This window comes from Dermacentor variabilis, chromosome 3, assembly GCF_050947875.1.
Source record: "Dermacentor variabilis isolate Ectoservices chromosome 3, ASM5094787v1, whole genome shotgun sequence".
NCBI lineage: Eukaryota > Metazoa > Arthropoda > Arachnida > Ixodida > Ixodidae > Dermacentor > Dermacentor variabilis.
In genome coordinates this window covers 175,368,167-175,512,345 of record NC_134570.1, presented here as the reverse complement: position 1 = coordinate 175,512,345, position 144,179 = coordinate 175,368,167, and the positions used below count along the sequence as shown (strand labels likewise).

Sequence of the window (144,179 nt, the reverse complement as noted above, 5' to 3'; positions counted from 1 at the left end):
CAAACACATAGCTCCAACCCACCGCGACTGGTCTGTACGTAGTTTTCTGAAAAAAAAAATTACACGAGGGGACTCTGGCGCTAGTGTCTATGCGAGCCGCAAGCATGAGCGAGCCGCAAGCAACATTCCCTGCAGCCATCATGGTAATGTTGTTGAGTACATGGAGTTGCATAAACTTACGCTCTCCTGGATTCAAACGAACTTGTGAATTTACAAACCGACCATTTCCAACGAAATATTGCGCTGTAAACTATCTACAGTGATTGTATATGTATGGAAGAGACTTATTGCTTTCGCGCGTTTGGAAACATACCATTGCTTCTAAACTCAGGTCAATAAAGCCAGATACGTAGCATTAAGGGAAAGCCACAACAACGTGTGAATCCGCGGGTACAAAGATCAGACAAATCCAGGCACAAACCATGATTCCTATGGAATCTCGTCGGTCGCCGTGCCAAGGCCTTCTCTCGCATTGTTAGTATCGGAAATTTCACGGTGCCTGCAATGTGCGCAGGGCAGACATGAAGCGGCCGCTGTGGTTCTTCGACGGCACCCACTGCTTCGAGTGGCGCTACCCGCTCGGCCAGTGTCCGGCACCGGACCCGCCGGCGTTCCGGTCGCGCAGAGAGTGCCGCAAGCAGTGCCGCGTGCAGCGGCCCCGATGCCGGCCGCCCGAAGCCACCGAGCACTGCAGCGCACGCCTCCTGCGCTACCCGGTGTTCGCCGCTTCGATGCCAGGCGTCGGGATGGCCTGCTTGCGCGTCGGGCCCGCGTCGCTGCTGCCGTACCGGTGTTTGCGCGGCGCCAACAGGTTCCGCTCGGCCAAGGACTGCGAAAGACTGTGCGCACGTGACCGAATGGACTGACCGAGCGGGTCTCTCGGGGCATGTCATTACCGTAACTTAGCAACTTGCCGAGTCATTCTTCTTTTTTTTTCTCGCACAACGCTTCGTGATCGCAGTGATGGCGAGATTTACTTAGCGTCCAACTTAATTTCTTCAGGTACCGAATTTTAGCTTTGGTTGCATAAAGTGAAAGATTGGCGTATAAAGGCAAGACCCAATGCAACTTTTAAACTGTCGTGCAACACTTGTCTTTTATTGTAGAAGGGCTGTTTACATGTCACCGCTATTGGGCTAGCTATCACGCTAGCCACAAATATAGAATAAACGAACGTCTACAGAAAAAAAAAACTTCTTTTCTTTCACTTGTACACGGTAAACCACTGTGCTCCCTTAAAGAGATTTGGAGCACCAAGAATACGCTTTCGCCAAGCACCAAGTTCGCAAAAATGTAGATGGCAGGTTGTTCGAATTACCAAAGCTACCTTTTCGTTTCCGTAAGGATGTTCACCTAAAACACGCGTTTTGTGTGAAGGGTGTTATCAGCTGTGAAAGCACCTCTTCCTTCTCCATATCGCGGCTGTTTCTAATCGGAAGTCGCAAGTCCAAAGGTTATTCAACATGGTGTAATCTCATAATAACACGTATATGGGTTTTCGAAGTGCATATTGGCTAACTATATCGAAGCAAGCATGCTGGGATAATTTAATCTTTAAGTGGAATACAGTTTCTCCTGCTAGTAATGAACTCCAAGCTGAACCACCGTGGCTGTATAAAGCTATCAGAAGGTGCATGGGTGCAGACGCTGCGAGCAGCGTCAGTAAGCAGCCTTCGCACTCGTAGTGCATGAATTATGGATTCGGTCCCCACCGGCGACAAGTTATCTTCTCGTCTACTGTGATTTCTGTTTTCTCGATTGTTTTTACGCGCAAATTTCAACCATAATTACCCCTATGCTTTTCTTGGCTTCATTGCCTGGTGACGTCACACGGTGGAGATTAACAAAAAAGAAGCCCTCTGTTTCTCTTCTGCCGCTTGCTGCTAGAGTGTAATGGTGTTATAGACACAATTAAACATCTTTAATGGGATAAACTGGTTAGAGTGTAAAGCAAAATCAGTGAAAGCTTTCCTGCACGCTTGTACCGCAAGGCTGCTACCGCGACAGAGCGAATTATGTTGGAATTGTCGAAATAATCGAAGGTCCTAGCTACGGAGTCTACCATGGCTTCATATAGTGAGTTTGGAAGTGCCTTTATCAAGAAGAACAAGCGTAATGTAATGGCTCGGGAGAAATAAGAAAAGGCTGATAACTATAGATCCTAGAATAAGCAGGGATAAGTGCAGAGCCAGAGTGCAACGCACGCAAGGTCGCGCTCAGCGCGGCGGTCAGGGGCACTTTCAAGGTAGAACCGCTTCCGAGAAACGTCCACCCGCAATTCAACGAGGGGCGCCGAAAGGCGAGGGCCCGAGCACTGCTCAAATCGACCGCCAACTGCCCGGGACTGGCGGAATTTGTAGACGCGGCCCAGTACGGGCGCAGCGACCGGTATGCAGTCGTCTCGATACGCTGGGTACGATCATCAAGGCAGCATCGGTCAAGGGGGTAACGTCCGAGATGGCCGAACAGGTGTCAATAACCATGGCAATGAGGGACCCCTAACGTCCTCACGTATACACAGATTCGCGATCGGCGGCCACAGCATTCGCCTCGGGCTCGATATCGCGGGACGCGGCGGCCGTCTTCGGCAGCGAGGGAGCCGCGGGTCATCACATCCTCAATTGGTTTCCAGCCCACATGGGGGCCGACGTGCACCCCGACTTTCCCAACGCCAACGAGCTGGCGCACGGACGCGCGCGAGGACTCACGCACCGCGGCGATCGTGGCAAGCGAAGTGGTGGGGAGGGAGGGGAGCGCCGATACCCGCTGCTCACCTTCAACGAAATAACAACGCACTTTCAGCTGTCCAAGAGGACCGTCCCGCTCCCCCACGCTAAACTCACTAGACCACAGTCATCTATATTCAGAATGCTTCAAACAAGGTCGCTCCCCTCGAGAGGCAGACTGAGCCTTTATTCAGCGGACGTAGATCCCCAATGCCCGGATTGCGGCGAATCGTACTGCTCGCTATCGCACATGCTCTGGCAATGCTCCGCATTAAGCGGCACCGTGTTCAGGAAAGAAGAAGACTGGGTGGACGCCCTGCGAAGCGACGACCACCAGACCCAGCTTCGGGCCGTCCAGAGGGCTCACGGGCTTCCCATCGCAACGTGGGTGCGGCCCGCGACAACTGCCGACCACTGAACCAAGAGTGGGTGAGGAGGGGCCCCTCAGGACTCAATAAAGTTATTTCCTCCTCCTCCTCCTATAGATGAAAAGGTGAAGAGAACTTCTGAAGTACTCAAAGCAGTTTACTTTCATATTTCTGGCAAGAACAACCGACCACGTGTTGCACAAAAGCATTTTTTTCCTGCGAGCCGTAAAGCATGAGAAGTTCCGGGCAGTCGCCTTAGTGTCATCGTTGTTTGCAACTTGACTCTGCACATACATCGGGCAATTAACCCACATCCTGCCACATGCCGCCCGCAATCTCATGTGAATTTATTTTTGCTCTATATTTCCGTCTGGCTCAACCGACGTGACGGCCATAATTTTTGCTGCTTCCGGTGTACTAGATTGCCCCTGCAACGCTCTGGCTATGGAAAACACGGTTTCACGGCGGCTGAGGGATTTCCATGCGGCTCGCGGCGTAATAGCTTTCGCGGGAACAGACGCGATGTCATACGCACATCTACGGCAGCATTTGTTGATGTCACGGCAGGTGGAAGCCACGTGTGGCAAAGCTTGCCTTTCCACTGGAATTCGCAAGAAAGCAGACAGCAGCGACAAATATGGAGAGCACGTATACTCGACTCGTTGGTCACGTGGCTTAGACGCAATCGCTTCTCTGGGATTTATGGTCGACACTCGGGCACAACGTGAAGAAGTATTCTGCCACAGCTCTCGTGCATCAACTTCGTGGCAACTGCTTATCGCAGAGCGCGCAAACCTTAGGCGAATATGAAAAGTTGGACCGTGACCGCAATATTCATTTTCATATGCGGTAAGGACACTTCTTCCTTTTTTTTACGCAAGCCGGAGTCAAAGTATATTTTTGCAATTCCCCGAGATTCAACAAAACGAACGCGTGGCTCCTCTTCCAGTGCAGCTTTAAGCTAAGGAAAATTGAAGTGTTGCGTGCTTAACAAACCGCATAATTTAAAAAATAATTCAGTCCGAGAAACGTTTTGACGTCTTCTATTTAAGGTTATGTAGTTTTATTTCTGCCCTTTTTTATACCTTGCAAGTTATAGTTAAGCCGAGCTCTCAGGAGGGCCTTATGTTCACGTTTCTCATTGATACATTCATTAGTCGTATTAGAATAACATGAGTAATGAAACATCGCTGATTAATTTCTTGAGCATCAATGACTGAGACGATTGGCTTGGATAACAAAACTGGTAATACTCCTGCCATCGCCTCATCACGGAGCTTTCGGATAACTATTTGGGAAAGTAAGATTTGGTGAAGTGTTTTATTGTGCACTACATACTGATCTTTACATAATTTCTGTACGTGTTTTTATTCACCTAAACTGAGTTATTTAAAAATTTAAGTGTGACTTTAAAAAGATGTGGCGGTTTCTCACGAAGGGCGAAACATTGATAGGGATAGCAAAGTTAAGCGTAGCGCTTGGACAGCTCGGACGATGTTCTGAGTCAACCCCGGTACGACACGTTATCGCCATGCAGTAAGCAAGGCAAAGCTACTGCTGGATAGACTGCACACCACTCTGGCACATACCAGGCGTCTCAACGCTGGCGCGATGAGCATCGCCAGCGGCTTTGCAAGCACCGCACTAATGGTGCTCCGGATGAGATCGACAAGCAACACTAGATGTTAGTAAGCTCCCAGTAAAATACTAGTTAACGTTCCCGCACCGGAAGACAGAACGCTGTCCTGGATCCGACAGCGAGGCATTTGAGCATAGCGTGGACGCTGCATCGACTTCCTCTTTTTCGCCCTCTAACCACGCGCGCCCAAGCAGAGCATGCGCCGTCGAACGGGACATCGAAGTCGACAGCGTTATTACGCGTCAAATATCCGAACAATTGCTACAGCAATATTAAGTTTAGTTAATGGTAAGTTTTTAAGTCATTTTCAAAACGAACCATTCGCTCGGTGTTCGATTTGTCGACATTTCTTTTTCTATGTTGTCGTGACATCGGCATTACACTGATGTACATATGAATCTGACAAAACAAAAACCCGGCTGAGAGCCTGTCTGGCTATAATAGTGCAGGTCAATGCGAATTAGGAATGCCCGCCGAGCTTCAAAAAGGCGCCCTTTCTCCAGAAGATTAATTGGCCTTCCAAGTGCCGTATTTGGCCCCTATCTCCTTCGTGCCTCTTGCAATTAACACGTAGCCCTCAGTCACCAGCGGCTGTAGAGCCTGTGACCGAGGCACAGGTCAGACCTGCGACGCTGCAGAGGGTGCTTTAAAGGGACACAAAAGGTTAATATTAAGTCAACGTGGACTGTTGAAACACCATCCCAGAAACCTCGAAACGCTTGTTTCATGCGAAGAAGAGACTTATTTTAAGAGAAAATGCGTTCTGAAGCATCCGCGTACCTCTAGCGCAGTTCAAATCACCCGCCCTCCGATCGAGGAGTATTGACGCCATGGTCTCATAGTGACGTTGCGCCCTCGGTGAGTAAAACGGCTCCCGCAGACGGCGCTACGGCTTTTCTGCACAAAACACAAACGCACGGCCGTAAACAGAGCCAAGACAGAGCCGACAGCAGCGCGAAAGCCGAACTATGGTGACTAGCGGAAGGGAAGGCGCACGACGATAAGCTGGTTCTTTATTTTATGACGCCAAATTCGACGCTCGTTGCAATGGACGACCCTGACAACGACACATTAGCTCGCGATGCTGGGCTCGAGTTCAGCGATTTAAGCACTGATGAACATGACCTGCTGTTGAGGGCTCGCGCTGGCGGCGTCGTTGCGTACTACTACGACGACGGCCTGCTTTGAAAGGCATTTCACGCGACTTCAGTAAGTCGGCGTTGAACTCAATCCTCTGGACGAAAGTGCAGCGAGTACACTACGTGATTCTTCTGCTCTTTGCCAGCGCACTGTGGCAGAGGTACGGCACTTAATCACTTCGAACGGAGAGGTTCACTCGTTGGCACACAGTGATAAGTAACGTTGAATTCGCCGCTCCAACTGTCCTTGGCCAAGTTCCGCGGACCGTTCGCGCATCCTACGACATCACATGGACGTGGCATTCTCGCTGCTTGTTCCAAATGCAAGTTTCGCGAGCCAGCAGGACCACCGCAGCGCGACGCGATAAAGAAACAACTGAAACTCCAAAGCGCACGCGGCGCAAAGTCGAGCGCGTAGTCGGACGAAAACGAAACCTTTCTACCACCCATACTACTCAAGGGTAACGTCAAAATGTTATTTTTTTCTTAGAATTGAATAGAAGTAGACAAGTAGCATTTTCTGCCGTCTTAAAATCTAATGAAATGATCTTTTTAATAGGAGTAGTTGAGTACTAGTGACATAAATTACGATGAGGAGTGCTTTCGTCATCGGGCTAGTACCGGAACGTCGCTGGGGGTTCTCAAATCGTGTCGTGCATTTAGCTCAATTTCTCGGTTACTAAAGCTCTGTTCGCGATTATATTGACGCCTTAGACCTTCTAGAGCATTGCTTTATCACTTTAACTTGACTTTCTGGTAACCTTTAGTGTCCCTTTAATAACATCAGGATCTCGAAGGCCTGCCACTGGAAACACCGTGGCAACGATTACTACGCGATCCCTCTCGACTGAAGCTATAGCTTAGCAGACCCTTTGAGTAATCGCGATCGTCTGGGATATCATTGGCGTGAGTGAGGTCAAGAGAACTGGTGAGGCATATAGAACGCTGACTTCTGGCCACATTTACTGCTACAGGGGTTTTCCAAATAATAGAAAGTACAGGCTAAGATTACAATTCATACGGACGTAGCGGAAATCGCTAAGGAAGTCTACGCATGCATGACATGGTCATCGGCATAAATCTGCATAGGATGTTATATATATATACATATCTTTATATATATATATATATATATATATATATATATATATATATATATATATATATAAAGACATATATATATATATATATATATATATATGTTCCTGCGTCCAGCCATCGTAATGAAGGAATTGATCAGCTCTATGACGCAATTGAATCAGCACTGAGAAGAATGCGCACCCAGTATGTCGTAATCATGGGCGGCTTCCATGCGAAAGAGGGGGCAAAATAGGCTGGGAAACAAGCTATTGGCAACTAGTGCTTAGACTCTAGAAATAGTAGAGGAAATATGTTGATAGAAGTCGCGGAAAAAATTTTACTCGGAATAATAAATACCTTTTTCGAGGAACCCAACGGCATCGTGTGGACCTGCAAAAACCAAAACACTCAAACAAGATATTAAACGGATTTCATCATGAAAAATCATGGGGTAATAAATGAATTTCCCACTCTGTGCCGAGCCCAGAGTTGCACAAGAGAGAGTGAGATGAAGCGAAAAAGCCGGGAGGTTCGCCAAACAAGTTTGCTACGCAGCATTTCATAAAATTTTGCTGTGTTATGTAGGATAAATGGCAGTGATTACATGTCGGTGAGATCCAAGATTACCCTCAATATGTATGAAGTAGGAGTAAAGTTTTCAGCGAAAACCAGGTAACGTAGCGGTAGTCATAAAAAAAAATCAGATGAATTCCCCGTCAGGGCTCATGAATCATGACTTTTTGGAAGAACAGAATGAATAAGATATTGAGAGCACGACTGCTTGATTGATCACTATATTTTATACCACGGTAGCCCAGTGGCTTTGACGTGGCTCTGCTTGCTCCCGGCCAAGGCGGCCGCATTTCCATCGAAGCAGAATGGACAACTACCCTTGTACGTACGTTCGTTGCAGGTTGAGGAGCCCCAGGCAGTAAAAATTGGGTAAATAATTAAGACTACCCCCTCAACTATTTATGCCTGATCGTGGCTTTGGTACGTAAAACTACAGGATTTATTTTAATATTAACCCTAGTATTTATTTTATTATTAAGACGCACACATTTCTTACTTTTTTGCGGTGGCCGTTCTCACCGGTTCACAACTGTTATAACCTCATCGCTTGGCGCAGGAGGCACTTTGATGCACTCGAACCCTGTCGAACGTTGTCGACGATTCTGTAGCGAGGGAACCTTGTCTAATCACATAGCCTGCGTGACGCGAATATTTCACTGTGAATCGTTGCTCTGTGAATCTATTGCTCTGGAATTTATGACGAATCATGTATAATTATCCTCTTAAGGCCAAGGCTGAATTTATGTTGCCGGATTTTCGCTAAACTTTCTGAAATGCGTTTATGGTATGCATAGGTGAAAAGTGTTAGGCAGTTTTCCTGTCCGATGCGTTGTTTGGACTCCACACAATGTCCAATGTATTGGACATTGGGCCTATAGGAGGTCCTTGTCTTTCAAGAGACGTAATGGCGTAGTTAGGGCCAGTGGCCGAAACAAAGGATTTTGAAACATAAATCAACTTTTATTTGCGGCGGCTTCAAATATGAAAGTACAAACCAACAATGTAAAACAAGATCCAAGCTTATCAATCTCTTTGATTGGGACGAATGGGCTTTCTCAAAGCATCGTTGCTCCTTTGTGATGCAATGTATAATTTGACACTTCGTGCAAAAAAAAAAAAAAAATGCGTTTCATGCTGCAGCCTTCCACTCTGCTGCGAGCCTCGTTAAGTCGTGGCAAATGACCGAATGCTTTTGATCGTACTTGAAGACGATGCGGTGGAGCTCACTTTTTGGATGGCTGCCAGTAGGAAGCTACTGACGTTGTCTGTGGGAATTTGCAGTGTTTCAGTGACCGCAGCGTCTCCCACAGAGACGCAAAAATCTAAAAACCGGATTAAGTCCCTGGGTCGTTCATGCTGGTCGCGCATATCTCTTCTGTACTGTAACCATGAGTCGCTTAAGGTCATGTCCATCAAGTGCAAAAAGCACCTGAGTGTCCATTTCTTGGCCATTTCTTGGCGTTGCGACGCAACTTAAGAAATGTTCCTTCAAATGTTCGCAAGCTAGCTTACCTAACTCTCGTTCGTCCCAAGCTCGAGTATGCATCTCCCATTTGGTCCCCTCACCAGAAATACCTAATTGAAACGCTAGAACGGATCCAGAATAGAGCAAGCCGCTTCATCATAAACGATTACAGCTACCAGTCTAGTGTTACACAAATAAAACTTAAGCTTTCATTACAAACCTTGAGCACTCGCCGAGACATTGCCCTTTTAACACTGTTCCACAAATTCCTTCACTCCACTCGAACACCCGCATGCTTGAAACGACCCTATTCCACGTCACATAGGCTTCATAATCATTTCAGCTATGCCCGCCTTTACGGGTCTACAAAGGCATTCCATTACTCTGCTCTTCCTCGTGCTATCAGAATATGGAATTCCCTCCCGGACAGCATTGCAAGCCAATCTAACTACGATTCATTCCGTGATGCCTTGATTGATTACATGACTAAAGAAAAGTGAAGTTTTACGTTTGTCGCACAATGCTTTCTATACTTGCACTATATTTACAGCTTATTTTCGCATTATTACTGTTATGTCGCTATGTTTACCGTTTCGTTGGAATGTCGCGTCCGTAACTTTTCTGTTATTGTTTTTCATCATAACTGTTTTTTTTAATTACACGACTTCACTGACAACAATCTGTGTGATTTATTCCTTGTTATTATATTATGTTTTTTTTATGTTTCTTCTTTTCCCTAGTGAATCGTGATCTAAATAATTCTTTTTTCATCTCAGTTGTACTTTGGTTGTAGGTTGTAAACAGATACGGTTTATAGATGTCTTGTATTCAATGTATTTTCTATGTACTGCCCCCCTTACTCAATGCCTCACTTTGAGGCCTGTAAGGTATTTTTAAATAAATAAATAAATAAATAAGGTGTTGGCAATGAAGCTTTCATTCGGTAGGAGGTGATCATGCAATCGGTCACGTCGACAACTGCCATATTCTCGATGTACAAACAGAATACTTGGCCTGGAAAGATCCACGTGTTTTTTTCTCCTTACTGGACCACCTGCGGCACGTGTCATCGGGTCGCTTTCCGAGAACAAAATACATCAGTGTTATGGCTTTGTCGTCGTTTCATCTACCAAGAATTTTTTGCCCATCATCTCTCAACACCATCTCCGATGTTGCTCGTCGCTCAGCTTTAATTTCTTTCGCTAGACAGGTTGATACCTTTTGGAATTCAATTGTTCCTCAATGGTCTGGTACCAGATGTGTACTTCACTGCCAATTTATCAAGTAACGAACCAGCGGTGAAGTGTCTGTCAAAAAAGAGGTGTGTTTCAGGAGCGAGATTGGTTGCAAGTCTGAGCACCGCTGACTTTCCAATTACAGAACTTCCTTGGTACAATGTGGACTTCAGTCTTTCAAAATCTAAAATAAGCCCACTTGGCGTCGCAAGCACAAAATTTTTAGGCCATCGGGGTTGGATTTTCGAGTCACGCACTGTGTCAACTGTGTTGAGACAGTTGCTATTTGCAGGTAATTGCAGCCAAATATCTGTTATTTCATAAGTAGCCCCAACAGACTACAAGTGCGTATTGTCACATTTTTGTTGTGATTGAGACCCAATATCCAATATATTGGGCATTGTAAAATACATCACGCACTCACGAAAACTACCGCATTCGTAGCTCAAATACGCGTTTCTCTGTGTTGCTTCAGTTCTTACTCACCCAAACAAAGGCCTAAATATGCTTTATCGCATCCGAAAAAACAAATAAATTCACTTACTTCTGAGGCGGCAGCCTTAAAAGGCGCTCGCGCGCAGTCCTGCCATTTCTGGAGTTGTCGCAGCGGCAATATCTTCTGTACTGCTGTGCTGCAGTGAGGATCTACTGCCATAGCATTCTGAAGAGCCTAAAGTTTCACATAACGTATCTTGCCATCCTTTCTTATTCGTTCTCTGAGCCATACGTTACTGTTCTGTCAGCACAGCAGAGCGGACAGACGGGAGGTTTAAGTAGCCGGTCATCTTTACGAGTGTGGTCAGGGCCCCATCCTGGCGGCCCGTCGATTTCGCGTTCTACCATGGCGATGCATTGTTGCGATTTCCCTCTCTTACGTCTTCGTGTGGGAGCAAGCAGTAGTACCTGCTACGCCCCACGGCAGGTATAACGGCGCCAGGAATAGAGTTACTACTGCAAATGTCTGACTGCTGTTGCAGAATTCGCAGGGCGCGGTAGTGCAGGACTTATCGTCACATGTTCGCGGCTGGACGTAATTATAATTATTCAATCGTGCTTTTTACTAATTCAACCAGCGTGTCATTAGTTCGCATTACTGGCGGCGCCTCCAGGACACCAAAGCGGCAACGGAGACACCAAAGCTACAACTCGGACTGTTCCGCGGGTTGGGCTTGCCGAGGCCTGCGCGTGCCACGGGTGTATCGCGGACAGCCTATTTTTTATGCGAACACCCCCTGGTACGCTTCGGCCTCTGCGGCCCCAACCCATGGGCCGCTCTGCTTCCAGCTTTCATCCACACGCTACCCCTTCGGTGCCCTGGAGATCCTGCGCCGCCTCCTTTATTATACCACAGGTGCTCTCCTGAGGCCTCCGTTTGCCGGTTACATATGCCTTCCTGGAGCAGCGCTTGTAAAAAATACAATCTATCGTCGCGACGAAAAAGCGACCCGCGACTTACACAACACCACTCAGAACCTTGCCGTTACTATAATTACTTCAGAGGAAAAGCAGATCGAAAAAAGTGGCAAGCACAAGGCCACATTGTCGCAACTAAGCTAAATAATCAACATGCCTATCAAAATCAAGCGCGTATATTTTTAACAATGTTCCAATCTATGTTAACAATATTCCCATGTAAAACTTACGGTGCATGAAGCGATGCGTTTGCAGGCGCCTCAAAATACTGCGCCATGTTGGATACGGACCCTTTTCCTGGCGTCACTTAAGTTCCCTGATTACATCCAATCACCGTCGCTTTCCAATTATGGTGCGCCGGGGCGCGTCTACCACGTGACCGGACCCGTCGGACAGGTTGGTGACCAACACCTTGTGCGCCGCACGTCGAGATATTGTCTCCCACGCCCCCCCCCCCCCCCCCCTCCTTGACTCCTCCCGAAAGTAAACCGGGAGGCTGGCACGGTTTCAGGTAGTTGATCTTGGTCCCGAGCAAAGCGGTTTTGCGGCTGTGGAAAGTCGTTCGAGAACAACTTGTCTCCTCCAGCTGAGAGCTTCCAGGCGAGGAGGAGACGCCGGAGGCACGTCAACCATCGGTCAATGGAGCCCTTGGAGCGTCCCCATTGGCTGAATGGGACGGCACTTGCACGGGCACCTACCAGTGGAGAAGAATGACAACACCTGAGCTGACTGGACGATTGGCCGAAAATGACGTGACCCCGAGAGACCGAACGAGTTAAAAACGAGAGAGAGGGAAAAGAGCTTTTTCGCTCTTCTTGCTAAGTGCCGCAGCGTCCGACTTGCTGCCAGCCGTCGATGACTTTATGACTCTTCAATACATTGAAGAGTCATAATGTAAATAAACCTTCAGTTCTCAAAATGCTGCTCAACGTCGGCCAACTCTTGCACTCAACGGCAAGATCTAATAGCCCCCATACCGAGGGAGGCTCGGGATTACGTTGATTGCGCGTTTCGCCTAAATCACATATCGTTGTCTGCGCCTGCACTGAGTAGCAACATGGCAGCGCCCTTGTGTTGACGGATTTCAATTCATGGGTGCTATCGGGAGCTTTTCCTCTGTAGTTGGTAATATTAATCCTGTGGCCTCAGGCCTAGCTTGAGAGGTAGATTCAGTTGACGTTAACATTTTTTTGGTGTTTCCGGTCTCACGACAAAGATGTCCACAGCAGCCCGAGCAGATTGGCCAGCTTGTCGGTAGTTTTAGAGCTTGTTTTCTGGCTGGCACCATGGTTTTAGGATTTCTCTTGGGAGCTCGATGCTGACACCTCCGTGCACTATGACCGCTTCTACCCCATTGCCCTTCCAATAAGGAGTTAGTTTTGCGACTTGCAGTTGTGCCACTGTTGTTCTTGACCAACTTTTTTTTTTGAGCCAGTTGTGAACGCACGTTTCGAGTTGTTTTATTTCTGAATCCCAACCTCACCTTCTATTGGCTTCACTGCACAGAATATTTCGCGACTCTCCTTTGAAATCTCTCATGCTAAAAAGAAATCGAACGGGGAATTTTTCAGAGTCATTTTTGACCGTATTCCGCACAGCCGTCAGTACAATGTTAGATTTCCCTTATATATAACTAATCAGTTTTACTTGCGCAACCATCTATTGTAGAAGTAAGGAATAGAATGTTTTCCCCGCGTCCTCGGATCAGTGATCGAAATAAAATTATTAGCAACAGTATTTGAACAATATATGGTGTAATATATTTGTCATTTTTTTCGGTATCTTATTGCGATAGGAAGTATATGAACACTCTAAGCGCATGTGCGGCTTCGTCGTTGCCGTGAGGTTCCGTATAAAGTCCAAGGGCGATGATACCGCCACCGTGCGCACTCCGCTGTATGTGCGAGTGAAGGTGCGCGAGGGGAGCGGACGATCGCGGCGTAATCTCGCCCGCACGACAGACGACAGCGCGCAATAAGCGCGCCGTCCCCCGCTGTGCGCGAGACACCCAGCTTTGCGAGGCACTGGCTCCGTTCTACTCAGGCTGCAACTGCGCGCCGTCGCCCGGCTGTATATTGAGGGCGATCTGCGTTGGGGCAGAGTCTAGGCCGTCTAGGAGCGTCGGCGCTCCTAGCTTTGTGCGTGCCGTGTGTTCTCGGCGCTCACTTTTCGTCAAAGCAATATACAGGGGGAATATCACTTCGCTCGCTGCTGCTACTGCTGCCACGTTTCCTCACGTGAGCTTTTTGAAAGCGAGTTCTCGCCATCGTCGAGTAAGGTGGTTCCACGTTTGCTTGTGCGCGCGTGACACCATGCTTGTTAATTTAGTTAGTGTGCCTGTATTCATAAGCTTACACGGCAGATAAGACTGCTATCCCTACTTCGTATAGCTGTCCACTAATGTGCTACCGCAAGAGATGCTTCCCCGTTCCATGTGAAACTGCGACTTTTTTCTTCCGTCTGGTACCACTACCGTTATATAGTATAACACCCTTCAACAGCCAAACTATTGGAATATCAGTTCTGAGTTTATAACATAATCATCGGCACGACGGACAAGCAAGGTCCGTAACAAGTTGTGCTTGACTGCTCCATATCCTTAGGAAGGACGGGATGACAAAGTGAACGATAAATTATCGGAATTTAAGGTAATTAAGTGCACTAAATGTTTCAATATTCAGTTTCATGTAGACAATGAAAAGACTCTTTGTCTAGGCTGGGATACTGGCGAAGACGTCTGGGAGCCCGCACTAACGAAGGTATTTAACTCGCTGAACGAAAGGAAGTTTGCGAAAACGGAGACTTTAAGTTTAGGTTTATGAATCGACGAGCATTTCGGACTTTTACCGCCCTTGGTACTTAGAATCATACTTCTTTCTACGGTGTCTGGGGTGACAGAAATGGGCCTTGTACGAGCAATTTCCCGAGTCCGTTCTGCATTGGATGGCATGAACGAAAGGCCTTGCGATAAACGGTCAGCTGAAAATAATATATATATATATATATGTCGGAACAGAAGGTCCACAAAGAATCGTCACTCATTAAACAGATGAGTACGGTGATGTCGCGGCTGCTATCGTCGAGCCTATACGCCTGATGGTGCTAGTACAGTCTCTTCTTCCACCGCGGGGTCTATGAGCGCTGTCCACTACATGCCTCCCCCCACCCCCTAGCGATGAAGGCACTGTCGTTGAGTGGTTTTAAGCACTGCCATCAGTCTAGATGAGCTGGCTTCAAGCGGTAAATGGGAGTTGTCTCTTCTCGCCGCCGACAAGAAGTGTGAAAAACTTGGCGTGACTTTTGACGATTTTGAAGGGACCGTCGTAAGGATCTTGTAAAGGAGCGCGAGTAGCGTCGTGGCGGATAAATAAATGACTGCTATGAAGTAAAGATGGGCTCATGTAAACATTTCTGCGGTCGTTACGAAGCGGCGGTGGTATAACAGGGACCATTGCAATGCGAAGGCGGTCGGCGTAGGATTGTAGGTCAGCAGATGACGGTTCCGAGGCGAAGAATTCACCGGGTAGGCGAAGCGTCGTACCGAAAACGAGTTCTGCTGAGGAACTCTGTGCATCAGCTTTCATAGCAGGGCGAAGATCTAGCAGAACCAAAGGCAGGCGTTCTGTCCATGGAATCGCGGAGTCATGGGCACGAAGTGCTGCTTTTAGTTGACGATGAAAGCGTTCTGCCTTGCCATTGGAATCTGGGTGATAAGCTGTCGTTCGTATATGTGTTACACCCAGAAGACGGGATAGAGCTTGAAAAAGGAACGAGTCAAATTGTCTTCCTCTGTCTGTCGCTATGGTGCGTGGTGCGCCGCAACGAGAAATCCAGGTATTTAAGTTGGCGTGGGCTATGGACCCTGGAGTAATGTGAGAGAATGGCATTGGCTTCAGACCAGTGTGTGAAGGGTTCGGTACAAGTGAGTATGTATTGTTGCTTTGAGAACGACGGTAGAAGACCAACGATAGCGGTAAGAACGTGGCCGAAAAGAACGTCCGGTGGTAGAAAATGACTAGGCGCGCTCATAGTGTGTCCACTGACCATGGCGCGCTGGCACTGTATGCATGCCCGAGCCCAGCAATGGACATCAGCGTTCATACGCCGCCACGGATATCGCGAAGTGACCAGACGTTGTGTGGCACGTACTCCACGGTGCCATAAAGAGTCTAGTGCGTCAAAAACTTGGTGCCGAAATTGTTGTGGAAGGTACGGTCGAGCATGACCCGTAGGCATGTCGCATATCACTCTGACGTTGCAGCCAGGGAGTAAGATATCTTCGAAGCGCACAGAATCGCTGGAAATCAGGAGTGTTTCAAGTTCACGGGCGGTGCGTTGCACGGTAGCGAAGCGGACGAAGTCAAAGCCGGCATGCATATATACGAATTCGTGACCAAGCGTCAGCGACGGAATTCGCGGCACCACTGATGTGCCAAATACCAGTAGTGAGTACAGAGATACATGCAAGCTGGCGAATTTCGCGGGGAGTGTGCGAGGAACTGTTGAGGTAATAGCATGAATGAGCGGTTTGTGGGGGGTGAGAATAAAGAACTGACGCCCTTCGACATTGTGACGGAAGTGGCGGACTGCCAGGTAGAGTCCGAGCCATTCGCGACCGACAGTGCTGTAGTGGATTTCTTGCGGTGTCAACTTTCTTGAAAAGAAAGATATAGGCTGCCGTGTCCAGCCAACTTGTTGTTGAAGCACGGCGCCAACAGCTGCATCAGAGGCGTCTACCATAACGGACATTGGACCGTCTGATTGCAGGTGTGCCAGTAGAGTCGTGGTAGCAAGGGCGTTCTTGGCAGAGATAAAAGCAGATTCAGCAGCATTCGTCCACGATTAATTTATGCAGCAGCGTCTACAAGATAGCCAACTTTCGTGACACGGTCGGTAACGTAGAAGAGGCGGCTTCATGTAGAGCCAGTAGCACTAGCCGTCATCACTGACTAGCCAGACCGTTTCCCGGAAAGTTGCAAGGCGGACGGCACTGCGATGCGCGAGTGCCACATCTGGCGTGATACCAACAAATAAAGGGAGACAGAGGGCGTGACACGTTTTGGTCATGCGAGTGATGCCGATGCTGATGGTTATTCGCGCGAAAGCAAAAGTCAGCCAACTGGTTATTTGGCTCCTGTACTTGCGCAGCAAAGCCCGTGCTTGAACTGTGGGGTTCGTCAAAGTGCTGCTGTAACTGGGGTTGTGTCGCAACGGGTGCATTAGAACGGCCAAGAATGGATATGACAGGATGGAAAGAATCCATAATCTGGTCTGCGAACGTCCCTATGGTCTCGACAGCCGTGTAGTAGGTGAGACAAACAAATCATGCATACCTGGTTCGGTAGACGTGGTAAGAAGAGCTCCCGAAGGATTTTGGAGTCTGTTGATGATGGACTGGTTCCCAGGAGTTGTGTCATGCGGCGTAAGAAGAGCTCCCGAAGGATTTTCTAGTATGTTCATGATGGACTGGTCACCAGGAGTTGTGTCATGCGGCGAAGCAGCACAGTCGGTTTTCTGTCACGGTGGCCCTCCGGTGAGAGGAGCTGTTGAATCCGTCGAGACTCAGTGTCGCTGGTGCATCGTAGTAACTCACGCTTAAAGGGCCCCTCAAGAGGTCTGGCCATATTGAGCTAACAAGCGCAGAGCATACATTGCGCGATAACAATAGTATCTGCAAAATATTACATCGCTACGCGCCGCGGAGAGATTTGAAATTTCAATCCGGACGCCGTTTCTCTCTTCACTCGCCGCCGCCGCGCTCCAAATCGCACGGTGACCTAATCTTGCCCCTGCGCCTACGTAATCGTTTCCGCGGTATGACGTCGTGGCGACACGTGACTTCGAGAATTATTCAATACAACATCTGGTACCTGTGCCATCTGTTGCTTGAATTGACCAACTGAAGTTTAGAGAAATAATAAAACGCACAAACAGAATGTATGTGTGTTTTTTGTTTTACTTCGCACCGAAGCAAGACAGATGCACTTCCGCTTTGTCTCCTTGTTCCCCCGGTCGTGCGGTCACTTGCACAGGTACCGAAACTATGCCCTTTTCTACCGTGTTACAGCACGTGATCACGCTCCGCGATCCGCTTGTTCTGCGTCAGTATTCGTGTAGCACTGAATTAATCAGCTAGTCATGTTTCCTTGTGCACAGCGCGCACAATCGTGCACTGCGCCAACGAGACAACAGCTCGCGCGCGATACCGTCGGCGGAAGCGCGTAGCGCCTAAAAAAAAAGCGAGGAGCAAAAAAAAAAAGCATGAAGGTGCGGCCTGTGACGTATGCGTCACGCGATCCTCGAAGTTCAGTATGGGAGAACGCAGGGAAGGAATTTCGATTGCGAAGGCTAGATGGGGCGAGTGGAGAGGGATGTCGCTATGCAGTGGAGCCCGCCTGTTGAAATCATGGGTTCGCGGCGCTAAAATGTTTCTATCTCGGCAATTAATGAGACGACTTGAAAACTTTTTGCGGCAGAACACGCCTTAGAGGAGACGTAACAACTTCCAGCGCATAACCAAAATTTGCTATAGGGCCTGGTGAGGGGCCCTTTAAGGGTATCGTACTGATCATCGGGCGAAGGAACTAGCAAAATGTCGCGAACCAAAGCTGCAGTGGTCGGGTTAAGCGCACTCACGACGTTGTCGTACTTCGCCGCCCTAAGATGTGACTCGGTGACGGCGAAACTGCGCCTCGATGTGGACGAACCAGAGTTCGCAGTCAGAGGGCCAGAAATCGGGAAGTTTCAGTGCACCGACGGGAGACGGTCTCTTTTCTTCGAGACGTCGTTGTTCACGGCCGGTTCCATGGCGTCGAGAAGAAACGTGGTAGACGTATAGTGTTGTGACGTTGTATGACGCCCGTGGTCACCAAGTTGTAGGAACAGAAGGCCCATAAAGAACTGCCATTTAAAACAGATGACTACGTTGATGTCGCGGCTACCATCGTCGAGCCTATGTGCCTGATGGCGGTACTGCAGTCTCTCCTTCTTCCAACGCGGGGCTATATGAGTACCGTCCACTACATATACTTGAGTCCGAACCCTCGAGATATGCATATGCATGCACTACGCCAACCATCAGCAACGACTCGTATGGTTGCGGTGTCTAGCACTTTTTCGAGTGCGGTGCCGTGCACAATATTCGCACTAGAGACTTCGAGGGAGCTGTAACAGTTAGGCAAGGCGAGAGTCACAGTTCTGCAAACGACTGATCCACGATAAGAATTCACCGGGGACCTCATCGCAGTTAGACTTCATGCCACATTGAGATGTGTCGTCAACCTAGCAGACATTGAAACAGTTGTGTGAAATTGTTCCATGATCGTGATTCAGTGGCTACGCAGCTCACCGAACTAGTAGAGACAGTTCGTAGCAACTCGTAATGCAGAGATGATATCCCTAACTGATGTGAACATGTGCAGACATTTCCCTAGAGAAGAAAATTCCGACTATTTAAATTCTAGAGCATCGACTGCACATTAACTTTTAGAAAGATCAGTTTGATGGAAAGTACCCAAGTTTCTTTACTGCAAGCCGACATTCTACGAGCTATGCCACACCGACAATACAGTCGGCTTCGAACAAGGGACTATGTGTTTTACACCAGCTCTTTACCCAGTGCGTACAGTAGTGAAACTTCTACCATTACATCTTTTATCACTGCTGATACGTAAACTGCGTAGATAAAAATTCGCTGAGAAGTACCGGTACAAAGGAGCCGATAACAAAGGAACTCTAGACGCAACTGAAATACAAAAGCCTCAACTTTATTGGATACGCCGAACTCAAAACAAAGTATTTGGGCTTGGTTTCACCGAAACGGACGCTACACCTCACCGGCTCAGCAGGGTTCCTAATGAAATGGCGCTTCTTTGCTTGGACAATAGAGTTCAGCTTAACTTCAGGCGATGCTCAAAACACTCTATTCTACTTGCTGCTCCAGATACATTGACAAAGTTGCTCAGCATGAAGGAGCGCTGACGCCATTTATTCGTTGTTGTTAGCTTTCTTTTCTGGGAATAGACAGGAAGCCAGATTAAAAGAGGTATTTGGTCGAGTTAGCCTCTCATAAATATAGGTGAAATACAGCACGTTATAGGCAACCACCAACCGCGGAAACGACACCGCAGTGCCTGGTGTGTCTTGCTTCTGCGGTCGTGCCTTGTCTATAATGCGGCCCAATTTAGCTGTCTTTATGAGCGAAATTTTCTTAATATACATGGGCATGGAGGCTGTAAAGAGGGTGCTGCATAGTCTGCTGGCCCTATTTTCGCAAGAAATACTCGGAGCTCTTTGCGACGCTATATGTAGATTAGATCCATACATATCCTCGTTTTTTAGCGTTATTTATTTTGTTGGACTGTTTCTACGTGAAGCGGACATTGGACCCAAGAAGAAGTGTTGCATACGAGTCTTCACATGTGGAGGTGTCCGAACACTTCATCTAGCGTATAACCAGTTCTACGACGATTTTGTTCAATCGAGCAAATTATTTGAGGCATAGCAAGGCATCCGTGAGTTTGTATATTATAACAACCGCAGGACATTTAGAAACGCCGCGAAGGATACTGGACCACTTTATTAGTGAATTCAATGTAAGGCAGTGCAATCGCATTTTAGTAGTCACCGCATTTTTCGGGAATTTATTGCCGCACCGAGCGAGCGCTCCCTTGTGAGGAGGACCTTGAAAGGTTTTGTCAAGTATACATTAATTAAAGTACTGTGAAGTGATCTCTCGAAATATTCATCATTTTCGACCAGGTTTGTTCAAGTATATCCGATGATAAACTTGCATTCAATAAAATACAATATATATATGAATAAGGCTTAAAACCAACTTCACTGACGCATGGTAATTTCCTGGTGGGCCACAGGTGCTTCCTCTGCAAAGGTGCTTCCTCTGCACTTCTGGTGCCCACCATCTAAAGGGAGAGCACCGTCGCCCTAAATACTGACACGTGTACTTATCTGTATCGGGCAGCCACGTTTCGCCGCCTAGCAAATGTAATCGCACAGCGTGGGACGCGCCTGCATGTATCCGAAGTTTCTGGAAAGTTATCGATGCTTCTATCCGCTGTCTGTTGTCGCCGAACCTTATGTTATCTGATTTCATCACCTGACGCGAATGGTGTAGAACTTTGTGGAAGGCACGCGGGTCCGAACGGTTAGTCTGGAACATTCGACAACTGCTGTATAAAAGCCGACGCGCTTGACCCGCTGATCAGATTTTCGACGATCGCCAACCGCTTTCGCCGCTATCGTTGTGCTATAAGTGTATCCTCTTTTGTGGGCACAGGTTCGCCCAATAAAAGTTAGTTTTGTGTTTAACAGTATTGCTACTGTGTTCTTTGACGTCACGACCACGTGACATCTGGTGGAGGTGCTTTGCGTTTATATACTGGACGCCCCCACAAAGCAGTGATCCAAGTCCTCACGCGGAAGACATCGACGTCGCCAAGAACCAGCAAGGTAGCCGCAGGCTGCAAGGACTGCCCCCGGAGCACGGACTTTTGCCTGAGAAGGCTAGGAAGATCGCCACCAAGTCCACCCCTATGGCAGCCCCAGCGTCCCCCGTCGTGCTGCAGCAGCCCAGGGAGCCTACGACGTTCCGCGGTACAACTTTCGAGGACCTGGAAAGCTGGCTTGAGACACATGAGAGAGTCGCTGCGTTTAGTAACTGGAACAGCGACGACAAACTGCGACATGTCTTCTTCGCATTGGAAGACGCAGCCAGGACGTGGTTCGAGAACCGAGAAGCCACCATAATGACCTGGGAACTTTCCGTAGCGGCTTCTTGCAGACATTCGCAAGCGTCGTGCGCCGAGAACGAGCCCAAGCGCTATTACAAACCCGGGTGCAGCTACCTAATGAGACAACCGCGATCTTCACGGAGGAAATGAGCCGTCTCTTCCGCCACGCCGACCCTGAAATGCCCGAGGAGAAGAACGTCCGCCTACTCATGCGTGGTGTGAAGGAGGAACTTTTTGCCGGAATGGTACGAAGCCCACCGAAGACCATCGACGAGTTTCTTCGCGAGGCCACCAGCATCGAGAAGACACTCGAGATGCGAAACCGGCAATCCTACCGCCGCACTCGACAAACTACGCCGGAGATCAGTCACTGGCCACCGACGACCTACGCGACACTATCCGAGCTGTCGTGCGGGAGGAGCTACAGAAGCTGTTATCATCACAGCCTCAAGTGGCTTCGATTGCCGACGCCGTACGTGAGCAGCTCCAACAACTCGGAGTAGCCCCTGAATCGCCGCAGCCTCAGCCGCAAGCGATGACCTACGCCGCCGTCGCCCGCCGTCAGGGTCCCCCTCGACGACCGCGCCAGGGCCCCGTAACGCCGCAATTCCGTCGACCACCACCGCCGCCGCCAGCACGCCCACCCGTCGCCCAGCGCAGCTACCCGAGGAAGACAGACGTTTGGCGCGCTCCTGACCACCGCCCGCTCTGCTATCACTGCGGAGAAGCGGGTCACGTCTACCGACGGTGCCCATACCGGGAGATGGGACTGCGAGGTTTTGCCGTGAACGCTCCGCGCCCGCAGCAAGGTGAATGCCCTCGCGATATCGCCGACTACCTCGCCGCTACTCAGTGGATTTCTCGACGACCGTCGCGTTCGCCATCACCAGGTCGCTACCTGTCGCCGCAGCGCCGACCATACACTGGCCCAGCCCGGGACCGGTGAGCGAGCCTGTATCCGGAAAACTAAAAGCAGCAACCGATGGAGGTGCGGTTGCTGTTCATGGAACTGATGAAGATCCTCCGCCGCCGACGAAGACACCGAAGAAACTACCTCGACGACATAACGACACGCCGCCGTCCCGACGAAGTCTGGAAGCAAAGAATAGGACGACGAAGGACGACCTGACGACGCGACGTTCCAGCTTCAGTTCAACACGACGCAGCCGTGATCCGACGCCGGGACCTAACTGCAACGCCAGACAATGAACCACCGACCTCGACGTGCTTCTCGACGGCCACGCAGTCACCGCTTTAGTGGACACAGGAGCCGATTACTCCGTCATGAGTGGACCCATCGCCGCGCAGTTGAAGAAAGTTAAAACTGCATGGGAAGGCCCTCAAATTCGAACCGCTGGAGGACACCTCATCACGCCGACTAGAACCTGCACGGCAAGAATAACTATTCATGACAGGACTTACCCTGCTACCTTCGTTATCCTCCAACAGTGTTCACGAGACGTCATTCTCGGTATGGACTTCCTGAACCAACACGGCGCAATCATCGACCTGAAGTCGAAGTCAATAACGCTGTCGCAAGATAAAGCGATACTGCCGGAGAGCCCTCGTATTCACCACGCCTTGAGTGTGCTCGAAGACCAAGTGAGCATCCCGCCTAGCTCCAGCATTGCATATCATATTGACCGCAAAAAAAGACGGGGACAGAGGGAGAGAACACATAAACAGCACGGGCGGTAACTTTCAACTGTTTTATTCACGGCAGCCCGTGGGCATATATAGGCAAAAAGAACATGCGCAGATCGCAGCAAACAAAAATACACATCAGCTTAGCGTGGCAACCAATTATCAAAAAAATCTATTTCCGATTGAAACAACCTAATGGAGGTATCGCTAACACAGTCTTCGCCTTTATTTTTTATGTGATAAGCCTCCATCAGTTCACGTGCAGTCTGGTCATGGCTTTTCCCCAGAATCTTTATCTCCTCAAAAAGAGGTGCACAGCGACAGGCATTGCAGTGCGCACGTAAGTGCGCCAATTCATCTTTCGTTAACTTTTGTTCATGTTCCCTGGCTCGATCATTTAGGCACCGTCCAGTCTGCCCTATGTAGGACTTGCCACACGCCAGGGGGATTTCGTACACAACTCCTACATTGCATTTTGCATGCGGCTTGGTGTGGTTCTTACCACAAGCTAGCATTCCTTTAGGATCACGAGAGGTGCGGGGGCAGAGCCGCGCCAGCTTAAAAGGGGCTGAAAAGACAAGGGGAACTCCAAACCTGCCTTCCACCTTCCTTAGGTTGTGAGCGACCCTATGAATATACGGCACTACTTCAGGTCAGAAACAACACAGATCGCGCCGTTCAAGCTGGTCTACGGCAGGAACCCGACGACGACGCTCGACACCATGCTGCCGCACGTCACTGACGAGAACCTTGACGTCGCTACCTATCTCCACCGCACCGAAGAAGCCCGACAGCTCGCCCGCCTGCGAATAAAGAACCGGCAGAGGACCGACAGCCGACACAACCTCCGACGACGCTTCGTCGAGTACCAACCCGGTGACCGTGTTTGGGTTTGGACCCCTATACGCCGATGAAGACTGAGCGAGAAGCTTTTGCGTCGCTGTTTCGGACCGTACAAGATCATCCGACATATTGGCGCACTGGACTATGAGGTCGTGCCAGACGGCATTTCGCTATCACAGCGGCGCCGCTCACAACCTGAAATAGTCCACGTTGTGCGACTCAAGCCGTACTACCAGCGTTAATGAACTTTGGGGCTTCGTGTAATTGACCTTTGGACTTTGTTTCTTATCGTTGTTTTGTTACTTATGTTTAATAAGTGTCCTTTTGTGTTTCGCTCTCTTATATTTGTAGCATCGGGACGATGCTGTTTAAAAGGAGGGTATTGACACGTGTACTTATCTGTATCGAGCAACCACGCTTCGCCGCCTAACAAATGTAATCGCACAGCGTGGGACGCGCCTGCATGTATCCGAACTTTCTGGAAAGTTATCAATGCCTCTATCCGCTGTCTGTTGTCGCCGAACCTTATGTTATCTGATTTCATCACCTGACGCGAATGGTGTAGAACTTTGTGGAAGGCACGCGGGTCCGAACGATTAGTCTGGAATATTCGACGACTGCTCTATAAAAGCCGACGCGCTTGACCCGCTGATCAGATTTTCGACGATCGCCGACCGTGTTCGCCGCTATCGTTGTACTATAAGTGTAGCCCCTTTTGTGGGCACAGGTTCGCCCAATAAAAGTTAGTTTTGTGTTTAACAGTATTGCTACTGGGTTCTTTGACGTCACGACCACGTGACAATACTTTGGTGATGATGGTACACACAGAACACGCCTTAACTTATGTATAGAACTGATGGCGGAAAGAGTACGTTCAACTACTTTACCGCCTTACGAACCACGTTAAGAAAACTAGTCCCTAGCTCAGATTCAGTGAAGCTTGGAGACATTGTGCTCATGAAATAATAAAAGGAAAAATCAGGTGATGCACTCTGGAGCTATTGACTTCCACAGCACGATTTGGCTTGCGTTCCAAACTGTATGGACCAAAATAGTTACACCTTGTGAAATCACTGCCATGACAGGCCAATTTTCTTCTTGCAGCTACAAGACACCTGCAGCCTACATTAAAACAAGAAACACCGGTAGAGAATAGGCATGTGATCCCTAGTTTATTACGGTAGGGTACGTGCGGTGATCCAGTCTTTATAACAAGAAATAGTGTACAGACCCATTCTAGACACCTAAAGTGGATGTTTAATAAAAGATGAGCGTTCTGAATATCATGCTAAATACAACCTGTGTAGCGAAGAATATTATCGATACTTGGAGAAGCAGGGTGCGCCGCTCACCCAAGAAGAAGAGTTCAGAAGCTCGAGGCTTCGGCGCTGTTCCCTGCCTTTGCCGGTAATTTCCTCCTGTATACTAAGTGTTTGCCCAAATAGTGAATAAACTTGTAAGTACACGAGATCTACATTTAATTTAATAACTTACATCACCTTCATGAACAAAAATATTTATGTATCTCATCTGTCACAGCTGAGAAACATGTCTTAGACTCGAAAGCCCATTCCGAAAAAAAGAAGAATGATTTTTCTATGCAGACTGTTATTTCATATTCTTGGACTGGCAAATGTAAATCTTTCGCGCTAGTGGTATCTCGTATGCGCTCTGTTGCGGTAACAGTGAAAAAGCAATGCGATGCCCCCCGCCCCATCAGATATTTATATATCTTCTGTTACAGCTGCTATGTTTGCCAGTCTTACATACAGTAAACTGAGAAAGAGATCTTCGCCGTTCATGGCCTTTTCCTCCGTCAAAAAACAATCTATTAGCTTACCATGCGATCGCATCTGCGGCTATGAACTCATTTAATTTATCACCTCACAGAAAAAGGCTACATACTTGTATTCGTTATGAAAAAAATAAATCTGTCAGTCACTGTCATTGAAAGTTATCACAAATACGCTGGCTTAGCGCTGTAGCTTTAGTTGCCAGAAACACTTCCGCTTCACCTACACGATAGTATAGAGCATATGGGATTGTCCATCTAGATAACTACAGCCTGAAATTTGGCAGCGAGTACTTTGAAAGACTTTAAAGCGCACATTTATCTATATTTCGTCACGCTTTTCAATATTATATTAGCAAAATGTAAAATATATTTCAAGACGTATGAAGGGCATTTGGGCGTGGTCGGAAGCTTGTTCTATTGTTTGGTGCGCTTTATGCAGTATTAAAATTCCTGTGTGTGTTTTTATGAAGCCTGCTGGAGGTACTGTTTTCAAGATATGAGCTGAACGTTGCTTATTTTTGGCCAACAGCGTCAGTGGGACATCCTGCGGACGGGGCGGAAGAACGTGCAGGGAGCATCATCGACGCCATGTCTGAGTTCGCCAACAACGTCATGAACACGGCGGTCAACGCTTTCGGAAATCTGTTCGGCCTGGTCGGCATCGAAAGGCCCCCGTACACGACAGAGGGACAGCCTGCAGCACTGCCGTAGTTGCCATCCTACCATTACAATAGGGCTGGTGCAGAGCGTTTCCCTATATGATGCCACTGTGCGAACGTACTGTCCGGTTGAACTCGTCGTAAAAAAATTATAAACCCTGCTTTACTGGTTGTAAGAACATGATAATAACGTAAGGCGTGCTTTAGAGGGACATTTGGACGCGCATTGAAAGCGGCGTGGTTGCGAACGCAACATTTAGTGCCGCTCTGTGGTTGGAAAGGTCGAAACATACTCACAAGGGAAATAAAAGAGGCGGCTAAAATGGCACGCTGTGACACATTATCCGTCACTGTTGCCTCGCTTTCTTTATCAAGCGAGGAACTAAAATACTTCAATTGAGCATCTAGGGCAATATACACTCGAACCTCGATATAACGAACCTCGATTTAACAAAATGCGCCATCTAAAGAATAATTTTCATTTCCCGACCTTAGTTGCGTCGAAAATGGTTTATTTATTTTTCTTCATTTAGTAAAGTAGCTTCCTGAGACAGTTTCGATTTTGCGATGTTTTCGGCGCTTTCAATCACATTTCAATCCATTTCAATCCTGCTTCCATCATTCAGATCGCAGATACACCTTCATTCAAACCAGTAGTCTACCACGCCATCGCATAACGTTTATTTTTTTTTTCCTTTATACCAATGTCTGCATATTACTTTGGTTTGTTACACACCACTCCTTTCTGTAGTGCCTTCGGTCCTTGAAAGTATGTATAATAAATAAATAAATAAATGTACCTGGAGCCTGTATGGCTAGCAAATCAAGCAACAAACTATGTCCTCTGAGACAAAAGTTATTTCAAGCGTCCTCCTGGATGAAAAGCTTGAGCGGCGAAACCACAACCAAAGCGCGCGCTCCGAGATGCGGTAGCCAAGAAACACCGCTGCGCCATTTGTCGTGTTGGTAAATAACTCGGACAAACGCGAGAACTGACGATTCCTTCTGCGCAAGAGCCATAAGGAGGGAGAGAACGCGCGGTAACGTGACCAAGCAGGTTCAGGGGGGGGGGGCGCAGAGGGGGCAGAAACGCGCGCCTACATGCCTTCTCCCTTGAGTGCGCGTCCGTGCACGAGGCACGCGCCGTATCGACGTTTGCGGCAATATCTCCGCTTTAAGGCGAAATGGACAGTGCCTTCACGCGCATTTTGTTGCTCCCGCGCGTCTAGCGGTGTCGGTTGCGTAAAGTCAAGTTTTCGAGACTCGGTACGAAGCACTCGCTCGCGTTGTGACTGCGAGTTTGCGGTCATCGAGTCAGATCTGTTAATGTTTGCCTGACCGCGTGCGACACCGATAAGACTACGAACGTTACTTCATGTCGTCTCTTTGCTATCGCCATCAATGCTCCACTTTTCTGACGATACCGACCTTTTTTCTTTCTTGCTATGGAGCAATATCCGTATCTCTTTACTGTTTTGTTTTTAATTCGTGGGCGCCGGTTTCGGGCAATATGCGCGGGCAGCTATGGCGTCCAAAGCCTACGGCGCGGCGCGACGCAACACACGCAAACCTCGGACGCCGTGAGCGACGCCCGCAGGCGCTGATAACCGGGGTAATATGGCCCGACCTTCTTGCGATTTGTTTATAAGTGCTTACTAACAAAATATTATCCATTCGGAGTGCTCTTGGAATTTGTGAAGTTGTTTTTATTGCTGAAACTTTAAAATCTCGAAATAACAAAATTCGCGACTTAACGAAGTTTTCCGCTGCAAGTAAAACTTCGTTATATTGAGGTTCAATTTACCACCAAGACATATGGCTCGTATAAGCGCAGCTTACAGCGCTCTGTCAAGAAATAAAAACAATGTAAACGACTATCAGTGCCAACAAGTCGCATACTTGTGCCCTAAGTAGTTTACGGCTGAAGGTTACTGGCGGTGGCAGTTGCTTTTTTGTGGAGGTGATGTGCTGTAACCCTCTCGCACTTTTAAGTGATTGAAAGAAAACTCCTAGGTAGTTAGAATAATTCCGGAGCCCCCGCACTACGGCGTGATTCTTAATCTGATCGTGGTTTGTGCGCGTAAACCACTGAAATTAATTTAATGAGGCACCACATATATGCAATATTTTTAATCATGTGAGTATTTTGCCGCATGATCTTCAAGGGTTTAGTTTTCAATCCGATGAATCTAGTTGAAGACCAGCGTCCCTTTTGCACTGCTTTCCTTTCTCTGTTCGTCTACGTATATTTTTTTCCGGATGCTCTAGAAATGTCTCCGATGAAGCTGACGGCTTACAAAAACGGTTTTGCCGTCGCAGTTATATGGTCATACTGTTACTGTGAAATGCGTAAGACAATGAGCAGACAGCTTTATTGGCTTCCGGAAGTGGGAACTGCGCTAACTATGCTGCCACGTTTCTTGTGCCAGCTCTCGGTCTTCATTAGCATCGCACAACATGCGCCAAGAAGGTGAGGTTGATGTAGTATCATGAAACATAGCGTCTCATGTGAGAAACGGGCTCCAGCTACCGGTGGGGCTCGAATCCATAAGTGCATTCACAAAGCTTTTATTTCGTAATCATAATTTGCCACTGGCCGGCTGCCTTCGCTAATAAAGCCCAAGGGACATCAGCAGTCGCTAGCACGCGCTTTACGCAAACTTTTAGCATCATGACATTTATCTGGATATGGGACTTGCTTTCAGTCGTATTCACGTATTCAAGACGGTAAGTAATGGTTAAATGCCGGCACACGACTCTTAGGTGCTAGCGAAAGCGAAGAAAGTGTTTTGAGGGAATGGGGGCCCGATGGCTTGATTAATATGAAGTGTCAATACGTGTTCACAATGCTCGTAGGCTGAAAACAAGATTGCCTCTACTGTGCGCAGCTTCTTCAATCTTATTGCGGACATCCACGATGAGACGACGCTGTCTGGAGGCCATATTTAGAAATTTTGGGGATAGCCCCTGCTGCAGTTTCTCTAACTTCGCCGCATTGGAAGAAATATGTACAAGAGAGTAACTTAATGTGCGGCTTTAAAAAATATTGTTCAAAAGATTGGTCAAATATCAATTCACTTTCAGCTAGCAAAGCCGACAACGCACTCGCGCATGACAGCTTGCACACTTTGTTGTAACTTTTCTGTTGCATTATAGCAGCCTTCTGGTCAATATTAAAACCCGGCTATAACGCTACGCTCCACGTTCAACTGTCAGGCGTTCCAACCGACAAATTTGAAAGGAAGATACAGGATGTCCTGTAAACTCTGCTGAAGCAGGGAAGACACTCGATGCTACATTCAAAATTATGCTACGAAGGAACTCTGGCTCCAGCCGTATCCATTTACTACCGAAAATTCACAAAACCAACCATGCCGGCTGGTCTTGCAGGAATGAAGCGTGACTGAAAAAAAAATGCGCAGCCTCATTAACGTTCTTATTAAAGCCATCCGAAATTTATTCACTTCGTACTTCATGATACAAGATACTTCCATCGGAACGTATCAAACCTGACTGTACCAGCAGGCAGCTACTTAGTCACGATGGATGTTCTAGCTTTGTACGCAAAGATACACCACGCTGAAGGCATATCTTCCACTGTTTCTGCCAAAGCCAACTCACCCATCCATTAAGAGGGAGGCACTATTGAAAGGCATAATTATTCTAGCACTCAAACATAGCCACTTCGATTTTGGCAACAGACGTTATTTGCAAATTAACGAAACAACGACGAGAACCAATATTGCTTTAATAGGCTAGTATCTTCATGAAGTCATTACAAGTCGTCTTCATGACGGCATCCTTTTTAAACCAATGTTTTTCATGAGCTTCCCTTATGATATATGTTGTATTTGGGCCGACGCTTGACAAAGACTCATGCAGTTGGTTGATAATTTCAACTATCTGCGTCCGTCACTTCTTTTCATGTACAATTGCTTTAGATGAAGTGTTCTCAAGGTATTGTACAATTCCTAGCCGTCACTGAGTTTATGAATAGATATCGTGTCTCCGTGTCACTGCACGAAAATGTAGGCCAGTGCCAGCACTGGCCTACAGAAACGTCCCTTTCATCGCGGGATGTTGAAGATCTTTCAAGGAATATGTTAGCGAAAAGAAAATTAACAACGTGCTTTCTTTTTGCTAACTGGTCACTTGTTACGCCTCTAATCAGCACATCTAGCCACGTCATTTCGCCGACTAGCCCTCATCGTACCATCACTAAACCATCCCCTATTATCGCGATCACAGGGACAGAATGCTGTAAACCAATTTATTGATTTATTTAAGAAAACACTGCCAGTCTAAAGCCAGACTATAGGCAGCGCTGTGCGATACATTGGAATTAACACAGCACAGAAAATACAGAACTGGAAAGAAATAATGAAATCTAAAGCTGATCTTACAGCAGCCAACAGAAAGTACTAATCGTACTGAATGAAAGGCCGAATGATGCACAAATCAAACAAAGTTATATAATACTACAGTAATATCCGCACCACATAAGAACCACAGTAGTACCACGTAGACGAACACGTGGGGATTGGCCCCTCACGCGTTTAACCGTACGTGGCCTAACCGTGTCCGAGGAAAATGGGATCCTGGGGGTTGTAGCCGATGTGTGGTGTTGTGACCTTTAAGGCACCCTGGTGAAGGCAACACACCTCTTGGCCTCCGCTTCACGTACACGACACTCCCGGAGAGACCCACGCGCGAGAAATCGGTAGTTGCCTTTTCGCATCCTCCTCTCTGATCTTCACTTTCTCTTACTTTCCATCATTCCTGTCTTCTCCTGGCTTCCTTTTACTTACAATTTTTCCAGGCAGCAAGTGTTAACCCTGCGTGCGACGATGGCCTACTCTGGTTATAACAGATTTGGTTATACTAGTGTTGTACAGCTGGGCATGCCGTACCTGTCTTTTCATGGTACTGCAGCGTCTCCTCGTTGGGCTCCATGGTGGGTGGCTGGCGATGCTGCCGAAAATTTCACACATATCTGGGGCAAGTACTATTCACACACATCCTGATCGCCCCCAGAAATGAAGGCGCACCGAAGAAGCATTCATGTCTTTTTCTTTTTTTTTTTTTTTGCCGCCAACGCGAGAATATGCCGAGATTTTACGTCTCACAGTCCCAGAAAACCAAGAAGGAAGCAAAATTATCTCTCCTTTTTTTAGTTTCGAAATCATTCACTGAAGTTCTAGGACAAGGCTAGGAAGTTTCCAAGATAGCAGGTGGAGATCTCCTTCTGGAACTCCGCGATAAGAATCAATATGAAAGCCTGCCGAATCTTGGGCTTTTTGTCGGCGTTCCAGTAAATGCGACTCCACATCGTACCGTGAACACCAGCCAGGGTGTCGTATCCTATAGTGACTTGATTGATCTGACAGAGGCTGAACTACTTGAAGGCTGGGGTGAACAGAACGTCATCGGTGTAAAACGAATCCAAATGAGACGCGATTATAAAGAAATACAGAGTAAGTGTATTATTCTGACGTTCGGTTCAAGTGTGCTATCCGAAACAATCGAGGCAGTCTGTCAGAAGATCAGAGTCAAGCGATTTATTCCAAATCCCCTCCGATGCTTTATATGCCAAAGGTTTGGCCACAGTTCTCAGAACAGCCGAAACCGACTAACCTGTACCAAATGTGGCCAGCATGAACATCTATCCGAATCATACGAGAACACTCCACACTATGTGACTTGTTATGGGGAGCACGGGCCGTACTCCTGGTCCTGCCCGTCTTAGAAAACAAAAAAAATAGTGGCAATTCAAATCGAAGACCATACGTCATTGAAAGCCAAAGAATACATTTGCCGAAGTGGCGCGTGAAGCGGCAACGCCACAGCGGCCTATGGCGACTGTCCATCCCACACACAGTGAGCCGACGATGATATCAACCGCTCCGTACACAGCTGCGGCTAGCGCTGCTCCGCCATCCCAGAAAAAGGAGCCATCGGCCTCCGGACTGGTGGCCTCAAGCGCCTCATTCCTTCAGAAGAGGCCCTCTCGTGAACCAAACCGCTCCACAGAGTGGGTGTCCAGCGCCTTCGAGGAAGCGATGGGCACGACTCCTAGTAAAACGGCACCTCTAGCACATAAGGAGCGGCGAGATTCTCTCGACTGCTCCCAAAAAGAGAAACGTCTCATTACAGAACGGCAAAAGCCCGTGTAACCTAATTTTTGCGCTAGACAAACAGCACTGACTTCTTTATAATTATGGATATCCAAATATTACAACGGAACGCGAAATAACTTCTCCACAATCTGGACGATGTCAAAGAACGCCACAAATTCGGTCCAAAGGTGCTGTGTGTCCAAGAAACACACATAAAATTAAGATAGACAAACTTTCTAAGGCAATATGCCACCTATCGCAAAGACCGCGACTGGCACTCGCCTCTTCGGGCGGTGTGGTCCCGATAGTCAATAAGGGTGTTGCATGTCAGCATTTTAAACCTCCGAACATTTCTCGAGTCAGCTGCTGTACTAGGAATGTGGTTGGTGAGCTAATCACAATTAGTTGCATCTACATCCCCCTTGCTATCAGCTTTCCAGAACACAGTTTCAGAGCTTCATTGATGAACTTCATCCGGCATACATAGTCGTTGGTGATCTGTTGTGATATGCGAGCGCGCATGATAGCAAATTTTGTATTTTCTTCAGGTGCATGTTTAGTCAACAATAAAAAAACCAGCGTTCTACAGGGTTACACATAACACATAATCGTCCATAGTCTTAAACATAGTGTCGAGCATCCTAATGCCATACGTGGAGTGGTCCGTTCTGAAGAACTCCTTTTGGGGCGACCACTTCCCAATTATGTTACAATTCGAAGGAATAAGAAGAGCACACGGCCAAGCTAGCCAGATTGTCTATTCGATCCCTGCCGAGCAACCACTGCGCCAGCCAGATCGCCAGTGCTTGGCCCGAAAGAGAACTCCTAGGCCATCCAGCGGTTCCTGCTTTGCGTCGCCTGACATGTCCGTTACGCTTCATGCTGCCAGCTGAAATATTAAATACACTCCTTTACAATTGGTGGAAGTGCATGGTTTTAATACATCTCCAACCTGGAACTCTGGTCTCGGACCCTGCCACAGCCTGACTATCCCAAAGACGTCCTTCGTTCGCGGTCTGCTCTGGCGCTCTTCGGCACAGAGATCCAGTGGTTTTCAGCGGTGCGGATGAGCATGGACGTCAACGACTGGCTGCCTTCATACGATCGGGTGAGCTTGAACAATCCATCGGATGATACCTCCAAGTTAAGTAATGTTGTCTTCTACTTTGGTGGTGCGGCTCACCTGTGATATACAAATCACGAAGCCGACTTTCAGCCCTGGTCAGCGTTCAACACGACTTTCGGTGAAGCTTTCGATCGCCGAGCCGTCCGCATGTTGCGCGCCGAGCAGTGGCTACGAGAGCTATATACCGGCTGACGCATTCATCACTTATACTGAAGAGGTTCTAGACATATGCGAATGTGTGGATGCTTCTATGCCCGAAAATCTCACAAGGTAAAATACATAATAAACGGCGTCGCCAATGACATTATTCACGTGTTGATCGCCAAGAGTCCGTGTGCAGTAGCTGACCTCATAAACGTGTGCCAAAGCTACGACAAGTTCAGGAGGCAGCGAGATTTGACCAGGCGCTCTTCAGTGGCCGACCAGGCCCTCTCTGCCATGGCCATCCACTCTAATCACTCAACCCTGCTCGCAGAAATCCAACCATTCGAGCTAGAGGAAGTTGCACGTCAGCTTCGTCTACTACCTTCGCTGAGCTGCCTCAACAGCCGCGGCCACAGTCACCGCCTACACAGCTCATGCCGCCGCTACCGCAACAGCAAGCTGCTGAAGATGTCCCAGTGCAGCATCAACAATACCCTGCCGCCGCTCCCCTCACGTAAGCCTCTGTCGCCGCGTAGCCTCCCTACCAACTACTTGTTGCGATGCATCTACGGCCACTGCCACCCCTTCATCATCCCGTTAATCGGCTTGCTTCCGCCTGTGTAAATCCTTGACACACGCAAAACAACAAACCTATATGTTATACCTGTGGTATACCCGGACATTCCTCACGATTGTGCCGCCGCCGCGTCCACGCACTCTAATGGCTCTGCGCAGACACCCATCTACGCCGACGCGCAACCTTCCCACGACGCTTACATTTATCAGCCGTCGAGCAGGCCACCAGCCAAGCACCAGTTGAGGCCCAACCACTGGGATGTATTGGCACGCTTAGGTGCGCGCCAACAAGCGAACGCGTCACTTCGCATCGATTGGAGGAAAAGGGCACGCAACCACTGGACAGCTCTGACTAGCGCCGACGCTCGCTCCTCGGCTGCGATGAACTGTTGCTCGACTATTTTGTCTTCGACCGTCCAAGTCAGACCTAAAACAGCCTGCTGTAAACTAAGCTTCAAACAATAACACAGTGATATGTATGCTCTCTTATATATGAAAAACATGTTTGATTAATGAATATATGCCTGCCGCAACAGTTTATTTTTACCTTTGAAGGTTGCGCGAAATATCGACATCAGCGCTCACGCGTCGTCTGTCTACAAGGTAGCTCTGCAAACACTTGCACTACCATGCCATATCGTATCATAAGCTGCTGTACGATTTCATTTTTGTTAGGTCATTGCGCAGCCTACTATGTAAGAATTAGGCGTGCATTGTATCACTGAAAAATCTGTGTTGGAAATATTGTCACGTAGCAGTGCGGCTGAAAAATGATGCGGAATGAAAAGGGGGAGTTACAAATTTAACTCTTTATTAGGCGAACTTGTACTCAGTAAAAGCAACAATCATTCGCAGCAATATCGGCGATCAAAGTCGGCGACCGTCGAAAATCTTATCTGCGGATCAAGCGCGTCGGCTTTCATGCATCAGTCGACGAAAGTCGCAGCGCATTTGCTGGTACCCACGCGCCTTCCAGAAACTACTACACAATTCGTGTCAAGTGTGCAATCAGATTATACAAGATTCGTCGACAGCAGACAACCGATAGAACCAGTGATAAGATTCGCGAAACTTCCGATACGTACAGGCGCGTCCAGCGCTGATTGATAACGTTTAACATTTGTTAGCCGGTGAAATACGGTCACGGGATACACATAAAAAAGTATCGGTGTCGTTATGGTTATGCTTGTGGGCGCATCAAAGAAACGCGTAAAAGTTGTTTCAGAGAAAATCAGGGAAAAGGATTCAAACACCTGCAGCACTCATAAAAAAACATCAAGAGTAGCTAAAATTTACCTAATTCGAAGCTTGTCTCCTCTAGATTCCTGATTATATCAGGGATTTCCCGTGGAGCTCCTAATTTATTGTTCTAGATTGTGCTGAAGCATCAACACCGCATCAGGAGGCCTTCACATTGAGTGTATTGCTAGGAACATTTTCACTGTGTAAAGGCTATGTTCCATTGTAACTGGTTTCAACATGTCATGTCTGTCTTTCTCGACACTAGTCAAATGACCTACCGTCAGATAATACGTGCTTGAGAATCAGCAGCAGCAACAACAGCAGCGTCAACCTATTTGTGTCCACTGCAGGATGAAGGCCTCGCACTGCGGCCTTCAATTACCCCTGTCCTGCGCCAAGCGATTTCAACTAGCGCCTACGAATTTCTTAATTTCACCACCTCACCTAGTCTTCTGCCGTCCTCAACTGCGCTTTCCTTCTCTTGGCATCCAGTCTGTAACCTTAATGGTCAACCGGTTATCTAATCTACGTCTTGAGTCTAGAGTTGCAAGTTGAAGTACACTTGAGAAGGGTGAAGTGCAGTCGCCAGAATGGTAAAAGTGTCGCTTGAAGATATCAATTTATTGTGGTCGCGTTCAGTGAGGTCCGAATTAGATTTGCACGTTGCACCCCCATCTACAGAGGCATACTTTAGTAGTGGAAGGCACACAGCAGAATACAATTTCAGAAACAGAGCAGGTGTGTGGAAATCATGCAATATAGGACATACAATTCCAAGAGCATGAAGGGCACGTTGTGTGATCATTTGCTTGGAGAGTAGCTTAGCATTTTGCCGAAGTACGCACCACGATCTTTAATTTCATCGACCCTGCGCAGTGGGGCATCTCGAAGGGTTTATGAAAATTGCACGTGGTGGTGTTTTCCGCATATAACTTAATACCATAGTAATGGAAGCATTTAAGAGTACGTTATTCTTTCTGCACCAGTTTGAGAGTGAAAAAATGTCCTTTTGGAGGTTGATGCAGTGGTGAACACTGTTGACAGTCTCAAATAGTTTGAAGTTGTCGACACACAAAGCCATGCCGTTTATTTTATAAACTGTTTTTAGCACTAACAGAAAGCAAGGAATGCAGCACCGATTCAAATACTTTTGATGCACTGCAGAGAATAGATATGGGCCGGCAGTTAGCAACTGCGTGTCTAGCACTCGATTTGTGCATGGCCAATGTCCACGCTACCTTCCGAGAGCTAGAAAACGTACCAGCTTTTAAGGAACTATTGAAGATGCTTGTTCGAACAGGGAGCAAATGTACTTCCATACGTCTTAAGCACTGCGGTAGGAACACCATCAGCATCACAAGAAAGGGAAGGTTTGAGGCACTTCATAAGCTTGAAAACAAGGTCTTCATTGTCTGATCGCGTACAAACCGTGCCAGACTGGGAACGAAGGTTACTTGAAGCATCTTTTACGACATATACAGAACATATATGTTCTGCAAAGCTATCAGCAGTGTTCGACATAACAGCTCCATTTTCATCAAGAAGGCATACATAATTGGCACTGTCTTAAGAAGAGTGAGAGAGCACGAAGATCCAGAAATATTTTGAATTACGTGTCACGCTGGCTATAACACATTTAATGTGGTCGTAGTGACGATTCTAATAATAATAATAATAATAATAATAATAATAATAATAATAATCTTGGTGGTAACATGGCACTCTAGAGAGCTCGCAAGACTAAAAAAGGCTAATGCCTGTGCGCTCGAGCGTCTGAAAGCCAGCCATCTCGAGCAGAAATTCGCAGGGTGCAGAAGACAACCCCCCTCCACGTGCGAACACACACACATACACACCTACACAAACACGGACACACACGCACACACGTTTGTTCAATCACAGAGCACACAGTCGACGGGGCACAACCCGCAGGATTGCCAATTCAGTCCTGTCGCAAGGAAGGGGAGTCCGAATGGCCGTATGGGTGGAGAGAAAGCTCTGTATTCCAGATGTAAGCATCTAGTTTGCGATGTCGCGTCGTACAGCCGTGATGGGGCTCAGGCTGTACTGACCGCTTGTTCAGACGGACTGAAGAAGGAAGATGACTGCTATCCAGAGGCCCATTAAGCAACCCGCAGAATAGACAGACTAGTACAATGTTGCGCTGGTATTGCAGGGTGTGCCACTTTAGTTTTGACGCAATCCTCGTATGCTAGCGTGAGGTTGCGACGACCGAACACACGGGAGTAGAGGGTGCGTGTTGCCCAGCGCTAACGAAATCAAGTTTGTCAGCGACAGGAGTTTGGTACAGGGATTACAGTGATGAGCGGTACTCAAGCCGTGGCAGAATGATAGAAGTGTAGAGTGCTCGGAAAACCTCAGGTTCGTAGGGAAGGGAGACACGGCAGACAAAACTATGAACGCGATTCAGTGCGGGTTACATATGCAGAAAAGTCGACAGAAGGGCTGAACGCTACACTCAAAATGGGAAGGGCCCGTGCAGTCTTTAATGGGGTGCCTCCGAGGAAGTAGTTTTGACACGCATCAGTTTTGTTCTGGCTGATACTCATGGGAGCACTTTTTGCAGTGGAGCTACAAAGTTTGTTATCGTAGGCCCAGTTATTCGCCTTTATGGAATGTATTTATTTCAAGTGCACATGCCGTACACCAGCCTGATGTTGCAGTGGAAGTGTTAAATTGTTAATCGAACAGATTCTGCGAAGGTGCATTAGGAACTTGGTTTGGAGTTTACCTTATTAATGACTACAATTATCGCAGCGAGAAACATTTTAATGGAAGCTGAACAAATTTCTGCAGTTTAAGCATAGCAACTGAAGAAAGCACTGATGACTTTTCACCTTCACCGCAATGCACTCGCACCGTCTGCTCTCTCCATAAACATAAAAAAGGATCAAAAGCCAATTACAGTTTCATTTACTCAGTATGTGCTTTTTCTCAAGCAGGCATCGAAGCAATCTTGGTATACGCGGCTACATGCATAGGGGCCAAACAATGAAATCTTCCGTACCTCAGTAAGGTAGCCTTCTCTACGGTGAAACCACCTTATGTCACTTTGAAAGCTTCCTTGCTGAGGTGCCCTAGGTGAAGGTTTCTTTGTGCTTCCTCAGCTTCCGAGCTACCTTCATGCGTCCTTACGCCGCTCCAGGCCCTGAACGAGCGCTTCACGTCACTGCTTAGCCACGTGACGTTCGCTTGCGCATGCGCGCTGTCGCCCGCCTGCGGAAAAGCACGTGCACGGTACGTCTTGCCATAGAGTTTCAAGTATTGTAGGAAACTCTATGCGTCTTGCGAGGCATTTTCATTTCAGTCGCACGCTCGGCATGAGTGGCATTCCTAGGCATTGCTAGGCGTTGCACGACACCGGCCTGCCAGCGTTGCTGGAGCCCATGGTGTTTTGCGTTAAAATGTGGTACTTCTTTATGTTTAGTAAACAAAAGTAGAAGAAAGCGTGGGCGCATATTTATATTAGCACTTCAGTTTAAGACTAATATGGCGATACAACATCTTCTTATGGAATAACAGTGTTCGCATTAAGGTTTTAAGAGGTCCTCTCGAACCAGCGCGTGCCGCAACCGTTCCTTAGGTGAGGAAGGGTAAAGGGTGCTTTCAGAGTACGCTTGCTTCCTCCATCGGTACTTCGCTGTAAGGAGGCCTCACATAAGGTCACATGACAACACTAAGGGGCATCTGTTCTAAAAATGCACCAGCAACGAGTTAGATGTTAACAACTTCTTCAGGCTCTTAAATGCGTCCATGTTTTCTGCACCCCAGTTCCATGCTACGCTGCTAGCGAACAAAGATGCAGTTTTTCAGCTACATCTGTCCTGCCCTTCAAGAAACGATTACAGAAATTTATCATACCCAAAAAGGCTTGCAGTTCTTTTTTGTTCTGTGGGTCAGGAGCTTGGCGGATGGCATCGACCTTGGCCTTCGAGGGTAGCTACCATTAACATTAATCCGAGCCCCAGAAACTCAAGGCCCTCCTTGAAAAACTCGCACTTGCCGGCTTGAACTCCCAGCCCCGATTTCGAGAGGCGGCTGAGAACTTCGGCCAGCATTCATTCATGTTCCTCAATACACTTGCTGGTAATCAGGATGTCGTCTAGGTATATAGCTACTTGCGGCTTCGGGGGCAGCATCGTGTCCATGGTTCTTTGAGAAATCGCGGGGGCAACAGACATGCCGAACCACAACCGAAAAACCCTGCACGGTGTTAATCGGGAGCAACTCCCACGTTGCTTCATCGACTAATAGTTGCTTGTAGGTCTGCGTCAGATCTAGCTTGGAGAAAACATGCCCCTTCCTAATCTGGGAAAAATTTCCTGTCTTGTCGGTAGTGGGATTACATTACTTTTTAACGACTGTTTAACAGCGCTTCTGTAATCGCCGCATAATCTGAGGGAGCCGTCTTTTTTCCGCAGCGCGACTATTGGCGTTGCCCAATCGGAATATTGCACGTTAAAGAATCCCAGGTGGTCGAAATTTCCGGAGTCCTCTACTACGGCTTGCCTCATAATCAGAAAGTGGTTTTGGCAAGTAAAACCCCATAGTCAATCACCAATCGGAATATTAGGGAGAATTGGCTGCAGAATTCCCAGTTTCACCAAGCGATTTAGCTCAGCCACAACTTCGTCCCTCATGGCAACCGGAAAGCTGCGGCTTTTCAGGAACCTTGGCTTGGGCGCCCTCGAGTTCGATGTGGATGCATGGTAGGGCAGCGCCTGGAAATGTCTCAGTGAACGCATCCGGAAACATTTTCAAAATTGCTTCTGGTCCGACATGGACGCTATGAAGACCCATTCGGCTGATTTCCAGCGGCTGGAACCGATCTTGGCCCAGCAGAGTGTTCACTGCAAGTAGCGGCAGTTGAAATTCTTTGCCTTCGAACTTCACGGGCACGTAGGCTCTTCCCAGCACGTCGAAACCTTCCGTTGTCCAGGTCATGTCTTTTGTGTCACAATCTGCCAGCTTGAGCCCTTTCGCCACCTGCAGCTTTTTAAATTTGTTCACACTAATAATCGGCCTAGCAGCTACATACTCTACTTCCATAGGCGCGATTTCATTTCCAATCCCTACAGTGATGACGTACTTTGGCGTCCCATTATTACTTGGCTGATACTGAACAACTCGTCGTGCTCGCTCTTCATAGAATGTCCCATATCATCCACCTGCAATTCCACTACCGCTTGCTCCCTCCGGCATGCTTTTACTAAGTGTCCCTTTCCACCGCAGCTTAAGCACACAGAATCTTTGTATCTGCGACACCATCCTGCATTCGCTCCCAAGCAGCGAAAACAACACCGCTGTCTTTCTGGTTGCTCCTTGCTTCCTTTCATTCCTATTGTCGCAGTCAACTCTTGCTGGAATTTGGGTTCCTGTGCATTTCTCCTCACTACATTTTACTGCGTGGCAGCACTTTTCGCCGTGACTGCTAACTCGTATGCCTTCTCGAACGTCCGATTCTTTTCGGCTAACAATCTTTCTTGAACCACATTCTCCGAAATTCCAAAAACGAAACAATGCCGCAAGATTTCCTCCAATGAAAGTTTTGTACCGCCAAATCCGCAGCTCTCGAATAACTTGCGCAAAGCAGTGACATATTCAGCCATGCCCTCCCCGTCTTCATGGTTTCGCTTGGAAAAGATGTACCTGACGTATAGTTAAGACGGTTTCGGGTTGATGTGCTTCTTCACTGCGTTGACGATGACTTGGCAGCCAACGATTGGTGGTCGCAAAGGCTTGACGAGGGGGTTGTTATTAGGAAGTACGTCTCTGGCCCACAGCAATTGAGCAACACAGCTCGCACGTCCTCATCCGTTGTGGGCTTGTTAGCAGCGCAAGATAGCTCAATGTGCTCGACATACTATACCCACTACGAGTTTCACTATGGTCGAACTCTCGCATGCGGCTCTCGAAGGCCATGCTGCCCACGCACAGGTTACACCATCGCCACAGTTATAGCTGACGTGGAAGTCACGATTGCACGGAATCAAAAGCGTTTTATTCCAAGAATACCACAGATTAATTGGCTTTGGCGGCGGCGGGCTTCAGCACTCATGGTGATAACAAAACACGCACAAAACTGGCGCATGCTCTCTTCTGGCACACCGACGTCACAGCACGTGATTACACAATCACACTATCTATCTATCTATCTATCTATCTATCTATCTATCTATCTATCTATCTATCTATCTATCTATCTATCTATCTATCTATCTATCTATCTATCTATCTATCTGTGTATTCATTCGGGAATTAAAATCCGGCACCAGCTTATTCATGGCCAGTAGCTGGCTCTAAATATCTTTGATCTCGGTTATTACTTTTCTGGGGGCCGGTTGTTTCTTCTGTTTGTTTTAGTACAGCGTCAGCACTAACGAGACCCGAATTAGAGCCGATTTCTACTGAGAAGCGAACCAAAGAGCCAATGGGAAAACCACACTCAACGGCAGCAGGCACATAGCACCGCGGGCTGGGCTGCTATATTAATGGACATCTCGACAAAAAGAGAATACCGGTTCCCATTCTGCCTGGTAAAGAGCAACGCGTTGGTTGTGTGCATTGAGGTACAACCCAGCAGGAAAACTACAACACTCATATATGAGAGCGGGAGAACTGCGTTTCTGCAAGTCAACGCAGCATCGGCGAAGCCTTGTCCATACAGCGTGCATCGATCATTCTGTACTCTTAAGCTAACCAATCGCACTTTGGTTATCAATGTGACTAACTCTGGTTATCCTTTAGATCCCTGTGGTTAGCATCATTGGGGCTAACACAGTGACTGTCCCCGAGGTAGGGCTCCACGCACTGCGCGAAACTGACGCAAGAGGTGGAGTCTGCTCTCGCTAACGCAGCGGCATGCACGATCGTAAAACATCAAGAATGATGCTGAGTTAAATCATTCGTCGAACCAGTTCGAAATCGTCCCGCCAAGAAGTTCTGGTTTGGGTTTGGCTCTCAAGTTAGCCAAAAAAGATATCGCTTAAGTTCAGTTGCGGTTAAGCTGAAAAAAAGAAAAGACAGTCGCTTGAGTATCCTTACGTGATTTGAAAGCAAAAGCATTCAAAACCACTTTAATCCACATAAGTCATCTTTAATTAGCCTTATTTCATTTGAACGGCACTTTACTCCCTTTTAAGACACCGTAATCTAACTTGTTCTAACACTAATTCCCTTTACTTCAGTGTAATTCATACTAACCACGAGGTCGCGGGATTGAATCCGGGCCACGGCGGACGCATTTCGATGGAGGCGAAATGCGAAAACACGCATGTACTTAGATTTAGGTGCACGTTAAAGCACCCCAGGTGGTCCAAATTTCCTGTGTCCACCATTACGGCATGCCTCAAAATGAGGAAGTGGTACTGACACGAAAAACCCCATAATTTCAGTTTATTCACCTTCATTACTTTCATTGCTAATAAATTTAAAACAAAGCAATGCGCTACTCAAAGAAAACCTAGTGCATATTGTTTCTGGTACAGTGGAGTAGCTGCCAGTAATTTTTTCGCTACTGCGATTTCAGCAGGTAATGGTAATTAATTATCTAACTAGAGGCGTGCTAGCATAATCATCAAAGTGTCAATGAGGCACTTGTAGGCACAGCGAAAGGACATCTAACTGCGGTATCTTCAACGACATACTAATTTTTTCTCACTGATAAATAAACCGCCCAAAATATGGCGAATACCACGCGACTGCACTCCCAGCCGCACCATAAAGCAGCGCCCTCGGACAGGCTCCTTCCGAGTTAGCCAGAACGAAATTATTTATGTAATGAAAAAAACCACCACCCAAGCACTCCGTAGAGATGATAAACCAGCGAAGCTGAACCGTGCGGCCCCGGTGTTTATCACTCGATTAATCCCGACGGTTCATTAAGGGACGGATTGGTAGGCTGCCGGATCTTCGGTGCGCAGTTGCTGCCTGTGCCCGGCTGCATGAGCCTCTTGTTGTGTGCGGACTGCAGCATCGGGATGGTGTAGAAAAGCTAGTTCCCGGTTTTGCTCGCGGCGTTGCTGATCGAAAGCTGCCTGTTCCTCAGGGGTACGTACGAAGCGTGGCCTACCCATTTCGGAGCCGGAGAAAAACTGCGGCGCACCCGCTCGGCTACGACGGAGAACAACGACGTCATACTGGCGCAGCTAATGGCGCGCTTCACTTTCGCTTTTTTGTTCGTGTATTCGCATGGGATGGCGCCGGAGTAGTTTTCCGCGCACAGGCAACAAACAGAGGGACAGACGAATCGGATAGTCATATACAGCTTCGATATAAAACATCGTGATCGAGCTAGTGCCTTATCTGCTACGCCTCGGCCAAAGTAACACGTCGGGTTTGTGTTAGTTGAAATAAACTGCGCGAGTAGTTCTTCCTTGTTAGCCAGAAAGCCTATCGCCACAAAGGCAAATTGACAATGTCAGTGCAACTGTTTAAATGTGCGTTTTGCTTCGTCCCAGCCGCCATGTCTTTCTGTATTGAGCAGAACGTAAAATTGGTAAAAGTCTTCGTTGCCTTGGTAGCTTCAAACCACTAGAGGTAGGCTGCAAATATGTATCAGTCATGGAAGTGTGGCGGTGGACTGAACGCGTCGACTATCATCACAAACGATCAAAACCTGAGACAAACCGGTTGCTTCAAGAAACGGCGGTGTAGGACTCCATCTTTGAGTCCTAGCGTACGCAAGGATGTTCTAGAATTTGTGGCCTCAAACCCTCATGGCAGCGTGTGTGACGTGGCCGCCGAGGTGTCAATTCGTAAGTCATTAGCTTGTACGATTCTAAACGAGGGACTTTCACCCGTACCGCGTTAACCAGCACCAATGCATGGAAGATAGGGACCTGTAGAATTGTCTAGATTTATCGAATTGGGTCCTCACAAATGCCGATGAGTCACCTGACTTTTTGAGCAACCTGATGTGCACAGATGAAGCCAATTTTTAGAAGAACGCCCAGGTAAATTTCCATAATGTACACTGTTGAAGTGACTACAATATACACTGGGTAAAGCGCAATCGACACCAGTACAGTGGTCGTTCAATGTGGGGCGCGGAACTTACGCCTGCTTTACAATCAGTCCCACCTCCTTCGATCACGCATTCACTAGACTGCGTTACGTGGACGAAATCCTTGAAGGAGTGGTGCATGAGTTCCTCAGAGAAGTCCCGCTGTCACTTATGTGCTATCAGCAATATTGAACACCAGTACACAGCAACAGCTGATCACGAAATTGGATGGATGCGACTTTTCATGCGCAATAGGTTGGAAGGCATGGGCCTGTAAATTGGTCGGCTAGGTTACTTGACCTCTCTCCCCTCGATTTCTTTGTTCAGGGTTATGTGAAAGACCATGCTTACGTGGTCGAGAAGGACGTCAGGTTAGCTCAAGACAAGGGTAACGGATGTCTGCTGTAGAATTCGAGCGTCGGTCATAAAGAAAGCCACTAAAGATGTGATAAAGCGAATTAGTACTGCATAGTTGCAGATGCAACATAAGCTGCCTGGCGGTGGTCTCGTGCTGATGATGCCCTCTCGGTGAGCGCATATTTCCCCCCTCATCTTTTAAGAAATTCAATACATACAAGCATTTGTCTCGCAAACCAGATTTCTTTCAAGGGAATTTTCCACGTCTCAATCATTTCTCTCGTCGTATACGAGTGCTGACTGCCGTGTTTTAGTTTGTTAACGAAGCTTCCCCTCAAGTCTAAATATTTTAAGGCAGTTTTCCTAGTCTCTAAAGCCGCTCGAGTTCACGCTGCTCCTCTGGCGGCCATTTTTCCAAGAAATTATGCCTTCCAACCACTCAGAATGCCGGTGACAACTTCACGTTTGATCAATTCTGGATATTGTAAATGGTAAACAGCTACTTTTGCTTACATGATCGGCCATGACATTGAAATTGCTGATACAACGGAAAGCATTGCACCGGATGCACGTATATAGAGCTGTGTATGTTGAGTGAGATAAGAGCTGCACTATAGGCATCGCAGGCAGTTTTAATTGGAGGCAAACTTGGCAAGTGCGCCTCGAATGATAAATTGTTTTGTCTAAACCGAAACAGCGCGAATTGGTAGGCTGCATGAAAGAGCGACATTCTTATTGAATGACAGGAAGTTATTCGGCATATATCTGGCGATCACTCAGGAAATGGTTGTTGTGGAACGACGAGTCGGTTCTGATGTACGTTGCTATAAAAACGCGCGAGATAGTGTCGAGCAGCCTATATTGGCTCTTGTGTGTGTATATATATATCAATTCTAAATATTGTAAGGCAGTTTGTCGTGTGCGTATCATGGACACGCATGCTTATATCGCCTTCCGTTTCCCTACCACGGTTGCGCTTTAAAACCAACAGCGCGCGCATGCGATCCCATAGATGAGATGAATACATATATATAGAAAAGTATCAGTCATAGCTCTCGTAGTATAGCCTTCTGAGCCGTTTCCCTTTTCTTTTTCTTCTCTTATTTTTCTTTGAAAGAAGTCCTATTAGGGTTATTATAATTACACGAAGGTATTTCGCCCTCGCCAGCAGCATTACTTGAGATAGCTATTCCGGCGGCTAGCTTCCCACGCTATGCGTGCCGCCCCCGCACCTGTTTAAGCTTTTTCCTAGACGCTAGAGCTATACAATGTCCGCGCAAGCTTGAGCGATCGGAAAGCGCCTTTTCCACCCTGGGCCGGCGGAGAGGGGAGACTTTGTTCCGGCCGCGAAGCTCTCTACATCTCAGTAAGCTGCCTGGCGGTGGTCTCGTGCTGACGATGCCCTCTCGGTGAGCGCATATTTCCCCCCTCATCTTTTAAGAAATTCAATACATACAAGCATTTGTCTCGCAAACCAGATTTATTTCAAGGGAATTTTCCACGTCTCAATCATTTCTCTCGTCGTATACGAGTGCTGACTGCCGTGTTATAGTTTGTTAACGAAGCTTCCCCTCAAGTCTAAATATTTTAAGGCAGTTTTCCTAGTCTATAAAGCCGCTCGAGTTCACTCTGCTCCTCTGGCGGCCATTTTTCCAAGAAATTATGCCTTCCAACCACTCAGAATGCCGGTGACAACTTCACGTTTGATCAATTCTGGATATTGTAAATAGTAAACAGCTACTTTTGCTTACATGATCGGCCATGACATTGAAATTGCTGATACAACGGAAAGCATTGCACCGGATGCACGTATATAGAGCTGTGTATGTTGAGTGAGATAAGAGCTGCACTATAGGCATCGCAGGCAGTTTTAATTGGAGGCAAACTTGGCAAGTGCGCCTCGAATGATAAATTGTTTTGTCTAAACCGAAACAGCGCGAATTGGTAGGCTGCATGAAAGAGCGACATTCTTATTGAATGACAGGAAGTTATTCGGCATATATCTGGCGATCACTCAGGAAATGGTTGTTGTGGAACGACGAGTCGGTTCTGATGTACGTCGCTATAAAAACGCGCGAGATAGTGTCGAGCAGCCTATATTGGCTCTTGTGTGTGTATATATATATCAATTCTAAATATTGTAAGGCAGTTTGTCGTGTGCGTATCATGGACTCGCATGCTTATATCGCCTTCCGTTTCCCTACCACGGTTGCGCTTTAAAACCAACAGCGCGCGCATGCGATCCCATAGATGAGATGAATACATATATATGGAAAAGTATCAGTCATAGCTCTCGTAGTATAGCCTTCTGAGCCGTTTCCCTTTTCTTTTTCTTCTCTTTTTTTTCTTTGAAAGAAGTCCTATTAGGGTTATTATAATTACACGAAGGTATTTCGCCCTCGCCAGCAGCATTACTTGAGATAGCTATTCCGGCCGCTAGCTTCCCACGCTATGCGTGCCGCCCCCGCACCTGTTTAAGCTTTTTCCTAGACGCTAGAGCTATACAATGTCCGCGCAACCTTGAGCGATCGGAAAGCGCCTTTTCCACCCTGGGCCGGCGGAGAGGGGAGACTTTGTTCCGGCCGCGAAGCTCTCTACATCTCAGTAAGCTGCCTGGCGGTGGTCTCGTGCTGACGATGCACTCTCGGTGAGCGCATATTTCCCCCCCTCATCTTTTAAGAGATTCAATACATACAAGCATTTGTCTCGCAAACCAGATTTATTTCAAGGGAATTTTCCACGTCTCAATAATTTCTCTCGTCGTATACGAGTGCTGATTGCCGTGTTATAGTTTGTTCACGAAGCTTCCCCTCAAGTCTAAATATTTTAAGGCAGTTTTCCTAGTCTCTAAAGCCGCTCGAGTTCACGCTGCTCCTCTGGCGGCCATTTTTCAAAGAAATTATGCCTTCCAACCACTCGACTGCCGCGGACATCATCAGTCCCTTTCCACATAAGTATGAGGCTCGGAGCAGGAGCTATGGCGCTTGAAAGTAACCGTTGGCTTGACGAACCAACCGACTGAGCTACCTTTCCGGGCAACATTGAAGGATCACGAGTTCAAATTACATGTTATGTTCCTTTTTTTTTCCTTTTTTTTCTTTCTTTTAATGTATTTTCCTTCCTGTTATCACTGTACGGAAACCCTCCTAAAAAAATTATATATCTTTAATTATGTGTGGCCACACATGTGCAGGTCATAAATACCAGGTTCTCTAGCCGAGTGCCATCCATGCGGTATAACCGAGCTCAGATTGGTCCACCTTGACTGATCAAATAGGGCACTACTGTAGGTTAAATGAGGCGTACAACTCCTGCGGGACTCGCCGTGGTTGCTCAGTGGACATGGTGTTAGACTGCTGAGCACGAGGTCGCGGGATCGGACCCTGGCCACGGCGGCCGCATTTCGATGGGGGCGAAATGCGAAAACACCCGTGTACTTAGAATTAGGTGCACGTTAAAGAACCCCAGGTGGTCGAAATTTTCGGAGTCCTCCACTACGGCGTGCATAATCAGAAAGTGGTTTTTGTCACGCAAAACACCATAATTCAATTTTTAAATTAACTCCTGCGGGGACGGTAGAGTATCCGTCTCCAGTGCAAGAGGACCGTGATTCAAATCCCGGTGCCGCGCAATTCTCCACCGGAAAATACAAAAAAAAAACCGTGTGTTGAGAAAATTGCACAAACAGGCCTGGAGTGCGGCCTGATCCCGGTGACCAGAACCGGTAACGCACTCTGTCACCAGAGCAGGATTGGCCACCCTGGTGCAGTACTTGGCCACAACCTCCTATATGAATACAACAATCAAACCCCGGCCCTCAGTCCCCAGCAGCCGCGAAGCAACTGACCACGGCGGCGGTCAGATCTGTAACGCTGCAGAGGGTGCTAAGAATACCTGGCTCCGGACAGGCCGCCGTTGGAATCTGAACCTGGCAACGTTTAACGTTAGAACGCTATCTAGTGAGGCGAGTCTAGCAGTGTTATTGGAGGAATTAGAGGGTAGTAAATGAGATATAATAGGGCTCAGTGAGGTTAGGAGGACAAAAGAAGCATATACAGTGTTAAAAAGCGGGCATGTACTGTGTTACCGGGGCTTAGCGGAGAGACGAGAACTAGGAGTCGGATTCCTGATTAATAAGGAAATAGCTGGTGTTACGTTTCGCCTACGACGCGCGGTAAAGCCGGCGAGGATACAACAGACGCCAGGGCTTCGTTCCAAGCGGCAGACATTTTGGCCCGTTCGGCGCCGCCGCTACGCCTCCCTGCCAAGCGCGTCCAGGCATGTTCCGATGCCACGTGTCTTCATGTGCGTGTGTGAGTGTATGTGCATACCGTCACGTGCTCGTCTATAGAGGGGTTCCTTCTTGCCCTCAACTGCGAGAGTATAAAAGCAGCTGCCCCCGGACGCCAAAGGAGGGCTCCGATTTCTTCTGTTGAGTAACGTGCTCTCCCGTCTCTCTACTTCGGTCAACCTGACCGCCAACTCTTTGCGATGTTAGAATAAACAAGTTGTTTTGTTGTTACCTGTCGACTCATGCTTTGCCGGGACCTTCGGATGCTTCCAGTTGTACCCCAGGCCGCCAGGCCAACGCTACCCTTGGGGCTTGCGACCCAGGTGCAACAACGGGCGTCAGCGCCGAGTTCCCAACAACTCGTACCAGCGGTGCGATTACAACAACTGTCTGCCAGCGGTGAGATCGCGACAACGGAGGCCAGCAGCGAAGAGATGCAGTTAACTGTATGCTGAGCAGCTCATCGACCATCCGGGAGCAGTGCAACGAGCCCTGTGTGATGACTGGTTGCCTGCAGCGGAACGACTGCGCTGAATTCTTGACTGCGAGGTTTGGTGAGTGCGGGACTTTCTTCTTCTGAGCTTTGCCAGGCTTTTGTTAGTGTCAGAAACAGAGCTGGTAATTGTGGTTGTCGTTGCTGCCGGGTTAGTTTGCGGCAAGACAATAATAGGCAGTAGAGAAAGCAGCATTCAGAGCAGCCATGGATTTGAAGTCGTTGCGCAAACCGAAATTGCTGGAGCTTGCAAGAGAGTTGGGTCTGGATGTCTCAGACAAACTCAGAAAACCAGAACTGCTAAAGGCCATTCTTGAGTTAGAGGCTGAGGATGACGAGCTGTCGGAATGCCTTGAGACTATTGAGGAGAGGTCAAAAAGACAGGAGCGCGAACTTAAAGAGCAAAAAGAGAAACAGGAGCGCGAACTTAAAGAACAAAAAGAGCGAGAGCAACAAGAGAAAAAAGAAGAGCGCGAACACGCTTTGGAAATGAAGCGTCTCGAGGTAGAGATGGAACGCGCTCGTAATGGAAGTCAGGCACACGGTGCAGGAGAACGCGTATTGTTCAAAATGACTGACCTGATGCGGCCGTTTAAGCTTGGAGAGGACATTGGTTTGTTCCTGGTTAACTTTGAGCGAACGTGCGAGAAGCAGGGGTTCTCTCGGGAAACGTGGCCACAGCGCTTGCTCACTTTGTTACCCGGCGAGGCGGCCGACGTAGTCGCTCGCTTGGATAGAGAGGAGGCAGAGGATTTCGACAAAGTGAAATCGAGTCTGCTAAAAAAGTACAGACTGTCAGCGGAGGCGTTCCGTCGGAAGTTTCGGGAAGATGAGAAAGGCAGAAGTGAGTCATACACAGAGTTTGCGTACAGGCTTATGTCAAACATGCAGGAGTGGCTCAAAGAAGAGAAAGCGTTTGGTGACCACGAGCAAGTTCTGCAGTGTTTCGGGCTAGAACAGTTTTATAGTCGGTTACCTGAGAACGTGCGGTACTGGGTCTTGGATAGGCCAGACGTTTGTACGGTGGCTAAAGCCGCTGAGCTAGCCGAGGAGTTTGTGACGCGTCGGGCTCGCGGAGCTAAGGACGGTGAAAAGGGTGAATTTGGCTCGAAGTTTGAGAGGCCGAAGTTCACACCCATGAGAGCCAAGGGGAACACACGTAGTGCGGTTGCGAGTGAAAGCAGTGCGACCGAACCTAAGGAGACGGCGGCAGCCGAAGCCGAACGCAGAAAGCGGTTCGAGACGAGGCAAGCGCGCGTTTGTTATACGTGCCAGAAGCCGGGTCACTTTTCGGCGCAGTGTCCAGAAACAAAACCAAAAGTTGTGTTTTTGTCCATCTGCAGCACTGACGAGAACATGAAGCTTCTCGAGCCTTACATGCGAGACCTCCTCGTGAACGGGAAAGAGTGCCGAGTGCTTCGCGATTCCGCAGCTACGATGGATGTAGTTCACCCCTCTTACGTAGAACCCCATATGTTCACGGGCGAGTGCGCATGGATCAAGCAAGCCGTGGAAGCTCATAGCGTGTGTCTGCCCGTAGCAAAAGTGCTTATCGAAGGACCTTTGGGAGCGCTTGAGACGGAGGCCGCAGTGTCATCTATGCTGCCTCCCCAGTACCCGTACCTATTTTCGAACAGGTCCGATCACCTCCTGCGCGAGAAGGGGCTTTTGTTTGGTGAGGCTAGCGTTCAGGCCTTAACCAGATCGAAGGTTCGGGAGCTCGCTGCAAAGGCGGTAGTTGCGGGGCCGACGTTGGCGAACAATGAGAAAGGGTCAGAGGCGCAGCAAGCCGATATTCGGAGCACGCCCGAACTGAATAAAATTGAGTCTGTAACGTTAAAGGCACCAGATACTGGAGAGGAAAATCCCGATGCGGGAAAGTTAGAAGAGCTATCTGCAGATTTGCTCATCGCGCCTACGTCAGACGGACTTAATAGGTTGCTAAAAGTCAGCCGGTCGGCTTTGATAGCCGAGCAAAAGAAGGATGGCAGCCTAGAAAACATACGCTGCATTGTCAAGGAAGGTATCGCCAGGAAAAATGCGCGTTTTGTGGAAAGAGGTGGAGTCCTGTACCGGAAGTATCTAGACCGCAGAGGAGTGGAGTTCGATCAGCTGATCGTGCCTCAATGCTATCGTGAGGATTTGTTGCGCTTGTCGCACGGGGGTTCGTGGTCCGGACACCTAGGAGTTAAGAAAACTAAGGACCGTCTCTTGCAAGAGTACTATTGGCCAGGGTGTTTTCGGGACGCAGATCATTTCGTGAGGACATGTGACACCTGTCAGCGGGTGGGCAAACCAGGGGACAAATCGAGGGCGCCGTTGAAGTTGGTACCTATCATTACGGAGCCTTTTAGACGGCTCGTTATTGATACAGTGGGACCTCTGCCGGTAACAGCCACGGGGTACAGACACATTTTGACTGTGATCTGCCCAGCGACAAAGTTCCCTGAAGCAGTGCCGCTTAAAGAACTCAGCTCAGTTGAGATAGTCAATGCACTACTGTCCATATTTGCACGAGTTGGTTTTCCTGCGGAAATCCAATCAGATCAGGGCACAGTGTTTACTAGCGCTTTGACGACAACTTTTCTCGAAAGGTGTGGGGTAAAGCTGTTACACAGCTCAGTGTACCACCCACAGTCGAATTTCGTTGAGAAGCTCTACTCCGTCATGAAGCGCGTGTTGAGAGCATTGTGTTTTGAACATCAAACTGACTGGGAGCTGTGTCTGCCTGGGGTGATGTTTGCATTACGGACCGCGCCGCATGCGGCTACGGGGTTTTCGCCAGCTGAACTGGTGTACGGTCGCTCGCTGCGATCTCCGCTTCGCATGCTTCGAGAATCATGGGAAGGCAGGGGCGACGACCCAGTCGTGGTGGAGTACGTGCTTAAGCTCCTCGAACGCTTAAGAAGGGCACAGGAGTTGTCAGGTGAAGCAATGGCAAAGGCCCAGCAGAGGGCCAAGGTTTATTATGATCGGACCACCAGGGCCCGTCGTTTTGAGGTGGGCGATGAGGTCATGATATTGCGCACATCGCTAAACAACAAACTAGACGTGCAGTGGGAGGGCCCAGCACGAATTGTTCAGAAACTGTCGGACGTTAACTACGTGGTGAGTCTGCCAGGAAAGCGGAAAGCACAGCAAGTTTACCACTGTAATCTGCTCAAACCTTATAGACAAAGGGAAGCAGTAGTGTGCATGATGGTAAACGTTCCTGAAGAGCTTCCGGTCGAGCTTCCGGGACTAGGCTCAGTGACGAACAGGGAAGACACCGATCAAGTCATTAGTGACTTAATCAGTAAAGCATCGCTGTCGCCTGAGCAGAAAACCGAACTACACCAGCTCTTACAAGAGTTTCAAGGTCTGTTCTCTGAGAGGCCTGGTAGGACTTCTGTACTTACTCATGATATAGAACTTACCTCCCCAGAGCCAGTACGATCCAAGGCGTATCGGGTGTCACCCCGCCAGAGCGATATTATGGAGGCTGAGGTAAAGAAAATGCTACAGCTCGGTGTTATTGAGGCAGGTGAGAGTGATTATACCTCCCCTTTGATTTTAGTTGAGGTACCGGGCAAGGAACCTCGTCCTTGCGTCGACTACCGCAGGCTTAATTCCATCACTAAGGATCAAATTTATCCGATCCCTAACATCGAGGAGCGCCTTGAGAAAGTTAGTAGCGCTCAGTTTATTTCCACCCTAGATCTTGTCAGGGGTTATTGGCAGGTTCCACTTACAGAAGAGGCTAGTAGGTATGCGGCGTTCATTTCACCAATGGGAACATTCCGTCCTAAAGTGTTGAGTTTTGGTTTGAAGAACGCGCCATACTGTTTTTCAAGCCTCATGGATAAAGTGTTGCGGGGACAGCAAGAATTCGCTTTACCGTATCTAGACGACGTAGCGATATTCTCCGCATCCTGGTCTGAGCATATGGCACACTTGCGGGCAGTATTAACCCGCCTGCGCGAAGCGGGCTTGACAGTCAAGGCTCCCAAGTGCCAGTTAGCACAGGCCGAGGTTGTCTACCTCGGTCACGTGATTGGTCAGGGTCGTCGCCGCCCCTCTGAAATAAAGGTGGCCGCTGTGCGAGACTTCCCGCAACCGCGCACGAAGACCGATATTCGGTCGTTCTTAGGTGTCGCCGGCTACTATCAGAGGTACATCCCCAGGTACTCTGATATCGCGGCTCCCCTGACGGATGCTCTAAGAAAAACAGAGCCCCAAACAGTCGTATGGGACGAGACAAAGGAAAGAGCTCTTAGCGCCCTAAAGAGCGCCCTAACAAGCCAGCCTGTGCTACGATCGCCAGACTACACAAAAGGGTTCGTAGTTCAGTGCGATGCTAGTGAGCGAGGCATGGGCGTTGTACTGTGCCAACGGGAAAATGGAGAAGTAGGACACCCCGTCCTGTATGCTAGTCGTAAGCTGACCAGTCGTGAGCAGGCGTATAGCGCCACCGAGAAAGAGTGTGCGTGTCTCGTGTGGGCCGTTCAGAAATTGTCATGCTATCTAGCCGGCTCGAGGTTTATCATTGAGACGGATCACTGCCCTCTCCAATGGCTGCAGACCATCTCTCCCAAAAATGGCCGCCTCCTGCGCTGGAGCCTCGCTTTACAACAATATTCCTTTGAGGTGCGTTACAAAAAGGGGAGTCTCAACGGTAACGCCGATGGCTTAAGTCGAAGCCCCTAACGTAGGAATCAGATTCAAAATTGTTTGTTACTGATGTTTTTCTTCCTGAGGCAGGATTTTTAACATATTGTTTTTGTGTAGTGTTTCAAAGTGATGATATGCTTTCTAGTGCAATTTTCCAATTTGTGGACGCGTTCTAAGTGCTGCTAGACTACTGTAAGGAACTAGGCAGTGGTATAAAAGGGGAAAGAGCCTGGCAGGGCTTAGTGAGGGTTGTGCCGTGCTTGCTGACTAAGCGGTTGAGTTTCAGCGTAGTTCTAACGCTTGCCGGGAACAAGAACAAAAATGTGAACTCTCCCGAAGTCACTTTGCAGCGTCCCGTGCGAACCTGAACGAGAGAACGAGGCCTTCTCTGTGCGCTGCGCTCAAGAAACGTCGAGGGACGCCCGACTTCGGTTATGAGCATCATCGAGCGACATCCCTCCGGACAGCGGATGCAGTCCCCTGTCCATCGGGATCTCCTTCCCCCGGCGGGGCGGTCTGTTACGTTTCGCCTACGACGCGCGGTAAAGCCGGCGAGGATACAACAGACGCCAGGGCTTCTTTCAAAGCGGCAGACATTTTGGCCCGTTCGGCGCCGCCGCTACGCCTCCCTGCCAAGCGCGTCCAGGCATGTTCCGATGCCACGTGTCTTCATGTGCGTGTGTGAGTGTATGTGCATATTGGTGCCCACGCTCGTCGAAGCGCGGCAGCCGGGGAGAGGAGCTCCCAACAACTGTGAAGCAAGGGGGTCCGAGCGGCGCCGACACGACGGCTGCTCCTCCTTCTCTTCCCATTGTGCCCACGCTTGTCGAAGCGCGGCAGCCGGGGAGAGGAGCTCCCAACAACTGTGAAGCAAGGGGGTCCGAGCGGCGCCGACACGACGGCTTCTCCTCCTTCTCTTCCCATTGTGCCCACGCTTGTCGAAGCGCGGCAGCCGGGGAGAGGAGCTCCCAACAACTGTGAAGCAAGGGGGGGTCCGAGTGGCGCCGACACGACGCTGCGCCACCTTATCCCATTGTTCCCGAGCGGCACCGTCACGTGCTCGTCTATAGAGGGGTTCCTTCTTGCCCTCAACTGCGAGAGTATAAAAGCAGCTGCCCCCGGACGCCAAAGGAGGGCTCCGATTTCTTCTGTTGAGTAACGTGCTCTCCCGTCTCTCTACTTCGGTCAACCTGACCGCCAACTCTTTGCGATGCTAGAATAAACAAGTTGTTTTGTTGTTACCTGTCGACTCATGCTTTGCCGGGACCTTCGGATGCTTCCAGTTGTACCCCAGGCCGCCAGGCCAACGCTACCCTTGGGGCTTGCGACCCAGGTGCAACAACGGGCGTCAGCGCCGAGTTCCCAACAACTCGTACCAGCGGTGCGATTACAACACTGGTAACATACAGGAATTCTATAGCATTAACGAGAGGGTGGCAGGTCTTGTTGTGAAACTTAATAAGAGGTACAAATTGAAGGTGGTACAAGTCTATGCCCCTACATGCAGTCATGATGACCAGGAAGTCGAAAGCTTTTATGAAGACGTGGAATCGGCGATGGGTAAAGTCAAAACAAAATACACTATACTGATGGGCGACTTCAATGCCAGGGTAGGCAAGAAGCAGGCTGGAGACAAGTCAGTGGGGGAATATGGCATAGGCTCTAGGAACAGCAGAGGAGAATTATTAGTAGAGTTTGCAGAACAGAATAATATGCGGATAATGAACACCTTTTTCCGCAAGCGGGTTAGTCGAAAGTGGACGTGGAGGAGCCCGAATGGTGAGACTAGAAATGAAATCGACTTCATACTCTGCGCGAACCCTGGCATCATACAAGATGTAGACGTGCTCGGCAAGGTACGCTGCAGTGACCATAGGATGGTAAGAACTCGAATTAGCCTAGACTTGAGGAGGGAACGGAAGAAACTGGTACACAAGAAGCCAATCAATGAGTTAGTGGTAAGAGGGAAACTAGAGGAATTCCGGATCAAGCTACAGAACAGGTGTTCGGCTTTAACTCAGGAAGAGGACCTTAGTGTTGAAGCAATGAACGACTATCTCATGGGAACCATTAGGGGTGCGCAATAGAAGTCGATGGTAACTCCTTTAGACAGGAAACCAGTAAGCTATCGCAGGAGTCGAAAGATCTGATCAAGAAACGCCAATGTATGAAAGCCTCTAACCCTACAGCTAGAATAGAACTGGCAGAAATTTCTAAGTTAATCAACAAGCGTAAGACAGCGGACATCAGGAACTATAATATGGATAGAATTGAACAGGCTCTCAGGAACGGAGGAAGCCTAAAAACAGTGAAGAAGAAACTAGGAATAGGCAAGAATCAGATGTGTGCGTTAAGAGACAAAGCCGGCAATATCGTTACTAATATGGATGAGATAGTTCAAGTGGCTGAGGAGTTCTATAGAGATTTATACAGTACCAGTGGCACCCACGACGATAGTGGAAGAGAGAATAGCCTAGAGGAATTCGAAATCCCACAGGTAACGCCAGAAGAAGTAAAGAAAGCCTTAGGAGCTATGCAAAGGGGGAAGGCAGCTGGGGAGGATCAGGTAACAGCAGACTTGTTGAAGGATGGTGGTCAGATTGTTCTAGAGAAACTGGCCACCCTGTATACGCAATGCCTCATAACCTCGAGCGTACCGGAATCTTGGAAGAACGCTAACATAATCCTAATCCATAAGAAAGGGGACGCCAAAGACTTGAAAAATTATAGACCGATCAGCTTACTGTCCGTTGCCTACAAAGTATTTACTAAGGTAATCGCAAATAGACTCAGGAACACCTTAGACTTCTGTCAACCAAAGGACCAGGCAGGATTCCGTAAAGGCTACTCAACAATAGACCATATTCACACTATTAATCAAGTGATAGAGAAATGTGCAGAATATAACCAACCCTTATATATAGCTTTCATTGATTACGAGAAAGCGTTTGATTCAGTCGAAACCTCAGCAGTCATGGAGGCATTACGGAATCAGGGTGTAGATGAGCCATATGTAAAGATACTGGAAGATATCTATAGCGGCTCCACAGCCACCGTAGTCCTCCACAAAGAAAGCAACAAAATCCCTATAAAGAAAGGCGTCAGACAGGGAGATACGATATCTCCAATGCTATTCACAGCATGTTTACAGGAGGTATTCAGAGGCCTGGAGTGGGAAGAATTGGGGATAAAAAAATTGGAGGACGCTTAAGCTTCGCCTTCAAGAGTGGAACGCGACAGCGTTCCCGTCGACCCGCCAAGGGGTATTGGGCTACGGCGCAGCGACAACGCGCCCCGCATCGGACGCGGTGAGCGTCAAGCAACGCAGCGTTCGGCGCGACAACGAAATGCGCGCCTCAGCAAGCGACGCACGCCTGAGCCTTCTAAGGTAACACCGCGTTCACTAGAGGCGCTTTTGTACCGCTTTGAAGCATCGAACTCGTGGCTCAGTGGTAACGTCTCCGTCTCACACTCCGGAGACCCTGGTTCGATTCCCACCCAGCCCATCTTGGAAGTTGCTTTTTATTTATGAAGTGCCTGCCGTGATTTATCGCTCACGGCCAACGCCGCGGACGCCGACGCCGACGCCGACGACACCGGCTTTTCTGCGACACGAGCTCCTTAACGCTATCGCGTTAAAAGTTGATGGAGAATACCTTAGCAACTTGCCATTCGCTGATGATATTGCCTTGCTTAGTAACTCAGGAGACCAATTGCAATGCATGCTCACTGACCTGGAGAGGCAAAGCAGAAGGGTGGGTCTGAAAATTAATCTGCAGAAAACTAAAGTAATGTTTAACAGGCTCGGAAGAGAACAGCAGTTTACGATAGGTAGCGAAGCACTGGAAGGGGTGAGGGAATATATCTACTTAGGGCAGGTAGTGACCACGGATCCGGATCATGAGACTGAAATAACCAGAAGAATAAGAATGGGCTGGGGTGCGTTTGGCAGGCATTCTCAAATCATGAACAGCAGGTTGCCACTATCCCTCAAAAGGAAAGTGTATAACAGCTGTGTGTTACCAGTACTCACATATGGGGCAGAAACCTGGAGGCTTACGAAAAGGGTTCTGCTGAAATTGAGGACGACGCAACCAGCTATGGAAAGAAGAATGATGGGTGTGACGTTAAGGGATAAGAAAAGAGCAGATTGGGTGAGGCAACAAACGCGGGTAAACGACATCTTAGTTGAAATCAAGAAAAAGAAATGGGCATGGGCCGGACATGTAATGAGGAGGGAAGATAACCGATGGTCACTAAGGGTTACGGACTGGATTCCAAGGGAAGGGATGCGTAGCAGGGGGCGGCAGAAAGTTAGGTGGGCGGATGACATTAAGACGTTTGCAGGGACAACATGGCCACAATTAGTACATGACCGGGGTAGTTGGAGAAGTATGGGAGAGGCCTTTGCCCTGCAGTGGGCGTAACTAGGCTGATGATGATGATGATGAGTTGCAGATGAAGACCTATTCGAACACGTTCTCTTGACAGCAGCTGGTGTTCAACTGCGCTTACGAATTCATAGATAATAAGGACATACTGAAGTCAGATGTATTTCTTCAGTTTCTTATTTTTGTGTGCAGGCGTCCCGATTGCCAATTCGGCTCATCCATAAGTGGACTTTGTTGAACGCATCGGTTCTGCCTTTTCTCAACACGTGGGTCGCTTCCTAGTGTGTTTATTTTGCTTTTATTTGATGCCATGAGCCTGTTTTTGCAGCACGTATACATTCTCATGAAAATTGTAACGCTCACTTTAATTCGGCTTCGGGTCTAAGCAATTTTCTGGTGCGAAATATAGCTACGCATGCACTCACTCGATGCGGTGTGAGCAGAGCCAGGATTTTGAAACATGCTGTGCCTATTACAATGCTTTTCGAGTTTCATGTGTGGTCCGGGCGGCGCTTCGGCCACGTCATCGAGGGTCTTTTGTTATCAATGTGCTCGGTCGGCCTTGAGAGATGGATAATAAGTGTGACGTGGAGAGGAAGAAATAGCTGCAAAGCCGCGAAACCTGCTGTTGGTGCTCCTTCCGTACCATTATCAATGTGGCGCGCTGTCCTTAGAGTTGCGACAGGCAATGCAGTTGCTTTCAACCAGCTTATTTGAGAGTGCTGCTTGATGATGCAGGTGGCAGCGCAGTCATGTTTTTCTTCATAATTCGTGAGGTTTGTCTGCCAGTCGGAAAAAATTACAAGCGATTAGCACGTCGCTGAAAGCACATCAATTCGATTGTCGATTGGGGCTGCCTGGCGCTGCCTACAAGAGCCTCATTGACACTTGGATAATTTGGACAGTACATTTCGAATTAGATAATCATTTGCAATTGTCAAATTAAATTTAAGGAACTAAAAAATTACTGGCGGCTACCCCACTGTACTGGAAACAATATGCACTAGCTTTTCTTCGGGTAACGAAACTGCTCTTTTTGAAAGTCTTGGTGCATGATAGTTGGGGAATTCTGTATAATGCACTCAGTAAGGCAAATGAGGACCCCCGGATTCTCTGGAAATCAGAATCGACAGCAGTCATGCGCAGGAGCGCTTACTCGGAGTCACAAAAGAAGACAGAGAGCGGCTGCAGTTTCGCCGGAAAGGCGAAGCAGTATTAGTGATGGCGAAGTATAATACACTACACGAAGTGTATAATACACTTGCACGAAGGAAGATTACACTACCGAGAGACGCCAGATTCTTGGTGGAGGGAGAGGACTCAGGGTGTGAAACTGAACTGTCGCCTGCTATGAGGTCTTGTAAATTCTTACGTAAGGCCGTCATTTCAGTGAACAATTCTTCGAGGTCGCACGAGGTTTCTTCAAGTGCACGAAATATATATATATATATATATATATATATATATATATATATATATATATATATATATATATATATATGGCGGTTCGGAAAGCTGGTCCGGCCCCAGTCCCCCCCCCCCCCCCCCCGGACAAATGAAAACTTTCCGCCTATGAACGCTGTTGTACCATTTACTACCTTCTGTATCACTACTGCGGCAATACAAGACACTGATGACGTCACTTCCTCCCCATTGGCTGTTCCTTAACCTGCCGAACTACACACGCACTACGCCACACGTTTAGTCAGCCAGATGGCTGCGATGTGACGTGTGCAATGACGCATGCACTAGGCACACCTTTAGTGAACTAGAACCGTGGAGCCACCGTGGCGTCCGGGGAGCGCACCCCGGAGGCGCGCCGGGTTCTATTCCAACCTAGACCGAAATTTACCAAATCTTCTTTTCAAAGGCATTCCTTTACTTTGTCTACACTAACCTTCTTGGAAAGTCTGAGCTCAATCCGTGCATTTTCGAAGAGATCGCTTGGTGACGCCGGATTTTTCGCCTGATAGGACATATAATGGGTTTGTCTTATTAACGGCTGAGCTCTTGTTTTTGGTTTGGTTTCGTTTCGTTCGGCACACTGCTACCAAGATGTTCCTCTCTGAAACAATCAGCTGAAATGGGGGATCTGGCTTCTAGGCGTTGCCAGAAAAATGTCCAGTTTCGCCCGAAAATTGCAGCATCAATTGCGACAATAATATATTAGACAGCTATAGTAAGTATATATAATACTTAATAAGCACGTTATCAGGCTTGCATAGGCAATATGAACACCTCTCGATCGATGACCGCGGACACTTTCTGTCAAAACGCTGACGTGAGGAAGAGCGTCAGCAACAGCTTAGCAATTGACCTTCGTGCGGCCTCTCCCTTCAAGGCGTGCTAGCAGCGAGAAGACGGCGCACACAGAGCTATTGGCGTGCCTAGAATCTGTGGTCATCGTAGATCGCTTTCAATACAGGGGGCGCGCGGGCACGCACAGCCCCGCCATGCATAGCCGCCGCCGTAGTAGAACCTAGAACCCCTTCATAATTGGAAAGTAGCGACACTCCCCTTCCCGCGGCGCTTTCTTCCTCCAGTCTGCTCGCGCGCCGGGTGCACGCGTTGCAAACGGCACGCTTTTTCTCCTTGGCTACCACGGAGGTGCGCCCCAGGGGTGCAGAAAATTTCGAAAAATCGTGATAACGGCATAGAGAATGCTGACGGTAACGTTTGTGAGGAAGTTGGTTTCTTCTTAAAGCCGTTTGAATAGGCACACTGATGTAAAGCGAGCGTTCAGGCGAGTTCTATACTCCATACATTTTTTTCTGCCACATGATAAGATGCTTTACTTGATGCATCTTATCCAGTATTGTATTGCGGCACATCCCTCAGTGTTTGGCTTTTTTCTTGCCTGTGCGCGCATTTGAACCGCAGGGACTATATTAAGCGTGCCTACTGATAATCAATTAGTTGAGAGTGCATCGTCCGTTCATGTGTTTGTCTTCTTAATGGGAAAGTAGCCCTTTGCACTGCAGTCTCTAAACTGTATAAGACCGTTGCGCGAACAAGTGTACGCGATCATGTGAACAAGCCTTACACATTGCCTGTATCCGGGAGAAAGCCAAATAGTAATCCTCACTCACTCATGCGTGTGGGGCAGCTCAATTCAATTTCATTGCGTTTTATTGCCTTAAAGGCCCTTATATATGGGGTGTTACATAAGGGGCGCCAAGAATAAAAATGCATAGGCCCAATAACAGGAAGTTTTTTACATTTTCGACGATCTTCGAAGGGCGATGGGATTCAAAGTAGCATCTTCAAGAGCTGAAAAATCCAAGGTGGGCTAGCTAGCGCTCGTATACGTGCCATTAATCTTGTTCATGGCCTGCATTGAGTATATATATATATATATAAGTGACTGACGCACACATCGAAGTAAGCTGGAACAAATCTTTTAGAAACCGCTATTTCGATTTTCAGTAAAACAAGTAACGGATCCTAATATTCACAAGACGTGCGAACTAGAGGCAGCATCTTCACACATAATTGTTTACAGCGGGGAGCAGAACCTGTAGTGCTGCATTTTTGACTGAATAAAAGTGGACGACGTGCGAGTTGATGGCGTCCCAGCAGAATATTGAGCATACTGAGGAGAGCCACACTTTTATGCAACGTACAAATTGTGCAACGAAAACGATGATGGGCAGGCGGGAAGAATAACATAATTATGCAGAAACACCATTGGAGTTGTCTAAGTATGCCCAACAATGCCTCCCAATTTTAGTTGGCTCATCCCAAAATTTAAGTTTGCCCACCTCGAAACTATAGCTGGGCCAATCCTAAACTTCAAGTTGGGCCAAACCCAAATTTCAAGCTGGACCAACGCCAAATTTCAAGTTGGGCCACCCCCAACTTCAAGTAGGTCTACACCAAAATTTATGTTGGCCCACCCCCACATTTATGTTGCCCCTCCCCATTTCGGTTGGCCCACGCCCAAAGTTAAAGTTCGCCCATGCCCAAATTTAGGTTCGCCAACCCCCCAATTTCAAGTTGGGCCACCTCCAGATTTGGGTTGGCTGACCCCAAAATTTTACTTTGCCCACCTTCAAATTTGCGTCGACCCATACCGAAATTTAAGTTGGCCCAACGCTACTATAGCCTTCCTCATAGAATTTTTATGGAGCACTATGCATCCCTATTGGAACCCTCTCTAATCAATATTGTTTTTTGTTTGCTTTCGATTGTTCCGTATCGCCTATAAAGCTTTCCATAATCTACATTTAAGCTATTATAATAGTTAGATGTCGTAACTTTGTGAATTACTCATTTTGGTGCAAATACAAGACATTGAACTTTTCGCGTGAGGTGATGGGGCACTCGCTAAAGAATACTTACACATTAAAGAGGCAGCATTAGGGGACACTTTGGTACTGACAATAAGAAAGCCGCCTTACGTCGGAAACAACAGTGCTCGTTGTCAGAACAAAGTTCTTTCGGCCAGTGTTGTGTCGCCAGTGCTTCTTGCACAAGGCATCACGCTTTCCTTGTGGTACACAAAAGCTGCATAACGATCTTCAGACATGGTGCTGCCGTTATACGCGCTATAGCACGGCGCAGCCCTGGCACAACATAGTAGTAAACACAGCGTACAACGTTCGCTGCACCGTGCCAGCCGAGTCAAGGAGAAAAATGGCGCCAGCGAAGTAGAAAAACAGAAGCAAAACGCAAGGCCTGTGTGTTTCCAAGTGCAACATCACGGACACCATTGGTCGCACAGAAAACGGGTGCGAAACCGATTCCCGGGGAGAGGTCGTACAAGGGGCGAGGAGGAGGCGAGGAGGTCGCGTGGTGGAGGCAGAGTTTAAAGAGTGGCGGTCCTTTCAAATTATCAAGGGACTTTAGCGGAACGCCCTCTTCTCCGCCCCCTGGTGCCTTGCGCGCGATGGAAGACTGCGCTTTCCTGATGTTATGATATTCAGTATATGAAATACATATTCAGTGGTAAAAATATCCAGATTGAAATGGAGATTTGAACATCGATGACAGCAAGTGATGCTTTATCTTTTTATTCAGTTGTTTACATGTCACATTGGCATTATTGGCCAATACTGACATGGGTTGGGCCTGTTTCGAAGGCAGAGAAGCGCAGACAAAAACTTGCGTTGAAGAAAGATTCGCGTACATAGATCAAAATAAATAGGCGGCTAAAGTGCTCAAGTATCGGTACATGAAAAGCGTGGTCAAAAAATGAAAGATGAGGTTAAGGAAGTTGCCAACCATGTAAAGGGTAATTGAATGTGTAAATAGCCAGGAATTATCAAAATCAAAGTGAGAGAAGCGGAGACAGTGTATTGGATGGAAAAAATTGAAAGTGAAAAGGCGATGGAGATTGACAAGAATGGGAAGAAATTAGAAGAGAAAATATGTACAATAACACCAAGAGTAGTGCCTTCCTATTTGAGGCTCGATCTGGTTGCCTTAGGACAAATACATACCGGAGCAAATACTCGCAAAAAGATTAGGTGCGTTTATGATGCAGCAAAAGTCCTGAGCACAAATGGAATGCGAAGGGATATTGCCAGTGGCACCCGTTTGTAACTTAAACCTTCCAAAAGCGCCTGAACTTAAGTGGACGTAAGCATCAAGCGGTCACCAGTCGAGATAAGTTGGACACATTTAGAGTTTGGGGGTAAAAGCAGGGAGGAGACTTCGTTTCAGGCCTAGGTAGCGGCACAAGGTAGATAGAAAAGTACCGAAGAAGAGGAAAAGATTAACGAAAGGTACACAAAAATGTTCGAAAAAAAAAGCATGCATAGCATACCTGATTAACTCAAGAAGGCTAGGCGACTGTTTTTCATTGTCCCTTTTAAAAGGGGATGTCAGTAAAACAACATTTTCGTCGTCATCAAACTCCCGTATTGGTTCCCATATCTTCGCTGTCACGCCACCGCTGTCATACATTCGTGGACGTTTTATTGTCCCTATACCGTCGTCCTCACGTGGTCGTCGTTCTACCATCGTCATCATCCCATTCTTGCCATGCGTCAGAGTCATAGCCGGCTCTGGCGCGCCAGTGTTACAGAAAAGTGGGCCCTTGCCGGATGTAGTCTGTTGCATATAGCCGAAAGGAACAATGAAAATCTCAGAATGATCATGACATATCCTAAATAAAGGTGTTATCAGTAATTCGGGGTGTTACCACATTGTTTGACTACCAATTCCAATAACATCCAGTCATCGTGAAATGGGTTCTCAGAAGCCTGCATTTTTTCCTCTGCTGTTATTTTTGAACGCTTGTCCCTGAACAACCTCTATTCGGAAGCATAAATAGCCGTCTAACAAGCCATGCCTGAAGATGAAGCCACCACATTAGTTCCACCACAGTTCATCACGTCAATTTTCTATCTTCCTGTCGACCTCTGTCTTATTGACCAACACATGTGGCGTAGACTGGTTTCCACAGGTAAGGGTAGCAAAACTCAGCAATTAAGTATATTACAATATTGTAGTACTTAATTCTGAGAAAGGGTCATTACTAATACAACTGGCGGCTAAACAGAAGCAATAATTTTAGTTGGAATTTTTGCGTATCTTTCCACCTACACGAAGCTGCGTGGCCTTTTCATGGTGTGCTCTGGAGTTTTGCCTGCAGAAAAGAAGGAAAAAAAAAACAGTGTAAACTATGCAAGCATACCTAAAATTACCAGCAAACCCGTTAATAACCGCATTTAGTACTACGAAACATACCCCGCCCGGTTCTTAAGCCTGAACAACAGCTCACACAATTTGCTCAACACGCAGACCTACTTGGTTTTTTACTTACGCTCACCCTTGCACTGAGCAGTTCTTATCGCTAAGTTTTTAACACAAATAGTATGCAATGTAGTGTAAAGTGTTGCTCCCTTTGTAAAAATGTGCATTACTATGCCAATCAGTGGTCGTATTTTGGCGCAATCGTACGCTTATGTGCGTTTTTATGCCTACGCTCTCTGCGTATTAAAAATTGAGTGCGTAGAGAGAGGTTAACCATGTTTACAAATGGCTTTAGTCAACATAATTCCAGATTGTGTTAGTAGAAAAAGCTCAGCCCGTTTTATCGTCTGTGTTGATCGCAGTCGCTGAGCTGCAGCTATCTAATTCTCAGACGGTCTGGAAACGCCTCAAATGCCCGTGGCGCTCTTTCTTGAAAAAAGCCTAAGTATTGAGGTTTGCGAAACATAGTTATGTTCATAACTAATTGCTGAACAGAACAACCACGCTATGGACACCGTATCTATTTTTGTTCACTTTCTTACGAGACCGTATATTTTTTGTTAAATTTTCTTCAGGAAGCGGTAAATACGGCCTATAAAATAGGCTTGCATTAGCGATGTCCACAGTCTTGAGCTTAGGCCGCTCTTGTCACAATATCTTTTCATTAAGTGTCATCGCCAAAAATCTGAATACTCTATGAAATATTTTCTATTAACTATCGACCTAATCAAGTACTCTTTCAAAAACAACAATAACAGATGTACAGAAACAATTGAAGCTGATTCTCGGAGCCAACAAACCATGTACTGTTTTTTTCTTTACCATACTGCGGTTGCATCTGCTTTGATTTGTTTTAGCTCCTATCGCAACATGAATAGCACAGCAGAAAGAGCTCTATCAGGGGACGTATTCTGTGATTATAACTTCCGGCAACAGTGTCGCCTTAGCTACGCCTTCGCCATGGGCTGGTGAAGATTGGCTGTCTTAGCAACATCGGTAAATAAACAGCGCTATCTAGTAGTTTCAGTCTACGTCAATTTTACATCACGCTGCCGATGGTTGCTCCCGACATGACGTATGTTGAATAGCCGAATACGTCTTTTCACGTTCGTTTGGTGCTGAAGTGTAGTAGAGACAAGTGAAATGTAGTAGGTCGTTTATATTGCTTGTTGTTAAGGCGGCTTACACGTGGTGTGTTGACGGGCTATTGCATTCTGTTGCTTCCTATAAGTGACAATTTTCGTTGACAATGTCTTGAAGCAGCTGACAGCGGCACCATGAACAACGCATTGCTCGCCTGGTTGGTGGTCACCGGTTGGTGGCGAAGTGTAGTAGAGACAAGTTAGACGATGCCACTCTGGCGGTTAACGATGGGTGACACACAGATGGAGAAACAAAGTGTGTAGCTTTATATTATCAATGTATAATTACCACATGAGTTGTAGCACAATTTAACAATAAAGAAAATAATTCAGACTTTCTTTTCAAGTCATTTCACTTAAATCAGCCCTAGTCAATCTTATATCCCTGTGCAGAATCCGTACTGAGGTCGACACACTCGAAAGGACAAAAAACACACCGACACAGTTGAGCCACTCTGCACTCGGACGGTGCGTTCTCTCTCGTATTGCGAAGCGTTTGAAAGCGCGCGTAAGCAGTGCAACGATGTCTTCACGGGTGGGCAGTCGCTTGAATTATTGCTTGAAGTGCCTATCGCCGAGGCGATAGTGTGCCTGAAGATGATCATCGCAGAATACGTCCTCAGAAGTAATCTTTTCTAAGCACTTATCTATGGTCCTCGAGAAACCCGCATTATACGAAAGTCCTTAATGTGAAAGGACTCTGCATAGCGCCTAGGTGAGTGCAAGTGATTCGCTGTATGAAACAGGTGCCAAAAAAGGAGTACGTTTGGACAAGCCGGCTACTTTACGGCTCTAAAGTCAGTGATGCTCCCTTGTAGTTCGCGAACATCCAAAATCACAAACTGAGAAACATTACGCACCTTTATATATAATAAAGTATCTGTACAAACCTTACAGCATACTTAACTTACCCGCTTTACCTACACACCACTCGTAGTCTAAAAAACCTGAATACTAAGTCCAGGATTCACTATGACCTGTGAAGACTATCGATGCCGTCGGGGAAAAATAAGAACTTTCTATGCAAACAACGAAGGTGGCTTTGGAAGTAAAAGGAGCTTACACTTTCTTCTGCCATACAGATCAGCATTCTTTTGTTTTGTAGCCTCACTGAAGTGTGATCCTTTGGTGCGGCTTTTGCACAGCTGCACATGGCTGGCCATTGCAGGCATGACAGCCCGATGCCCGGCTGTGCGTTATCTTTGAAGCAAACTAATTTCTCGATTACATTAGTGTTGCACAACTCGCAATGCTGGAAGCGTTCTTTCTGCAGCCGACATTGGCCGATTGCAAAAGCGGTGCCGTGTGCCAGCGTTTCAAAGCACCAGACTGCTTCCGGGAATGATGGGGAAAACTAGTGTGGGGTTGGTGCAGAAACTATAGCAGTTATGACGTGTTTCCACCCCCTGCAATCGTTACTGGCACTTGCAGAACACAAAAGCACGGCCTTCGAGAAGAGCGTCCGTCGCTGGGATGTGCTTAAGACGCAGCCTCTCGGTGCTATAAATGGCGACGCGCGCGCCCAGCGCATTGAAGACTAGCTTGAACGATGAAATGCCTTTAATGTTCCTTTCTGTCACGCTAATCGTGTGTTTGTGGTATCTGTTGAGAATTGCTAGCGACCGCCGCACGTTTCTTGTAACCGTTGTTGGGGGTCCGGCGACGCACCAAGAGGGAGCCGGCGAACGGACGAGGGCCGCCCCGCTGGGCTGGCGTCCCGACCGGCGCCTTGACCCGCAACCTGGTCCATGCCCAGTGTTTCTGGCCGACCACCTGCTGGGTGCGAATTGCCGGTGCCTCCGAGAAGGACGAAGGCGTCGGTGCGGCCAACGAATAACTTCGATTTTGTATTTTCTCCTCCTTTTTTCTTCACTGCGATGTCCTTTGTAAAATAAACATTCAGTCTTGAAGCGAACCCCGGCGAGTGAAAGTCGTTCCTTCGAGGCTCCTGCGCGCGCGGCCGCAATACGCCGCCCGAAAGAGTCTCACGCAGTTTGTAGTGTTATGAACGGCCCGCTGACGTGCAAGTTTTGCCAGCCAGTTCTGGAACGCCAACTTTTCCTGGAACGCCAACGCAAACCTCTAGCCACGGCGTCACTAGGTCGACTGTGTGTGGACAACAATACGCGCGTCCTCGACTCTCCGTCGCTGGAGCCAAGATGAGTGCGACGAAGCAGGCTTTGTGCCTGAACCCGCCACCGCCAACCTGATCTACTGTGAACGATGGAGTCCCCGAGGGAACGTAGTTCGAGGCCCCTTCCCAGGCGCCGTTCAAGAGGCAAGATAATGGGCAACCGGCGGGCGCGCTGCGGGAGTCAGCTCGGGGAATAAAATGCGCCTTCATTGATGTAAGCCCCGAGTTCTGTGAAGACCATCTGACCTCGGTTGGGGACCGTGAACCTGTGCGGAAATGTGTGTATAAGCCCTCCCGCCTACGGTGCCTGGTCGTCTCGCCTACGGTGCCTGGTCGGCTCGCCTACGGTGCCTGATCAGCTCGTCTACGGTGCTGGTCGAACGTTTCCCTCACCTTGGGGTCGAGGGAGGACCGAGTGTTTATAAACCGCTGTTGTGCGGCTGCTCAGTGCACTTTTCTCTCGCAGTCATACTAGACTGATGAACTGCAACGTCCTCATGTACATACTGTAAATAAACCCATATTCCTCGTTCTCGGTGAGAATCAGTCCTTCTCTTCAACAAGTCCTCAGCGTGGATAAGTTGGACGACGGCATGGGCCAGCTACCATCTAATTTATGCCCGACTCCAATCTTGACAACTGATTGCGAGCGACGGGATTGAGCCCCTAATCCTTACAGCAGTCGCACTCGCAAAGTGACCTCCACAGTGTTGGTCGCAGCTTTTATTCCACAGTCTCATGGGCAGAGTATCTGGCCGCCATGCTGGAAAATCCCGCTTTAATTTCAGCCACCGGACGTGTAGTTAAATTTACTGAGCGATAGCCTGTATAATCACGCAGCTGTTGTCGCTTCTATGATGCGAGCTTCTTGTGCACTCTCCCTTCTGAGCGCTTACGCGACGGCCAAATTCATGCCAACGTTTGTGGTCTAACACACCACAAATATTGTAGCGTATTACAACCACTCATACGAGATTGGTGTAGAGATGCCCAAGTGAGAAAACACTCGGGTCAAGGAGCGTAACGTTATCACGTGAAGTTGCCAGGCGCAAAGCGTTCATCTGGGTAACTGTAGCCACTGATGCTCTCCCTTTTTTAGCCTGGTCACACCAGTCAATATACAACACTGCGTTGAGCTGCGAAGCTACCTCCAGATTTTTTTTAAACGATGTTTGCGTAGCTCTTTGGGCTTTTGGCCTGGACCGATTGGTCCGTCGCCCAGTCTTTCGCTTCAATGACTCACCGAGGTGTCTCAGCGCTCGCGCTGTAGGAGCGACGGAACTCGTAAAAAAGCCGCGTGTTGACACAGATTGTTGCTCTATGAAAAAACTTAAGCTTGTCATATAATAGGTTTTGAACGAAGATCCCCTAGCACAACAGTCCGAGGACTTAGCGCTACATCGCAGGCGCATATGTCGCTCGAAATCATAATTACCTAACGAGACCTTCCCTCGTCCAAGTAAGAGCTTCGAAAGGCGTGACCTGTGGGTCGTGTCTAATAGTAACCATTACAAAAGTGATAGCACGCCACTTTCCCATATTCATCCAGCATCGGCAAAGAGCATGAGCAAAACAGGCACTAACTTCATCCGGATATGGCAATGCAACTGCAGGCCGCTATATGTAAAATATGGAGCATTACTACAGTACACTTGCAATGTAGACATCCCGCCTAGCACCATCAGCCTCCAAGAAACCAACTATACCAAAGCACATGGGCTACAACATGCACAGACAACCACGAGAAAGTACAGTGGCAGCACTTAACAGCTAACAAAAATATTCCTAACATAAATAAGGTCATAGACGGCAGGGACACTGACGACAACATGATCGAAATTCTACGCGCCAAAAAATAACACAAATGCGTATTCGTACTAAACGTATAGAGTTCTCTGAGGCAGAGAAACCAAATTACTAAAACAACCTGGTTACTAAGGCTTCAGCCATTGCCAAAAACGACGGCTTGGCGATAGTAGGTCACTTTAAAACAGCACACCAGGCGTGGCCACGGTCAAGGCAACAGCACTACAGAATACCAGGCAACAACATTGTTTCACGCTACTCATGAACCTCTGTAAATTCGCGGACTGGTGCGAACGAAACGCTATGGAAATCAATTTTGATAAATCAGTTGCTATGACAATAACCGCAAAGAAAAAGCCACTGTATCATACGTACCACATTGCCAATAAAACTATTCAATCAGTAACGTCTGTCAAATACCTAGGGCTAACTATCACAAACAACTTAAAATGGGACAAACATTTGAAGAACGTTTGTACAACAGCGTTTAATAAACTTTGCTTTTTGCGCAGCAAATTAAAAGAGTCACCGTCAAGTAATAAACTCGAGGCATACCGCACTATGGTTCGACCAGTCCTTGAGTACGCTTCCGCAGTATGGGACCCATACTACGTTAAAGATATTGCACAAGTAGAACGAATTTAGCACCTCGCTGCTCGATTTATTGTATCTGACTATCGGTCTTCTTCATCTGTTACTTATATGTTGCAGCGACTGAATCTGTGACCCCTCCGTGTCCGCCGAAAGACTGCGAGACTATAAATGCTTTATTTGATCTATCAGAACAAAATCGATCTGCCACGCAAAACTTATCTTTCCCGTGCACAACACAGGTCTTCTGGAATTAATCATTCGAATGTTATCCGCCTGTACTTTGCGAGGACGAAGATGTTTGAGAAGTCTTTTTTTCCGCTCACAATTGAAGAGTTGATTTGCCTGCCAGCGTCTGTTGTTGATTGTGGAAATGTAGATTCCTTTGTGAAATCTTTGTCATCGCACTTGATGTAAACTTCTTCGTCTAGGGCAGCATTGATGCCTACAGTATTTTGAACTAAATACGACTCCACGTGGATCGGAAACAGTGTGTCCAGAGATACCGGACCCGACTTCGCTGTCGTAAAGAGAATACAACAGGCAGAATGTGATAACACGGAGGAAACTGTAGGCAGTGAACACTCTATACTAGCCACCGCGCTGCCAATGACGCACACACGCAAACGAGGCTAACAAAGTGGGATTCCTTTCGAAACCAAAGAAATGACAGTCGTATAACAGACATCGAATCGCTTCAACAATTACTGCAACTTTTGCCGCAGGGTTTCAATAAACATTCCGAAGAAAAAACCCTGACCACAGACACGCCGACTGCAGACCTACACCTCCTACATCTCTGCGAGGCCAGACGCAGCCTAATCGAGATATAGAGAAGAGAAAATATCACCCGGAAGTTAAAACTGAACATAGCGAAGATCACATAAACAGCAGCGACGTGCACGAGTGATCTCATGCGGGAAATATGGAAGCAGATATGCGACAGCCTACAGGGCACCCTCGCCACAAACAAAACGTGGTGTATTCACGCCATCTCCTGGACCAAACACAAAGAAAAGCAATCAGTGAACAAACAGTCCAGTGAATACTATACAATTATTCAGGCATCGACAACGACATCACCGCCGAAATGAAGACGGGATATATATAGGAAACTACACCAATAGACAGGTACAACAGGCTGAATGCAGCGCAAGACGACTGCGAGCTGGACAAAAAATCATGGTTGCCGAAGTTCGGCAAGCAATTCAATACCTAACTTGAAACACCATCCCGGATAAAGGCAAACACCAACAGGCTTCTGAGCAACATGAACGAACATTCAACGCATGCTCTCACCCGATTATTTCTACCACCATCGCACGCCGAAAACCAGCAGAATAAAAGCATGCAGGCAATCTCATTATCAGTAAATTAGATAAATCCCTTAACCTGAAGAATGTGAGGCTGGTACCACTGAATCCGTGTACCGCGAAGCTGTTTCAACACGTCGTTTTGAATACACCTTAAAGGGAAGCTGAATGGTTTTCCAGAAAAAATTAGTGAACATGTGTACATAATGGTAACCCTCCGAATTCGAATATCGTATCGAAATTGAGCGAAAGAAAGCGCAAATATATTTTATTTCGACGAGAAGTGCAGCAGCGGACACGCCCAGCTCGCGCGTCTCGTTTCGGCCTGTGATTGGTCGGGCGCCTAGTGACGTCAACTCTAGTAACCGACCGCTGCCGCTACCCATGAAGCGCGGTGCCAGGTAGTTTGGTGCTGTAATGGAAAATTAAGAGGTAATGGAAAATTTATAGAGACTGCGTTTTTCTGAGGAGTTCGGCCTTACTCCCTACATGTACGAGCCGATTGCGAAGAGCCGGCCCCTCGAAGAAGCAAACGGTGCTGGTGCGAGCAGTGCTTTCGAGGCGAACGAAAGCGAAGTCTTGGGATCTCCTCGTGTTGGAAATGCTCTTTGGTGAGTATGTTTTTTTGCAAAGCGATCTAGTGATCTCGCCGATCTTTCGCCGATCTTTCGCCGATCTAGTGAGCTCGTTTCCGGTCAAGCAACTGTAGTGTTGTGTTCCTGCATGTCTCCTCGTGGAACGTAAGCGGGGATGCGATCGTCGGCATTTGTGCGCTCTCCAAAGCTGTCGGCAATCTAGAAAGACGGTTTAAACGCGTGAAAAGCTTCCCGGTTCATGCAGTACGTGTAGTGACCTTCATCTGTGCGCCATCCGCACACTACTCGTAACCGAAGTCGTAAGGGCGGCGAATTCCGTCGGCTACGTGAGGCGGTGGGTTTCTCGCTGTGCGCGAGAGAAGGGGGGAGCGTAGCGTCCTGGCGTGCGCCGGCTTTCCAGCACATGCAAGCTCTACATTTGCACTGCGTTATGGTAGCTGCATGCAGGCTGTTTTACAACATACGTGCAAATAGAAAATTCGCGGCGCTTTGCGACGAAACCTGCGTCAGGAGCGGGAGATAAACATGCACCTTCCGTTCAGCGTGCTAACACGAAGGAGCTCGCAGTAAATCAAAATCCAGGTTTGGGCGAGTTCGTGTGTACACTCCTTGTGTACGCGAACACTGACGGCACAGCGCCGGGCCTTAGACGAGCCGACTTGACTGGCAAACCCAACGCACGTTTTAATGATAAATTCTCGTGATAATCGTCGTCAAGGAAGTGGTTGGAGCACAGCACTGTTGTTCTTGAGGGCTTGAAATTCTTTCGCTTCACAGCAGCCTCCCACTTCGTTAAAAGCTGCTTGTCTTGTGGGAAGCAATGGAAACAACATCGTCGCGGCCGCTGGTGCTCATGCAACCATAGGCTGCACAGAAAGCCGGCATGATCGGCCCACCACTTCAGTTGATGCTGCGCAGGTTGACTACCACTCTGCATACACGCAGACGCACCAACAAAGGACTGCAGGGTCGATCGAAGCAGATTACGATGGCACGCACGCAGAAACAAGCACGGTCAGGCACGGTCGCGCAGGCTGCGAAGGAACAAAACACTAGAGTTGATGTCACAACACCGCGGTTTCCGGTCTCCGCTCGCATCGTCAGCGTCAGCAGCAGCGCGCGGCATTCGACGGGGGGCGGAGCTACAGCGCAATTTTAACCGACGATTAAGTGGCTCCTAATTGAAAAAAAACCCAAAATTTACCTACGTGGTTTATAAGGTTCCCGCATCCGTATATGAGCGTTTTATTGAATTCGACAGACTCTTCAGCTTCCCTTTAACGAACGATCTTTTGTGAGCGTGAACACAGGAGCTGGTGGCATTCGCGACTATCAGCGCTGTGTAATGCTGTCACGGAAAGTTCTGCGTATGCTCATTGGGTGCTGCATACAGGAGTTTTATACTTCGCTTGCATGACGTCACTTATTCGCGCTCGTCATTTGCAACGCAAAGTTGTCACTGCCGACAAATAAGTACGGGCCTCTCCAAAATGTATATATAATTATTCTTAAAAAATGTCATGTGCGTAGAAGATATATAAACCGTTATACATATTAAACATGTATATCTATAATTCGTTCTAGCACTGCAGACTAGCGACTTTCTTTGCACTTTGGCACTCCTAATGCTAACGCTTCAAAACGTCTACTTTGGCACTTTGTGACGCTTCCACTCGTATTTATAACGCACAAATACCAAGGGAGGCGCTGCGTATCTAGACCACGTGAAACTCGGCTTTTTATGAAGTCCAAAAGTCTACTGTAGTTGGCATTTAAGGGAGTAGCTGCAATTCAATGCTAGAGCTGCCAAGAATAAATATTTGTTGGGTGTTTCTGCCTGCGAACAGGTGCATGCATAGAGTCTCACCTCAATGTGTAGCGCGATCACAGGATCCTCCCATAAGTTGTCCACGGTAACATCAACTTTCCCATCAGGCTTGACGACGAATGACCTTCCAGTACAAGCGACTGAAGTCTTCACGCCAGAGATGACGTCGCAGTATGTTCCCGGTGGTAAAGAAGTCTGAAGAATTACGTCAAGACGGAAATCCTCGTTGTTGATGACCACGAACGTCGCGTTTCCACGGCCGAATGCGATTGCATGGTAACCGTTGTCCCACCAGTTGGTGACAGGCGAGAACCCCGCCACATTGTGCAGCTCGACAAGGTTGTAGATCTGTCTCCATCTGGAGTTAAAGTGAAAACAAAGTCTTATTGCATGTGCGCACAGTATCTCGAAGATACTGAGTCGTCTGCAGCGGAAACACTCTGCCGGTTTCGTGCGATATGTTGTGTGTCCGGTAATACAACACATCAACGCTGTTGATGCATACCTTACTCAACTCTCCGGCAGGAACACATATTAAATGAAAAAGCGAAAAAACTTGGCTCACCAACCGCTCCCTAAATACCGCTCATAGAAAAAGATATGAATGCACCAATGCAACTGCATTGTCCAATAGATAGGTTTCCGCAAGTTTCTCTACAAAAGTAAGACAGCTCGAACAGGAAGAGCTTTATTTTAGTTCTGCTTTGAAATGACTAGGTGTCCCATCGGATGGATTTTTTTACAGCGCTGCTGGGAGTCTACCTATATAAAGAAACGCTCCAAAACGCTATAAGCCAGTTTTCACGGTTACCTTAAAAAAAGCTACATAAGTCACAGAATTTAAATTTTTAAACACTATGGCTAACAATAGGGGCAATGTGCAGGCCAGTTCGAAAGTTTGTGTGCCAGTTCAGAGTTTACTGAAAGTTGTTAAGGGCTCAATTTCGACTCGTTTGGAAGCGCTATATGCAAGGCTTCAAAAGTTTGCCCGTTTAACTGAAAGGACCAGACACAGAAGAGGTTTAGAACACGCAGTAAGACATATAGGAGGTGAAACTCCCATCAGCGCGAGCGAGTGCGGGCGACCAGATAAAGTCACAATTGTTGTATGCGCCGACGGGGCCATATACAGTGGCGGCACCATGCAGCGCGTCGTAGAAGCCGCAGCGGAAAAAAAAAATGCAGCGCCCGGGCAGGCGGCTCCGGCCACTCCGGCGCGCTCTCAACGGCGGTAATTTCTTTCCAGGCCGCCAGGCGCCGCCAGCCCGATAACGGCTCCGCGGGCTTGTGACCTTTTCTGGTCGCCGCAAACAGCGGAGTTTCCACTCCTAAATATTTCTTGCTCCGTGGTTTAGAATGATTAAGAAATGCGGCTTCCACAATGGGTAACACTTACCGAAAGTTTGAAAGTGTTCTGAAAACAATCCTTGAATAATCATCTTCACCGAACGTTTATGCACCGACAAAAGTATGCAGTTATTTTTGCCCCGTCTCCTAGGTTGTCTATTCGAGGCAAGCTGCTTATATTTCGTTAAAGTAGGAAGCATGTTATGAGTGGCGAAAGTAAATGTTTAATCTCTGTAGTTTATATACAGCGTTTCTAGAAGTTTACTTATTCAAGCGTTCAACACCGTGAAGCTGTTGTTATCCATAGTGCTTCTCAACATCATAATACAACGGGAAGGTATCAACTTCAAATTCAGTAAAAATAGGGGCGATCTCGAGTGTACTATGGGGCGAAAAGTTTGTGTTTTGCCAACGCCAGAATTGCGTTACAAAAAATTATTGATCTCTTCTTTTCACAGTCTCTGCACGCGTGATAACGAGGAATGCACTTAGTCCTCCGTGAACTATACAACCCTCCTCGTTTGTGTAGGAAGCAACGAAGGGGATGGGGCCCGGTAATGTGCACGCAAAATTTAAGTTTTGTGGGAATTATGGCGTTTCCAATAAATTACTTATGCCAGTGCCCCAGAGCGTTATGAGTATGTTTTACGAGTGGCGCAGAATTCTCCAGCTGCTTTGGCGTAACTACACATGCCAGCAAGGCCAAGTTCAACGAACTTAAAGGGAACGCTATCGAAAATTTGTCCCAAGTTCAAACGCATTGGCATCCATTACTGCTTTTGTAAGACAATTCCTTTAGCATGTGCTCGAAACTATAACGCTGCCGTTTTCGGCTACGTTTTTCTATGACTCTAGGTTTTTCAGCCGCACAAAAATTTATATCATGTAAAAATGCGGGGCGTGTTCACTCAATGTGTCGCAGAATCGTCACATAGGCGGCTGAAGTAAGAGCGTGAAAAGCAATTACCGAACATTCGCGTTCTTAGTTTTTTAATGCGTGATAGCACATTCCCCTGGTGTCCTCGGTGAAATAAACGAGATAGCTTCTTTATCTTGGCGATAGTAAGGTGCAGGCAAATTGAACAGTGAGTGGGTTAAATCGTACCTTAGCAATAAAAACGTATGCAAGTGCTTTCGAGCGTCATGGGAGGCGCAGAATTTAGCATGTTGCTCTGGCATAGCTACAAATACCACAAGTCTAATTCATCACAAATTTATGGAGTGATTTAGCGAAATTGCATGGCAGATTACATGGTTGGTGATAAATTACAGCTTCTTAACGGAGTGTTTTAAAGTGTCGTACGGCCACAATCCTCTATGTTTCCTAATATCCCGACGTCACTGTCACACGGTGTTTATATTTCCCAGAAAAAGGTGTCGCGCGAATGCAATTTGTGACATAGAATTTTCACTTCCATGGCATAATCCAAAAAGCATCACAATTACTTACTCAACCCACGTTTTCTGCCTAATTTCATGTGATCAGACGACTTTCGTTGTTGGTTTTTCCGATGTTCCCGATTAACTAAACTAGGCATATATTGTTTCTATTTACCAGAAATAAGGAACATGCTATAGGCGATCTGTAGGCAAAATTCGAAGTGTGTGGACTAATTACTGCCTTTGCAATAAATTAGACATGAAAGCGATAAGGTGATTCCTAACTGTAATCTTTTTGCCATCACCGTTGATGTTTTTCGCACTTGCCCTGAAAGAAATGTGAACGGAACCTGGATGAAATATATGCAATATTGAAAAGGAGGGAGTCGAAAAGGGGAAAGTGCGCGCCATAGTCAATATTCAGCCTAAGTACCTTGTGTAGATGGTTTACTGCAGTTGAAGACTTACTTAACCAGTGCTCGAAAGCGTTATAAGGTGGCAAGGTTTCAAACGGACAAGTAATATAATGGCAACATTTCAAGTCTGTGATTTAAATAAAGCAACTGAAATTCTTACTCCCACAGCACAAAATTAGTAGCTTCGGTTGAAATTCCATTATGAAAGTTCAAAATTGACAGTTTCTAGAGTGTTGCCGTGGATAAATTAGATGCTAAATAGGAAACTACAAACTACACTATTACTAACGTGTAGTGACATGACAGCACGATTCCAGTTCCGCATAGGGCTGTCACAGACAATGTCGGTATGAGAGATAGCGCACAAACAGAATGATCCCTTGATCACATGAAGTGGTGAAGGAGCCGAAGGTATGTGTTTGGGTAAGCTTTGGGTAAACACTAATTTTTTTATGTTTCTTTATTCTTTTCTTTGCCCAGAATAAGTAATGGCTTCGGAGCTGTGCACACAAATTTAAAGCCCAGCTACCCCTAAACTGGTGACTTCACCAGGAGAGTGCGCATCCTTTATAGATCTACCGTGTCATAGTTTTCTAGTCTCCTGTGAAGTTCAACATACTGGTAACCTATATCGACAGAACGGTGCGTGTTGCTGTTGGTAAACTAACATATAAAAATTATGGGGTTTTACGTGCCAAAACCACTTTCTGATTGTAAGGCACGCCGTAGTGGAGCACTCCGGAAATTTAGTCCACCCGGGGTTCTTTAGCGTGCACCTATATCTGAGTACACGGGTGTTTTCGCATTTCGCCCCCATCGAAATGCGGCCGCCGTGGCCGGGATTCGATCCTGCGACCTCATGCTCAACAGCCCACCACCATGGCCACTGAGCAACCACGGCGGGTAATCTAACAGATAGAATTTTACAGAAGCATCACCAAAGCTAAACACCGCTGTGCTCGGTCACAACTTGTGAGGCAGGGTGCCAAGGGCGCGTTCTGTGCTGAGCCCCTGCCGAGCTCTTGGGGAATACTCCAGCTGCTCGGATGGAGCTAGAGTGTTACAAGTAATCTGTCAAAACAATAAAAAGCACCAAGAGAAAACGCACCATTGCTTCATATTAAAAGGTTATGCCCGCCACTTGGTAAATTATTTTTGGTTAGAATGCATAGGCCATTGCATTCAGTTTCACGTTTTTACATAATTATATTTACAAGTCCGAACAGATCGTTTGACAGTGAAATGGGAAGTCTCATTTATTAAGTATAAAAGCAGCCGAAAGTGTTGCTCAAGTTTGTTCACAGTGGTGATGCAAGGTCACACATGCAACAGCACACATCGTAGTTAAACACTGTGACCTCGCAAGATGCCACTCTCAGCTAGCAGGCTCTGTGCAGCGGTAATATGCGATGACTTCCCTTAAACAATTACACATACTCTATGCATAAACTCCGCTTCCACGAACCAAGAACTCAACTAGGCATCTGCAATGCCATCCGCACCTTCGCGTGACGTACCAATGCCAGTCACAGACCGAACGAATGTTTACAGACTTGCTCAAGAATAATCTTGGCTTGAACACAACTGTTTACTTCTCAGTGACTGTTAACTCAGTAACTAATTGGGTGGAGGGGTTCTTGATGACATGGTAAAATGTGTAGCTCTCAGGCGTATCAGATGCATCAGTCATGAAAAGGCCTACAGGAATGCGCACTTCGATAGTGCAACATACAGTTGAGACTGTCCTATCCCCGTCTTGCGTAAACTGCAGAATGATCGGAGCTACGTCGTGTAGGCACACTTGAAGTATTCGTAAAGTCAGTGACGCGGTCATCGAGGCACCCTGCAACCAAGCGCCGGAATCTCCGAGGCCATGGTATTGGCGAATTGTCTTCTGCACTTGCGACTTATTGCGCTAAAGGTACAAGCGCGCCCACGTTAGGATGATTTATAAATTTGTTGTAGGCGTGCGTTCAATCACAAAAAAAGAAAGGTAATCATACTTTCTCATCAAGATTTTCATGCAATCGATGGAATCACGAGAATTGAACAATGGGCTAGATGTTCAACGTGCTTCATTTCGTGCGCGAAAATAACGAAAGGGCCAGACTGAACCATCTATGCAAACATCTAATACCAAGAGAAAATTATAAACTGTTTATTCTTCAGAAATTAACAAAACGTTGTGTATATATGGCCACATCGCATGCACAACGACGACTTCTCGGGGTCTACCAAGGTTATCAATTGTCACTAATCTTTTCTGCCGAGAGCTAATGCTGCGGACCTATTCTCTGCTGAGACTAAGAAACATACGTTGACATACGTACCACAAGGCGTAACCTGCGACGCTATAACTTAAAGCTAATCAAAAGTGTCTCTTTTCCTATTCTGCAAACAGCCCTCCATGATAGGTCGAAAACATTTTCGGGCCACCATCACTTTCGTGTCTGTCACGCGACATCCCCATGACCACGAAACTGCCCATCTGATATCACGCATACACATTGACTATGCATGATAAGACCGAACAAAAAATATTTATTTCTAATTGGAAGCCTTTTTTGCCATTCGCCCTGTTCTACTGGCCAAAAGTTTTTGGTCTGCACCCACTTGACCTGTCTGTCACACGACGTCACAAAATCGTGAGAACTAAGCTCGAAAAGAGTGTTGTGTGCGCATTAAAGATGCATTGCCATGTCCGACAAAACTAGATTTTTTCTGAATAGCCAGAAGCTGCCCCTTTCCGAAACAAATAGAGCATGGTTGCCGGACGATCGCTTTGGCACTTGTTACTATTGTTGCCGGGGTGTGTGCACTAATTTGTGTGTAATAAAAAAATTGCATGGAAATATAACGTTATCGAGACCTTTCGGCACGTAAACTACATCGCTCTGCCAACTTTTATTCGACGTGAATCTATTTTAGCGGCATTTTTAACCGTACCTTGCACACCGCCGTGATTTGTTGCCAGCCACAGCAAGGTAAAGTAAGGGGCTGAGGTCCGATCGCAGACGCCAGCACCACCCTCCTCATCCGGTTTTTCACTGGACTGGCCAAAACCCGCCAAAACCCTCTGCACTTCCGCGTGCTCCTTGCCTCTTGTGAACCAACCATATAAGAAAAACCGCTCAACGCAGGCAATGCTATTTGCTTTGGCAGCAAACAAAAGTGGCCTCCTTATTGAGGAATGCGTTTAATTGGGCATTTCGGGTTCCAACCTCATGCTTCCGTCAGTGGTTACGTGATTGGAACAAAAAGCATAGTTTTATGTTGTAGGGACCCTGGTGGCACATCTGTGAGGTTTGCCTTTTATGGAATAGGGAGAGCAAGAACACTTATATGCAAAAATGCTGAATGACGTCACCCTCCTCTCATGCCGCAAGGAAGCGGAGGTGTCGCGCACGTTCCCTTAAGGTGGAGCTGGCTTACCTGTGCTCGCATATCCATCCGCCTCCGCAGGTGTTATCGCTGTGCCGAATGACGGGTTCGATGTTCCACGTGGCATCCGACGGCGGTCCGAACCAGTCGTTCCGGTCCACGCCATCCCGGAAATCCCGGGGCCAGCGGTAGCTGCTCATAACGCGAGGCAATCCATACGGCCACGCAAGTAGGAAAACGTTGGCCATCTTGTACAGGCGGGGCTCGAAGAACGTCAGGATGTCCCCGCCGCCAGCTCCGTGGCCCCTCTGGTTGTCATGATTGTCCACGAAAGTCAACGCGTCTCCACTCGGAAGGAAGCCCCAGTCCTCTCCAAAGTTTCTAAGGTACTTGAGCAGCTGATGCGGTCGTTTCCTAAGCATGGCTCCTTGAAAAAAAAAACAATATGCAAACCATCAGCAAAGATGCACTTGCGCGTGCATGCTTTCTCGTTTGCAAAACTAGTTACCAGCTGCAGTTTCCTCGCTTAAAATCTCACTCAAACATATATTGGTTGCATTTTATTACCATAAATTCTTACTGGTCGTTATGTGATAACGTAGCGCATAGACGCGCCTTCCACGTGGTAATTAAAGATAAAAGCCACCCCTTAATTAAGGATCACAGCCGGCTGTGCCAGGTACATATTTCTAAGCCAATCATCGACAAATAGAGGAATGCTGAAGCACATGTCGGTGGCAGCTTGTGAGTGTGCTGCCGCTGCACAGTAATGCGTTGTTTAGCCGTAATACTCTACGTAACATGTGCAGTACGCCATATGAGGAAATAAATTAGTAGAGTAATATAGTAAACGGTAAAGATTGGCTCCGTCAGTAATCTTGTGGGTCACCTAGGCTCTTAGCGCTCCTAGAGGATTGCGCCGAAATACACCCGCGATGACTTCCATTTCAGTTTTGCTTGAGAGCGCAGCTCTTTGGCGCCTGTTCCTGCGGCGAGCGTCAGCGTTGTCCTTCGTAGCCAAGTCAAAGAACATAGCGAAGGGTGAAAGCGAATAGAGCGCGAGAAGGAAAGCGGAGGAGGAGATATGGCGAAAACGTGAGACGAAAAGTGTAGTGGCGCGCAAGGCGCCTTCGCAGCGCGTGTCGTCTCTATGGAAACAAAGCATTGCATGAGCAGAGGTCTGTCTGCTGCAGCTGCTGTGAAGTGCGCCCACTCGTGACCTGCGCGCCGCCTCTCGCGATCTCCCGAATAGCGAAGCAGTCGCGCCGCAGCGCTCCCTTTGCAGCGTGTCGAACGAGACAGATTGGCCGCGCCAGCCAATGTATCGCGATATGAAATCGCGCACACAGCTGCGCTCAAATTTCACATTAGAGAATATCGTAATCGTCGGTGATTTTCTGGTTTCACCGACAAACGTTGCATGCTTCATCGAGTGGTTTCATGTCACCCTTGCGCCACTGCTCAGGTTTTCTGACGACGAGAGAACAAAGCTATATTGTTTCACTTAATTTCAACATTTTGTTTAAATTTATGTTGATTACGTCTCAAACTCTAACTTAGGGCAACAATCATGCAACGCATTTATGAGGTGCTGAGCAATGGTACTGAGCTTTATGGTGTGTAAATCGTCCTTCTCATACTTAACAGGCGAAGATATATCGAAATCGATCATGCCGCTGAAAGCTAACTGGCCGTCTGTTTTTGTACGGTTGATAAAAAAGGAAAAATTGCGAGCACTGAAGCCTTTCCCAACACACAAGTGTGATGCAGCAGTTGAAAAAGATTATACGCAGCTGCACGTACGATGCCAGCAACACAATAAGACAAGTTATTACAATGAGTGGAATGAATACATTGCAGTAAGTTGCGAAACAAATTACGGCAGAACTGATCTCGCGATCACTGTCGACATTAATGCGATTAGTAATTTAGAAATGTATCGAGACGCCGTGTTTCTAAAGAAACTTTTATTTAACATCTGTAGTGGTGGTTCTGAGGATTTTGATGCTTCGGATAAACGCGACATACCCCGCCATTTTCCAACGTTGCTTCATTGCACTAGCTTGCCAAGGTCTCACAAAAGCTTGGCGGCATGACAACGATAGCATGGCGCCAAAGCAATTACGACGATTGAATGACGAATAAAGAATGACAATAATGGAACGACAAAAGTAGTATTTACGACGATGGTATAAATGATGACGACAGCATATGGATGACAGCGTGACGACGGCAACGTGACGATAATTAAATGACGACGAGCTGGGCTAGTTGATTCATGCCTAACAACTGAAAACTGGTAAGCGCAGTTCCAATGCGCTTACTAGTACTCTGTTGTTTAGTGTATGACAACCATATGCCGTGACGCAGATTGTATGAAGACAGCAGGATGACAAAGCTGGAATCACATTAATGGTTCGAACAAGATGGAATGACGACGACAATGTGGGAACGAGCCCATGATAGCGACTAAGGTCGACGAAATGACGAAGACGGCTTGACAACGGCGCATACCCTTGACTGAATGACATTATGATTACGATAGACTGATAAAGAAGGAATGATGTCGATGGATCGACGTAGGTGGTATCAGGAAGAAGGCGTGACGACAACGGCATGACATTATTGAAGTCATAACGGTGGTAAAATGATAGTTCGACGACGACGACATGAGGACAATCATGTGACGTCGACGGCATGACCCCGACGACAGGACGAGAGTAGGTGGAGGTGGTTAGAATGACAACGGTGGAAGGACCGCGGCGTCATTAGGGCGACGTTAAAACAACAAATGCATGGCGACGATAGGATGACTAGGGTATGAGCATAATAGGATGAAAGCGAGTGTATGACAGTATAAGCATGGTGTTACGTTTCGCCTACAACGCGCGGTATAGCCGGCGCGGATGCAACGGACGCCGGGGCTTCGTTCAAAGCGGCGGACATTTTGGCCCGTTCGGCGCCGCTGCTACGCCTCCCCGCCAAGCGCGTCCAGGCATGTTCCAATGCCACGTGTCTTCGTGTGCGCGCGTGTGTGTGTGTGCATGTTGGTGCCCATGCTTGAAAAAACGCGGCAGCCGGGGAGAGGAGCTCCCCCAACTGTGAAGCGAGGAGGTCTGACCGGCGCCGGCCCGGCGGATGCGTCACCTACTCGTCTCAACGTGCCCGAGCGGCGCATCACGGGCGCCTCTATCAAGGCGTTCCTTCTTGCCCTCAACTGCGAGAGTATAAAAGCAGCTGCCCCCGGACGCCAAGAGAGGCTCCGATTTCTTCTGTTGAGTAACGTGCTCTCCCGTCTCTCCACTTTGGTCGACCTGACCGCCCGCTCTTATGCGATGATAGAATAAACAAGTTGTTCTGTTAGCAGTCGACTCATGCTTTGCCAGGACCTTCGGATGCTTCCAGTTGTGCCCCAGGCCGCCAGGCCAACGCTACCCTTGGGGCTTGCAACCCATTTGCAACAACGGGTGTCAGCCCTGAGATTACAACAACTGTCTGCCAGCGGTGAGATCGCGACAACGGAGGCCAGCAGCGAAGATATGCGGTTGACTGTATGCTGAGCAGCACAACGACCATCTGGGAGCAGTGCAACGAGCCCTGTGTGATGACTGGTTGCCTGCAGCGGAACGACTGCGCTGAATTCTTGGCTGCGAGGTTTGGTGAGTGCGGGACTTTCTTCTTCTGAGTTTTGCCAGGCTTTTGTTAGTGTCAGAAACAGAGCTGGTAATTGTGGTTGTCGTTGCTGCCGGGTTAGTTTGCGGCAAGACAATAGTAGGCAGTAGAGAAAGCAGCATTCAGAGCAGCCATGGATTTGAAGTCGTTGCGCAAACCGAAATTGCTGGAGCTTGCAAGAGAGTTGGGTCTGGATGTCTCAGACAAACTCAGAAAACCTGAACTGCTAAGGGCTATTCTTGAGTTAGAAGCGGAGGATGACGAGCTGTCGGAATGCCTTGAGACCATTGAGGAGAGGGCAAAAAGACAGGAGCGTGAACTTAAAGAACAGAAACAAAAAGAGAAGAGAAAGATGAGCGTGAACGAAAAGAACAGAAAGAAAAAGAAGAGCGTGAACGAAAAGAACAGAAAGAAAAAGAAGAGCGTGAACGAAAAGAACAGAAAGAAAAAGAAGAGCGTGAACGTAAAGAACAGATAGAACGAGAGCAACAAGAGAAAGAAAGAGAGCGCGACCGTCAACACGCTTTGGAAATGAAGCGTCTCGAGTTAGAGATGGAACGCGCTCGTAATGGAAGTCAGGCACACGGTGCAGGAGAACGAGTATTGTTCAAAATGACTGACCTGATGCGGCCGTTTAAGCTTGGAGAGGACATTGGTTTGTTCCTGGTTAACTTTGAGCGAACGTGCGAGAAGCAGGGGTTCTCTCGGGAAACGTGGCCGCAGCGCTTGCTCACTTTGTTACCCGGCGAGGCGGCCGACGTAGTCGCTCGCTTGAAGAGAGAGGAGGCAGAGGATTTCGACAAAGTGAAATCGAGTCTGCTAAAAAAGTACAGGCTGTCAGCGGAGGCGTTCCGTCGCAAGTTTCGGGAAAATGAGAAAGGCAAAAGTGAGTCATATACAGAGTTTGCCTACAGGCTTATGTCAAACATGCAGGAGTGGCTCAAAGAAGAGAAAGCGTTTGGTGACCACGAGAAAGTTCTGCAGTGTTTCGGGCTGGAACAGTTTTATAGTCTGTTACCTGAGAACGTTCGGTACTGGGTCTTGGATAGGCCAGACGTTTGTACGGTGGCTAAAGCCGCCGAGCTAGCCGAGGAGTTTGTGACGCGTCGGGCTCGCGGAGCTAAGGACGGTCAAAAGGGTGAATTTGGCTCCAAGTTTGAGAGGCCAAAGTTCACACCCATGAGAGCAAGGGGCGACACACGTAGTGCGGATGCGAGTGAAAGCAGTCCGACCGAACGTAAGGAGACGGCGGCAGCCGAAGCCGAACGCAGAAAGCGGTTCGAGACGAGGCAAGCGCGCGTGTGTTATACGTGCCAGAAGACGGGTCACTTTTAGGCGCAGTGTCCGGAAACAAAAACAAAAGTCGTGTTTTTGTCATTATGCAGCACTGACGAGGACATGAAGCTTCTCGAGCCTTACATGCGAGACCTCCTCGTGAACGGGAAAGAGTGCCGAGTGCTTCGCGATTCCGCAGCTACAATGGATGTAGTTCACCGCTCTTACGTAGAACCCGATATGTTCACGGGCGAGTGCGCATGGATCAAGCAAGCCGTGGAAGCTCATAGCGTGTGTCTGCCCGTAGCAAAAGTGCTTATTGAAGGACCTTTCGGAGCGCTTGAGACGGAGCCCGCAGTGTCATCTATGCTGCCTCCCCAGTACCCGTACCTATTTTCGAACAGGTCCGATCACCTCCTGCGCGAGAAGGGGCTTTTGTTTGGTGAGGCTAGCGTTCAGGCCTTAACCAGATCGAAGGTTCGGCAGCTCGCTTCAAAGGCGGTAGTTGCGGCGCCGACGTTGTCGAACAATGAGAAAGGGTCAGAGGCGCAGCAAGCTGATATTCGGAGCACGTCCGAACTGAATAAAATTGAGCCTGTAGCGTTGAAGGCACCAGATACTGGAGAGGAAATGCCCGACACGGGAAAGTTAGAAGAGCTATCTGCAGATTTGCTCATCGCGCCTACGTCAGACGGACTTAATAGGTTGCTAAAAGTCAGCCGGTCGGCTTTGATAGCCCAGCAAAGAAAGGATGGCAGCCTAGAAAACATACGCTGCATTGTCAAGGAAGGTATCGCCAAGAAAAATGTTCGTTTTGTGGAAAGAGGTGGGGTCCTGTACCGGAAGTATCTAGACCGCAGGGGAGTGGAGTTCGATCAGCTGATCGTTCCTCAGTGCTACCGTCAGGATCTGTTGCGCTTGTCGCACGGGGGTTCGTGGTCCGGACACCTAGGAGTTAAGAAAACTAAGGACCGTCTCTTGCAAGAGTACTATTGGCCAGGGTGTTTTCGGGACGCAGACCACTTTGTGAAGATATGCGACACCTGTTAGCGGGTGGGCAAACCAGGGGACAAATCGAGGGCGCCGTTGAAGTTGGTACCTATCATTACGGAGCCTTTTAGACGGCTCGTTATTGATACAGTGGGACCTCTGCCGGTAACAGCCACGGGGTACAGACACATTTTGACTGTGATCTGCCCTGCGACAAAGTTCCCTGAAGCAGTGCCGCTTAAAGAACTCAGCTCAGTTGAGATAGTCAATGCACTACTGTCCATATTTGCGCGAGTTGGTTTTCCTGCGGAAATCCAATCAGATCAGGGCACAGTGTTTACTAGCGCTTTGACGACAACTTTTCTCGAAAGGTATGGGGTAAAGCTGTTACACAGCTCAGTGTACCACCCACAGTCGAATTTCGTTGAGAAGCTCCACTCCGTCATGAAGCGCGTGTTGAGAGCATTGTGGTTTGAACAACCAATTGACTGGAAGCTGTGTCTGCTTGGAGTGATGTTTGCATTAAAGACCGCGCCGCATGCGGCTACGGGGTTTTCGCCAGCTGAGCTAGTGTACGGTCGCTCACTGCGATCTCCGCTTCGCATGCTTCGAGACGGATCACTGCCCTCTCCAATGGCTGCAGACCATCTTTTCCATAAATGGCCTCCTCCTGCGCTGGAGCCTCGCTTTACAACAATATTCCTTTGAGGTGCGTTACAAAAAGGGGAGTCTCAACGGTAACGCCGATGGCTTAAGTCGGAGCCCCTAACGTAAGAATCAGCCTCAAAGTTATTTGTTACTGATGTTTTCTTCCTGAGGCAGGAATTATAACATATTGCTTTTGTTTAGTGTTTCAAAGTGATGACGTGCTTTCTAGTGCAATTTTCCAATTTGTGGACGCGTTCTGAGTGCTGCTAGACTACTGTAAGGAACTAGGCAGTGGTATAAAAGGGGAAAGAGCCTGGCAGGGCTTAGTGAGGGTTGTGCCGTGCTTGCTGACTGAGCGGTTGAGTTTCGGCGTAGTTCTAACGCTAGCTGGGAACGAGAAACAAAAATGGCAACTCTCCCGAAGTCACTTTGCAGTGTCCTGTGTGAACCTGAACGTGAGAACGAGGCCTTCTCGGTGCGCTGCGCTCAAGAAACGCCGAGGGACGACCGACTTCGGTTGCGAGCATCGTCGAGCGACATCCCTCCGGACAGCGGATGCAGTCCCCTGACCATCGGGATCTCCTTCCCCCGGCGGGGCGGTCTGTTACGTTTCGCCTACAACGCGCGGTATAGCCGGCGCGGATGCAACGGACGCCGGGGCTTCGTTCAAAGCGGCGGACATTTTGGCCCGTTCGGCGCCGCTGCTACGCCTCCCCGCCAAGCGCGTCCAGGCATGTTCCAATGCCACGTGTCTTCGTGTGCGTGTGTGTGTGTGTGTGCATGTTGGTGCCCATGCTTGTCAAAGCGCGGCAGCCGGGGAGAGGAGCTCCCCCAACTGTGAAGAGAGGAGGTCTGACCGGCGCCGGCCCGGCGGATGCGTCACCTACTCGTCTCAACGTGCCCGAGCGGCGCATCACGGGCGCCTCTATCAAGGCGTTCCTTCTTGCCCTCAACTGCGAGAGTATAAAAGCAGCTGCCCCCGGACGCCAAGAGAGGCTCCGATTTCTTCTGTTGAGTAACGTGCTCTCCCGTCTCTCCACTTCGGTCGACCTGACCGCCCGCTCTTATGCGATGATAGAATAAACAAGTTGTTCTGTTAGCAGTCGACTCATGCTTTGCCAGGACCTTCGGATGCTTCCAGTTGTGCCCCAGGCCACCAGGCCAACGCTACCCTTGGGGCTTGCAACCCATTTGCAACACCGGGTGTCAGCCCTGAGATTCCAACAATGGCGAATGCTTTATCATGAAGGCTCTAAGAAGACGACCGCATGACGAGAGGTGGACGACGAGGCTGGAGTGACGAAGATGGCCTGACAAAGACGGTGTGACAAATGTTGCGTATAGCGATTGTCTGACAATGATGCAGTGTCAACGATAGCATGACAGCGGCGGCCTAATAACGAAAGAATGAGAACAGCGCGATTATGGTATAAGGAAGAACAATTGACATCGATGGAACGACGAAAGCGGTAAGACGACTACAGGAAGACGACAATGGGAGTGCGTTACTACAGTGATGACAACAATAAGACGACAGAATGACGGCTAGAGCGTCATGACAGTGTTATGACGACGACTGTGTGACGACGATGGCGTGACGACAACGGCAGGACGATAGTCGAAGGATGAAGCCAGAATTACGACAGTAGAAGTACTACGCCGGCACGACGACGACGGAGTAGAAAAAATGTCGGACGATGACCGCGTAACGGCGACGCGATTTCGTGACAATGGTGTGGGGATAATGGGCTGACTACGAGTGTATGATGACAATGGCTTGACGACAACTGCATCGCGAAGCCTGTGTGACGGTGATGACGGGACGACGGCGGCATGACAAGAGTCTGAATAAGAGGCTACAGTGGCTACATTAGAACGATCACGAAGGCGTCACTACAGTGGTGTGACCTATGGTGTGACGAGGGCATGCCAAATGTATGACGTCGATAGCGCGACGGAGACGGCTTGAATAGAGTTGGATGACAAAGCTGGAATGACAACGATGGTATTGAACATCTTATGTCACTGGGTCGATATAGAAAGCGTGACGACGACGGCATGACGTGCCCTATCAAGAAGTTGGAATGGCGGCGATGGAATGACCACGACGGCATAACGATCAAGAGCACATACCTAGTGGGCCAGACAAGTGAGTGGGACGGCGTAAGCGGATAGATAGATAGATAGATAGATAGATAGATAGATAGATAGATAGATAGATAGATAGATAGATAGATAGATAGATAGATAGATAGATAGATAGAAAGATAGATAGATAGATAGATAGATAGATAGATAGATAGATAGATAGATAGATAGATAGATAGATAGATAGATAGATAGATAGATAGATAGATAGCCCATATGGTTTCTTATCTGGAAGTCCTCTGTGGTGCAGGACCTGGCCGTTAGTCAACAGTGTATAAGTCTCACCAGTTCTAGCCTCACTAAGGCTAATGATATCCTAAATAATGCATGGTAGTTCCTCAAGCAGTCTTGGTGAGCTAGCTTCACTCCAGAGGGTTCGTATGTCAAACGTTGCCAGGTTCAGTTTCCAGTGGCAGCCTGTCCTGGTGCGGAGATTCATAACACCCCCTCCCGCGTCGCAGGTCTGACCACCACCTTGATCAGGTGCTCCGCAGCTGCTGAGAATTGAGGGCCATGGGTTAATTGCGGGAGTCATGAGGGGGTAGTAGTCGAATACTGCTCCAGGGAGGAAAATTCCTCTTTTTGTGAGGAAATGTCTTTTGTTGAAGCTTAGTGGGCCTTCCTAATTTGATTGCACCTGGTCTAGTATAGCTTGACTGGCTCTCGGCGTTCTTTTCTTTTTTGCCGATGTCAGGCGCCACTCCAAGCCTGGAGATGTAGTGTACTGGATGAGGATTTGAGCTTACAACTTTTATATTAAAAAACTGATGTTCTACCTTGCGCTCCATGCTACCGTTTCAGTCGTATAGCTACAAATAGTATACATGAAAAAAAAGAAGAGGAGATTTTGAACTTCTTACTACAGGGACCGAGATAGCTCAGTTGGATAACTCTAGGAAACAAAAATCCGAAAAAGGAATTCATTGAGCCATGGCGCTCCGGTCGACTAGAATCTCTGATACAGCAGAACCCAATGACGATCGTCGTGTGTAGTTCACAGAGAAGCGAGCGCGACGACCGGAGCCCGACTAGCCACAAAACATCTTTACTGGGTTTCGCACGTGCTGACAGTGACGGCACCTACAAGAGCTTCACACGGGCTAGGTCGCACCGCTGTCGTTGTCGTAGCCACAACACAGACGGCTGCGGTACCGCTCTGCGAGTAACTTCTACAGCATCAGCCACAGGATAATATTGTGATCATCCCCATTCGAACGCCGTGGTGATGCAGTACCACATACCAGTCAGGCCGACCCCCTAAGCTCGCCCAGAAAAACACTCGAGTTGATACTTATACTGTTTACCTTATTACTCTATATTACGACAGCTTTTGTGCGACTATGATTGGGAGAGTTCAACGTGTTTCAGGTGAAAATGTGCTCGCTGTCAAGTTAGTGGATTTCTGTACAGCGTTCCTGGCACAGTCTCCGAGGATACAGCGCAGAGAGAATAACAAGGCGATATAATATACTGGTACACACGCATTCCTCGGCTCAAGCCACAGCTAACAAGCATACCAAATTTCTTTGAGGTGTCTCCAATTCTATAGCGAAAGGCGTTTGCCCAATCAGTGTGCGCGTGCAGAACGAGTACTCGTATATTTACGATGATGGATCGATATTTGGGCGAGTTGGTACTGCTTGAAGATCTTGAAGGAGCAGCGTAATATGAAGAAGACAGAAGGCAGGAACACACATGACAGTGCACATGACAGAGCAGTGTAGAACTGGAATTGTTTTTGACCTTCCATTTTCCTGCGGGCATGTATATATCGACCAAACAGGTCGTTGCCTAAACATTAGATTGTCTGAGCACAAGCGCTCGCTAACGTGTAATGCTAACTCACATGTCGCGCGGCATTGCTCTGAACATGGGCGTACTCTAATCTATAAAAACACTACTATACTTTTCGTGCATAGAAATAAGACTACGAGGGAGATTATTGAGGCCTACTTTATCAGGAAGAAAGGGTCGCGTTGTGTAAGCATGCCATCGATAAATTTGTATGACAGTGAATTTGGAATTTTTAAGCCGCCTCATAATGTAGCATTACATTACAGGATTTTGTGTTTTGCCTGCGCACTGATAATGCCGCCATCGATGGGAGAGCACGTGGCTATGGGTTGTGTACATAAGTTTGTGTATGCCTTCGAATAAAGTTAGTTGTGAGTTCAGCGCTGTGCTGTGTGTTCCTGCCTTCTGTCTTCATAATATTGCGGTGCCCCTTCAAGATCTACGATGATGTACGCGATCAGCAGCGATTACACTGGAATGTACAATGAGTCATGTATAAATGGCCGACGTAATTGCTCCGTAGATTAAATTTTGAAGCAGGACGACTGTGCTTGCCGCTAACTTTGTACTTCGAATGTAACTTGTTTTTCTGGGCACATGACAGAGAGTTATATTTGTGAGTCACAGCTTTGTAAGTAAGTAAGTAAGTAAGTAAGTAGTAAGTCACAGCATGGTTCTTCACTCTCGCTACATCTTCACAATGTGCTGTCTACGTGGGAACGAAGAAAATGTTCTAGCCTCACTAAACAGACCACCTGAAAATTCAAGATATTTCAGGATTTCTGGCTCTGCACTTTCACCATACATTCAAGACCTTAATAATAGACAATGTGGAAAGCTAATTTGAAGCGTGACATGCACAGATATTTGCAGGTTTCAATAAACATGAAACTGTATCCCGCCTCAACCCCTAACTGAGGCTGGGGCTACATATCTGTATCTTCAGTTAATATTTTTGGGGAGAAAACTGCAGTCGCAGTAAAAGCTGGGATAAGGCATGAGCGCCGTATTTTCGGCTCTTTATCCTGTGTTTCACGTGTTTCTTGCAGCATGGTACCACGCACGCACACGCAAACGAACACATCTGACTCAACTACCGTGGAAACCCACTGTCAAAACGCTGCAGTGAGTAAACGCCGCACCAGCAGCGAGCCGAATTGACTTTCCTTCACCCGCTCTCACCGACACGAACTAAGTCGCGAAAACAGCGCAACGCGGACTCTGTACCCATCGCATATGGCTTCCAAGATACAGTGGATGGCCGGGCGTAAGACTTGGGCCGCCGAAGTAGAACGCTGCCCCCTTACCTACCACCCCGCAAAGCCTTGAGCGCGACGGAAGGTGGCGCGCTTCCTTCCCGCTTTCGTCGGTTGCGTGCGCAAGATTAAGCGTCGATTGCCAGGCCACCCTCGCACGCTTTCACTAGCACAAAGCTGTACGACGCGCGGCGACTATTTTATCGCCCTTTTACTTTATATGGAACCTCGCGGCGACGCCAACACATACGGAAGGAATTCACCTGGAGTATCCCATATAATAGCTATCGCAGTGAAAGAAAGATTGCAGGGACGATAGATGAATTACCTACGCTTGGTCCCTTATAGATCCTGGTAAAGATTTATAGTAGCTTTTTCTTAATTATTGTAGTTCTTTAGTGCACGAGCACACATCATCGCAATTTCTCAAATTTTCACTGTGCCTGATCGAATGCCAGATTGCACACGTTTGTTGCTAACGTTGCGTCGTATTCTCTAAATTCAAACATAAATGTGCAGGGCAAATTTATGTTACCCTTAATTGCTTGTTCAATATCTTCCACTTTGTCTGCAAATACATGCGTGTTACTCTCTTCTAACGTTACCTAATATATTTGCATTTGAAGTGCTGACTTGGCTGTCCTTAGACCTTTTTTGTTAGGTTCACAAATCCCAAAGTAGAAATTAGTATCGTGCATTCACTCTGAATTTACCAAGCTTAATGCCGTAAAGGAACTCGGTCACTCTGCCCAGGCGGTGATACTGCCAACTGGTCACTGGCTCGCCTTGACGCAAGTCGACCACCTCCTGGTAGATGAAGGGCTTGGTTCCCGGGGCAAAGAACTGTGTATTGAGGTCATTAAGCCTATCATAGATGGCTTGGAGGTCAGCAGGCCACACGTGTTTGGCGGCGTCGACGCGGAATCCAGCCACGCCAAACCCGATGAGTCGATTCAAGAACTCAGCAACCTTGGCTCGAACGTGCTCTCTACCCTGGTTCAAGTCGCGGAGCCCGACCAGTTGGCAGTTGCGCACCTGTGCGAGCATTCATAGGTAAATACGAACACTGGAAAGGCCCTGTGACTTCCTAGGGTAAGTTCGAAAAACCACGGCCTTTTATGGTATCAGAAGGAATATTCTCCGAGCCTGCTAGCAATTAGATGTCGTGATGTGTTGAAAACACGGCCAAAGGGAGAGAACCGTCTCAAGAAGGACGCAGCAGGCAGTTATGGTTTGAAACAATCATAAAGCATTGACAAGAACTGGCAGCTGTTACAAAAGCTTCATGCACCCATTCCTCTGCTGTCGCTGGAGCACCGATACCCATTTTCTGCAAAACTCTCGTGTGACGTGTTAAACACGTCACAAGAAAATAACAGGCGTCACGTCACACCTGATAAGCAGGCGCAATAGCGTGGTTGCGCCTCGAACCATGTATGGCCAGCCGCTTTAGTTAAGTGCAAAAATAAGTGCAAGATTGTAGTAAATGGCGCAAAAAGCCCCTTCCATCCAATTATTGTCCAGTTTTTGGTTTACTGAATAACAATACACAAGCTCACAAACAAAGGCGGTGTAGAAAAGTAAAAAATGTTCTTCCAGTAGAGAAGAACTTTTTCTTATAAACGCTAGAAGACTTTAAAATTTATTACGCAGCTCATAACACGCCGAAAATAACGAAAAACGCTTGTACACACCACTGACATCTTCGTCACCGTCTTTTGTGCTGTTACAGCATGAATTCGACTAACTTACCTATTTCCCTCCTTGTCCCATGTATAAGCAGATGTACGACATCTTTTGTACCTAAAATGATAAGGACACGGCACACTCTTTGCCCTAGAGTGACAAATTGCGTTCATAAGCGTAAAAAAGAATTGAAGGAAACTCGAATTATTGTAGCGATCAATTCGCACGTGGGTTCACACTGCCGATGCTTGCTGGCCCTCTGCATGGAGAAGCATAACTGAATGTTTTATGTTGTTCTGCTAGATACGCTGCAGATCAACAGATACTGAAAATTTTTCACCGCTCATATCGCAGCTCGGCGCCGTGAACTCGCAAGTAATGACCAAAGACGAATCGAAAATAACAAGTGCACTAGCTTAATCAAGATTTGACCCAAGCAGCTTGGATAGATTTCTTCTCATTTATTTTAGCACACGAGCTAGCTATTTCAACCATAACTGTCATGTAGCGACGTTCTTCAGTATTGATGCCCAAAAACTGCTGAAAAACTGCCACCTATATCGCTTTCGCCATAAGCACGTTCGAGCTGTTACAAATAATTCATATATAACTTTTCCTAAGATAGATTGTACATATATTGTGTGTTTGACCCTTATTCAGTAGGGTTCACTTGTTTTTCTTCGTTCACGTGACGCCTATCAATCTATTTTTAGTGGATTTTCATGCTAGCCTGAAATCACATGGTATCCAAGCTCTGATGTATGCTACTCCTTGAATGGAATTAGTCCTGGCATCAAGGAGGAATACCTCAGACTTCGAAGAGACGGAATTTCAATGTTCGTACAGATACGTGGAGCGTGCTAGCAGGAGGGGTTTAAAATTTACCTTTCATAGAGCTGCTTCCCTGACGAATGTCTTATGTGTAATGAAGAAGGCAAGACGACGACGAAGCAGCCAAGGAAGCAAGCCACAGCGTCGGTGGTAGCCACGCGACCCGAACTTGCGCTTGCCCGGAATTTTGGCCGCTTGACGCCCGCCATTTCTTGACGCTCACCTTTGACGTTCCTCGTCGTTCCTGAATGTCTCGACGTCAATACATCACGTGACATTTGGTGGAGGTTGCGTGAGTACCCTGCAACACCATGGAACTTCGTTCCCAAATGCTCTCTTCTGTTCCTGCTCCCATTATGGCCAATGACACCCCGGCTCAAACTGACCCCTCGGCCGCCCATACTACCTGTGGTGCCGTGCACACGTCAGCGGGATCCGCCAATCTTGAACGGCTCAGGTGATTCAGATGTTGAAGCGTCAGGTCAAAACAAATGGCATGATCCAACGAAATCGACTCACGTCGTGTTTTATCTTGCGGACAACGAGGAACTGTGGTATCGCAACCACGAGACTGATATTCCCACTTCGTACGTTTTTAAGACTTCCATTACGGACGTCTTTTGTAGGCCTACGGCCCGTCAGCTTCCCGCTGAGCAGCGCTTGCGTCAACGTGCGCAGCCTCCCGGCGAGAATTCCACGTGCTACATCGAGGATGTGCTCAATCTCTGCAACCGCGTCCACTTCACCACGACTGAGGAGGAGAAAATGGCATCCTGAAGGCCATCGAGGACAACGCTTTTCAGCTGCTGCTCGCCAGAAATCCCACTACGGCTGCGGCACTCATTTCATTGTGTTAGAGCTTTGACGAGTTGCGTAGGCAGCGCGCGATCGCCCGCCACGCCCTCACGACGCCCGCCGCACTATCTAGCTTACAGCTAGCTGCCAGCCCTGGCGATCAACAGCCGCTGCTATCCACAATCAAGGACTTTATCCGTGAATTAGCAGCGCATCAGCTTTCATTACTACCTCTCACGCACGAGCCTGCGCAATCTTTGGCTCCGGACATTCAACACGTCATTCGAACCAAGGTTGCTGAGGCCCTCCCGTCGATGCCTCCACAACTCGTCGCTGCGCCGCTTACCTGGGCTTTACTCGCGGCTCGGCCCCCTCAACAGCCCGCGCCGCATGCTCGACCTGCGATGCCGCCCTATGCCTTGCTGACAATCGCGCATAATGAGTCGCTCCCCATTGCGAGACCTAACACTCTGTTTTTCCGCCGCCCAGACGCGTGGCGAATGCCGGAAAATAAGCCGATCTTCTTCGCCTGTGGTGTCGCTGGACACGTCGCCCACGTTTCTTGATGTCGACCTTCATTGGACGCTGTGGGAAGGCCTGTTTCTTCGTCGTCACGAACGCCACCGAGGTACAGCCCTGACGATCAACCACACTATGCAAACCGCCGGTCACGATCTCCGCGACGACGCTCACTGTCATCCATGCGTCGCCGAACTACTACAGAAGAGGGATACTGCTGCAGTTCCGGAGGCAGTTTCGGAGGCATGCGAGTCGAACTGCCCAAGGTTTCCACCTGTTTCGCCGCAAAGTGGTATCGACATCGCTGTTGAAGGAGCCGCGGCGCTATTGCTTATGGACACCGGAGCCGCCGTTTCCGTCATCTGCGAGAATCTATGCCGCAAGATAAAAAAGTGACCAAGTCGCTCTCCACACTTGCGCTCCGCATTGCTAGCTCACAGTACATAGCGCCTTCAGCTGCGTGCACCACTCGTGTCGTTATTAAAGGTGAACTTTACGTCATAGAGTTTTTAGTGCTGCCGTCATGCTCCCACGATGTTATTTTAGGATGTGTCTTCTTTTCCCGCCATCGCGCCATCATAGACTCCATACATGCAGAAGTGGCCCTTACGCCACGGCAAACCTCTCTTTCGTTGGCTCCTCTTCCCGACACTCTCAAACTTGTCATTGTTGCGGACACATATATCGCCCCGAAAACTTCGACCCTTTTACTCTTGTCCTCTACGGCCGCCCCAGACGGAGCCGTTCGTTTCACCTCGTGCGAAGTAGTTCTCCGCAGCCACAACCTACGACAGCTGTTTGCCGTACTTACCGTTGAATCTTGTGCTACATCCATGTTCGTTTCCCACTGGCTCACATCCTCCGTTACTTTACTTCGTGGGGAATCTTCAGGCCACATACAAGATGTTGAGCTCCGGCGCTCCCTGAAGTGTGCTGAGGACTAACCCAATCTTCGACTGACTGCCATGACTACACCTGTTTCCACAACTTCAACTCCAGACCGTTTGCACCCTTCTTTTGCCGCCAATCTATCGTCAACACATCGTAGCGAACTCCTGGCCCTTCTTCGATCTCTTTTGATCTTCCTTCCATTGCGCTCTACCCTATTTTAGTCGTAAAACGAGTGTCGCACACCGCATTGACAGCGGCTGTCATGCGCCCTTACGCCAACGACCACATCGAGTTTCAGCGACAGAAGTGCGTATTATCAACGAACAAGTCGACGATATGCTTAACCGTGGTGTCATCAACCGTCCCAGAGCCCCTGGTATTCTCCTGCTGTACTCGTGCGCAAAAAGGATGAGTCTATCAGATTCTGTGTAGACTTTCGTCGCCTCAATAAGACAACTCGGAAAGACGTATACGTATTGCCGCGCATCGATGATGTTCTTGATTGTTTGCAAGGGGCAGAGTACTTCTCGTCCTTGGATTTACGCTCGGGTTATTGGCAAGTTCCAATGACCGACCTTCACCGACCTAAGGCGTCTTTCGTCATTCCTCACGGACTGTATGAGTTGAGACGAGTACTGTGTGTGATAACTTTATTTGGAATCCGGCAATTGGGAGGCCCGGGCCTGGGGCCGCCTAGATGGCCACTCGGAGCTGCTGCTCCCGTGCGGCCTCCTTGGCTCGCTGGACAGCCCAAAGTTGATCTTGGAGTTCTGAGCTGAGCAGCACGGCCGGCCACCGCGCCCGTAGATTTTCCGGGGAGACTGTCCCTTTATCTTGGTATTTTTCGCGTCCCCACACCATGTTTTGAAGGGTGGCTCTAACAGACTTGCGTAACTTGCACATATCGCTTTCGTATATATCAGGGTAGAAAGTTTTTAGTTGCACGGGACTCGTATAAGTTTCTGTTTGTAATCGCCTCCAAGTAACCGCCTCAGATCTGTTCAGTTTAGTGTGAGGCGGTGGTAATACTCGCCTGCGATTTTGATAGAATTTGGCAATGTCGCTACATCTTGTTAATCTATCTTTTTCTCTCCAGGTTTCCTACTCCGCGTTTTCCTGACCGATGGAAGTCACTCTTTGCTCAGCTCGGCGAGTAAGACCTCGAGCTTCGCGGTGTGCTACCTCGTTGAGGTTGATTGCGGGAATGCCTGGAGTCGTATGCGCTGGGAACCAGACCAATTGCCTGCTGTTCTTCTCTGCGTTGAAGAATTTTGCTTCATTCACTCTGATGATGTGCCATGCCTCAGGAAGATCCCACCTTTTGCATAATTTCTAATGGCCGCTTGGGATTTGCCAATGATGTACTGAGCATTTGTGGAGACCAATGCTAGTGCAATGGCTACCTCCTCTGCTGTCCCGGAATATTTTGTATTAACTGATACGCTCGTAAGGCGTCTTTGGTTGTGATCTACGATTACTGCTACGTAGCTAATTCTGTGTGGGTACTCAGCCCCGTATAGGAAGGTTGCTCTGACGTCTGACCCAAAGCTTTGGATCATTTTCTCGGCTCTACTCTTGCGTCTGCTATCGTTGTAACCTGGATGCATGTTCTTGGGTATATTTTGTACTAGGAGTTTGTCACAAATTTGTCTCGTTATCGTCCTCTTTTCCCCGTATAGAGTGTGGTATTTTATTCCTAGTTTGCTTAGTATATGCTATCCCGTTTTGGTTAGTCGTTCTGACTGAGATGTTTGTTGTGCTTCTATGAGTTCGTCCAGTGCGTTGTCGATTCTTAACTTTAGAAAGAGATCCGTGCTCGTACTAATGAGAATCCGTAGTGCTAGTTTGTATGCCTTTTTTATCAGGTTGTTAATTTTAGTCTTTTCAGCTGCAAACCAATTGTGGAAGGCTGCTATGTATGGGATCTGACTGATAACAAATGATTGTATCAACCATATGATACTTTCTTCCATCGGACCCTGGTGCTTGTTAGCAATTCGTTTGATTAATCCCAGGGTGTTTGTTACCTTTGTGTCTAACTTCTTTATGGTTTCCCCACTTGTACCTTTGTTCTCGATTACTAGACCCAGCACCTTGAGCTGGTTGACTATTAGGATATTCCGCCCTTTCTTGGTGTGTAGCATGATTTCCTCATGAGCCTTGTTTCTGTCGCATCCTTTGGGAGGCCTGCCCCTAAGTGTGGGGCGGTACAACAGTAGAGATTTCTCTGCAGAGCGTGTGAGGCCTGTTCCTATGAGGTGTTCCTCTACTGTGTTAATTGCAGTCTGGAGTCGTTGTTCTTCATCCGTCGCTGCCACCATAGGTACCGATAGTAATATTATCTACGTAGATTTTGTGATTCGGGGACTCTATGTGACTTAATTTTCCGGGGAGTCCCATCAAGACGAGATTAAACAGCATCGGCGAGATGACCGCGCCTTGCGGCGTGCCAGCCCCCATATGCCGATCTCGGGCGATGTGAGCCCTCTGACGGAGATGACTGCTTTACTATCTGATAGGAAGCTCTTGATGTAGTTATACGTCCGTTGCCCTAGCCTGTTCGTTCGATCTTTTTCAATATGGTTGCATCGTTGGCATTATCAAAAGCCTATTTAAGATCAAGGCCCAAGATGGCACTTGGAGAGCGCCTTTTATAATCGATTATCTGATGCTTAATTTGAAGCATCGCATCTTGTTTCGAAAGGTTTCTGCGAAATCCTATCATTGTATCTGTGTATACGTTATTATCCTCTAAGAAGTTACTCACTGCGTTTAAAATTACATCTTCCATTAATTTTCCGACGCAGGAGGTTAGTGACATTGCTCTGAGGTTGTCAATCTCAAGCTTCTTACCAGGTTTTGGAATGAGCGTTATCGTCGCTTTGTTCCATTGAGCTGGCACTTCTCCCTTTACCCAAAACACGTTTACGTATTCTGTGAGTTTGGCGATCGATTTATCATCGAGGTTCCCGAGAGTCTTGTTGGTTGTACCGTCCGGGCCTGGGGCTCATTTGCGTTTAACTTTTGTAGGGAGGCGCGGATTTCCGCCTCTGTGAGTTCCTTGTCTACTCTTGCGTTTGTATTCCCGTTCTATCTAGGATAGCTACAAGGGGGTGCCTGTGTTAAGTATTTCTGCTCTAATTCATTGAGAAATTCTTCTTCTGTGCCCTCATATGGGTGTTTTAACTTTTTAATGGCTTGCATGTGATTTTTCTTATTACTCTCATGGTCAAGCAGGAACCTGAGCATGTGCCAGGTTTTGCCGGTGCTTATTTGTCCATCCATGGAATTACATATCTTGTCCCATCGTAATTTGGTCAAATGCTTAGCATGTTCTTCTGTTTTTTGTTAAGGAGCGCTATGCGCTTTCTCAACTTTCTGTTATGCTTCTGACCGCTAAGTCTATTCTGAAGCGACTGCTTAGCTTCCTACATGTGGAGAAGTCTGCTGTCGCATTTTTCCAAGTTAGAGTCAGGTGGTGCTATTTTAGTGGCAGCTTTGACGTCATCGCTGAGCTGATTAGTTCATTGTTCTATGTCTGCGATTGATCGTTGCTGTGTCGTCTCTCGCGTTCTTCGAAATAGTTCCTAGTTTACTAATTTGATCTGTCGTTCCTTGGGTCTCTTCGGCCCTTCTTTGACGTGTAACTCCCATATGCGGTGGTCGCTACCCAAATCTTCCAGTGTGTTATGCCATGTCGCCTTTTCAATATTCTTGGTAAAGGTTAGGTCTGGGGTTGTATCTCTCTTTAGCGCCGTGCCTACTCTGGTTGGAGTGGCGGGGTCTGACGAGCGTGAGGCCTAATTCTTGCGAGTGGTTCCATAAGTCCCTTCCTTTTGCTCTGGCATGTAAATATCCCCACGTGGTGCGTGGAGAATTAAAGTACCCTCCTATAACTACTGGATTTTCTCCAGCAAGTCTGAGTGTTTTCTGGAATTGGTTCTTGAATTTGTGTTTATGTAGTTTGGTGTTGCTATAGAAGTTGATAATAAATAAGTCCTATCTTTTTTGTGGGATGAGTTCCAATAGAATATTGTCAATGGTGCGTTATACCTGTGTTGTGATGCACGCAAGTTATGTTTCTTTTTACCAGAGTGGTTAATGCTCAGGTCTCCCCTTCGGCATAGCCAGAAGATCTGTATCACGCTAGCGTTGTAATCCCCTGTGTTCCCTGCAGAATTATGACGTCCGGTGTATCCTTGTCTTTTAAATACTGCTGCAAAACTGACTTTTTGTTTTCGTAACTTCTACAATTTCATCGCCATATCCTGAACACTTTCTAGCACTCCTCATTTCGGGTGCGACCATGGAAGGGAGACGGGAGGTTGGAGAGTAGCTTGTCTTATATAATTATGTGGTTGTGAAGGGGGTAAGAATTGTGGTGCTTCTGATGCAACGAATGGGAGTCCGTTACCTGGTGACTGGTTTGCCTCTACGATGTTTAATCTACTCATAACTGCTACTATTGCCTTAGCAATTTGATTCATCATTTCGTCCCGTTTTTCATTTGACTTTTGTATCTCTACTAGGGTCTTTTGAACATCGGCTAATGCTTTATCTACCACTGTGTTATTTTGCTTATCCCTTCTGGCTTGGGCCTTGTGTTTGATTGGAGGGAGTCATCCCCTTCGTCCATCTTATTGTCCGGTATTTCAGATGGCTCTTTGGTGCTCGAGTGTGGAGAGGGAGTTACCTGATTTATTTGATTTTTTCCTTCCTTGAGAATCTTTATTTCGTCGCTCATACGTGCTAGATAAATCCTCAACTGCGCGTTCTCGTGCTTTAGTTACTCTATCTCGTTATCTAGTCTTCCCGCCAGCCGCCGGGCGCACGCCATCGACCACGTCTGCCCAGCTCACCGTGGTTTTCTGGTTTGCTGAAGAGAATGGCTTAGTTCTGGTCCTGGATCTGGATCCGGGTCGTGTCCCCGGTGTCCTGGAGCCGGACCAGGATATGGATCTGGTGGCGGATGGAGACCTTCTTCTCGGCCTGGAGCGTCGTTCCCGGGCGTTTGGGAGGCCAGGCGTTCCACGAGACTCTGCTATGTCTTCTATTGAGGTAGCGTCTTCATGTTCTTGTCATTCTCGTTGCAGTCTTTGCCATTGTCTCTGCTTAAGGATGAAGGGCTTCTTGAATTTGGCTTTGCACGTCTTGTCTGTGTTCGGATGGTCCTCGCCGCATAACTGACATGAAGGTTGGCACCTATGATATTTATCTGGGTTTGGTGTTCGACATCCTGCACAAATCATGTCGGGGTTGGGACATACATCTCCTCTGTGTCCAAGTCTGTTGCAGTGGTGACAGAAATCCACTTGTTTCCTGTACAGGGAGCAAGGGAGTAGCGCTGCCCTGTGTCGTACGTACGTGGGCACTTTGTGTCCTTCAAAGAGCACAATCGCTGTGGTAGTATTACTGAGTATCATTGCTGCTATCGCCATTGAGTTTTTGCTCGTAACCACTGCTGTGGTGATGTCTCTTGGGCACTCGTCGAGTGGGATTCGGCTGATGACTCCTTTTGCCGTCATGTCAGGCGCTGTCTCGTAAGCATTGGTCTCGTAAAAGGTGCATTGAACCTTGATACGTGCTACTTACTGATATTTGTTTGCACGCTCTTGATCTGCTGTACTGACGATCAGGATATTCTGATGATTGTTGGGGCAGACAATGTACTCCTCCCTTTCGTCTCGAGGGATGCCTGCCGCATCTTGTACCGCCGCTGTGAGGTGAACTATACCGTGCTCTGATAATTTGAGTCCTCCACGCGGTCTGCTCACAATCTTGCAATCCCCTCTTGGCAAATATGGCATTCTGCTTGCTTTGCGTATTTGCTCTAGCCTGCCTTTCCACGGGCTATTGTTGCGCTTGTCGAGCCGCGTCGGCGACAAGGTGCACTCGCGATGTCGGGAGGTTTTCCGGTATGATCTTTTGTGTCTGACCTGCTTCCATGCCTTGCTTATAGCCATTTCTTGCAGGGATATGCTGCACCCCTCTACGGTGACTTCCATTATTGAGAAAATTATCAGCATTTGTTGAGAAAGCCGCCTCTGGCACGTGGCCTCGCGGTTCTCCCGCCACGAGGTCCGGCAAAAGTATTGTCGTAGAAGCTTGAAAAATGGGAATCCCACTTGGTTTTCGTTATCCACTTGTTCCTGAGAACGAGCTGAATTCGTTGGTGCGCAATAGCGAGTGGATTTTTGGAGATTTGCGCAAGAAAAACATTCGTGGAATACGGAGCCGATGTGATCTGCATCCGCTCCCTTCGGCTTCTTCTTCTTCTTCCCCTAAAGGAGTATTGACACAAAAATTGTCGATCTTCTTTTTCTGCTGCAATAAGTAGCTAACGACACAGTAATCACGGTACCACACATCATTAGATTCACAGCACGACAAGTAATTATTTGAAGCCTTGTTTGTAGCGACTATTCCAAGTTTCGGTTTGACAGAGCAACGAGATAGGCCAAAGAAGGAATTTAAACACAGCTGGAGACGTATGCGCACAAAACTGTGACGTACGCGCGTTGGCCCGTGAGCCATCGCGAGCTTCGTGCTACTAGTTCATCTGCTACACCTGCACGTGATTTGCCATGTCCTCGCCATCATCGTGGTCCTTGTTTTAGTCCTCCAGCGGCGACCATTTCCTTCTTGCGGTAGTCGATGCCGAATTAGACGTGGCCAACTACATTTGATTTGATCCACTACAAAGCAGCGACTCGGAAAGTGCGGCTAGCGACAGCTATCAATATACGTACGCACCGCTACAAGCAGTACGAGCCATTCGTCGAAGGCGCTTTGGGAATGAAGCATATTTCGGATCAGGACACAAGGCGAGGTGAAAGTCGACACAACATCAGGATCGGGGGTACGTAGTCGTGGTGGAAGATCATCGGACTGCTCTAGGCTCGTTCGGTTTTGTTTATACTGGGCACGCTCGAAATGAAACGAGCGAAGCTGGCTGCTCTTCAGTGGGGTCCATTCTAAGCGTCCAGCGGCGCGTACCAACTTGGGCCACTTCTGCCGCTTATCGACGCCGAATGTATAGCCAACGAGCAATCCAAGCGAGCTGGCGATCGCTGGGGAATAGGCCTATCTCGCTCGCCGTCGGATCCGAGGCCGACGGCCCTTGCGACACGTGCGCAGCTGGTAATAAAGCATGTATATCCGTCAATACAATCAACGTCTGCACATTTATGTCGCCCGTGAGTATCAATATAATTAGTCTTCCCGCTGCCGTTGGTAGCAATGAGAAAACACGTTAGCCAGGCGAGTAGCTTCGCCGCTGCAATCAGCGGCGGCTGCGCTGACCACTTGCGAGTCAAAATCACGCCAACGATTCACTATATCGCGCAACGTTTTATAACATGCACACTTCCGAGGTCACTTTATGCGTTATTTCGCATCATAAAGAAATTTTAGCCGATTTTGGTGCCGCCGTCAGCGGCGAAAGAGGTCAGCGTCACGACCACAGGAAAAAAAAGAGTATCGGGACGGTCGGAGCGCCGAGGAACTTGCTCACAGCACCCGCCCCGACGGCAGCGCAAATTCGTGACGTAGCGTTTTCTCGGTTGTTTACATTCCTTTCTTGATGTCAATGTCGCGAGGTGCTGCGTTTCGCAGTTGGCTGTGCGCGCGTAACTTGATTGATTTTCAATATGTTCTGAGCTTTATTCACCGTTCATATTTTGCAGAGGGTGTGTGTGTGACCACATAAGTCGATCTCGCACGTTAACTCGACTTGCAACTTTTGTGTCAGTACTCCTTTAACGTAATGCCGTTCTGATTGTGCACCGGTCCGGCTACTTTGGAACGGATGATAGATAACATCCCTCGTGGCTACAAGTGGAATACCTGTCTCTGCTGCCTTCACGACATCGTCGTTATTTCTCGACATTTTCCAACCCCCCTTGTTCGTCTTCGTGAGGTTCACACGTGCCTCAGCTCTGCTGGCCTTCAACTTAACATAAATGACATTTTTCTGCGCGCCGGCTTACGATACTAGGTCACGTCTTCTTCAAGGAAGGCGTTCTTCCGGACCCCCCGAAGCTCCGTGCCGTAGCCGAAAATCCCAAGCCCAATGCCCTGAAAACGCTTCGAAGTTTCATTGTGCTGTGCTCGTATTTTCGTCAATTTGTGAGCGACTTTGCTTCTGTCATCGCGCCTCTTACCAACCTTCTAACAACCTCTAGGGGCCTGTCCGCTTGGTCACAAGCGTGCGACGAATCTTTTCTGACGCTACGGCGCTTACTAGAATCACTACCAAGCCTTCGTCACTTTGACCCGATTGTGTCTACGGAGGTCCATACTAACTCCAGTGGTGCCAGCCTTGGTGCAGTACTGGCTCAAAGAAAACCAGGATACCAAGGATACGTCGTTGTTTACAGCAGTCGAACCCTTAAGAAAGCCGAATGTAATTATTCCGTCACTCCGAAAGAGTGCCTCGCCATCACTTGGACATAACCTAAGTTTCCTCCGTACCTTTATGCCGTTCTGTTGACGTCGTAACAGACCATCATACTGTATGCTGGCTCTCATAGCTCAAAGATCCCTCGGGACGTCTTGGTCGTTGGGCACTTCTCCTGCAAGAATACGACGCTCGGGTTGTGTACCAATCCGGCCGCAAGCTCTCGGACGCTGATGCGCTGTCCCGCTTGCCGTCAGCGTCTGACACTGCTTCTCCTCAGCTTCTTCGACTCCCTTCTCACCTATTAACTTCGCAGACATGTCGTCGGAGCAACGCAAGAATGCATGAATTTGTCAACTTCTTAACTTTCTAACTGATCCATCAGCTTATCGAGCTTCAAGAACCCTTCGTCGCCAAGCCTCCCATTTCAGTATTCTAGACGATCACCTCTATTGGCGAAATCAAACATCTGATGGCCGGAGGTGGCTGCTAGTGGTATCCCGCCACATACGAACGGAAATCTGCGCTACTTTCCACACCGACCCACAAAGCGGTCACACCGGCGTTCTCAAGACCCACAACTGCCTGTGTCAACGATACTACTGGCGCGTAATGTATACATTTGTGTGCAAGTACACACGGGCTTGCACTGCCTGTCAGCATCGCAAGTCTCCACCTCAACGCCCGGGCGGCACACTTTAGCCTCTCCCTTGCCCGGCCCGTCCATTTGGCCGCGTTGGTATCGACTTATACGGCCCGCTTCCCTCGACCACCCCTGGAACTAACTGGATAACTGTCGGTGTGAACGACATCACGCACGCGTTACGCAGAGAGTGCAGCTTTGTCCACAACCATAGTGAGAGACGTTGCGTTTTTCATCTTACGCAACTTAGTCCTGCGCCACGGTGCTTCCCATAAACTCTTGACCGAGAGAGAACGTGTTTCCCTGTCAGCTGCTATTCAAGCCTTGCTCGTTCAGTGCAATATCGTTCATAGCATGGCATCTGCACACCATCTCCAAGCGAATGGGTTAACTGAACGATTTAATCGCACTATCGGTGATATGCTGAAAATTTACACCCCATCGGACCAAACCAATTGGGACACCGTCTTTCCATTCATCACGTATGCGTACAGCGCTGCTACGCACGCGACCACAGGATTCTCGCCGTTCTTTCTCTTGTACGGACACGAGCAATCATTCACGCTGGACACTATACTTCCATACACATCTGACTCCTCTGAATACACTCCCATTGCTGATGTTGCCAGGTATGGTATGGTATGGTAAAACTTCAATGAAGTCCTGCAGATCGTGAGTCTTCACGAAGCGGGCCGCTCCCACGTGGGAGCCCAGAGTTGGTCAGCCAGAAGAGGCCTTCGGAGAACCGCCTCCCATCAGGCCGAGCTGTTAGCGATGATAGAGCGTGACCGGGCACACCGCAAGAGCATGTGGTCTAACGTGGCTATTTCTCCACAATCGTGGCAGGTAGCATTGGTTTAAGTACCCGGATAGATTTTATGTAAAAGCGACGGATTGGGATAGGTATTCGTTTGTAGTAGACGGAGCGTTAATGCTTAAGCTCTATTGAGGCGCGGATGAGGAACAAAGTAGGTTCTACGGTTGATATAGTAGTGTTTAGTAATCTTGTTGTAGGTGGAGGGTGTGCCCCTGTTCTCTGGCTAGTCGGCTTCGGATTGGTCGAGGGTAGCGCGGTGGACAAGTTCACGCGCAGCCCCGTGAGCCCACCCGTTGAGGTTAGGAGGAGCACCTTTTATCTGACCCTGATGTGCGGGAGACCAATAAATGAAGTGGTGCGAGATTGCCTTGCCCCCAATAAGTCTGAGGGCCTCTTTGGAAATGGTGCCTTTTTCAAATGCCCTGACTGCAGATCTTGAATCACTATAGATGACATCCGGTGAGCTATCCAGCAGGGCTAGTGCAACAGCCATTTGTTCAGCTATTTCGGAGTCCCTCGTCCGAACCGAGGCAGCATCGGCGATTCCTTGGCGAGGATCGACAGTGACGATGGTGAACGCCCGACGTCCCTTACAAGAAGCGGCATCTACAAAGCTGACCTGTCGCTAATCATTGTGTATTTGCCTAAGGAGGTTGGCCGCCCATGCCCTCCTTCTACCGCGATTATGATCGAGGTGCATGTTCCTAGGTATTGGCGCGACCGTAATGCTCTCACGAATAGACGGAGGAACGTCAAAGAACTCCTCCTCTACTCTATCGGTGTGGTATCCGAGTTGCTGCAAGATGGATCTCCGTGCCTTCGTTGTTGTGGGGCGAGTTAGCTGTGCACGCTCCTGGGCCTCTGCAATCTCTTCAAGAGTGTTATGAATGCCAAGCTGCATTAAGCGCTCTGTACAAGTGTATACGGGTAACCCGAGAACCCGCTTAGTAGTCTTCCTAAGCTGTGCATTCAAGTTATCCCGCTCTGCCCGTTTCCATCGATGCATGGCTGCCACGTATCTAAAGTGGCACAGAAGGAAGGCATGCATTAGTCGAATGAGCTTATCCTCCTTGAGTCCATGATGCCGATTTGATACCCTCCGAACAAAACGAACAGCGCTTTCAGTTTTGCATTTAGCTTGCGTGTATAGTCTTGCCATTTGTACCCCCTGACTCAACGCTCATGCCCAAGACCTTGATTGAATTGACTCTGTGTATACGGCAACCGTTTCTTGTATATAGGTTAATGTCTCTGTCTCCTAACGATGCCCACCCCTTGGGCCAGGTACGCCGAAAATTGTCGACAATTGGTCCGTTCATTGGAAACCGAGGACCGAGGTCACCAGCAGCTAAGTCACGACACCGACTGACCTCTCCCGACTTTCGCGACCGATGCCCTCGTTTGGCTGTAGATTACTCCGAGTAAACCTCAGCTTTCCTCTAAATTACTGGCCCGCTATCGTGGGCCCTACCGCATCTTCGCTCGGACATCTGTGCTCCATTATGAGGTGGAAGCTTTAATACTATCCGATGACTTACGTCGTCGTGGTCGCGAAATCGTCGATGTGAGTCGCCTCAAGCCCCATTATGACCCCGCTATACTATCAACGCCTTAAGTCGCCACGATGGCTGCGCTATTCCAATGTAATAACGAAGGCAAGACGACTACGAAGCAGCCAAGCAAGCAAGCCAAAGTGTTGGCTGTAGCCACGCGACCTGAGCTTGCACTGGCCCGGATTTTCGGCCGCTTGATCCCCGCCGTTTCTTGACACTAACCTTTGAAGGTAGACGTTCCTTGACGTCTAGACGTCAATAAATCACGTTACACATGTAATATGGGTAAGCATTCGTGCATAACGTTGTAGTAATTTGGTGCTAATTTCCAGCGTTACAACATTTTAAAGCATTCGCATTCCTACTCATAGGAAACAAAATTAGGGAACTCAAACCAATGTACACGTTGTGATGAGCGGGTGAAAACCCAACCCTTCCTACTTTTATCTAAATAAAATTGTGTTAAACAGAGCAATATACCACGTGTTGTTCCTTTTAATTTTTTCTTTGTTACCACAAGTTCCAAAAAAGGCCGTCTAGAGCATGCAGCACAAGACCTCTATTTCAGCGCTCGCCTGCTTGGCACTGCATAACTCAATGGGCATCTGAGTTAAAAAGCCCAATCTCTCCACGATGCATAGTTATCAATTGGGATTTCATCGACATTGAAAACAAACCATATGGGAGCAATTTCGGCACGTTTCAGCTATTTGCTAGTACTACTTTATCTTCCTCTGCAGTTTGATCATTTGAATGGGTGACCCATAGAGCAACCTCAAGGCGTTGACATTCCTTGCACGACAAGCCTTAATGTCCGTGCAGCCATGTAAAAGTATCGACTTTAATTACCGTCCTAATTATTTACATTGTACCATATGTTGAAATAACAGGATAAAAACCAAGCAGTAGCAATGCTGTCTTTGCTTAGCGAAAATCCTAACACTAGAGGCACTTTCCAGATACTTATCCCTAACATTGGCTAGGAATCAGGCACAGACACAAAGCAGATCCCATAAATTTTTCTCACCTGCTGCGCGTCTCCGTAGTTTTCGATGGCGCCTGATTCGCTCCCACAATGTTCTTTCCTGTTAAAGTCATCTGCGCCGTACGGCACGGCAGGGTAGCTGAATTCATCGTAATTAAAGGCGCTCCCTGCTGTGCCCTTCTTTATCTGCAGGGTGCCAGTCATGTGATTGATTACGACGTCCACGTACACTCTGTTGGTACAAAAGCGCAAAATTCTGAGTATTTCCCCACTGAACTGAGGAAAACGTGGCAGGAAGTTCATGCACATTGTTGAACATTTGATATGTGCGAGTGCGTGCACACGCGTTAGTTCTGCTCAGCTTGATTGGCAGGTGACTGTAAAAGACTAATATATATCTGCATTGATAACTGGGAGTAAAGCTTGAGTCCGAGTAGCGGAAGGCCTCGCTACTATGCATATGGACAGGCGCCCCGAGCTACGAATGTTGAAGATCCTGGTGCTCCATGTGCAAAAAACGCCGGTTAATTTGCAGCATAGAGTTTCATACAATAATTACTCGAGGAAACTCTGGTGTTAGTGTCTACGGAAGCTGCAATGGGAGCGGTTACGCCAGTGTAGGAATTATGGGGAGCGCATGGCTTTGCCTAACTTCGCCCTTCCTGCTTCAAACGGCTTCGTGGCTTTGTAAACTCCTCATTTTTAACAGTTAACATTTTAACAATAAACATTAGTAAAATTGCCCGACGGCAGGATGCGAACACAAGACGTCTATCACAGAAGACCGATTTTGAAGCCGTTCAGCCATAGACGCATGCATCGCAAGGGATATGAAACGCCTCTGTGTATTTATCGCAGGCAAGCCAGTGCCTTGAGACACTCGGCGTATTTCGATTTGGCCTCCTCGACAAGCTCGATCGTTGCAATTAGTAGCGATTGTGCGTGTTCGCAACATCTTCTTCAAATACATTGCTCTGAAACCTACGACAATGATGGAATATGAAGCCTAATAAACAAAGCCACAAGAACCTCTGAATCCAGAAGCACGAAGATCAGACAAATCCATGTACTTCCCATCATTCCCATGGTGTTTCAAAGATTGCAGCGCCAGAATTCCCGCTAGTTTATTGTACAGAACTGTGATTTGAAAAGTGTATGCGTAGTGCGAAAATATCGCTCCTTAGCAAACGTAGGCTTCAGCAGGCTGCGTTGACATTCATATCCCTGGGGCTACGTATACGTCGCTTTGATAAACCGCGCATTGAAATGTTCACTGCACGAAGATGTTTGATTGCGCAAATTTGCCAACGTCTCCTTAAACCGGAGATTGAGCCCAGGAACAAGTGCTTATGTTATTGGCAACGTGTGCACAAGAGACCGGAAATCAGATGTCGACATAAGTGATTTCAGTCTGTTGCATGCGAACTACCTTTAGCTTTTAAAACGTTACGATGAAACGCGTTTATTTGTGGGAGGTAGTGAAATGTGATCACGGGGTGCTTCGCTCGCTCGCTCGCTTCTGTATGATGACGGGAGCCCACTGAGGGGGATTGGCTAAGAACGCAGCGGTTCAGTGGATGGGTGGAGATAAAGCTTGATATATATATATATACATAGATATATATATATATATATATATATATATATATATATATATATATATATATATATATATATATATATATATATATCAGGCTGAAGCTAAAATTGTACCGGAAAGTACACAACCTAATTTCAAAACGTTTCGTTTCCGAAGAAAAACGTGTGCTTCATGGACGGAGAGGAAATTGGAAGTTAATAACTTTTAATCTATTTCAAAGTGCAATTCCTGTTCTTCTTTCCTGGAACCAAAAATAGGGTTAAGTAGGAGACAATCTGGGCCAACGTCGGCGTTGTCTTCGACGAACCGTTTACTATTGCCTATAATTTCCCCCGTTGCAGACGATGGCCACCGGTCGAGTCAGTCGGAGTGCCGATGCTGAAAACGTTTGAGACGGGTGACGTGAACGACGTCGGTCTTGCTAGAGCGGCGGTCACTGGCCGTGAGGTAAGATGTCGTGTACGTGACATCACTGAGACTGGCGGCAGTCACAAAGTGACTGGTGTACCCGGGCCAGTAACTTTCCTATACACTGCGCTTGAGGAGTGCCGTCCACAGCCGCACTGAGTCGCCTTTGGTATGCGATATGCGCTTATGAAGCTCGTCATAACGAGTCTTGGGGTGATCTTGTAAGGGAAAAGTACGAAAGAGAGAATTACGCCGGGCCTCCTCAATGCGGTAGACCGTCTCGGCAAGGGAAGGTTTGTCCTTTTAGGGGAATGGTAGACTGCAATCAACTACGACGCATTATTGGCGGATGCAGAGAAAATTAATAAAGGTCGGTATCCGGATGTCGCAAGCTGTGCAGTATTAAATGCAAAAGATATGAAAAGTAAATCAATTTCGCAATTTCTGCGTTTCAAATCGACACACATGGAGAGCATGTTGCCCAAAGTCCTGCCAGCCCATTCAGTGAGACCGTTAGTCGGCGGGTGGCACGAAGTCGCATGACGATAGTGAGACGCAGAAAGACGCAGCAGTTCCTCGATAGCATCGTCAATAAGTTGTCAGGCACGGCGACTGATGGCGACGTGAGGTGATCCATGACGAAAAATTATGAACGGCAGCAGGAAATAAGGAAATTCTGCAGTCGTTGCTGCAGGAATTGTGTCAGGTGGTGATTGTAGACTATAATCCATCGGTTTCCATTGGTGGACTGCGTAACAGGGCCTAACAGGTAAATACCAGCAATCTCTAGAGGTGATACAGGGAGTGCGACAAGATAGAGAATCCAGGCGGCCCACTATTCGGACTTTTCTAGAGCTGACATAGTTCAGAGCTGGTAACGTACGTAGTCGTATATTGGCGCATCTTCGGAAGTCCATATTGTAGAAGGAAGTGGGGTTGAAAAAAAAAGGCAGCCAAACTGCTATCTTTGAGTTGCCCTGTACGATAAGTAACAAGGTCGGGAAACTGAGCGTCAAGAGTGGCGCGGTATTCTTCAAAATCGCCGGCGCCGCACACAGTTGTAGGAAAGGGAAGCCGCGAAAGACACTCAGCGTTAGTGCTACTGTGACCGTTTTGAAACAAACCTCGTTCATTTCCTTGCAATAGTCGGCACCAACGAACTTGTCAACCAGAGGGGTCACGTAGTCCAGTGAGCCAACATAGCGCATGATGATCGGTGGCAATTGAGATTTGGCGTCACTATATATACGGGCCACATTTGAGGACTGTGAAGATGACAGTGCAGTTTCGCTCAGGTGAAGTTAAGGAACGGCTGCCACACCAATCATAATATACTCTACAGAGTCATTACTTGGAACCAGAAGGGCGTCGACGCTAAACCTATTGTTGTCGTGGTGTCGGTATGTAGTTCAATGGCAGCACATGGACCAAAGTTAACAATACACGGCTCCCGAATTAAGCACAAGCTTGAGCTGCAAGAACGAAGGCTCTCATCCTGCTGTCCAATAAGAAGGCACTTCTTTTTGAGTACGCAAGTCGGGGAGTAGGTCAGGTAAGCAAATATTGGCACAAAATGCCGGAAGTGCGAGCACGAGCGCACAACACTTCGCAGTAGTGAGTGCGGCTGCTTGAATGTGCTAACCGCAGCTGCTTTTTGCGGATGCGAATGAACGGCATGTGTGTCAACAAGGTGACCTAGCACTATCGATTCACTGCCTCCAAAGTGACACCTCTTAGAATTCAAAGTGAATTCCTGGTTTCATGTCCCATAACCACGACTTGATAATGAGGCACAGCGTTGTGGGGGACCCCAGATTAATTTTGACAACCAGCGGATCTTTAACATGCCCGGATGAACGGTACACTGGTGTTTTTGCAGTTCGCCCCCATGAAAATGCAGCCGCCGGGACCGCATTGATTCCACGCCCTCGTGCTTAGCAGCGCAACACCATAGGCGCTAAGCCACCGCGACGGTTCTCTTAGAAATCAAAGTGAGCGCAGCTCTCCCGATTCATGTAAGGGCAATGTCGATACAACGGTTGTGTTGGTCAAATGTGCGGCCAAGTACAACGCTATAATCAAGATAGCATAAACAAATCGCCCAATTCATTAACTTTGTCCATCAAGCGCTCAAACGTTGTAGTCTCCATTAAAAGACCAAAACGACATTACATTACATTCAAACAAACCCACTGGGGCTATAATGGTTGTTTTCTCTGTGTCATTTCAAAGCATGATGATTTGCCAATAGCCAGGTCTTCGGCCGATGGAGGAGAAATACGAAACCTAGTGCAAGCACTCAATGACGTCCTCGATCGGAAAGCGTGTATACATTCTTCCTCGTAACAGTTGAGACGTCGGTAATCCACACAGCACCTCAAAGAACAGTATTTACTTGCACACAAGAATAGCAGGTACAGTCCAAGGACTAGGTGACTCCTGAATAACATTCTTTCACATACCTTCTACCTGCTGAGCTATAATTTTGCGCACTTTTAATGAGACGCGCTACGGTTTCTGGTGGATTAGATGGGCCAATCCCAAGTTAATCATGTGGCACGTACATGGCGCTGGTACGCGGTCTTGTTCGACGCTCTCAGCAAAATCAAAGACTGTTGCTTGCTTGTCACAACATAGACCACGGCTTGGCGCTTGTCAGGCGGCAGCCATTCGTTGACCATACTCAGAAAGTTCCCCTCGGTAGACTGACAGCGACAGAATGTAGTTTTTTCATCACTCAAGGCCACGATGCAGCTGCTCGCGTTTTGTTGAAGCAAAGTGAGCCGCGTTCCACAGAGCAGTACAACAGGCTCGCGAGAGCAATTCAGTGTCAGTAATGCGGGTCGTCCATTAGTAGCAAAAGCATGCAACACTGCACAAGTACATTTTTCTTGTTGCATTTGAGAGGTGTCCGCTCCACGATCTCATCAAAAGTGCTACTGTCTGTAGCTCTGTTTGTAACTCTGACCATCGACTATGGCGGAAAGAGGACGTCTTTAACAACGGTGGGAGTATCTTGACAGCCTGCCGAGCCTTTTATAAAAGCATACAACAAAATTTCAGCTGCGCGGCAACGTACACTAGCACCACATTCTTGAAGAAAAATAGATCCCCCGAATCACTTCGATACGAATACTGAGGCAAATTATTGCTTACAAAAACCAACGTTTCTTTCTTCATGCAACTTGATGCTTTGCTACTTTAGCACTTCTGAACAATTTATTTTTCTGCACTCAGCAATTTATTTCAATTAAAAACATTAGTTATGATAGCGAAGTTGTTAACGGCTAGGGTTCCGTGCATTTTTCGTGTCCTTCAACAAACCTGTTCAGTAAAAACTGTCACCATCAGCGATGGCTCGTGCCACTGCTCGCCCGTTTGTCGTCGTCCTCTTGTTTGACGGCTGGCACCGCTGCCGCGCATCATGCCAGAGTTCCCATAGTGCCACTCCCTCTGCGAAGGCGCTGACGGCACACTTCCCACTGGCGTCCGTGCGGTGATTTCGGCCACAAACTCTTTGCCTCAATATTTCGCAGAATGAAAACACGAATGTATACAACGAATGTATAACACTAATGAACGCCGGTGAATGAAAATAAATGTGCTCGTACCTTTGTTCTAAAATCTGTGTCACCTCATTGTCGTGTGCTACACAGCTTCGCTGATCATCCACCTTCCTACAGTGGAAAAGCTGATGATTTTTAGGCGCTATTACATGCACACAGCGAAGTATTATATATTGAAAACCTAAGTTGGAGGTGACATGCTAGCGAAATAAGTAAAAGATTAAAAAAGGGAAATGCTACAAATAATTCGACGAGATGAAATAATGAAGAAGGTGCCCCACCAATGGCTTATCTGAGAAAATACAGATCAAGCCCCCCCCCCCTCTTACTCCTCAAAGAGATTTCATGGTTATCGAAACAATAAAGAACAATAAGAGCAATAGCCTTGCATTCTTTCTCAGTGCAATTCGCATGTTCAACTTAAACCAGGAATCATGTGGCGTCTGTAGAGCATAGCAGCCTATATAACACTCTTTTCTACTGTCTGACAGAGCATTCTTTCATAAATGTCATCTTTCATTAGAATATGAAGTGCTGTATATTAATGCAGAGTTAATGTCCGAAACTAGCTGTTACTGCTGACCAATTCATGGTGGCTACCCTTAAACATGGTATGGTGTCAATTAAGAGTGCAGTTAGATGGCAGCACATTTTGCGTACCATCCATATTCTGTTTTGTTTTGCGAGGACTATCTGAGACTCCTATTAACAAGCAATCCGAGGCAGAACAATACTAATACGTGCGATTATTGAGTAGCAAGAATTGAACTCATAACCGCCAGTATTCCAAGCACCAACTTTTACTAGAAACTTCGGGCGCGGCAACAATTTCAAAAAACACAGTATGTTATATTGCATCAGGCGCATTGCAGCGCCCCTTACCACTCCTGGGCGCTGCATTTTTCTATATTGTTATAGTGTTCAAACATAATCCGAACCACAACGCACTTCGGCAGAAGATTCAGCACACGTGTTTCTCAAAAGTGGTCGAAGGCCCGGAGTTTCCAGCAAAATGTTATACCTTAGAAGCTGGCTGGCATCAATTCTGCAGTACACAACACGCAAATTGTAGGCATAAACACAAATTGAATTAGTGAAATATTGTCGATAACAGTACTCGCAAACTCTCGTCTGCACTGCGCCAAAGCTATGAAACATGGTCAGCACGTTCTACCTCAAGTTTCTTTCTTGCAAATATCTTCAATAGTCCTTGCACAAACGCTAGTATAGTCATCGTCTTCTGCTGAAACGTCTGGCTCCGGCGTTAGGATATGCTTGAGGGAGATCATCACCTGGACTCTTTTCCGGCAGCAACAGCTTTCCACGCATCAATTTATTTCATTGCGCTAGTGTTCCGTCTCAATACAGTCCGACTGTTGGGCGCAGATGCTTGGAGACTGAATGTTATAGCGAGCAAAAAAAACGTTCAGGCGAAGACAAGTCGCAAGCACGGTGTGCTTAGCTGTGCACCCACCTGACGCCGGCCCCGTTGCAGCGGCGAACCATGTCACGAAACTGCGTCTCGTTGCCGCTCCGGTTGCCAATTTTGTAACTCACCGACTGGTACCTCTCGTACCATGGCCGTTTCACTGTCTCCCCTAAGACGATGCCATGTTCATTCACTGGCGATGTCTGCTTCACGGAAACAGAAAGATTACGATCGTCGCAAAAATCGGGTTTAAAACGAACCACAAGAACACTAAGTACTATTAAAGTTGAAGTGATAATTATTGCCTTCCGATAACGACTGAAAAGCACAGGATTCCGATGTAGCGGTCCAACGCGGGCTGCAGCAGAGACCCTTGACAGTGGATTATTGATTGATTGCGTGTACCATTTCTGACAACCAGAGGGACTAGGGCGGATGCTGTGTTGGAGGTCTCAAGATTAGATGTCACCACTTGTAGTTTTTTAGTGATTGGCAGACGAGCACATACGGCTGCCGCTAAGTCTAGTCGAGCGACGAAACCGCGACCTCCTCCTGAGCAGTGAAAAATGATTGCCACTTTTATAGCGACATGGCCATGCGAGACTTTCTATCATAGTCGAGGCCTTCTCCAGCAAATAAAGAAAGCGAATTCAGGATTCTGTTACAATATTGGGTGCCAAACAAATGAGCAGCAATGCGGAAGTCAGAAAGTGCAAAATAGTGTAACCTAAACCCTCTCTTAGCTAAACTTCGCTGACTGACACTTTATTTGCAAATTTTCATGGACACATCCCAATCGCGGGGCTCAAGTTACACGATGCTCTGGACACGCGCACCTAATACTGGTTGTAAAAGTAGGAGCGATTCTGAGGTTGGAGTTTTGAAACCCATGAAAAAAAATCATTGGCATTGAATGTATTGACACATCTTCTTATTTGTCTTTATCGGGCGGCATGTTTCACCGCCTAACAAATGTTATAGCACAGCGCAGGACACGCCTGCATGTATCGGAAGTTTATGGAATATTATCGATGGTTCTATCCGCTGTCTGTGACCGAACCTTGTGTAATCTGATTGCATGTGTGCGCGACGCGAATAAAGTAGAACTTTGTGGAAGGCACGCGGGTCCCAGCGATTACTCTGGAACATTCGACGACTGATTTATAAAAGCCGACGCACTTGACCCGCTCATCAGATTTTCGACGATCGCCGACCGTGTTCGCCGCTATCGTTGTGCTATACGTGTAGCCTGTTCTTGTGGGCACAGGTTCGCCCAATAAAAGTTAGTTTTTTTCTTTCACAGTATTGCTACTGTGTTCTTCAACGTCACCACCGCGTGACATATCACTTTTTTATAAACGTTAAGCGCTTCCACAAAACTAACCACAACACCCATCTACCCTGTCCCTCATTTTGAGAACGAAATTATAACAAATGGGGCTTTACTTTAAAGATAATAGTTAACTGAACGTGCCTTAAGATTATTAGGTGTGCGAGAAATTGTTTCTAAAAAGGCTGATTATAAAAACCTTACACTTGTAGTTTCCCGATCGGGCAGCTACGGTGGCGTTCCATCAGCAGCAAACACTGCCGCCTGTCAAAGTCACTGATGCAGTAGCTTATCATAATGCTGTGGCCTGCTGGTCGCGATACCAAGCACAGAATGCCCGTAGAGGCCAAACTCCACCATTTCTTTATATAGGGACTGTACCCTTCGCATAACAAACAAGTTATAAAAGACAAGACAAGTGGGTGTGTTTTTCCTTATTTGTATTTTTGTATGTATATTACTACAGAAGATTAGCGGCACATTCCCCGCAATGATAAAAAAATAGCTTTTCTCTCTTCGTCGTCATTTGGCGCACTGCAGGCTGCGGACCATGACAGTACCACAATACGAGTTGCCTTCTACAAGCACCGCGACAGGCTAGCGAAAACGATAATAGTGTCAGTGGCAGCGAGTGCTGTAAGCAGCTGTTTCGTGAACATAGTGCTTCTAATGATCGTGACCCCTATGACGATGAAAATGATCAGTGTTCATGTGTTCGCCTGTGTTATATTCCTGACATCCGTCATTGAAAATATTTTCTGCTTCAAGAAACCTGAACTCACACGCATCCTTCACGTCATCGTGGGAAACTCTGCCACACCTCATCCCAAAATATTCCGTTTTTGAGAAGCAACGCGTATACTTATCATCACACCGCTAAATATAGCGATGGCACATTCCTTAGAAGCAGCGCATTTTCACAAAAATACGGCATTTCGATGTCCCATGTTTATCAGGTTGCTATTGCGAAAAACAGTGCGCAGATCTAAGCGGAAGTCGCTGTTAATTAACATCAATAACTGGGTTTAGAGCAAATAATTGTTATTACTATGCCACTCGGTGGCAGCGCGTGATAAGCACCCACAGAGTGATGGTGGTGGTTAAAGAAAAGCCACAAAGACCACCATTCCACTTCAGAAAGCTGAGCAAAACGCTCCCAATAAATACGCAGATTTTGCAAGAAACGGACGAGTCCATGCAGCAACAAGCGCGGCGGAAGTTGTCTGTAAATCACGGTCAGGCTCCAGTCACAGAGAACTGAGCGCTGCAGAGCAGAATGAAGGAGACGCAAGTGAGCGGAGACTAGGAAAGGGTAGTTTAGCAAACAAAGTATGCGACAGCTTCAATTTAGAGCCGTAGTAGCTGAATGCAGATGGTAAAATCTCAATAGCATGTTCAATTCAACAGTGCCAAAGAAAAGTGAACATTTTAAGCACCTCAGAACGTTTACCTAAGTTCTGACGTGCATTTTCACACTAAGTGCTGGGAGTATCTGCCATCAAAAGCTTAATATAATAAATATGATAAACTGAAAAAGAAAGCGAATCAGCGGGCACAATTGAAGGTTATATAAGGACAGCATAGTTACAGAGGTACAATTCCGAACTATATCCCTCAAACGGCACGCCAATAACAAATTGCTTTCAGCATACGATTATTCTTTAGGTGAGTCGCACTTATTCAATTATCTGGAAATCATAACGTAAGTTCCGGCAGTTGTTTCGCCAGAAAGTGCAAATTGTGTTCACAACTTGCACTTCCGCCAATGATATACAGCAGTAACGCAGTACGTGGTACACTATTTCGATAAAGGCTGCGGTGTCGGTACGACGTCATGCGGGTCAACCGGAAATGGCTATCTGTACGACACAACGGCTGCGCCAGTTTTGATGCAGGGTGAGAACAGTCGCCTTTGCAGAGCGTGCCGATGGAATTAAGGAACTGGCGAAAACTGTTACCGAAAGCAATTCATACGAACGCTGAGACGTTTAAGCAGCATACTCGGATTCCGGCAGAGCTGTTTCTGACGTAGCTGCAGAAACTCAAGCCCTAGTTTCGACCGACTGCGCAAGCACGATTTAACATAACCTAATATAATATAAATCTTTTGCCTGCCCACAGTTCATGCGCGCCGCTTATGACGCAGCCATCGATAGCCGTTTCCGCTTGGCCCCCACGATGTCGCACAGTCAGACATAGTGTTTGAGAAAGACGTGACACACTGTTTAATGTGGCGTCGCACTCGCTAAGGACTCTAGTCAACGTCTTCTTCCTTGGGGAAACTAAGGCAATCCTTTGGTGAAGTGGGGGAGACACGGCTTTTCATTCCAGTTTTCTGTCCTGCATATCACTTCTGCTTACTGGTTTCTCCTGCACACTTGCAGACTGACACTAGCTGAGGGGATAAGCTGCAGAGCATGACCGCGTCGTTCAAATGCGCATCGTTTGCTGCCCACAGTCCCGTTTATTCAGCTTAAAGTGGAATCGTATGCGTGTGTGTCCTCGTGTGGTCTATTGCACTTCGTTATCGAATCGTACACATATATCAACCAGCTCCACTAGAAACATCCTTATCGCACTTAGTAGTGCTGTAACTTTCGTCTTTGGTAGTGTATGTTCAATATGAAGAAAAAGCCCCTTCGAAACATTCTCAAGCGCTATATTTATGCGAAATACTGCCCCAACGTGACGGCAGCCCTTTTATAGTTTTTTTTTATGAAAAGGCTTCATGGTGCCAAAAGCACGAGGCATGCTGTAGCGGGGGCCCCGGATTAATTTCGACCACCTAACTTTCTTGAACGTGCACCCAACACACTGTACAAGGCCATTTTTGCATTTGGTCCACATTGAAATTCGGCCGCGGGCGTGGCCTCAATATAATCCGGCGACCTTGTGCGCCCGCCGTCGTTACTTAGTGGTTATTATGTTGGGCTGTTAAGCACGAGGTCGCGGGGTAGAATCGCGGCCACGACGGCCTCATATCTATGGGGGCGAAATGCGAATTGCCCCCATAGCCCCAATGCGAATGATATCGTGGTTTTGGCAGGTAAAACCTCATTTCTTTATATAACCTAATGCCCCTAAGCAACCACGGCAAGTGCCAAACCCTCGCAAGCGGTTTTAAGGGGAAGCTTTAGCTCATGGACACCTGTCTAAATACATGCAACGGAAGGAATTGTGTTCCTAGACCGCCACTGTACCAATTTTGATGAGGTTCGTTAGATTTCAATGATAAAGTTAAGATATCGTAGCTTTAGGAAGGAGATTTCTCATTTTCTCATTTAGGCTGCAGATTTTTTTAATTGCTGAAAACTGCAAAAAAACGAAACTATCACGCGTACATCTCAAGCTGAAGAATAAAAAGGATATTGAAATTCTGCACACCGAAATTATAATTCATGCAGAGCTGACAAAATGGGTATACTGTACACCCCTATGACCTACATTGTTAATTTGTGAATGGACTGTTGCAAAACCTTTTTTAAAAATCGCAAGAAATGCACATACGTTGCAAATTATTATAGTGCATCCGTCAGCCTGAGGGGTACTAAGGAATACATTTTACCGAACTGTGATGCCTGTTTTTGGTATTGACTTCCGTATCTGTAAACCTTTTATCTGTAAAATTCTGAAGCTGACCAATTATCGGCAACTTTTTGAAAGATAACTGCTGTATATCAGAATTTCGTTTCCGACACTCACTAGTTCATCGAGTATGTTATAAGAGCATTTTTGTGTTTTACATGTATTTGTAGAGGTGGCATCGAAGTTTCGCCAGAGGCTCCTCTTGAAATTTCTGGCTAGAACTGAAACCTCTACCGTGGTTCTCGCATTTGTGTCAGTTCGTGTTTTGTTCAACATCCGAACTTTCCCACAATTCAATGTTGGTTTCTTGTTTCTGTTGTTGTTTCGTTAGTTCCTTTCTTCTTTTTTCTTTCTTTCTTACGGTGCCTACCTTTGTATAGGTCGACAAGCAGTTCAAGACATTCTTTATTGTGAGGCGAGTAAATTAATAAAAATAAAAGCCTCAGCCCACTCCACATAAATATAGCAGTTCAAGACAACACAAGAAGGAACACTCTCAAGCATGCATACACCCACATACACGCACGAACGCATCGGCCGTAGGCGGCACTTCATCAAGGGCTGCCGGCCGAAACATCTCACTAGTGTCATCATATTTTTTACCATGGGCTCGCGGTAATTTCAATAGAGTTACCAGGAACGCTGATAGTTCCCTCCGGGTAAATATTCACAGTGTAGTAGGCGCGCGTATGAAGCGGTTTATTGACGTTTCAGCCGGGGTCCGGCCTTCATCAGAATACATTGCATGGTGTCGCAATGCAATGTATTCTGATAAAGGCCGGACCCCGGCCGAAACGTCAATAAACCGCTTCATACGCGCGTCTACACCACTATATATATATATATATATATATATATATATATATATATATCGATACATCTCAAAGAAATATTGCACGCTCTATGGTATTCCACCAAAAGTGCGCGACACGATCAGCTGGTCCTAGGGCGTCGCTTAATAGTTAATAGAGAGAAGTTGCGCAACTCGCCTGAACACCGCCATAGCCACGCGGGCCAAGGAACGTTTCGCACTCTTCGGCAATGTCCTCGAATGTCCACTCGAACAGGTGCACGATCACGCTTCGACCGGGAACCGTGTTCGGCTCCTTGTTGCTTCCATGGGCGCTGCGCCAGCAGTTCAACAGCGTAGCCGTCAGCAACAGCAACCGCAACGTCCACATTATAGCTCGATGTTCGCAAGACTACCGACTATACTTTATTTCGTAATCTGACACGTATTTGGAAGCGATGGGGCAAAGCATCTCTCGCTTCCAATTTGTAAAACGTGGGTGAAATTTAGCACTCAAGCACCATCTAGTAATTGTGTAATGATTTCATGTAGCATATAGAAGCCCCGATCTCATTGTTCCCAAATTTTTTCTCCAACTTGCTAAACAGACACGAGTGCCAGGAATAAGAAAAAAGAAGTAAACGACCTTCCATGATTATTTTATGTCTTGGAAGCTTTTTGGCCAATAATGTTCTGCGTGAAACATAAAAATAAATGGTGTGAAAACATAAAAGACTACGTTAGATCGGGTGCTTACAATGCGATGACGCTTTAGTCGTCTTCTCAATTTTTTTTAAAGCGAAATTTTCTTGGCGAGCCCTCCTCCACTTTCCTGACCATAGCTGCTGGGTGCTCATGCCCGCACCAGTAGTTCACATTTAGAAAATTTTAATTACGTGCCCAATGCTGGGATCCCACCTGGACCCCCATTAGAGCAAGGCGATGCTCGAACCCCAAGGCCACAATTACCGCGAATGCTTCTGTCGTGCCAACGCCAACAAGCTCGTTGAGATGATCGCCGCGTGGTTTGCATTGTGTAGCACGGGTACGCGAGGGCGCATGCGCACTCACCACTTTCCTTTAGGTGAAAGACGCGGCAGCGAAATAAGCAACTTTATACCATTTGGATAGCCGCTTCACGAAAGCTCTGCTTCACATAGGTTCAAAAATGCAGAAACCCTTCTTCAAAATTCAAGCGTAGATCGGGAAGTAAAACGGCTGAAGATCAACGGAAGGCACGTGAGCCTGAGGTGGTCCCTCACGTTCGTAAACTTTCCCACAATCACAAAAAGCTAGCAATAGGCATGGCGTGCCAATTTGTTTTTCGGCCCCAAATAAGCTGGGAAAGTTGTGTTGTCGCACTTGTAACGCCAGATAACATGGATGCCAGAAAGAACAACCAACCTTCCCTTAGTTCAATGTTGCACTGGAGTGATGTATTGCATTCCCATGTCATGTGGGATGTTTTACGTCGGCGAAACTGGTCGCTGTGTCAATGACCGTTTAGGAGAACACGCTAAAGACCTGAAAACACTAGATGATAAATACGCACATTAGATTGCGCACTTTAGGAAATGTACCGAATGTGTCCCCTGGTTGAAAAAGACGACCATTCTAGAAAAGATCACTGACGAGACCGTGCCCATCAGTTTAGAAACCTAACACATTAACAAATTCGCTAGCAAGAATTTTAGCACGCCTCCCCTTGCTTTCTTTGATGCTTAATTTGATCTTCTGGATGCGACTGTCGGGAGTTCAGATTGTAAAGAAAAAAATAAATATTTGTTTGCGTTTTGTTGCCCTTGGTTGGCAGGATAGCGCTTGCATTCTTGGCACGCTACCGCCCTTGAGATGTTTTTCCCCTTGGTTTCTCTTGCTTCACTCTGGCGTATATAAGGTGTGCTATCGTCGCCAATAGCACCAGTAGTTACTCAGCGATTGTGTGTACGCGCGTCTCCCTTCTTGTGGTCGTCTTTTTGCGCTGTTACCCTATTTGAATTTCAGTTACATATTATTGCATCAGGTAGAACGCCTTGCAACGAGTGCACAAGTAGCGGTACAAGGCAGTCACAGAAGGATTGGGGATGAAAGAGAAGATTATAGAGATGTAAAAATCCTAATGTAATGCAAATTATCTAGGGCACAGCTCAATAATTCAAGCAGGCTATGTGACTGTTTTTCGCCGTCCCGTTTCAAAGGGAATGTCATTAAATCATCATCACCATTAACATCGTACCGCGCCATTTGACATGCGCGCTACGTAGCATCAATACGTAGAAACTTTACAGTGCAGTTCTGTTATGTTGCTTCAGGCATCTGGACAAGCAGTAGTTGCACATAGCAGTTGCATGCTGCAGTTAGTTGGGCCTCATAAGCTCAAGCAGGTTATGTGACTATTTCTCACCATCCGATTTCGAAGGGTATGCGAGCAAACCATAATTATGATCAACATCAGCATTAGCAGCAACGTACTGTGCCACGGCTCAAGGCATGCGATAAGCGCGCCACGTAGTCTAGACAGCTGCATTTATATTTCGGTACGCGTTGGGTGGCGCCTCCTCGCAAAGTAAGAACCGCTGCTGAAGAAGCGAATCGTAGAGCTTCGCGCGAGACTGCAACCAGGCAGCATCGGGCTCAGCAGACCGCGGTGCAGAGAGCAGGGCAAGCTGCAGCACAAGCCGCAGCTCGCCGCCAATGCCGAGCGGTCAGCTCAGATCGTTCTCCCAAAAACAACGCGAAGAGACTTCGCCGCGTGGAGCCCGTAGGGCGCGGTGCCGCGAATAGAGCTCATTGGAGCCGCTTCTCCACCTCAAGCTGTAACTGTGCCGCGCAGGCCTGTTAATTTTTTTCTGTACGCAATCGAATTTTTCTTTTTTTTTTTGCTGAAACGCAGTATTTTATGTGTGCAAGTATCGTGCAGCAGTCAGCCTGTGAAGAGTTAGCCACTCTGCTAGCAAACTGTACGGCTAACATAATTTTGAGCATCCTTTGCAAACAGAGGAATGACCTCGCACGTGTTTCAAAAGAAGGGAGCACGAAGAAAGGAAAGCTTGTGCCTGTACTCAGAAATTAGTATTGTCAATTCACTGTCTCTGCCAACTTTACATTGTATATTTCGTGCACTTTGGTTGTTGCAAAATAATCATTGTGAATTTGACGCACTTAATGCTTTTTTTCTGACTTGTTTGCTTGTGTTAGCTGTATGGTGGGCTCCTGACGGCAACTAAAAGCCGTGGTTATTCTGTGCAGTCGAGTGCTCTGATACGTATTTTACCTGTATATATACTGTTTTTGGTTAGTAGACCCAGTGCAAAAGTACGCCGCTCGCGGCAACCGCCGCAACTACGTGCGCGGCCGCCATGTTAAGGGGCGCCGCCAGGTGCCGCTGCTGTCACGGCTCTTAGGCATATGTTTTTTGATTGCGTGGCAAGTCTGCTTTCAAAATATTTATTAGGCAATCGCCAACTTCTGCTGTGTTTCTGAATGTTGCCAGCTGGGATACCGATGCAAAGGCGGCGAGAAGGTTTAGCGTTTAGCGTTTTAGCGAAACATTGTGGGAACGCTTTACAGGCTATGACAACCGCGTTGTGTGTGTGTGTGTTAATTAATTATGGAGTTTGACGTGTGTTGCTACGTGTGTGTGTGTGTGCGCGTGCGTGCGTGCGTGCGTGCGTGTGTGTGTGTGTGTGTGTGTGTGTGTGTGTGTGTGTGTGTGTGTGTGTGTGTGTGTGTGTGTGTGTGTGTGTGTGTGTGTGTGTGCGCGCGTGTGTGTGTTTGTGCGTGTGTTTGTGTGCGTATGAGAGAGAGAGAGAGAGAGAGAGAGAGAGAGAGAGACAACAGCAGGAATGAAATGACCGTACGTGCTAAATGCAGGTGTTAAACGGCGCTTCGTATACACTGCGCAATACTAGCGATAAAACTTTGTTTCCCACCGCAATGAATATTTCTGCAAAGTGTTCGTTTATCCACGCATCTGTTCGTATTTTGATGGACGGTAATGTTGTGGAGCACTGACATAGGGTGTAGAGGCACTGTCGCTCGCTGAAACCACAGTTGTACCGCAGTGCAGCGAGCATAGTACTCACAACATGTTAAAATAAATGACCCCGTCGCAGTGTCCGCAGCCTATACAGGCACAGGCAAGCTACATAGATACGGGAAACTGTTTGCATTGACGGAAAGTCTGTGCGACCCTAAATTACACCGTGATGCAAGTCTAACGTCGCACTCATTAGTCGGCCTGACTGGTACGACGCTGTGACGTCTAACAATGTAAAACATCATTCCTAAATTCCGTAATGGCACGGCGCCCACCAAATTTTCGAGTCAGATCAGACGCTGGGATCTCTTCATTACCCTTCTTTGCCCAATTGGTCATTCAATTGCTTTGACGTGAAGGAGACACACGAGCATTTTTAGTGCAGATTTACGAAGCAAAAGCCCGAAATTTTTTAACAGGTGGTAGCGGGATAACCGCCTTTTTTCCGGGAGATGAAGTATTTTGCGGTTTAGTAATCAGTAAGCGGCTTATCAGTTCCACGAGCGTGAAACCCTGGTCAGCGATTCTCCCCAGCAAAGTGGTTTTCCCCAACAAAGCTACAAGTACTAGGACAACCAACCTTTGCCTCAAAAAGTAAACTGATGCAGACGTTGAGTGACCGAATTCGATTAAATTATGCGCTTTTCATTTAGATAGCCTACTACATGTGTCCGAACAAGTGCACGGCGTGCAGGAGTTTTTATGCGCTTCCAAACATGCCCAATCCATGCGCGCACCAATGCCCTTGCAGGCTTCCTCAGCGCTGTTGCTAAAGTTTTTTCTTTCAAGTTCTTTATTTCTGCCTTGTACAAATACAGACAGCAGAGTCCCAGAAATAGCTGTCAGAAACAGCTTGACAAAGCCGCCGCCCCCTTTCGCTTGGCAGTGGCTTCACAGCAGGGCTTTAAAACAAAGGTAATTGCAGTCTAATAACAGTTATACAATAATGAACAAGTACAAAAGAAAACATAACAAAATTATACAATATCTAAACAATATTGACCACAAAGAAAAACAACCTACATGGAAACATACATAGCACGCAAAGCACTGTTTGACGCACTGAAGAGATCAAAATTATTATATACCTAAGCATTTAAGAGGGAAGGAAGAGTGAATTGTAGGCGCTCTCTACCGGAATTTATTCGAGGGGTCGGCACCACCCAATTCTCCGCATGCCTTGTCTTGTAGGTTGCTTCTCGGGCACGTAAATCAGCAAGGTAGCGTATGTGGTTGACGTTTTTCTGTGCTTCCAGTTTAAACCGAACACTTAAGCGGTATTTGCACAAAATGTGGATCTTCAGCACACTACTTTGCAGAAAGAGATCCACGCTCGGCGAGCCCCAGAGGACATTGTGAACATGACGAAGGAACTTCTGCAAAATGTAGATGGGCTGAAGACAGCTAATTGTGGCTGTGCCCCATACTAAATGACAATAGTTTAAATAGGAGGAAACAAGGGAATTGTACAGGAGTAATTTTACTGGCCTTTGAAGAACGTATCTGAGCCCGCCTACGACCCCAGTTATTTCTGCCAGTTTCGTTGTGATATGGTCCACGTGATTTTCCCAAGACATGCAGGAGGAAAAAACTACTCCGAGACACTTAAATTGCTCAACAACATCTATACGTCTTGAATTCAGCTTAATCTCGAGGGAGGAGGGAACTGGTTTATTTTTAGGGCGGAATATGACAGCTTGTGTCTTCTTTTCATTTATACGCATGCACTTGGATTTGGACCATTTTTGTACTTCGTTCATAGTGTCATTGCATTCCCGAACAAGGAGATCTAAATCATTTTCAGCAAAAAAAGATGCTAGTACCATCAGTGTAGATAACAAATTTAGCAATGGAGTTAATGTTGGAGATATCATTAAGGTGCATATTGAATAGTAATGGTCCCAATATACTGCCCTGTGGAACGCCAGAAGTAACAGATTTTAGTTCATATTTCATATTGTCTATGCAGACAGCCTGTTTTCTATTTGATAAATATGATTTAAGAAGCGTTTGAGCCTGTCTCCGAAAACCATATTGCTCTAAGTTATTTAGGAGTGTCGTGTGGTTCACTAAGTCAAATGCCTTCGAGAAGTCCAAGAAAGCTCCAATAACGAAGGCCTTCTTTTCAAACTGTGTTATTATGTATTCCTCTTGTTCGAGTAACGCTAATTCGGCAGATTTATTTTTACAGAACCCAAATTGGTTCGGTGACAGAAGATCACGCTTAATTATAAAATTAGACAAACTAGTATGTAGAACTTTATCAAAAGCTTTTGAGAATATTGGGAGTATAGATACTGGTCTATAATTTCATAAATCATCGCTGTCTCCTTTCTTATACAGAACCGCTACTTTGGCTATTTGCATTTTATTAGGAAATGTGCTGGTACCTAAGCATAAGTTAAGCATATCTGCAATAACAGGCGCAATGACTCCTACAACATGATTCACATGCCTTACTTGAATTCCGTCAATGTCACAGCTACGGCTATTATTAAAATTTTGTATTACTGATATAACTTCTGTTGTAACCGGGTTCAGAAATACCGTTTCATTATTGTAAGTGTTCAGGTATTTATTAGAATCACATGGCGGATTGCTATGAGCCAGGGTTGCAAAAAGTTGTTAAGGGCATGCGCTATCTCTTCTCCAGGTATATCTTTATTATCGAGCTTTAGCGTACTTGGGGCAGCTTGTTGTTGTTCACGTCTCAGTAGAAAATTTAATCTTGACGACAGCAAATCGTGTCGACCATATTTAACTTCAAGTAATGTAGAGTAGTATTGCGCGCGTGCCTGGCGTAGTTTTTTTTGTTTACCTATTCCTGTATTTCCTAAACATCCGCAGGTCATCTGTTGAACGTGAATTTAAAAAGATTTGGTACAGCTTGTTTTCCATTTTAATTTCTTCGCGTAACTCAGAAGTCACCCAAGCTTCGCGAGTTTTACGTTTTGAACCCCGCACTTTTTATTTTTTTATCTATGCAATTGGCATCATTCAGCCGGAACAACTTACGTTTTGCAGGAGTAGGTCACAGGGATTGTAGAGGCAACCGCGTAGCTCTCCGTCACCAATTTGTAGGACTTTCGTCGGCCCTTTGCAGTCGTAGTGGAAACAAAACTGCCGAGTGCCATCTCCCGCAGTGGCGGTAGGCACGACAAGTCCCTCTCCCAGCTGTGTACAGGGTAAACGACATCGCTCATGTCGAAATGAGCGTCCAACTATCCGACGAGCGACGTTGCAGCAGCGAATTGACAGCAGCTCGTTACGGAGATTACGGTGCTCCACCCAACACGACGAATTCATTCCCAGGATGCTTTTCCCAACCGAAACCTAAACTCAATTTACTCGGCAGGTGGCGTACTTTTGAAAAGGGTCTATTGATGCACTCTGTGGGAACACTACTACGCTGGCGCACAGTGTTTAAAAATTCAACGCATTTGAATGCTTCTCTGACAAATTGATAACTAAACTTCGTGCATTAAATAATGATTATGTATCGAATTTATATTCCGTATACTTGTAAATGTCTCGGATATGTTCAGATCCTCACTCCTTCTCTGAACAGCCTTGTATGTAGGACTTGAACAATGAAGTAATTTAGATTGCATTTCATGTGTAGGAACAATAGATTTCAGGGCACTCATTCTTTGGTCTTAATTTGCAAATTGTACTATTTTGAACAGTCTTGTTCCACTGTGATGTTATTGTCACTAAAGCACTGTGGATAATCAAAATAAACGCTCCGCAATCCTGACGTCATGTGAGTGCATTTTAAGGAATGTGCTAATTATTCTGATAGTTCACAATGTGATTGCTAAAAAAATACTTCAGCGAACATTTCCCGTTTCAACCAAGTAGCGCTCGACCTCTAAACGCTGCAAACAGCCTCTCCAGCTTTCACAATTATTATCCCAGCCCCACTCAGTGCAAGGGTGAGTTGTTTTTATCGAATGCTAGGGCGTAACACAATGGAGAGACTGAATTGCTTGCAAATAAAATAAAAAAGCATCTTTATTAAATCGGGCGGTATCATGAGTAGTCACGCATGAGTAGCAATGCACCGCGCTCGAGCAGGAGCGAGCCGGCCGCGCAGCGTGACGTAGCCTAGGTCACGTCGCGTGACGCGCAGGCCTGAATATCTGTCTAGGAGATGTTGCATATACCAACGTTAATAGAGTAGGTTCAGTTGTCAAACTCTCCGTAGGCGCCGTACATCGCCGTTGCCCCCGTGTCTTGGTTTGCCGCCAGAGGGCCGGAGCACCGTAGGAAGCTCTACGTGGGCGCAGCTCTGCGTTTGCGAAGGGGCTCGGGTCCTCCGACTTCGCAACTTACGTACTCGGCAAGTGCTTTCACCGATGCGTCTTTAAATGTATGTATAGTCTCGCGTTTAGGAGATTGATTAAAAAATTTTACGTAGCTGCGAAAGTGCTGCTGCGCTGCCCCAGAGTGCGCTGTGGATTCCTTAGTCCAGGACCGCAGCAGCGCCGGCCGTCCACTTCGCTCCATTAATCAGCTGTTGCTAATAAGTAACTGTAAGTAGCTAATTCGTAGTAATCGATTAATTAATTATTAATGCGAAGCCATGGTATAACTCATGAGGCGATGTTAGCGCGACCACACGATTGTCCAAAAAAGTCACCGGAGCCCAATCAAGGCAGTTCACGACGCCAGTTAAGGCAGCGTGAATCAGGCGACGTTAATTAAGGCCCAGTTTGTAAGATGTAGTTAAGGCGCTCGAACCCACGGTCGTTGGTGAGAGTTGAAGCCTCGACCATTGGTGGTGGCAATGAATTGCCTAACTAGATGAAATAATTAGGTAATTAATTAATGATCAAATTAAGTAATTCACTAACACTCAATCTAACTATATATATATATATATATATATATATATATATATATATATATATATATATATATATATATATATATATAAGAGCATGCGTATAGACGAAACCTGTTCAGCATTTTTTGATATGGTTTGGAAATATGGGTTTGATCAATACGTGATGAACGGTACACGTGGAAATAACATCCTTGACCTACTATTCTGCAATGATCCGAGCGTTGTTCATGATGTTTGTGTTTCACCTGGTATTAGCGATCACAAAATTGTCACTGCCATTCTTACTCTGCCACAAATAATTCCTGCTACCCACGAAACTCGCAAAGTGTATGACTACTCTAGGGCAAATTTTAATGAAATCAGTCTTGGTTTGGAAGCAGCGTTTCAGGCTTTTTCACAACACTCATCCGAAGGTGTGAAAGTTCTGTGGAATTCTTTTAAAAGCGTGCTGTCATCATTGATTGAAAAACATGTACCTTTCAAATACGTCTCAGACAAAGTAAAAGTAGACAAACCCTGGATGACTTATGAGGTTAAAAGGAAGATAAAGGGAAGGATTCATGCTTATCAAATATATAGAAAGAACCCATCAAAGGAACATGAGCGCCGTCTACAAGAGTTACACATAGAATATATCGAGGCTATCGATACCGCCAGGGACATGTACTTCTCCGGACTAGCTGATTCTATCAAGACAAATCCAAAAGCGTTTTGGAGCTATCTAAGAAAGACGTGGAAGGAGAGTACAGGTATTCCAAGTATTTTTCACAATGGAATCCAGATATCTGAAAGCAAGGATAAAGCGGACTGTTTTAACAACTACTTTAAATGAGTACTTGTAAAAACGAAACACAGAAATACTTTTCCCAACACTACATACAGTGTGCCAAACGTAATGCCTCCAATTACTATCACAGTGGAACTATCACAGGAACTGTCTCAACTCCATTAATGAAGCCAAAGCAATTGGACCAGACGGTATCTCTCCGAGGATAATCAAAGCCTGTTCATTCATTATCTCTCAATACTTAAAAATAATATTCTGCAAAACCCTCGAAAGTGGCGTGCTCCCTAAAGATTGGGAAAAAGCCCATATAGTTCCAGTGTTTAAAAGCGGTTCCAAGTCATCCGTATCTAACTACAGGCCAATTTCACTTAGTTCCATATGTTGTAAAATCTTTGAGCACATTCTTTATAGCAATTTAATAAGGCACTTATAAGGAAACATTTTTTTTCTTTCCAAATAAGCACGGTTTTCGCAAAGGCGTGAGCTGTACCACTCAGCTGATAGAACTATTTGATGAGCTTGCAGATAGTGCTGAAAGAAGAATACGTACAGATGCAGTCTTTCTCGATTATCGCAAAGCCTTTGACTCCGTATCACATGATCTGTTAATACATAAAATGAACACTCTTAATTTGGATGCGAAAGTCATGAAGGTTATCGAAGATTACCTGAACGACAGAATACAATGCATAGTTATAGGAGGCAAGAATTCTAGTTTTGCCCAAGTCATTTCTGGAGTGCCGCAAGGCTCGGTGCTGGGGCCGCTGCTGTTCTTAATTTACATCAATGACATCGCTTCATACATTTCCTCACAAATGAGACTTTTCGGAGACGACTGCGTTGTTTACAGATCCATTCGCAATCAACATGATATAGACGTACTACAGCAGGACCTCAACAGCATAGCCTCCTGGTGTCAAAACTGGGAACTTAGACTGAATACTGATAAATGTTACCAGGTAACATTCACTAAATCTAAAATCACTAATGAACCTACTTACAAACTGGGAGATTCGATGCTCAGGAAGGTTAACGAAATTAAATACTTCGGTATTCATCTAACTGCTGATCTGTCCTTTTCCAGCCATATTGATATGACCGTCACGAAAGCCGGGAAAATGCTTAACCTACTTATACGAACCCTTACAACTGCGCCTCAGATTCTAAAAACTATAGCATATAAGTCACTGGTAAGGCCGCAAATAGAATATGCCACCGCCTTGTGGGATCCCCACCAGCGGTACCTGATTGATAAGTTAGAAGGCATACAAAACCGCGCTGCCAGGTTTATATCAAAGCAGTACTCCAGACACGCAAGCATAACAGCAATAAAGAAACACATCGGACTAGAGCCGCTAGAGATAAGACGCCAGAAGCACCGACTTAAACTTCTGCACGTAATATACACTGACGCGACAGGCATTGACAAGCTAAAATACCTTAAAGCACCCCACTATATCTCAAACAGAGGAGACCACAGTTTCTAAATACGTGAAATTTCCTGCAAAACGAACTGTATGAAGTTTTCTTTTTTTCCCGCAGTATTTCTGAATGGAATAAGTTGCCAGTTGACGTTGTGAGTGCTCCTCGGGATGCATTTTTAAGACTAATCAATGATTTGTAATTGCAATCGTCTTCCAAACCAATGTCTGCAGTCTGAATGAACTTTTTTCTTGTGTTGTATTTTTTGTACTGTTTTTCTTGTACTGTTTATCATGTACTTTTTTCATGTACTTATTTTTATCTTGATGCATTGCTCCTTTGTCATCCCTCCCTTTTGTGGGATTATATTCTCGTGCTAGTCACTTCATGTTGTACCCACTCCCCTGCTATAATGCTTCGGCGCTGCAGGGTGTACTGTAAATATATATATATATATATATATTGTAATGAGTGCACTGAACAGTTCCGAGGGTAACGTCTCTTCGTAACCAAGGCGGCAGGTGACGCAGAGCAGGAACAGCTGGTTTCCTGAATGGCTCACACACGTGCCAAGCACTGGCGATCCGGCTGGCCCACTGGTTGCACAGCAGGCATGGAAGAGACGATCTGGCTGGCCTTGTTCTTATGCTCTTCTTCTTCATCACAATTACCCCCGGTGCAAAAGCGGAGCCATCCTGGCGACTTACGACGTGGAGACGAGCGTGTCATAGAATTGTTTCAGGCGGCGCACGTGAACAACATCCCGTCCACGGCGGCGCTTGTCGTATGTCGATGTAAGCGGCGCTATCACATAGTTGACCGGAGAAGTCCGTTCGACGATGCGGTATGGTCCATCATACTGCGAGAGAAGTTTTGTCGAAACTCCAGGCGTGGTAGAAGGCACGGACAACAAGACAAGGGTGCCGGGAGCGAAGTTCAGATTCGTAGCGTCGCCGCCATCACGACTGGCTTTTTGTCGTTGTTGGTCAGCGGAGGTGAACTTTCGGGCTAATTGATGGCATTCTTCGGCTTACCGGGCGACGGCTGAAACGGGAGCACATTCTGACGCGTCTGGTGTATAAGGCAAAACCGTATCGATGGTATGGGAAGGATCGGGACCGTAGAGAAGAAAGTATGGAGAAAATCCTGTGGTACATTGTGTAGCCGTATTATATGCGTACGTGACAAATGGGAGGATGATGTCCCAGTTTGTATGGTCCGATGAAACGTACATGGCGAGCATATCACCAAGGGTGTGATTGAAACGCTCTGTAAGTCCGTTAGTTTGAGCATGGTACGCCGTGGTGGTCCGGTGAACTATGCGGCATTGAGGAAGCAGAGCTTCAACCACCTGCGACAGACACACGGCCTCTATCACTCAGCAGCTCCCGAGGTGGGCCCTGACGAAGAATGAAACGATGGAGCACAAAGGATGCAACGTCACTGGCGGTCGCTGCAGGTAGAGCAGCGGTTTCGGCATAGCGTGTAAGGTGATCAACTGCGACAATAATCCATCGTTTTCCAGCGGGTGTTAGCGGTAGCGGCCAATACAGGTAAATTCCCACACGGTCGAAGGCACGAGCAGGGCACGGAAGCGGCTGTAATAATCCGTGGGCTGGATGAGGCGGAGATTTGCGACGTTGGCATTGCGGGCACGAGCGGACAAACTTTTAGACAAAAGTAAACATTCCTCGCCAGTAGTAACGTTGCCGCAGGCGCCCATACATCTTCAAAACGCCTGCGTGTGCACATCGTGGGCAAGTATGGAAAGACGGGCACATGTCGGAACGCAAAGTCCTAGGGATAACCAGGAGCCACTTGCGACCATCGGGCTGGTAGTTCCGTCGATACAAGAGTACCCGGACATCAAAATGGACAGCCTGGCGACGCAGGGAGCGGGAGATGCAGGCGAGCCAGAAAGGAGATGCAAAAGAGAGGCCACCCAAGGATCCTTGCGCTGTTCTGATGCGACGGTGTCGATGTCGACCGAGGATACCGCCTTAATGGAGGAGAGGGAGGTCGTGTGGGCTGGCAGCGGAGAGCGAGATAGAGCGTCAGCGTCAGCGTGCTTGCGGCCTGAGCGGTATATAACGTGTATGTCGTATTCTTGAATGCGCAGAGCCCAGCGGGCAAGGCATCCAGACGGGTCTTTTAAAGAGGATAACCAACAGAGGGCGTGATGGTCAGATACCACATTGAAAGGCCCGCCGTATAAATAGGGGCGAAACTGTTCGAATGCCCAAACGATGGCCCGGCATTCTTTTTCTGTGACGCTGTAATTGCGTTCCGCTTTGGTTAGCGCACGACTGGCGTAAGCAATGACGTACTCGGAGTAGCCAGACTTGCGCTGCGCAAGGACAGCGCCAAGGCCAATACCACTGGCATCGGTATGCACTTCAGTTGGGGCGGTGGGGTCGTAGTGTCGCAGTATAGGCGGATACGTCAGGAGACGGCGTAAGGTCACGAACGCGGTGTCGCTTGCAGGAGACCAGGAGGATAGGTCGTTGGCGCCACTTAAGGGTTGTGTGAGAGGTGATATTATCGAGGCAAAATTGCGAACAAAGCGTCGGAAGTAAGAACAGAGGCCGATGAAGGCGCGGAGTTCTTTGAGTGTCTTAGGTTTCGGAAATTCTGCCACGGAGCGAAGTTTTGATGGGTCGGGGCAAATGCCGTATTGTGATACGACGTGACCTAGAATCATGAGCTTGCGCGCGGCGAACTGGCACTTTTTCAGGTTCAGTTGCAGGCCTGCGTTGGTCAAGGACGTCAACACTTGCCCAAGGCGAAGAAGATGCGGGCTGAAATCAGGGGCGAACACAACGATGTCGTCGAGATAGCACAAACACGTGCTCCATTTTAGGCCGCGCAAGATATTGTCCATCCTTCGTTCAAAGGTAGCAGGCGCATTGCATAGGCGAAATGGCATCACATTAAATTCATATAAACCATCTGGCGTAAGGAATGCAGTTTTAGGGCGATCAACTGCTGACCTCGGGACCTGCCAGTAGCCTGAGCGTAAATCCAACGAAGACAAGAATTTAGCGCCTTGCAAGCTGTCCAGAGCGTCGTCAATGCGCGGTAGAGGGTAGACGTCTTTGCGCCTTATCTTATTGAGACGGCGATAATCGACGAAGAACCGAATGGAACCATCTTTTTTTGTGACGAGAACCACCGGTGATGCCCACGGGCTATTGGAAAGTCGAATGATGCCGCGCTGAAGCAAGTCGTCCACGTGCTCACTGATCACCTGACGCTCCTTGGCGGATACGCGGTACGGGCGCTGCCGCAATGGCGCGTTGGAGCCAGTGTCGATGTGGTGGCTGACGGTTGACGAGCGACCCAGAGTAGGCTCAGCGACATCAAAAGAAGAGCGGAACTGGGCAAGCAGGTGATGAAGCTGGGAGCGCTGCTCAGAAGTAAGGTCATCCGCAATGAAAGGTGTGAATAAGTCAGGTGATGGCGGAGCAGAAGTGGAAAGTGCACAGAAGTCAGTGAGCTCTGCATACGAAGTATCCGGCACGTCGGTTATAAACATGTCATCAATAGGCTGAACATGGCCAAGTGCTTCGCCGCGAAGAGCCATCAGGGCTGTAGGAAGCGTATTGCAGACAACGATGGCGCTGAAACTGGCTGAAATGTCAAGCGCGGCGAAAGGCAGGGGAACGTCTCTGCGGGTCATGAAGAGTTCTGAAGGAGTGAAGAGTACAGCGCCTTCAGAGACAGCGCCACAGAAGACGGAAACAACGGCAGACGACTTCAGCACGTGCACAATTGATTACGCGTTATTTCACGAAAGTCCGTTTAGGACCGACACGGCTGCTCCAGTATCAATTAGCGCAACGGTAGGGATGCCGTCAACAGTAATATCGACAACGTTCGAAAGCGACAATGGAGGACTTGTACAGATCAATGGCGACGCAGTTCTTGCCTCCTGAACTGCGGCGCTTAGTTTTCTTCTTGCGTGAGTGAAGGGCGCCGACGCATGGGGGACAACGAGCGGCGACGCGGGGAAGGTGAACGACGTGTAAGGACCGGGCGCTCGGCTGGTGGCCTGTTCGACTGCCGACTAAAATAAGTGTCATGGAAAGGCTGCACGTTGGCGTAGGGAGGCGACTGCACAAACTCATCAGAGTGCAGCATGCGGCGGCGCCAGAGTCGTGCAACGTGGCCGGGAATACCGCAGTCATAACATATGGGCCTGTTGTCTTGCGTGCGCCAAGGATTAGTAAAGGCAGGAGCAGGTCGATGAACGGGACTATGAACGGGTGGTGGCGGCCGAGGATGTAGCGCAATGAGTGGTTGACGAGGGGGCTGCGCGGCGACGGATGCGTAAGTAAGTGGCGCGGCGGCAGGGTAGGGCAGATGATGCATTTGTAGAGCCTCTGCAACTTGGTCTTCAATAACCCGCCGGAGCGTAGAAGCGAGCTGTGAAGGAGGCTGTTACGGCAACGGCTGCTGTAGCTCAGCGAAGGGTAGCAGTGAAAGCTGACGTGCAACTTCCTCCCGCACGAAAGCTTTGATTTCTGTGAGCAAGGAGGAACGATCAGAGAAGGCTGTCATGGAAGAGAGGGCCTCGTCAGCCACTGAGGGGCGCCTAGTCAACTCGCGCTGCCTCCTCAACTCGTCGTATCGTCGTAGCTTTGGTACAAGTTTATGAGCTCTGCTACGGTGCGCGGGCTCTTGGCGATCAACATTTGGAAAATATCATCGGCGATGCCCTTCAGAATGTGCTTCAATTTGATATTTTCGGGCATAGACGCATCCACACGTTTGCATAGGTCGAGAACCTCTTCAATATAACAGGTGAATGTCTCACCGGGTTGTTGCACTCGCTCTCGTAACCGCTGCTCGGCGCGCAACTTGTGGACGGCAGGGCGACCGAAAACTGCAGCGAAACTGGTCTTGAACGCGGACCAGGACTGAAAGTCGGCTTCGTGATATTTAAACCACAGGTGAGCCACTACCGCAAGGTAGAATATGACGGCATTTAACTTGGCGGTATCATCCCATCGATTGTGCAAGCTCACCCTCTCGTACGTAGCCGACCAGTCATTGACGTCCTGTTCATCCGTACCGCTGAAAATCGCTGGATGGCGTTGCAGGACAGCGCCAGAGCAGGCAACGGGGGGTGGCGGCGGCGTCGGCTGGGGAGAGTCAGGCATGACGGGAGGCCGGAGTTCCAGGGTGTAAATGTTCTTGAGTACCCCGCACCTTCCACCAATTGTAATGAGTGCACTGAACAGTTCCAAGAGTAACGTCTCTTCGTAACCGAGGAGGCAGGTGACGCAGAGCAGGAACAGCTGGTTGCCCGAGCGGCTCACACTCGTGCCAAGCACTGGCGATCCGGCTGGCCCACTGGTTGCACAGCAGGCATGAAAGAGACGATCTGGCTGGCCTTGTTCTTGTGCTCTTCTTCTTCATTACAATATATATATATATATATATATATATATATATATATATATATATATATATATATATATATATATATATATATATATATATATATATATACAATGAATTAGCTACGCATTAGTTAACTAGGCGAATTTAAGTAATTTGAATATCTCCAAGCTACGGCAAACATTACCTTGGTTGTGACCAGATACGCGGCATTCTCATATTTTGAAACTCTGGCTGAAGTTAGCTGGGACACACGGTATACACACTTTCAGCATTTCATTTCGGGCTGAAAAAAAATGAAGCTAGCACAATTTCTTTCATCAGAGCACCGCATTCACAAGTGCAATGTTGAAATCTACGTGAGCTTTGCTCCCTTGCGAGCAGACTTGCACATTCAAAGTAGGTTATCGCTGCAGGAACGGAGCATAAATATGCATACGCGCCACCAAATAAAATTGGATGATACGACCCGTAAACTCTTCAAAACGCACACAGCATTTAAGACGCACAAGAGTGTCGCAAAAATGCACCGAGGCTGCAGCAAAACACGCGTGTAAACAACGCACCAAAACAGATAAGCGGACAGTGCTTCGTCGCCCCGTCCGCGCCGTGCTGACCGAGCAAAGTGCGACAGCAGCTCCACGAGAAGCGAGGATCGGTGGCGCGTCCACGCATTCACGGGAGCTTGAAAAATGAACCTACTCTAGTAACGTTGGCATATACCCAGTGGCATGTTGCCAGTGACCCAACTTGTCGTGAAAATGGTTGTTTGAAAAGCGGCGCATAGCCAGTGGCAACCACGTGACCTTAATTCGCGTGAAAAAGGGTAGTTACAGATAAATATACCAGAAACTAGGCGAAATTCCCAGAGAATGCGAATCGCGTTATTATATTTTTCAAGTAGCTGTGCGGCCTCACCAGAGCCCTTGAACGGATGGGCGTAGAGGCAGCATTTGACACCTACGAAATAAACTCAGTACATGAGCCAAAGTGCTTTGAAGCCCGTCAGCTCCGTTGACTCTTAAAGGGATTGACATCCAATTCTTAAGGTACCCGTTTTTTTTTTGTGCAACGGAAAGTTTGTTGGTATGAGTACCCAATCACACAGAGACAACTCGGAAAACGCCGTGGAGCTTTTATTATCAGAATTTTCAGATCTCCATTGAGGATGTAGTCATGCTCACGAAACATGTTGGAGACAGTCACAGGTGAGCGCGATCGCGATTATACCACGTCATTGGTGGGAAGCAGACGACAAGTGCGGGTTTAGCTCTAAGAAAGTAATATTTTTCTTATCAAGCCGATGATCGTGCGGTTCACGTTTTATGAAGCGTTGAATTATGTTTACAATAACAGCTGATGTTCGAATCCACGCCCCAGCAATGGCTCCCTCCACGTATTAGAGAGATATCGTGAAGGCCAAGGCATTACCGGCTGCATTCACCAGGCTTTCTCTTTAGCCAAGCCAAGTCGTGAAAAATTTCACTAGTGCTGTTATTTCAGTGCTGTCTCTAATTCACTGCACCATTCGCCGAAAATATTTTATACCTCACGGTGAGCACAGAAGTCGGTGTACTAACTCGCAAACTCGCGCGCGTACAACTACCCTCGTGAACAACGCAATGCATTGAATAACTCTGCCAGCTCTATCGCTCCACTCGTTGCCACAAAGACAATGCCGGTCGTTAGCGTGAGCATTTCCTCATGTCCGTCCGTGATAAAAATTATCATAATCAGGAACAGCTCATACCACTTTAAGCGAGCAAAAATGCAATGGCTCATTCCTCTCGTAATGCCGAGGCTACACGCACTCAGCGAAGTGAAGACAACACTGCATACATTCCTTGGAGTCGCGCATGCAACGTACATCACAGCGTACGTTTCAATAAAGAACAAGCTCCAAACAAGCACCTGTCATGATCAGCAACGGCTTATACCCCCTAAGCAAGCAAAAACTTTGAGGGCGCAGGAGCTTTGCCCTTAAGAGTGGAACACCATAGTATTCACAGATCACAGATCCCTCACTGCTTCTCACTCTTCCCTGCAAGTGCAGCTTATGTAACCTAATGCTTACCGGGAAACGCTGGCGGTGAACGCTATGCGCGGAGAAGAGCTTTCTGGTAGAAAAGCGGCCTCTTGCAAGGGCCAATCCCCGGGGTAGGGCACAGCTGCGCAAAAAAATGAAACGTCATTTTTTCAGGTTTCTGTTATCGTTTCCCATTTTTAATATTTAAGTCTGAGAACCTTTAACATAGAAGGCATGCGCTGTCAGTGTTTCGTTTCATGATATTTGTTTGTGGGCTGAGGTAACATAACCCACAGATACAGCACGTCTTATAGCAAGGGGTGGCATATGGATACACCTAAATATATGCAGCAGTTTTCGCTTATGGGCAACTCCGCCGACATCGACAGTGCATTTTCTGCGACCCGGGGCCTTAGCGCTATCGCATTAAAATGCAATTATTCATAACCCCAAAGGAATGGCTAATATCACCCGTAAGCAAGCAAAATGGGGAAGGGCTCATACCCCATTACGAAAGAGGCTACAAGCGCTGTTAGGAATGGCCATACGGGGTGACAACGTGCCAGCTATTTCAGCCCGCTGCACGTGTTCCTATCCAACCAGACGGGGCGCACTTCAGAGAGAACGACAGAAAGCTGAGCTAGTTGGTAAGGATTCATTATGCAAAAAAGAAGTGAGGCGTGCAGACAATACACAAGAGTAGAGAAGTGGACAACACGAACGCTGGATTGTGCAGATAAGTAGGGGAACATGGAAAAGGGCTCAGTGTACTAGAAATGAAGCTTAGAACGACAGAAAGCTGAGCTAGTTGGTAAGAATTCATTATGCAAAAAGAAGTGAGGCGTGCAGACAGGACACAAGAGTAGAGAAGTGGACAACACGAACGCCGACAGAAAGCTGAGCTAGTTGGTAAAGATTCATTATGCAAAAAAGAAGTGAGGCGTGCAGACAGGACACAAGAGTGACACAAGAGTACACAAGAGGAAACAAGAGAGGACACAGGACACGTTCGTGTTGTCCACTTCTCTACTCTTGTGTCCTGTCTGCACGCCTCACTTCTTTTTTTGCATAATGAGCACTTCAGAGAACTGTGAATAAACCGGCAGCCACGTGGCGCGGGGTCAGCTCAGGAATGTGGTACTCGGCCGCGCCACCCGGGACGACGCAGAGTTCTACGAAGCCCCTCTGAAGTCGGCCCCGGACCTTTACACCTGTGTGTGTGTGCGGCACTGAAACCTGTGCAACACGTGTTTGTGAGCCCTCCTCCAAAAGGGCGGGTCATCTACAGTGACGTCGAACGGTGACGTCGAACGATGACTGGATGAACGTTTCCGTCCACTGGGAATCAAGGGGGGATCAAGTGCTTATAATCAGCGTTTGCAGGGCTGCTAGTGAGTGCTCGTCGTCGGGAGCTGAGTGCTCGTTGTCGTGCTAGAAATGTACTAGTGAGCTGCGTGCTCGTTGTCATGCTCGAAATGTACTCGTGAGCTTTGTGCTCGTAAGCTGTTTGCTGTATGTTAGTCTTGCGGGCTCCATATGGGAGTCACGCTAGACTGCCAATGTATCTTGCTTAATATGTAAATACTGCAAATAATCCCGGCTCGCCTAAGTCCCGACGAAGACTCAAGTTCATCCCTACGACTACGACTGCAAAATCTAATAGCGCTAAGCAAAGTGAAGCGAACAGTGCATACATTCATTCAGATCACCCATACAAGACACAGAACAGCACACGTTTCAAAAAAGAACAAGCACGAAACAACCATTGGAACCATCAATGAAGCATTGCATACCCCCCTCAGCACCTTTCGTGGTGGTTTTGCATCAGCTTCCCTGCACATCAACTCTTACAGAGCCCGGATGGCGAGTCACTTTGTTTACTTTTCGTAATACTCATAGAATATAGGGCTCAAGCTTAGTAATATACAAACTCCAATTTTGAACAATAGGCATGCTGTACCGAATAACAGCCCACTTACGTGCACTGATGTGATATAGCAGATCTTCACAGCCGGGCCGCGCCACTTACTGACTTTTGAGACTTTCGTCACCAAATTAAAATTAGAATTCGTAGTTACATCTCAAACAGCGTGCTGAATTGTATCGCTCCAAATCATGATCATTTCATTTCTGTCAACTTCTCACAACACATTCTGGCCAGTTGTCAGCCCCTACTGAGAGAACTATTGAGCTAACTATTGCAACTGGACCAAATATAACACAAGAACTTCAGGATTCATTGTTTTCAATGTTCATTGGAAGTACAGGTACGGCTCGATTATAGTGCATCTGCATGAAGCAGAGCAATGAAAGGAAGAAAAATGTGACCCTCGTTTCCCCAGCTGCTCGCACAGAGCGTAACGCGGGTGCTCATAAATATTTAGCCTTCCCAGAAAAAAAATTATGAGCCATTCCACTCTGTGAAGGGGGATTACCAGCGAAGCTGTTTAGCACACGGCGCAGAGGTCACACAGATTTTTAACAAAGGTACGAACTCATTTAACGTGATTTTTATATGCGTTCCGGCTGATCACGGGACCGCCGCCCCGATGAGCAGGAGGAACCTAGACACGCGTGATGTTTCGACGGGACCACCCCCAAGGGAGAGCGGAAGGAAAGTAAATACGCAAGCGCTTGGAACACCGACCGAAAGAGGGCGGTGCGAACGAAGA

The 144,179-nt window shown here is 47.5% G+C and overlaps 1 protein-coding gene across 1 annotated transcript; it reads right to left on the bottom strand.

Annotated features, from left to right (window-relative positions):
- Positions 1–64,974: 64,974 nt before the first annotated feature.
- Positions 64,975–117,451, bottom strand: LOC142576533 (alpha-amylase-like). Its single transcript, XM_075686690.1, has 6 exons — positions 117,322–117,451; positions 110,316–110,505; positions 93,869–94,190; positions 81,424–81,799; positions 74,888–75,206; positions 64,975–65,331 (listed from the first exon to the last, which is right to left on the bottom strand). Exons 1-6 carry the CDS (start codon positions 117,351–117,353, stop codon positions 65,308–65,310), a joined length of 1,263 nt encoding a protein of 420 aa, XP_075542805.1. The 5' UTR covers positions 117,354–117,451; the 3' UTR covers positions 64,975–65,307.
- Between the last annotated feature and the right edge of the window lie 26,728 nt (positions 117,452–144,179).

Coding starts and splice junctions, on each gene's coding strand:
- LOC142576533 (XM_075686690.1), bottom strand. CDS start 117,353: ATGGTTCGCCGCTGCAACGGGGCCGGCGTCAG. Junction 94,191..110,315: donor ACTACGGAGACGCGCAGCAG/GTGAGAAAAATT, acceptor ATGCTCGCACAG/GTGCGCAACTGCCAACTGGT. Junction 81,800..93,868: donor CCTTTACGGCATTAAGCTTG/GTAAATTCAGAG, acceptor TTTTTTTTCAAG/GAGCCATGCTTAGGAAACGA.